At 35.9% G+C, this 140,367-nt stretch overlaps 14 protein-coding genes and 1 long non-coding RNA gene across 24 annotated transcripts; 7 read left to right on the top strand and 8 right to left on the bottom strand.

The window, feature by feature from the left end:
• Nucleotides 1–5,501: 5,501 nt before the first annotated feature.
• On the top strand, nt 5,502–10,127 carry LOC133866184 (uncharacterized). 3 transcript variants are annotated; one of them, XR_009899863.1, is made up of 9 exons: nt 5,502–6,001; nt 6,124–6,218; nt 6,341–6,444; nt 6,520–6,620; nt 6,744–6,847; nt 7,390–7,827; nt 8,222–8,353; nt 9,221–9,444; nt 9,751–10,127. XR_009899863.1 is itself a non-coding variant. In XM_062302729.1 (8 exons), exons 1-8 carry the CDS (start codon nt 5,747–5,749, stop codon nt 9,378–9,380), a joined length of 1,389 nt encoding a protein of 462 aa, XP_062158713.1. In that variant the 5' UTR covers nt 5,503–5,746; the 3' UTR covers nt 9,381–9,684. The 3 variants fall into 3 exon arrangements, 1 of the variants encoding a protein (XP_062158713.1); XR_009899864.1 differs by lacking the exon at nt 9,751–10,127 and adding an exon at nt 9,555–9,684; XM_062302729.1 differs by lacking the exon at nt 9,751–10,127 and having other exon boundaries at nt 5,503–6,001; nt 9,221–9,684.
• Nucleotides 10,128–14,088: 3,961 nt separating this feature from the next.
• On the top strand, nt 14,089–16,554 carry LOC133866196 (L-tryptophan--pyruvate aminotransferase 1). Its single transcript, XM_062302738.1, has 5 exons — nt 14,089–14,232; nt 14,463–14,769; nt 15,397–15,677; nt 15,818–16,125; nt 16,270–16,554. Exons 1-5 carry the CDS (start codon nt 14,126–14,128, stop codon nt 16,467–16,469), a joined length of 1,203 nt encoding a protein of 400 aa, XP_062158722.1. The 5' UTR covers nt 14,089–14,125; the 3' UTR covers nt 16,470–16,554.
• A 4,572-nt stretch (nt 16,555–21,126) lies between these two features.
• LOC133866180 (AP-1 complex subunit mu-2) lies at nt 21,127–25,546 on the bottom strand. The gene is made up of 11 exons (XM_062302725.1): nt 25,130–25,546; nt 24,578–24,724; nt 24,378–24,440; nt 24,053–24,229; nt 23,858–23,961; nt 23,443–23,550; nt 23,190–23,286; nt 22,994–23,091; nt 22,686–22,827; nt 22,412–22,534; nt 21,127–21,568 (listed from the first exon to the last, which is right to left on the bottom strand). Exons 1-11 carry the CDS (start codon nt 25,253–25,255, stop codon nt 21,470–21,472), a joined length of 1,284 nt encoding a protein of 427 aa, XP_062158709.1. The 5' UTR covers nt 25,256–25,546; the 3' UTR covers nt 21,127–21,469.
• Nucleotides 25,547–26,801: 1,255 nt separating this feature from the next.
• LOC133858435 (lysM domain receptor-like kinase 3) lies at nt 26,802–32,537 on the bottom strand. Its single transcript, XM_062293904.1, has 10 exons — nt 31,740–32,537; nt 30,867–31,067; nt 30,352–30,491; nt 30,148–30,237; nt 29,953–30,058; nt 29,026–29,177; nt 28,293–28,390; nt 28,025–28,163; nt 27,736–27,834; nt 26,802–27,081 (listed from the first exon to the last, which is right to left on the bottom strand). Exons 1-10 carry the CDS (start codon nt 32,494–32,496, stop codon nt 26,917–26,919), a joined length of 1,947 nt encoding a protein of 648 aa, XP_062149888.1. The 5' UTR covers nt 32,497–32,537; the 3' UTR covers nt 26,802–26,916.
• A 5,968-nt stretch (nt 32,538–38,505) lies between these two features.
• LOC133876983 (peroxidase 5-like) lies at nt 38,506–39,689 on the top strand. Its single transcript, XM_062315218.1, has 2 exons — nt 38,506–38,814; nt 38,904–39,689. Exons 1-2 carry the CDS (start codon nt 38,587–38,589, stop codon nt 39,687–39,689), a joined length of 1,014 nt encoding a protein of 337 aa, XP_062171202.1. The 5' UTR covers nt 38,506–38,586.
• Nucleotides 39,690–39,988: 299 nt separating this feature from the next.
• On the bottom strand, nt 39,989–43,475 carry LOC133858914 (protein POOR HOMOLOGOUS SYNAPSIS 1). Its single transcript, XM_062294364.1, has 8 exons — nt 43,141–43,475; nt 42,189–42,305; nt 41,268–41,333; nt 41,014–41,117; nt 40,695–40,900; nt 40,561–40,613; nt 40,347–40,374; nt 39,989–40,257 (listed from the first exon to the last, which is right to left on the bottom strand). The coding sequence occupies exons 1-8, from the start codon at nt 43,411–43,413 to the stop codon at nt 40,199–40,201; spliced, it is 906 nt and encodes a 301-aa protein (XP_062150348.1). The 5' UTR covers nt 43,414–43,475; the 3' UTR covers nt 39,989–40,198.
• A 2,932-nt stretch (nt 43,476–46,407) lies between these two features.
• Nucleotides 46,408–51,657, bottom strand: LOC133866172 (uncharacterized). 2 transcript variants are annotated; one of them, XM_062302721.1, is made up of 10 exons: nt 51,158–51,654; nt 50,488–50,970; nt 50,216–50,373; nt 49,824–49,907; nt 49,689–49,741; nt 48,642–48,723; nt 48,167–48,274; nt 47,819–47,942; nt 47,571–47,656; nt 46,408–47,196 (listed from the first exon to the last, which is right to left on the bottom strand). In XM_062302721.1, exons 1-10 carry the CDS (start codon nt 51,531–51,533, stop codon nt 46,975–46,977), a joined length of 1,776 nt encoding a protein of 591 aa, XP_062158705.1. In that variant the 5' UTR covers nt 51,534–51,654; the 3' UTR covers nt 46,408–46,974. The 2 variants fall into 2 exon arrangements, with proteins under 2 accessions (XP_062158705.1, XP_062158706.1); XM_062302722.1 differs by having other exon boundaries at nt 47,032–47,202; nt 47,575–47,656; nt 51,158–51,657.
• Nucleotides 51,658–53,644: 1,987 nt separating this feature from the next.
• On the bottom strand, nt 53,645–58,578 carry LOC133866155 (ribose-phosphate pyrophosphokinase 4). The gene is made up of 7 exons (XM_062302706.1): nt 58,069–58,578; nt 57,336–57,651; nt 56,776–56,871; nt 56,238–56,306; nt 55,061–55,189; nt 54,254–54,353; nt 53,645–54,044 (listed from the first exon to the last, which is right to left on the bottom strand). The coding sequence occupies exons 1-7, from the start codon at nt 58,440–58,442 to the stop codon at nt 53,911–53,913; spliced, it is 1,218 nt and encodes a 405-aa protein (XP_062158690.1). The 5' UTR covers nt 58,443–58,578; the 3' UTR covers nt 53,645–53,910.
• Nucleotides 58,579–71,215: 12,637 nt separating this feature from the next.
• On the top strand, nt 71,216–77,433 carry LOC133866149 (glutamate--glyoxylate aminotransferase 2). Its single transcript, XM_062302702.1, has 14 exons — nt 71,216–71,536; nt 72,351–72,481; nt 73,132–73,197; nt 73,333–73,450; nt 73,832–73,913; nt 74,033–74,120; nt 74,314–74,472; nt 74,872–75,045; nt 75,141–75,272; nt 75,744–75,809; nt 75,926–75,990; nt 76,375–76,466; nt 76,554–76,710; nt 77,120–77,433. The coding sequence occupies exons 2-14, from the start codon at nt 72,365–72,367 to the stop codon at nt 77,247–77,249; spliced, it is 1,446 nt and encodes a 481-aa protein (XP_062158686.1). The 5' UTR covers nt 71,216–71,536; nt 72,351–72,364; the 3' UTR covers nt 77,250–77,433.
• Nucleotides 77,434–79,638: 2,205 nt separating this feature from the next.
• Nucleotides 79,639–80,493, top strand: LOC133858399 (cyclin-dependent protein kinase inhibitor SMR6-like). The gene has a single exon (XM_062293864.1). The coding sequence runs from the start codon at nt 79,961–79,963 to the stop codon at nt 80,270–80,272; it is 312 nt and encodes a 103-aa protein (XP_062149848.1). The 5' UTR covers nt 79,639–79,960; the 3' UTR covers nt 80,273–80,493.
• A 7,177-nt stretch (nt 80,494–87,670) lies between these two features.
• On the top strand, nt 87,671–90,732 carry LOC133866131 (F-box protein At1g70590). 4 transcript variants are annotated; one of them, XM_062302689.1, is made up of 6 exons: nt 87,671–88,263; nt 88,352–88,485; nt 88,613–88,840; nt 89,700–89,882; nt 90,148–90,202; nt 90,310–90,732. In XM_062302689.1, exons 1-4 carry the CDS (start codon nt 87,741–87,743, stop codon nt 89,865–89,867), a joined length of 1,053 nt encoding a protein of 350 aa, XP_062158673.1. In that variant the 5' UTR covers nt 87,671–87,740; the 3' UTR covers nt 89,868–89,882; nt 90,148–90,202; nt 90,310–90,732. The 4 variants fall into 4 exon arrangements, with proteins under 4 accessions (XP_062158673.1, XP_062158672.1, XP_062158671.1 ...); XM_062302688.1 differs by having other exon boundaries at nt 90,027–90,202; XM_062302687.1 differs by having other exon boundaries at nt 87,672–88,263; nt 90,024–90,202.
• Nucleotides 90,733–93,205: 2,473 nt separating this feature from the next.
• Nucleotides 93,206–95,668, bottom strand: LOC133866126 (uncharacterized). The gene has a single exon (XM_062302681.1). It carries the CDS (start codon nt 95,368–95,370, stop codon nt 93,532–93,534), a length of 1,839 nt encoding a protein of 612 aa, XP_062158665.1. The 5' UTR covers nt 95,371–95,668; the 3' UTR covers nt 93,206–93,531.
• A 1,321-nt stretch (nt 95,669–96,989) lies between these two features.
• LOC133866108 (amine oxidase [copper-containing] zeta, peroxisomal-like) lies at nt 96,990–103,451 on the bottom strand. Of its 3 annotated transcripts, none has more exons than XM_062302665.1 (13): nt 102,992–103,451; nt 102,245–102,354; nt 101,811–102,116; nt 101,005–101,117; nt 100,568–100,898; nt 100,261–100,476; nt 99,921–100,157; nt 99,447–99,632; nt 98,606–98,746; nt 97,784–98,052; nt 97,522–97,588; nt 97,351–97,432; nt 96,990–97,244 (listed from the first exon to the last, which is right to left on the bottom strand). In XM_062302665.1, the coding sequence occupies exons 1-13, from the start codon at nt 103,218–103,220 to the stop codon at nt 97,177–97,179; spliced, it is 2,355 nt and encodes a 784-aa protein (XP_062158649.1). In that variant the 5' UTR covers nt 103,221–103,451; the 3' UTR covers nt 96,990–97,176. The 3 variants fall into 3 exon arrangements, with proteins under 3 accessions (XP_062158649.1, XP_062158658.1, XP_062158652.1); XM_062302674.1 differs by lacking the exon at nt 102,992–103,451 and adding an exon at nt 102,594–102,736; XM_062302668.1 differs by lacking the exon at nt 97,522–97,588 and having other exon boundaries at nt 102,992–103,450.
• Nucleotides 103,452–118,548: 15,097 nt separating this feature from the next.
• Nucleotides 118,549–120,915, bottom strand: LOC133858533 (uncharacterized). 2 transcript variants are annotated; one of them, XR_009898525.1, is made up of 2 exons: nt 120,643–120,915; nt 118,549–118,748 (listed from the first exon to the last, which is right to left on the bottom strand). It is a non-coding gene; the product is annotated as an uncharacterized LOC133858533 (long non-coding RNA). The 2 variants fall into 2 exon arrangements; XR_009898524.1 differs by lacking the exon at nt 118,549–118,748 and adding an exon at nt 118,807–119,110.
• Nucleotides 120,916–127,547: 6,632 nt separating this feature from the next.
• Nucleotides 127,548–134,870, top strand: LOC133866101 (protein DETOXIFICATION 29). The gene is made up of 8 exons (XM_062302659.1): nt 127,548–128,012; nt 128,124–128,665; nt 131,500–131,586; nt 133,292–133,348; nt 133,478–133,716; nt 133,830–133,948; nt 134,262–134,348; nt 134,468–134,870. The coding sequence occupies exons 1-8, from the start codon at nt 127,668–127,670 to the stop codon at nt 134,555–134,557; spliced, it is 1,566 nt and encodes a 521-aa protein (XP_062158643.1). The 5' UTR covers nt 127,548–127,667; the 3' UTR covers nt 134,558–134,870.
• Nucleotides 134,871–140,367: the final 5,497 nt, after the last annotated feature.

Below are 140,367 nucleotides of genomic sequence, written 5' to 3'. Positions count from 1 at the left end.
GATAACTCTATCACGATCCGGTCACATACTAGCTGTCATTAGTGTCCCCCATACTCCACTACCCCGGCCCATACTCTATGGTCCCAACTCTCTACTTTAATTTATAGAAAAAACTTCTTTCTTTTTTTTATTATTTTTTTATATCTAAAAATTGACACATGTTTAACATTTTACATTTTTATATATTGTTGGGAATAAAATCCATCATAGGTCCCACATAGATCTCCAAATCACCTAACAATATACATTTTTAAAAACATATATGAAAATCACACACTTTATTAAATATATATTTAAAAACTAAAAATACATGTAAAAATCACATGTATTTTAAACATATTTCAATTTAATGAATCAAATTAGAAAAAATTCAATTTAAAAGTCCTTTCAAAATACCCAATTCTATATCTTTTAACTTTAATTTTAATAACTCAAAAGATATGTCCATAACGTGATTTGGATGTAGTTGGGATTAAATCTAGCCGTTGAAGGCCGTCTTGCTCTAGCACTTGACCTCAATTCTCAATGCCTAAATCTTTAGAATGTGTTATACATGTAAGGGGCATTTTTTTCATTAATCAAATACTTGACGCTTTCAAAACTTTAATCAAATGGTACAACACTTGAATTTAGGGATTATAATTCCTGTTCAGGTCATATCCAAATATAATTACAAAAATTATATAAATTAACCATACTTTGATATATTTATTAAATGAGTTAAATTTTTTATTTTAATTTATTAATTTCGTGTTAATTTATGTCATATTAACAAATTATCTAAAAAATTGTCAATCATATTCGAACCCATCTCAAAGCTTTATAGAAAAAGTTAAGAAAAATTACAGTTTAGCCCTTTAAACTGCCAGTCGTGTTGCAAGTAGCCTCACGAACTACTAACGCTTGGACTTTGATCCCTCAAACTACCAAAACGTTTAAAAAATACACATTTTGTCAAAATATGCCTATAATACCCCTGTCACGTGTCATTTTTTAATTAAAAAAATAATAAAAATAAAAAATAAAAATAAAAATAAAAAGAAAAAGAAAACGGGTGTTTGGGGTGGCTGCTACCTTGGCGAGCCACCCCCCTCCCCACCCCATGCACCCATTTTTAAAAAAAAAAAAATAAAAAAAAAATAAAAAATAAATAAATAAATAAATTAGTTTTTTATTATTTTTAATTGAAAATTGATGGTTGACAGTGGTATTATAGGCATATTTCAACAAAATGTGTCTTTTTGAAATGTTTTGATAGTTTGGGAGGCTATAATTCAAACATTAATAATTTATGGGGCTACTTACAAAATGACTGACAGTTTAGAGCATCTCCACCAGGAGTGCTATTTTAACCAAAAAGTTAAATTTGACTATTTTTTTCTCTTTTTCTTCCTCCAGCAGAGTAGTTACTCTAATTTTTATTTTTTTTTTTATTTTTTTTTTTATTTTTTATTAACTTCATGAACAGTGAATAGGCACTACTGACTATTCACTGATCATCAGTTATTTAATTTTTTATTATATTTTCTCTCACCCTCTCCCCCACTTCTCTCTCTCTCTCTCTCTCTCTCTCTCTCTCTCTCTCTCACTCACTTCTCATCTCCATCCCTCTCTTTCAATCCCGCATTTCCCCCACTTCCCCACTTAGGGTTAGACGAAGAAGGAAGGAGAAGAATCAGATAGAAAGAGATCCGAGAAAGGTAGGCCAACCAATGAGAGGTGCCGATTTCCGTTGAGTAGAGGCGCCGATTTTCCTACGGGTCGCGCGCCCAACAGTTGAAGAATGATTTTCGGCAACTTCCAAAGGCGATTTCCAGCGGTTGAAAGATTTTTTTTGTGAATTTTTCCTTAGTTGGCCGATTAGGTATGTTCCCTGTGGTTGCGTTAATAATTTCAGTTGTTTGTGCGTTGGCTGTGTTGTGAACATCTGGCCATGTGTGTGTGCGTGAATCTCTTGTTGGATTTTAGACAAACCCAAGAGATTTGTTGGGGACGATTTTGTAATCCCTATTTACCCATGTCTCCTGATTCGTGGATGTGGGTTTAATCAATTCTGAAGATAATTGGCGTTTGTTGTTGTTTTGGCCGGAAGTTGATTGGGTGTTGAATTCTGGTGAACCCATCGGCGAGGAGGAGTGACCGGAGAGAGAGAGAGAGAAAGAGAGAAGGAGGAGAGAAAGAAAGTAAAACAATAAGAAAATATTAAAAAATATTATTTAAAAAAAAAAAAAGAGTGGAATAGAGATTATTGTTAGAGTACTTTTAAGAAAATTGATACGTAAAGTAGAAATTTATATTTTTTGAGTAACTATTTTAACTCCAACGGCCAGAAATGCTAGTAAGAAGTTAAACTATAAATTTTTGTCTGAAAGTTATTAACACGTGGAAAATCATTATTATCAATTAATTATTCACAAATCAGCCCGTTGTTAAGCAGTTGAACGGCTTGGTTTGCGTGGCAAGAGTAGTCAAATGCGAACTACAGCGCAAAATTTGCGCTGACCAAACTACTCATCAATTCTCTACGGTTGAAGTACAGTGCACTCCAATCAATCAAATGTTTTTTTTTTTTTTTTTTAAGTAATAAGTTTATGTCAGAGGACTAGTAGTAGTTGCCCTATATTAGTTTCCTTTCTTATATTTATAAAAAATTTCATGAAAAATATCAAAAAATCTCTCACAGCAGATACCTTATATTTAAATGAGGGAGTTGAGAATGAATAGTAATTCCCTATGTATACATGTCTACTATTCCTTTCCTATGCATTATTTTAATATAAAAAAAAAGTATATTTGATTGATATAGGAAAAAGAGAAAAAGTAAGAAAGAGAGAGAAAAAAAATAAGAGTAAAAAAATAATATTTAATTGATATAAAAAAATGTAAGAGAATCTATTGTGGAATGTTTTTTTATAAAGAAGTAAAAAGTAGTTTTTATCTCTTAATATAAGAAAAATGATTAGAAATCTACTTTTTTTTAATGGAAATCTGCTTCCAGTGCTTTTAAGGCGCACCAAGCATAGCTGAAGTTTCTAGTGAGAGAGAGAACCGTCAGTTTGTATTGTTTTGGGGGAGGGAGGTTTCCACGCCTCCCTCCTCCCTGGTTTTTTTTGGGTTAGATGGTTTTTTGTGTAAGTTTTGAGTCGTCCATGGCGTGTCGACGGCGGAGATCGTGGTTCGTGTTTGTTCACTGTCAGATTTTGGATGCTAGATCTACCCGTTTCCGTCATCTTCTGTTGGACACGCGTCCTTCAGCCTTGATCGCCGTCAGTTTCTGGTGCTCCAGCAGCTCCCCACAGTTGTGCGGTCTCTCGGTGGTCGGCGCGTGGCCTTCACGCACCTCTGTGGTTTTTGGATTGGGGCTGCGCGTGATGGCCACAACCCGGGCTTTTCGTCGTGGTTGGTGGTTCTGGTGGTGCTCGGAAGCTTTTAGCGTTTGAGTGTTGATGGGTTTGTCTTTGGCGGTGGCGCGTGCAGTGCACACGCCGTCACAGTCGGCGGCTGTTCCGGCAGACAGCTTCTCTGTTGAGCTTTTCCTATGTTGTTTGTTATTTATGTTTCCTTAGACAGTTTGCTTTGTGCAAATATAAACTTAGTCTTTGGCAGTCGCCCAGAATGTGTGACCGACTCCCTGTTCAAGTAAAGGTATATGTCAACGTAGAGGCATCATTCTGTTGGCTGAATTTTTTTAGTAGCAACTGTCAGTCTTGTTTAAAGATGTATGTACACCTTTAGAGTGTTTGATTATGTTAACCTTCGTGGTGCATGCTGCTGTAATGTTGATTGTTATTTAATGAAAGTTGACCTTTCTTAAAAAAAAAAAAAAAAAAAAAAAAAAAAAAAAAAAGAAAGAAAAAAGAAAGAGAAAAAAAAAAAGGCGCACCAAACTCGTGAATTTATTAGGTTAAGCCGACGCGGAACGTGCATGTGCGACACATTGACCGCACGCGGAAAGAGAAGCCCACAAATCTAAAGATGCGCGTAAGGCTACTCTCCAATTCTTTTTGGAGATGGACGATCAAATAATGAAGTTCTTTCCGACCTAAAAATAAAATTATAAAAATTCTAATTTTTAAATTTTAATCTCAAAAGTGGTTTGTAAATAACGTGTTATATTTTTCAAAATAATAAATTTTATTTATGATTAACAAATCATTTAAAAATTAATTTTTTAAAAAAGAAATTGATTAGCGTAGCACTTAATCCAATTCCGAGTGAATGAATCAAGGCAAAAATAATAATGGAAGGGACTGCTTCTTTTACTTTTGGCACTACATTATTTCACGACTCATCACTTGAAAATTTTAAGTTGATCCAAACAATAAAAATGGGATTAAAGATATTATTGTGATTAGATAATAATTTGTTGAGGCAAACAACAAATATTATTACAGTGTTTGTTGCTATTAAAATAAAAAATAAATAAATAAAATTTGATCATCAGATATAATCCTTAATTAAATAAATTTTATTCTATAATTATGCTTTTTATTGAGACATAAGTTATAAGAACTCAAAAAAACAAGGGTTATAAAGATGCCTTATGTAAATTAAATTTATTGTTGTTAATATAAAAGTATAAGAGACGTGTTACATTCAGACTCTTTCTCTATAAATATAGTATTATATACAATCATATTATTATGAAAAAAATATAGCAAAAAGACTTTAACATGTAGCTATAAGGCATAGACCGAACCACTTTAATTTTTTATATTCATTTTTCTTGTTCTAGTCTCTTTCGTAAATAATGAGCTTCTACATCCATCTGAGACAGGAAAATTAGAGGAGTTCAATCATAGAATGAGTTTCCAAATATATTTTTTTGGATGGATAAAAAACATTCAGAAAGATTTCTTAAAATAAATGAAGTAGTGAAAGATAGTAAGCGGTTACATTGTATACTAATTAGGGTGAACAATAAGGCATAATGTTTTATGACCGAGATCTTTTTTATTTTAAGTGAAATATAGAGTATCTATCATCTCATGAGTCAAATTAAATTTCACAAATATAATAGTATATATATTATAATATTGTTAATCACATTATTTAAAATTTTTAAAATGGCATGACAATATATTTTATCGTTAGCTTCAACAAAATAAAATAAATCGCCTTGAGGTCGTATTTTTTATTAGAGAAACGTCCACCTTCGCAATCAGGAGCGTGAGCCACAACACAAAATCTGAAGTTTAGAAAGACGTGCCAAGATGAACAAACGGATAAGGAGAGGACAGTTGGGGGTTGGTTCTAGTTGGGGAACCTTCCAGCTGTTCTCCAGCACACCGTTCCTGGAAAGAAACGCCTAGAGGCAAAAATTATTTTTCATTTTTATTTCCCGTTTTTCTCATTTCAGTTTTGGTGCTCCATTTTTTTAGTGGGTCCGTCGGACACGTGGCATCAATCCAAACCAAACTTTTGCTAATTCTGGTTCTTCACGTATCGCCCAACGGACAAGAAATGAATGTACAGTATTGAGTATTTGATTGGTTGCTGACTTTCTTCATTTCCTGCGTGAGAACAATATTTTGTGAGAGGCCAATTTCAAAAGCAGAGAAACACTTTTACATTATAAAAAAGCTCGTTCCAGAAGCCCCTTTGGGTTCTGGACGAGTTTGATGTAGAAGTTTTTTCTTCTTCGAAACGTTTCGGAGGGGAGCCCTGTAGAACGAACAAGGCTCGCTTTGAAATCTTTGCGGCTCAAGAACGCTGTTTACCTTTGGGGTGTTGGTGGAAAAGAGAGATGATGATCAGATGGTGGGTAGCTGCACTGCAATTGGCAGAGCTTTTTGTGAGCTCGCTGGTGCATTTGCTATATGGGTTTTACATATTCAGCACAGCCGTGGCGGGTGATCTCTCCCTCGCTCTGAATGAGTGCTTGTTTAAACCTAATATGAATGCGGAGGTCAAAGAGGACGTGCCCAGAGGGCTGACCGCCAATGCTGAAAATCTGCCTCCTATTGTATTGGTCCATGGAATATTTGGATTTGGCAAAGGGGTATTTCCTATTTTTTATTTTTATTTTTCTCATATTTCTCAAAAGTGTTGCCTTCAAATTAATCTCATTCATTCCTGCTTATTCAATTGGGATTTTTCATTTTGTTTCTTTTGGGGTCTTAGAGATTGGGAGGTTTGTCGTACTTCGCGGGGGCAGAGAAGAAAGATGAAAGGGTTCTGGTGCCTGATTTGGGCTCTCTAACCAGCGTTTACGATCGGTATGTATGTGCCTTAGAGCAAGTCCTAAATGTTTTGGGTTCAGCGTCATTCATAAGCTTCTTTTTTCCCTCGTTGGCTTTTTTTTTTTAACTAGTCTTGAAAATGGGGTTTTTGGTTTCAGGGCTCGCGAATTGTTTTACTATTTGAAAGGCGGGCAGGTGGATTACGGCGAAGAACACAGCAAGGCTTGTGGGCACTCGCAGTTCGGACGGGTTTACGAACAAGGTAATAGATCCCCTGCTTTGCAATTAGCTCTCTCTGTTCGTGTTTTCCTATTCTAATGGATGAAATCGTCCGCAGGGCACTACCCAGAATGGGATGAGGATCACCCTATTCACTTTGTGGGGCACTCGGCCGGAGCACAGGTTGTTCGGGTATTGCAGCAAATGCTCGCCGATAAGGTTGGTTGAAATTGTATGATGTGAACTAAGGAGAAGCCACCATATATCTGTAAATTGAAAAGATTAGTATTTTTCATCCAAAAAAAAAAAGAGATTAGTATTTCTGTTTTTTATTGTTCGCAGGCATTCAAGGAGTATGAGAACACTTCAGAGAACTGGGTATTGAGCATCACATCCCTGTCAGGAGCGTTCAATGGGACTACAAGATCCTACTTAGATGGGATGCAGTGAGTTCCGTTTATAACTTGTGTTTTTGCTTGGATCTTTTGTCCCTTTATTTCCTATTACAGCAATGAAAGTCTACAGCTTCGTGTTTATTATTGCTAATTTGAGTCCGATCACCCTAATGCTGAAATAATATTGGCCAAATGAAAAAAATATAGTAGATAGCAGTTTTATTATGACTTCACTACTTTATGTAACGAAAGGGACGTTTGAGCAAACTGAGAGCAAAACAGAAACAAAATAGCATGAATAAGAGTTTAAAGCTTGCCAACACCTCGTTGGGCTCAAGTGATCTGTTTTAAGGAATTAAGGATTCATTATCCAATAAAGAGGCAGCTAGCCTATTGGGCCATATAAGCTGATCACTCTGATGATATGTATAATGAGTGCCTCATTCTTATTATACATTTATTTTAGTTTCATTTGTTTCGGTGAAATTGGGTCATAGTTGAATTTTTTGGCAATTATGTCATTGTATATTTTGGCTACTAACCCAATTTTCTCTTCTCCATTAAACAATTTCTGGATGCTGAACTTGTTCCAGGCCAGAAGACGGGAGAACCTTGAAACCTATATGTCTATTGCAGTTGTGCCGCCTAGGGGTAACAATATATGATTGGTTTGACATTCCCTGGCTGAAAAAATATTACAATTTTGGGTTTGATCACTTCAACATGTCATGGAAGAAAATTGGTGTTTGGGGTCTTGTTGATTGCCTCTTGGGGAATTCAGGCCCATTTGCTTCAAGAGACTGGATCCTTCCTGATCTTACAATTCAAGGGTCCATGCGACTCAACTGCCGTCTGCAGACCTTTCCAAATACATATTACTTCAGCTATGCTACCAGGCGTACTAGGAAGATATTGGGTGTCACAGTTCCTTCTAGCATACTTGGCATCCACCCATTGCTTTTTATAAGAGTATTGCAGATGAGTCAATGGCGTCATCCTCCAGATGTCTCTCCCCCTTATAAGGGATACAGGTATATTTTCATTTAAATGAATATGTTGTATCAACTCATTATCTAGTTCCTGTTCTCAAATTACTTCAGGTTTTTATTTTGAGAAAGCTTATTGTTATTTCGAATGTGTTTTGAGTTTGAATCATTACTAGAATTTCTCTGTCAATATTTTGTCCAAGTGTGACACTTTCGGCTATTAATTAGTTTTTCCTTTTTTATAATGATAATGAATACACTACCGTATTTAAATTCTAGAATTTAGACAATATAGATGTTATCATTTATGAGATGTAATATCTTGCTCAAATCGATAGATTATGATTTTGATTTTGGAGCTAGTGCCGAAGTTGATATCCAAAAAAAGAAAAAAAATTGTGTTGTTGGTGTCATGACCCTCGTGTGAATTCATGTTCAGGGATGAGGATTGGCAAGACAATGATGGAGCACTCAACACCATATCCATGACTCACCCTCGTCTTCCAATTGAACATCCAAGTCGTTTTGTTGAAAATTATTCAGAGTGCCAAACGTTAGAACCGGGCATCTGGTAAGTCGTGCTTCTTAGTAGTGATTTGTTTACCTCACATGGCTACTAACAAGATCATATCTACTGTGTGGATCATAGGGCTTGCTTTTGGGAAATTTGATTTTAATTGTGATTGTTTCTAATTGACACTAATGACAATGCTAGCAACTACATGGTCATTTACTCATTTTCATTGATAGATCTGTCATGCTTGTTTGAAATTACAAAATACCTGGCATCCTGCTTAGGTTTTAAGCCAACTCATATTATACTGAATTTACTACTCACCAGGTAAGTTTTCTAAGAAGCTCTCAATTAGATGGAGGATGATTTTTATATTAAAAAATAAAATTATGGAGATTCACTCCACTGCTATTATGCTCACGTTTAGATAAGGATGGCTTAATTGGGCCACAGTCTAGTTAGCAACGTGGTGAGTGATCATGAGAATGCTAAAGATTAAATATTGCAAAAAAGGGGGAAAAAAAAATCAATGACTAAAACAAGGCTTAGAGTTTTTTCCATCAAGTCATCAACCATCCGAACGAGTGTCTGATCGAATATGGAACCAGCTGTTGTCATTGTAGGTTCAGGTATTGAAGATCTTGATACAGGAACTTTAGTAAGTACCATTCAGTTTTTTTGTGTCGCATCCAAAAGCATCCTTAATGGCTGAAGATAATTCAGCCATACAGTTTTGCAACTATACTCTCACATAATTGTAATGCTAAAAAAATTTCACAAAACATCAAGAGAACAAGTTAATTCCAATTACACAATGGCTTTGAGTAATATTGAAAATTTAAAATTATTATTGAAGTTACCAAGATTATGGTGTTAAGGATTCTTCTTTGAACTTGCTCAGAGTTTGCATTTGACTTAATGCAGGTACTACAAGATTGTGGAAGCTGATCATATATTGTTCATTGTGAACCGGGAGAGAGCAGGAGTTCAATTTGATCTGATTTATGATAGCATATTTGAACGCTGCAGAAAGCATGTATTTAGGAAGACCTCACCAACATTACCAAACGAAGTACACCAATAATTTTTTTGTATCTGTTTCTCTCACTTCAGACGCTGCAACCAGAAAGAAATAATTTATCTCCCTGGTACACCTTTTTCTTCATTTCCCAATGTAAATGTAAATTTTCTTTTTAGTTTAGACTCAACTTGTTTCACCTTTTCTTGATTATTCCATTTTTTTCTTTATCTTTAAAAGAGATATCAGCAGCGTATGCAAGAGATCTCTCTGGTTTTGTTGAAGTTGGATAATATGTATCTTGGAACAGAGTCTATCACATTAGCAACATTAACCTCTCTGTTTATGAACATGAAATGTTTTACCTCTACGTCTAGAACTTCATTTCTTAATATTTTTGGTCACTTTTGTTAGCAACTGTTTTATGTCAAAACAGGTGGAATTGAGGTTAATGAAATTCAATCAAAGCAAGCCATCTTCCTGGAATTGAGATGTAGGGATGAAGATTTCCCTAGAATCTCTAGCAGTGGGTGTGTACAGATATATTAATGACAACGTGTAATGCACCATGAGCGACTGATGTTGAGCTTGAATGTTGGTTAAACTCAAATATGTGTTGTTTGCTAGTGTTTTCTAACCACTAAATGGTCCCGGCCCTTGCCAAATAGAGGGTCTTAACTGCTAAGCCGGAATCATTAGCCTTAGCTCAAGGCAAGGCTTTAAATTGCATCATTGAGAATTGCCTAAGGGTAGCCAAATTGGTTGAGAACCGATAAAGCAAATGTCAATAGTTTGAATCTTTCTTTCCTTGTCTCCTTGGGGCAAATTATTTAATTTTACCATCTATATTTATTCTTCGTTTGTTTTAGTGTAAAATGGTTTCCAAAAAATGATTTCGGCATTTTTCGGTGTTTGGTTGGGGCGAAAATAATAGTCAACCAGAAAATGATTTTCGTTTGACAAAAAATGCTTAGTAAATTTCAAAAAATGATTTACGCATTTTAAAAGCATAATTCATTTTCTCCATACGGCAGACGCATTCGACCATCTTTTAAACGACGCAGTTGATCTTCACGTTCAAGCAATTGACCACCACCAAAAACTGGCTGTTACTGGAATCCGACAATGTCCGATCATTGCCGTCGGATTTTGGGCACCTTCGTTGAAATCTGATTAGCCCAGATTTTGACAACCAGAATAGTTGGATTCTGGCCATCTAGCTGGGATCTTGCCAGAACTATCGGATTCCAGCCAAAACGGTCGACTTCTGACCTACTGGCTGGATACCAACCAACTCAAATTTCGATGAAATTGTCCGGATTCCAGTAACAGTAGTTGAAATTTGGTGGAAGTGGCCAGAATCCTGTTAGTCAGTGACAGAATCTCGTCACTGATAATTTTTATATTATTTTACAATAATATTTCTATGATGTAAATAAAAATTGATTTTTACGCGTGAAACACTGGAAAATTTTTTCGATGAAAAATATTTTTCTGAAACTATTTTACTTCAAAATAAACATAACTTTAGGGTAAGAATATTATTGTACAAATCTTGGATACAATTCATTGTAGTCTTTGTAGATAAATATTTCATTTATTGGGAAAAAGAAAAAGGTGTAATATATATCCATTTGCATGAGTAAAAGTGAATCAAGGGCGTCTAGTTCCACTTGAATCTGCTAATATACCCATGAGCTAGTTGAAGCCCATTAAAAGGGCCCAAAACTTTCCGCAAACGCTTACAATTCATGAGAAGCCCAGTTACCAACTGCGTAGGAAGTCTGTAATTAGCCGGCACTGGCAAAGCTCAAAACCTAGAGCATCTATGCACGACCCATCAATTTTTTTATTTTTTTATTTTTTTTATTTTGTTTGTAAAGGACCCATCAATGTTAAATGCGGCACATGACTTTTTAATTAGAACGTGAAAAGTTTATATTTTTTAATAAGACTATTAAAAAATTATATATGTACTTTTTACGCACTCAAAAAAATATATGATAATTTTATAGACATGATTAGATTAGATTAGATTAGATTAAATTAGAAGAAATTTCTTTAACTTAATTTAGAGGACATTTTAGTCCTTTAGAGAATGGTATAGCCCGCCAAAAAAAGTAAAAGAGTTTCTACATTTTTAAGGATGGGTGGGAGTAAACTCCTTTAATTTGATCAGTACAATAAAATGCATTTGTTCTTAGAGTATATGATATTTACATGAATTTTTAACAAAGAATATTTCCGATGAGAGAGTCGACGAACCATCTAGCCACAATGGTCTAGACTCTAGAGACGCCTAGGAAAAAAAAAAAACTTGTACAAACTATGAAAAAATGAGTAATGTTAAAAGTTTTTCTTGTATTTTTCTAACAACGATGTCTTTTAAAATTACCATTGAAATTGTGATTGATTTTTAATTAAATAGTGATTTAAAAAGCCACATTAGTTTTTGAGGCCGGAGACACAAGAGAGACTTTTAAAATTATTCATTAAAAAACACCTTCTAATTTTGTTGATTAAATTTATTTTGTTAGGATATTATTTTATTTTCTATTATTTTGATTTACCCGTACGTATATATGCCAGAAGGTCACATGTGTTATCATGGATTGCACATGCATCATCATTGGCGGCACATGAGATTGGAGCAGAGACACTGCATGCGTCAAAACTCAAAAAGTTATATGTGTGTTTAATTTCTTGGCGCAAAACAAGACAGACATGTGTTGGCCGGCGACCAAATCTGCATCCAAAAATACAACAATTTCAAGCCAATTAAGATTTGCAAAACAAAATATTATCCATGCATTTGAGACTTATATATCTTCAAAACACACAAAGGTACAACAGATTTATTTATTTTTCGATGAATAATTGAACTATATTGATATCAAATCAACTGTACGTACAAACTCCAGAATCCACAAAACAGAAACACAAGAGCAAACAAGCCTCTAAAACTCCTCAAACAAACCCAGCAAAACAAGCGGGAAAACCAGACTACAAACAAAACAATCTGTCAACGTATATGACAGGAAAACAAGAGAAATTACAAGCCAAAAGCCATAAGAAACAAGCAGCTGGTAAGACAAAAAAGACATCAATATTCCAGCTATTACAGGGACTAATAAGGCTAGGGCACAACAGATTTAGTTACGCTTTAATATTAATTTCTCTTTGAGCCTAAACTGGATCTTCAATACTAAACCGAGTCGTAAAAACATGTAATAATTAACATTCATGTTCCTAGCCTGAAAAAGGAAAACCAGCCGACAAAATAGCTAGTTGCATATATTGTATTATTATCACCATGCTACTTCAACAAACAACGTCGTATGATCAGATGGTGTTTTAATTTTTTAATTTTTAATTTTTGGAAGTCAAAGATGATCCTATATACATTACTACGTACATATATAACATGCCAACGCCACCAAACCAGCGGAAAGAAAAAGGAAAAGCGAAGCCACACACATGCTGCAATGCGGCAATCACCGCCCCTTTTTTTTTCTCAACATTTTTGTAAGGGTATTTTTATTATTTTTGATATAGAGGGGTGCATTGCAATTTCATGATAATTTTAGAGGATATTACTTATTTTGAAATTTTTTAAAATATTGTAAATTGCATGAGAGTTTGAAAAGATATGTGTACTTTTTCTAATACGTATGTACATTTCTTATACATTTTCGTGCATATAATCAAGTTTTAAATTCACCATTAAATTCGTGACACCTAATAAAATCTATTTAATTATATCATTTCTCTTTCTAAAAACTATATATAATACTGCAACCATTTCCCGAAGTCATTGATTGGACAGCTCGAACCTGGAGTTTCCAATTCAATTTTGTATATGCATATTCATTGGCCACTATTGTTCGCGGGTTGGAGTTTTTTCTAGTGCTAGTTGTTTCTGACATTTCCCTGTGTTTGCTTTCTTCTTTAATTAGCTCGAAGGCTAAGAAAGTTTTTAGGAGTACTGCTAACTTTAGAGTACATTGTTTGGCTAAATAGGTTGCTTCCCGTACATCTAGTAATATTTGGATTCTATATATAAGTATTCCTATCGGATCTTCCTCTTTCTTTCTTTCTTTTTCTTCTTTTTTTTTTTTTTTTTTTTTTTTTTTTTTTTTTTTTTTTTTTTTTTGGCATCCGAATAAGAGTGTGAAAGATCCATATCCCCCTTTCAATGGACCAAAAAAAAAAGAAGACTTCCGTTGGGCCAATCAATTATCCAATAGTGGGCGGGAGGTGGAGATACACAAAAAGCCTCAAGTCTCATATTTTCTCAAGCTAGATATAGACTGCCTTTAATTATTTTCCTGATTGCATGCTTAATTACGAGGGATTAAGATCATCTACAATTATTTGTCAAAATTTGAGAGAATTTTGGTATGTGAATGTAAAAAATCACTTATAAGACTCATCTGACCAAATAAAAATTAGGCTGCATAACCACTTATTCGGTCAGGTGGATCCCATAAGTAGTCTCTCACAATCACCTCTCTGAATTCTCTCAAATTCGAACAAATAATTGTAAAAGATCCTTATTCAATTATGAGAGCACGTAGCCAAAAAAAAATCCACTAGAATCATATAGTTAATTAATGCAATTAAAGTTTATAAGATAAACTAAAATCTAATCATTAATATTCTAAAGTGATGTAGATTTTATTATATTTATTGATTCAATGAATTAGGAAAAGAGTTTAGGAAGCCAGGCATAGTGCACCTACCACATTCTCGTCTCGATCTCTATGTATATATACCGAAGTTAGAGAAACCCTGGCTAACAGAAAGACAAAATGGGCTGCACAATGAGCAGCGACCCCTCTGTTGACAAACGCTCCTTGTTCTCTGCTAACGGCGCAAGGGCTAGTGTCTCCCCAAACTCCGTTCTCGCTCTTACCACGTAAGTCTTATGGCCCTTTGCTTCAATCCCATTCCCCCACATTGTGATGATCAGTCAATGCATGCAGAGTACTTTTAGAGTGCGTGTTTTCTTTGTTATTTTATCAATGACGTCAATGACTCAAACTCATAGGCTGAAACGTCATTGTTTTCTCTTACATGCAGTGTTATAATTCAGTACTGATTAATTTCCATGATGGGATTTTTCTTTGTCCATTAATTAATTAACAGCGGTGATCCGAGAGTTTTCGAGCCATTCTGGCGAAAGATGGGTGATGCGTGTAAGGTGGTAATCGGCGGCGGTGACTTGATGAGCTATTTCAGTGATGTTGGAAATGTATGCTGGTTTTTGGAGCCGGAGCTTGGGGATGCGATCAGGAGGCTGCATCGTGTGGTCGGGAATGCGGTAACGGAAGATAGGCATATCGTGGTGGGGACGGGCTCAACGCAGCTCTTCCAAGCTGCGCTTTACGCTCTCACTACTCCCGCTGCGGCCGTTGAGCCCGTCAGTGTTGTGTCTTCCGCCCCCTATTACTCGGTCAGTCTCACCGCTAATCTTTGATCGATTCAATAATTAATTACATCCGTCGATTTGATAGAAACCAGTTCTGCTATGCATCTTTTTGTGTGGGACAAAGTAACAAGCATGTTTCTCGAAACAGACAATGTCGGGAACAAGCAACGAACATATACACGTAATTGTGTTTACAACTACGAGAAAACGTGTAAACACGTGCATGCTCGCTTTAGCTTAACTGGTTAACTAGTCAATTAACTATGATAATAGTATGAGTCAAATATAGTAAAAATATTGGATGACAATGCTGTTATTAATCAACGGCCAGAAATCAATTTCGAATTCTCTTATATATTAATAATGTACGTAGTCGCATTAATTAAATATGAGATCTTATCTTTTGAAATATCATAGTTAGTTATATTTGAACTCATTCTCGTATTTTATTGCTGAATTTAATTATTGCCTATTTTCCTAACAATTATCCATCCTTTTACTACGTACACTACAGTACTTCCAACTACTACATTATATATATATATATATGATGGAAAAGAATAATTAATTTCAAGAGAAAAGGCTTTCAATTATTTTTCTTTTTAGATCTAATTAATTAAATGACAAGATTAATTTATATATTGCTTGCAGTCATATCCTGAAGTGGTAGATTGCCTGCGCTCAAGCCTGTACAAATGGGAGGGTGATGCGTGTACCTTTAATAAGGATGGACCTTACATAGAGGTGGTCAACTCACCAAACAACCCAGATGGAACTCTTCGAGAAACCGTGGTGAAACGTGGTCAAGGAAAGGTTATCTATGACTTTGCTTACTATTGGCCACAATACACGGCCATTACCTCGGCAGCTGATCACGATATTATGTTATTTACATTTTCCAAATGCACGGGACATGCCGGTTCCCGCATTGGGTGAGCATCTTAATTATTAATTTCCATGGTTTCGATTTAATTTGTACTTATAATAATGTCTTATATATATTATGTATATATATTGTATTGTGGTATTAATTAATTACCGGCCTAATTATTTTATTTTGTATATATTCAAGATGGGCTCTTGTGAAGGATAAAGACATTGCCAAGAAGATGACACAATATATAACGATAACCTCAATTGGTGTATCAAAAGAATCACAATTCAGAGCTGCGAAAATCATGAAAGTGATTTGTGATGGCTGCCAAAATGTTGGGTCGACAGCTGCCAAATCTGGAAACTTCTTTGAATATGCTCGGGTGATTATGTCTAAAAGATGGCAGAAATTAAGAGAAGCTCTTCAGCATAGTGAATATCTCAGTTTGTTCAAGTATCCGCGAGAGCGCTGCCTCTTCACTGGAGAGCTCAATGAAAGGCTGCCAGGTTTATATATATATATATATATATATATATATATATATCTTTAATTAATTTCCTCGTTGTTCTAAGAAAACATGGGAAAAAGCATATATATATATATATGTTCTAACGTATACGTAATAATTAATTTTCTTGTTTCCCCAACAGCCTTTGCATGGTTGGAGTGCAAAGAAGGCATCAAGGACTGCGAGGAATTTTTACGAGGATTTGATGTCGTTGGAAGAGGCGGTAAGGCTTTTGGAGCCGATCCGAAATTTGTTAGGGTTAGCTTATTGTGCGGGGACGAGGATTTTAACGGAATCATTGAACGATTACTGGAGATCAAGGGGATTAGGAACGGAAATTAATTATGTCGATCTTGTAGTCGTACGTTGTGGTAATTAAAGCTTAAATATATGCTTATATAATTTTTAAATTCATTCAGTATTTAATTAGAGAGAAAATTGTTTTTGCTTAATTTTTTTTTTTTTTTTTTTTTTTTTTTTTTTTTTTTTTTTATAATTATCAATTGGCAATAACTAGTATATATATATGGAGGTTCCTATCACTTGGCCGAATCAATATAATACTTGTTTGCATCGATTGTCTTGCCAATTTCCTGATTGTAATGTTTATCTCATCCACATTAATCCACAATATTGCTTGATTTTTTTTCTTCTTTATTTTATTTTATTTTTTTCTGAGCGGCCATTTTGATTGAATTGTTATATAAGAATGCCATTTCAAATTTTCAATCCGCCAATGACATATGCACACTTAATTTATTAAGATTTTAGGTTCATCAAATATTGCATAAAATACAGGGTTAATTAGTTCTTATATCGATCCTAGCCTCCCCAAAGCAAGGGTACGTCTCAAATCCAATTAATTGATATATAATGCCGTTTATAGGCTATATAAATATAAATGGCACCAAGCACTTAATGTCGTTTAATTAATGCCGCTTCTCAAACAGCATTAATGTAGTGGTCTAATTAAATTAATTTCCTGCCTCTTAATTAGCCAATATATATATTAATGTTGCTTACTGTTCATGAGCGGTCTTAATGGCTCATGAGCGCCTATACGTTCGAGTGTTTATCAATTTCAATTTTCAAATGCTTAATCATATAAACTATTTTAAACTTAACGGATTTTATCTTATTTTAAAGTATTAGCTAGGTTGATGAAGAAACAACATTTTTCCGTGCTTGAAAAATAGAAAGATTTTTTTCCTTCTTATATTTCCATAATTGATAATTGGGAGGGATAAACATTGAAAAACTTATCATTCAAATTTAGCCAATTCAGATTTAATTTCCCACGTTGTTTTCGTCTTTCATCAAAAAATCTATCTCAGAACTTTTATGACATTAAACTTAGAAGGAAATTAATAATAGTAATTATAAATGAATTATAGTTCATGCACTTCCAATTATATATATATAGTCTGAGTTGTAAACTTGTCGGGTATTAATTACATCTAACGAGACCTATTCAAAAATGCTAATTAATTTATTATATTAAAAAGTAAGTCACATGTTGAATTGGCATAATTTTCGTCATCAAGATAAAAAGTTTCATTAAATTAGTGTACCAATAAATGGAACTCTTAAACAAACAATTCTCTAATTAAGTGCTAAAGGTGATTAATAGGATTTAGGATTCACAATCTCAGATGATCATGTGTAATAACTAATAAGGTTGCATGCCCATTGCATAATTCAATGGATCATACAATTACGAACAATTTTATGTGAGAGGACACTTAAACACCGCGTGTGTGGACAAGTGTTTGAAAAGCCCAAACATATAGGGTCCAAACAGCTCAAGCACCTACCCTACTAAAACAGCCTGATGGCACTCTATCCCAGTCCATATAATCATATTCTATTTAGGAAAAAATTATATTTAGTTCCTAAGTTTTTATTTGATTTGAATTTAATCATTGAGTTTCTAATTTTAAGAATAGAGTTATTAAGTTTTGTCCATATTTTAAATAGGTCTATTTATCACTTTTTTTCGTAAAAATGAACGGTTTGTCATATGCCACGTAACGTTCATATCAACACCTAATATCAATATTATATCATTAAACGTCAATCAATCATTCAATAAAAAAATTAAAAAAAAACACAAAAAATACCCTATCTCAATATACAAGAACCATCTTCTTTGTCGTCTTAATCTTTTAAATTGTAGCATTAGAGAAAAAATCATTAACTTTGACGCTAAGATAGACCATAGCGTGTCAAATGAGAAACATGTAACAAATAAAAAATCATTACCTTTGACGTTAAAGCGACGGAGGGACAAATTTAAAGCTTAAATAAAATTTAAAAACTTTATTTTTAAAATTGAAAATCCAAATACTAAATCGTGGATGGGCTCATCGTAGGTCTTCCAGGCTCTGCTGTATGCTAGTACTTCGCCTGGTGGGCCAGAGCCCATCAGAGACTTGGTCGGCGTCAATTTCATAACCTTTTGCTGCGAATCCGTTGATTCCAGTTGACCACCGGCGTCTGACCTTTAGTTTTACTTGATGAATAATGTAATGGTAGATCTCAGTGTGATTTCAGAGTCAAAGTCAACTAAACAAAAATATGATTTGGATTCTCTCTCTCTGAATCTGCTCAGACCTAGCTTTTACGTGATGCTACTGGCCGGTTGATTGTCGGAGTCGACTTCTGCTGAAAATTTGCGTTTGATACAGAGTGTGCAACTCGATGTGTAGGACAAACTGACAAACATGTTTTTCGAAACACATGCATGTTTCGGAACATGGAACATATTCACGCACAGAAATTAGCAGGGGAAACATGCTAACGTGAACATGTGTGCTTCGATGACGATGTTGGTCACAATCATTTCTTTTCTTTTCTTTTCTTTTTTGTGGGGGGCTTCGGTACTTGATTCAAACTGAACCAATGGTCGACCCTGCTGTTGTGCTGGAGATTTCTTTTCTTTTCTTTTTTCTTTTTTTTTTGGAGGGGGGGGGGGGGGGGGGGGGGGGGGGGGGGTGCTTCGGTACTTGATTCAAACTGAATCAATGGTCGACCCTGCTGTTGTGCTGGAGATTTCTTTTCTTTTCTTTTCTTTTTTTTGGAGGGGGGGGGGCTTCGGTACTTGATTCAAACTGAATCAATGGTCGACCCTGCTGTTGTGCTGGAGTTGTGTCTGTACTTGGCTAAGCCGCATTAGGATCAGCAGGAGCAAGTGTTTTGTTTTTATTTGGTAATGTATTTGTCTTCCAACAAAAAATAAAGGGTTAACTATTATTGAGCCTCTGAAATAATAATTGTTTGTGATGTAGCACTGTGAATGGACAATTCACATGATATGACCTTTTAAACTGTCAATTTGATATAATATAGACAATCCGTTAAGAGATTCCATATTCTTAAAAGGAAGATTGGTTACGTGCACTTAGACCATATAAAAAAAAAAAAGAAAAAAAGGGAAAAAGCTAGGGGATGGCTCGCATGCCAGCCCCACAACTGGGGTGACCCATGAACCAACCCAGATGGGGCCGAGGGTGGCACGCAGCCATCCCTATGGGCTTGGGGTGGAGGTAAGCCACTCAGAGGTGGTTGGCGCCACCTAGGGGGTGGCTTGCAGGCCAGCCCCCTCCCCCAAAGGAAGTGGCCCTACTTTTTTCATTTCTTTTTTTTTAAAAAAATAATTTTAAAGTTTTTAAAGTTTTAAATTTTTAGGTTTTTATATATTATATTTTTAATATGTTAATATATTTTTTTTTTTATTAAGAGTGACCCATGCCATTATTTTATTGGTGATGCCGTGGTATATTAACGGAATTCGTCAAAGTATTTCGATGGAATTTGACTATATAGACTAAATTGTTATTTTGGTTTACCCTGAGAACTTCTGAATTATTTTTTTATACTACAATAAGTGATTTGTAATTTAGGTCAATCATAAAAATTGATTTTGCATTTATCACAAAAATTTAAAAAATTAATTTGTTAAGTTTTTAATTTTTTAATTTTTAATTTATTCATTTTTTTTTTTTAAAAAAGAGTGACATGTGTCATCATTCTATTGGTGATGACACGTGGTACACTAATGAAATTCGTCAAGTATTTTGACGGAATTTTATTGCAAATACTAAATCGTTATTTTAGCATATCCCGAGGATTTTTAAATTTATTTATTTATTTTACTACGAGCGATTTGTAATTTTGGTTCACCACAAAGAAATTTTTTGCATTTATCCTTAGTGGGGTTCTTTTTTTTTTTTTTTTTTTTTTTTAAAAAAAGGTAAGTCTTTTTCTACTAATTAATAAATACAAAGGGTAAATTTGGTTTTTCAATGGTCAAAAGAAGGGTATTTTTGTAACATTTTGGCCAAATCTAATTTTTCATCCAAAATAACGGTCAAGACTGACGAATGTGGCTAAATCATAATCTATCGATAGTTTAAAGGACCACATCTTGTGAATTGTCGGTTTATAGTGTTACATCACAAACAACTGTTAATTCAGGGGCTATTTAATATTTAACCCTAAAATAAAAGATAAAAACAATAACAAACATAGCCTGAGGTAATAATTTTACTTTATTACTCTTATATGCAGATAAGTGAGACTTGATTTAAGAATAATGCTATATATATGCCATTTTTTTTTATCCCTTGACAGTTCCAATTACTCACTGATTTTTTATTTTTTATTTATTTTTAATAAGGGTTGATCTAAGGTTGAAACTATAACATCTTGTGTGACAAAAATATTAACATTATCTTGATTTTATGACAGACGGCTATAATGATCGTTACCCATCATTGCTTCACAAAGTAGTAGCCGTTGCTTGCCACTACATGTTCTATCCGTGTAATCCATCAGTGGAGTCCAGAGATGCCATCAATCGGTCACCTTTCAAATTTGTTTTTCAAAGGCAGGGTAATCAAATTTCCACCAATCTTTTCGGAAACCATTAACACAGGTAACATAAGAAATAACCGTCAAGCTAAGAATTGGAGAGAAAGTGGAATAAAGGGAACTGTGATTATAAGCGATAAAATTGATCGCAAATTTTCTCAACCAATACAGATTTGAATAAAAGATCCACAAGAAAACATTTAAGTTACAATATGTTCTACTTAATTCCAAACAAAATAAAAGGACAATAAAATGCACTTCCGGATGACCATCAACTAATAATCCTGTTAAAATGATTAATGATACACAAACCAAAAATAATGCCAGGGGGTAAAAAACAAGAGATTATACTCGATAGCCATCAATCCAGGGTACTGAACTTTGATAAGACTACATGGTTTATCCACCGAGTAATGTATCGTTGAACAAATTTATATGGTTGGGATAGGAACACCGACATGTGGAGCTTTTCAAATAAGCCGAAGTTCATATTCACCAGCCATTGTAATGTACCTCACCCATGGAAGAGCTTGATATCCACTTTTCTCAATAATCTTCAAGTAACGAACCTACAAAACCACAAGATTTACGTAAATGTAAATTATATTAATTTAATCATGCTTTGATTTTCCATGATTCCTGTTAATTTAACACTGTATTAATTACACCCCCCCCCCACCCCAAAAAAAAAAAAAGAAAAAAAAAAAAAAACCACCGCCTTAAGGTGCAGTGAACCTCAACAATATTCTTTGACACGTCTCTTTGATGGTCCCAATGGCATATTAAGCCTTCCTACAAAGCTTTCATATGGTACGTTTTTCTTTATATTATTGGTAAGATACACACACACCTGATGGGACTTGAACCCATGACCTCACCCTCCACCTTGCTACAAAGGGAGGAAGTACCATTTGAGCTAAAAGCTCATTGGCAAAGCTTCATATGGTATGGTACCTAAACATGCAATAGAGCAAGAAAACCACAATAAAGTTCGTTTTCCTGGAGAATGGAATCTCTTTTTTTTTTTTAAAAAAAAAAAAAAACATTTCATGTGTAGCCTTTTTCCACGAGCCTATTATTCCTTTTCCATTCATTTTCTTGATTATCACATCAGTGCTATGAATCTAGATTCTTTCACACTCGCTGAAAGTGAAGGACAAATTTAGTTGCAATTCAAACAATACTTGACAACCATCAAGTAGCACAAACTAAAAGAAAAGATACCAGTAATGTGATTGCTTTTAACCATTGCATTGATAAAACAAATTATGATGCTTATCAATCTGAGAAAAAGAGACAATTGGCCCTTGGGGGGGGCTATTACTGAGTGCGTAGATAACTGAAGATAAAGAAGAAACATTATCAAGTTTCATATCATATACCCTGCAATCGTGTCCTATATAAAAGCATACCTGTATTCCAGAAACAGTAAAATATGGTATCTCAAACTTCACACGTATAGGAGCTTTTCTCTCAGGAGCTGCTTCTTCTGCCGTTATACTTGGAAGACGAAACTCTGCCCTCAACATATACTCCTAAACAATTTAAATTCGAAAATAATATAAAAAATATGGTTAAATAGTAATTGAACATTGACACTAGAATAACTCCTTCAAGTCATGGCTATCAATGACAAAATGTTGACACTGGAAAGGCGTGAAAAGACATTCTAAAGTTAACTCATACCTTGCCACCTGGAAATGATCTAATTTTCCAGACCATCGCATCCTTTTCAGGTGCATATGATGCAGACCCCATTGATGTACGAACATTTGGGTTTGTAGCATCTGCTAGCACAGGCAACTCAATCTCAACATTTGTGGCAGTGCTGTACAGTTAAATTTTTATTAGTACCAAAGAAAACACATTACACTGTGCAAAACTAAGAGCAATCTACTGAAGTAGAGACATGATCAGGCAGCACTAAAAAATCCCAACCCTGGGGGGCGGGGGGGGGGGGGGGGGGGTGGAAGGCAAAAAGTCATCTCCAATACCTGCGCTCCTTGAACTGGCTCCTAGCTTTTACCATGATCTCAATACGACTTTTTGAATGCCGTTCAACTTGAGCTTCCACCCAAATCAAAGGCTTTACCTGATAGCAGAATTATTAGTTTAAGTCAATAAATGGCATGGAGTAAGCAACTAAAAAATGTACGAGGAAAAAGAGAATTTCTGAAGCACAAGGTGAACCTGAGTACTAAGTCTATATGTCATGAGATCGAAAGCTCCATCAGGTGGTATAAAGGATATTGTCCGATCATTTTCAAATCGGGCCAAACGCACACACCTAATGCAAAAGTTGACATTTACTTTAACAACTTTGCAGCAAAAATATCAATTTGAACATCAGCCCATAAAATGTTCAGCATTTGCACCGAATACTTACACAAACTCGTATAACCAACACCAAAATTTAAGCAGACCAAAGAGTTAAGCTACGTACTGATGAAATTTGATGTCTTCCAAATCAATGGCCTTTCCTTTGGTTGCTCGACCTTGTGCCTCCAATAATACTCGATCATTTAGGCCAAGCTTACACTCAGGCATGCCACTGCAACAGAAAAATCAATGAATATTTATAGTATCCAGCTAAAACTGACCAGAACATTAAGATGAATAGCAAGCTCAGATATAGAGAAAGCTTGATAAGAAATATATCTCTGCAAGCAATATTACAGTGAATTATAAAGTGCCAGTTCATGTATGTGTCTACTACCTATGTTATTAGATAGGGTGGACAAGAAAATGTAAAAAGACACATGACAACTAGCATTAAAACAAAGATGAAGTTATAAAAAACTACCAGCTATTTTATCTCTTGCTGAAACTAAAAACGCCATAGTATATTGGATGCACACCTCAAATAAGTTCTCATCTTCAATGCCCCAACAACATCAGACCTAATTATTTGTCCATTGCTGTTGACAAGTATATTAACACTCTCCACCACATCCAAGAAAACCTGACAAACAAGAAGAAAGGAATATCATCCAGAGGCTTACAACATCAATAAACAACACAAAAAATCCTTTTTCTTTATGCCCAAAACCTACTTCATTCTTCTTGTATTGTACCCCTTCACTGCGCCAAGACACTGCATTTGTTACAGCCATGGGAGGCCTCTGCGTAACTTCCATCCTGTAAGCGTCGGTCTTGATGAATTCACTAAGAATCTTTGCCTCCGTATACTGAGGGTAACCAAAGTCCATAATCTCATCAAGTAACTCGTACTGCCAAGAACACAAGGTATCAGCATAACACCACATCTAGTCTTTCACAAAACCAAATCTTCAAAACACCACACAAAACATTCGATTGAACAACACCGGATCTAGTTTAAGCATAAGGTGCAAACAAAGATTGAACATGTTCTCCTACCACTACGACAAAGTTGTCCCTGAGCGATTCCTCTTCTAACTCTTCAAAATAATGCTTAAACACCTGCCACAGAGAAATCAAGCAGAACGAACAATCTCAATCTTGCAAACTCATCAAAAAGCAGAAACACATGTCAATTTGTCTTATATATGCATCAGTTAGAGACAGCGAAGGCCCTACAATCAACAATAGGCGCTTACATCAACTACGCGGTGCAGAAAGAAAAGAAGGCTTGCAGCATTACAGTTCTGCCTCGATGCCGTCATCAGGTACACATTGTTGTGCTGTATAAACAAGTAGGTTACACCATTATCCAACACCACTGGATCTTGCGTCTCTGGATCACCCTGAAGCATACACAAGAAGTGATTAGAGAAAAACTAAAATTTCCGGGATCAGCTACACATATTTCTATACATAATAAACTTTATACAAAAGGTAGTTTCGGAAATTCAATTCAAGTTGATCGAAGTCATATTTCATAGAAAGAACTCAGGCACCGTTCACTTGCACAGAAACGAAAATCTCTCAGAACTCAGGATCTCCAATAAACTAATTAAGTCCAATTGTATCACTTTGCGCTAAGTTGAACCGAGCTTTGCACTACTCGGAAACAGAAACAACCAGAAAACGCAAAGAGCAAAAAATCTAGTTTTCTCAGCAACCAAACGAATCAATCCGAAGAGAAAGCTTGCAAATCGAAGAAAATCTCCACATATCAACACCAAGAAAGAATTTAGGAAGAAAACCACCTTCTCGATGAGCTTGGTGAAGAAGCGCTCGGCCTGTAAGGCGGAGACGTCGCCGCGGTAGTCGCGCCAAATCAGCACGCGGCCTTTGATGTCCAAGAGGAACAGTGCCGACACTGCCCCTGACATGCTTTCTCTTACTCTGTTTTCCTCTTCTGAATTCTTTTCTTAGGGTTTCGCAGATCGGATCAGATCAGACGAGCATTTGCGGAGAAAATGGATGAGAACTGGTGCTTGATTAATTTACTGGGAGAGGTGAGGGTGGATCTAAATGCTGAGGGAATTTTTGCGCTCGGCTTGCCATCTAGTTATTCCGCTTCACCGTTAAACGATCTGGTAGAATTAATTAAGATAATTGTTCCTTTCTCTTTCTCTCGTCTCTGTGTCTGAAACTCTTTGAAGCCTCGATGAAATGATATTGGAGCTCCATGTTGGAAGCGACCCGCGAGGTCCGTTTTGCGTACGACATCGTTTAGAGAATGTTTTTCCGTAACGGCTTCTGCCTATGGCATTAGTGAAGGTGCTCCTACGTCGAAAGCTTCCGCTCTAAGAATTCAATACCTCGCCTCAACAAGTTCCCTTAGAAAAATTTAAAAGGGCCTAATTGAACTGTTCTCAACAAATAATTTTCTGTTCTTAAAAGGAAAAAAAAAAAAGAATGATAAAGAGAGATATATATGGATAAAAATAATATTGGCATAGGTATTTTATGTTTTCAATTTTTTAAAAACACCTATTCAAAATCCCTATTTCTTTTTTAAACATAAACTATATTTTTAGTGTTTTAGAATCCTTTTTTTTTTAAAAAAAAAAAAAAAAAAAAAAAAACACAAAACTGAAATTCTAGTCATTGGAAATTTCGTAAACAAATTTTAGAAAATAATTTTTCGTCTCATGTTTTTTTCAGAACTATTTTTTGGAAAATAGATCAAATCAGGTCCTATATTTTTCTTATGCCTTTTGGAGGAAACATTTTTCTAAATTTTCCCTATGTCCACTAACAAAAATTTAGTTCAGCTCTGAGATTGAATCACGCATTCATACTCAATTTCTCGGTGAAAAAAAAAATTTTACTGTATTTATATTTTTGTTAGATTTGTATATTACACCATAATTGAGATAAGACCGTAGCTAAAGATATTACAGCTTTTATTACAAGTTCTTTACAACTTGACATGGTAGTTTATGTGACATTTGTCAAGTCGGTTATCAAAATGAGAATTATCACATGACAGTCCTCGTAACACTTATCATATTTATCTTGTTTTGTGAGGCATTAAAACAACTTCTTTTGTCAAATCGTCTCAAGTATTAATAATACCAAATACAACAATTTCAGTCTCCAAGTGGTAGATCAATTGGCTACGCCTCATGAAAATTAAAAAACAACAATTTCATAACTGGTTTATGGGGATCATTTGTCCCTCTTTGAGGGGCTTAGATGTGAAACGGAATAGTCAATTGCGTTAAGAAGATGTCCATAAATACAATTTGTAATGCTTTTACAAACGGAGGTGTTTATTTGATAATGAGACAAATCACATGTACTAAAAAGTATTTAGAGTAATGATTCATTGACCACCTTGCCACATAGATATGATGGTGAAAAATTGTGTAAAAAGGTGGTAATGAATTATTGCTCAATTATTTAAACCAGATTAATTACATATTCCCATCTATAGATCATTTTAAGATGAAATTGAGTGATCAACAAAACTATAATCAAATACGAAACACAGTAAATCGATTCTAAGTGACGTCAATCAAACCATACATGCATGTTAGTTTTCTCATCTTCCATTAAATAGCCCACTGAAAACTTGGCTGTTCCCTCCTAGTGATGCTTCCCACTCTACCGAGGACATCATTATTTGAGACAGTGTGACAACAGTGTCCCGTATTTCTGGTCTGTCAATTCCATTTTCACTCAAACACCACTCAGCAATTTCTGCCATCTGCAACAACACAAATTTAAGACGAGGAACAGCCACGCCGCCACACAACACATTTTTTGTGTGACATATCAAAATATGGGAGAAACTATATTAAATCCTTATCTAATTACTAATAAATTTGTAATATACTTTTTTAATGTTTCAATTTTTGTACTGTTTTCCTCATTTATAATTGAGATTCAATATCCCCGTTTCGTAATAAAAAAAATGATAAAAATATCCTTGATAAAGGATTTAGGAAGAAAAAAAAGAGACCAAAAATTCAAAAAAAAAAAAAATGATTTTTTTTTTTAAATTTTATTTTAATAAAGTAAAATCGTTTTAATATACTGACGCGGAAGAGAGTCTTAAATAATTAATAAAATATGGTTAAATGTATCTTCTTCTTTTCCTTTTTTTAATTTTCAATTTTTAATTTTATTAATGTAAACTTTGAGGATAATAAATAATTAATAGGATGTTATACTTTTATTTTTATCATGAGAAACTCCTTTCGATGCAAAGTTATTTCGTGTACCAATTTGGCGGTATAAATTTTGGATCCTTACAAAATGTTATCTACACACGAATCAAATAATACTCTGACATTATCAGCGGGCCTTTGGTGTGTTATCTTTAAATATATATAAGAAAAATGGAGGAGGTCTTGCAAACCTTGTACACGTCCTCCAAAGGGTAGCTGCGGTGAAGATTTCCATCAATGACAGCTTCCAAAGCAACAACTGGGGATTCATCTTCGAATACGTTTTTAATCTGCTCATGGGATGGAAAGGAAACTTAGCATGCTCATCATGATTATGATTGTATGTTTAAGTGCATGCATATATATAGAAATATCCACAAGAAGCTAATAGTTGAGAAATCTGTATTTTCTGTGGAAATGATTTTTTCCAACTTCGAATACAGCTTAGTTTCCCTTACTGTAAAGAATTTGTTGACTTACAACTGTAATTAGTGATTTCATCCTGCTGGGCTCTCGATTGTCGCAGATAAGTGCACGATGTCCCGTGATCAGTTCTGCTAGAACCACTCCAAATGCGAATACATCAGTTTTGGGGGTCACCTGGAGCTCCTTCACGGATCTTTCAATAAGTTTAGAAGGTCAGAAAATACAATTTATCTGCTCCTCAAAAAGATTTATATTGACGTTGAAGAGATGATTCTAAGTCACCAATGTTAATTTGTTTTAGAAAATAAAACATCCGACTCACTCTGGAGGAAGGTAGCCTGGCGTTCCAACCAGCCGTGTCGCCAGGAAATCTTCCTCATTGGTTCGCCCAACAAGTTTTGCCAGTCCAAAATCTGCTACCTATGGAGGCACATGCTTAATAAGATTAGGACTAATTATATTTCTTTTACAGCAATATTGCAGGTTCATTTTATATTTTAAAGAAATTTTGTTTCGAAAATTATTTTATTTTCAGTTCAAGAATGAGTTATGCTTTGGATTTTGTATTGAGAATATGCGGTATTAGAAGGGATTTTACTTGGGTCTAGTTTTCTGAAACTGGACCACCAATGCCAAACCAGTACTAGAAGGATTCGATCTTGGTCTAGTTTCAATTGGAATACGTGTCCACTGTGTCTTATTATGTAACACATGTTTCAATCTCAATGAGTCTAGTTCTACCGGAAAATGAACCCGAGCCAAACCTATAATGGAATGGATTTGGCTTGGGTCCAGTTCCAATTGAGACACATGTCCATTATGTCCTGTAACGGGACACGTGTTCCAATACCAACGAATCTAGTTCTAACTGAAAATGTTCCGATTAGAACTAGACCAAACCAATCAAGCTTGCAATCTTCCAAGGACTAAAAAGAAGTGATTATGGTAAAGAGTTGGCATATTATCTATGTAAAAGACTTTGGAAAAGAGATAAATTGATCAAATGATAATGACAAAGCACTACCCTGATGGTAAAAGGAGTCAGTTTTTGGTACCTTTGCTCTGAGCCCATCATCAAGTAGAATGTTACTTGTCTTTATGTCTCGGTGCACATATCGAGCTTTTGTGTGGTCATGAATGTATTCAATACCCTTTGCAGCATCCAGTGCAATCTGTGTTCTTGCAGTCCAAGAGAGAGGCCGATGACCTGATTCCAAAACCATTTTTTTTTTTAGGATCTTGCTCATCCTGTGTAACCCTAGGTTTCTAGCTTAAATGTAAAGCATTCAAGTTCAACATCTAATTCACTCAATAATTTTTTTATTTTTTAGAAAAGGAGTTAAATATCTAATTCATTGTTACCCAGTGATATTGTAGGAGTGAGAGGCCCTTGAAGTTTCTTAGATAACCTCACAAATCATTTACTTTAGATCCATTTGGTTATTTTCCTTATCTAAACTTCTTTAATCAATCCATGCGTTAATTGAAGTTCAACCTGAAAATCTTCCATACTGACCAGGTGCACTAGTTAAGCTTTCCATGTAAAAATGCTTCTATTTTTTTTTCTTGGTGCAGTTGAACTCTGACACCCAGAAAGTTTCAATTTGAGAAGATGTTTTGCCCACGTAGGTGGATCATAAAGGTACTCATGGGTGCTGACTCTTACATTAGTTCCTTATTAGGTGAGACTCTGATTTATAAACAATTTCAAGGAGTTTCATATGTAACTTAATTAGTTCTTTTAGAGTAATCGCGCATATATGACTAGTACTTTCCCAGTATGGACCATCCTGGACTTGCTTTTACTAGGTTTTGAACTCATATACATTCTTCAAGTAATTTGCTATTGTCACAAGTAATTGATCTTGTGAAGCCTACAAGGATGGATCATCTTTCACTGCCACTTAGTAATTCTTTCAAATCTAATATATTTCATCTAATTAAACCACTGCAAAGTCTTCTTAGCAGAGTAAGATCAGTACCTTTCAGCAGTGGATCGTGCAGATGAGAACTGAGTGATCCATTCCGAACATACTCATAGACCAAGTAGAGGTGGTCATCTCCGCTGGAGTATCCCAAGAGCTCTACCTAAACCAGAGAATTTTCTAGTGAATATATTCGAGTCTTTCTTTCACACCATGCTTGGAGTCAATTATTAGGGATATATAATTTCTTACCACATTTATGTGATGGATCTTGCATAAGATCTTTAGCTCTGCAAAGAACTCTTTGGATTTATTAGATCTCATCTGCTTTATTGCAACCTCCTGAAAGTTGAAGAGGCTGTTATCTAGCTTTTAGAAGTTTCATTAGCGTTGCAAATTCAGATGGATGAGCATGTTAAAGGAGAAAGGAAGATAACTGGCAAACCGCTGCCATACCTGCCCCCGCAGTATTCCAAAGTACACCCTCCCATATCCACCCTCTCCGATTTTCTGAGTTTCATCAAAGTAACCTGCCGCCTCTTCAATCTCCTCAAGACTAAATATTACTGGTCTCTCTGATTCAAAAGCTGTTGCATCTGCACAATGAAATTTTACCATGAGTGCCTCTCTTCTGGTTCAAAGAAAAAAAATTAGGGGAAATAATACTTTACCCCCTTTGTGATCTTGGTTGAGTTCAAATTATCAATAGATGGTGTAAAAAGCAGCTCCTTTATCCATCTGAGGTCTGATTCATTGACTTTTAATGTGTTCATTTTGTATTGAACTTGTTATAACTTTTTAGATCATAGGTTGGCAGTTGGACCCAAACCACGGTACGTAAGGTGTAATTAACTCAAAAAATAATTGTTTGTTAATGTTTTTGTTTTCTGTTTTCAAGAAAAATATATTAAGTTGATCAAAAAAAAAAAAAAACACTCCTCAAAACACGTTAACATTGAAGATTATCTGACCTTCTATATTATCCTTATTCGGGTATTGACTCTGGAATAGAGAGATTCTATTGGCACTCGAGCTTTTGGCTACAGCTCTTGGATCTTCCTCTTGCTGTCGGCTTTTTTGTCTCCTGAGAAGGACAATAATCAATGTGCTCATTGAAAGTAATGTCACAGCCGATAATGTGCCAATGATTACTGGCCATTTCCATATCCTTCCTGGCGACAGACGACAAAAACAAGGCAAATTAACTTACACAAAACTACATCAGCTTTTCCTTGATTGAATCTGAAATGCTTGCATATACAACGATACATGTATATTTTTCTTATCCATTTTTTTTTTCTAAGCAGATTTTTCTTATTCATTTATAAATCTATGAATATTTTTATATCAAACTTTAGCACTATAAGGGGTGGACATTTGTTGGACTAAATCAAAAAAGTGTTTGGCCCCATCTAAACTAGAATAACAAATTTAGGATTGACCATGAGAGAGATTACATACATGCTAAAGGTAACACAGTTTATCAGAACATGCAGATGTAACAAAACATAGAAAATATCGCCTAATTATGAAAGAGTGGGAAAAGAATGAAAAAAGAAAAGAAAAGAAAGAATGATGGTATCTGAAGGTTGGGAGCATAACATGTGTAATTAATTGAAATTCTTTTTGATAAATCATATATGAAAGAAGTATTTCAAATGCTCTTAAATTTTTAGAAAAATTGTTAAGATAAAAAGGCACTCGATGTCAACAAAATCGATCATTTATGTGGGTTCTTAGCATTAATTCATGATGCACCAGCCTCTGACATCCACATATCTAGCTGAAACACAAAGAACTTTATTCAAATAAATGGGAGTCATCACGTTGCAAAAGGAGCTCACCTTTCTTTGGGGCCGGAATACCATTCTTCTCCATGGGCACAAACAACACCCAGCCCGGGGCTATAAACGCCAGGTTTCCAGTAAGTTGTCTGTTCAATCTCTGAATGTCACTTTCTTGAGCAGATAGTAGTGCAGCAATTCCTGCTACTGTATCTTGATCCTGAACTGTGTATGTTACAACAGTTAGAGAGTCACTCTGATCTACACATCCACATGGAAGATGAATAGAAAAATTTGTTCCTGCGTCGAATCTTGAATCATTTCCTGATCCACCACTCCAAGCTTGGCCGCTATATATATCAGCAGAGACATTATCAAATGAATCATTTTGTTTTATAGGATAGGATGTATTGTAGAAATATCCCCTAGTGCCATTTATATCTGTGCAAGAACAAGGTACACGGATGAGGTAATCTTGTTTGTTGCCATGCATTATAGGTTCCATCTGGGATAAATTGACAGAGTAAAAAGAGGCAATTTGTTCTTCCGATAGCCAGTTGTTCATGTGGTACAGCGAGGCATTACATGTCTTGATTTGAGCATCGCAGTTAAAAGGGTAAATAAGGCTTGCTTTGACGGATGTGTTGGACGCAAGAATCCTAGCAAATAGAATTGCCAACAGAGGGAGGAGATGGGGAAGGAGAGAATGGGAAGCCATAGTTGTGGTCATGGGAGTTCTCCTTGTAAGGGAATGAAGGAGAAATATTGAAATGTAAGAGTTGCCTGCAGCATTGGTACCTTCTGTTCTCTTTGTCATTGCTTGTTTGTTCTTTAAGAAACACGAACGGCTTACTCATCGTCTACATTGACGGCTTTCATTTGGAAACTGCCAATCTTCTTATTGGTTTTAACAAAGGCACTTGATATTTAATATTAAACCAATAATTTTTATTGTTTTCTAATTAACAAAGTCTCTTTCATAACACAGTATTTCGGATTTTCAGATTTTGTCATGATTTTCTTTTAAGCTAACAATTTTTTACCCGACTCGCAAACTCAAAGTGAAATTAACATATTCATCTGTTTAATTAAATGTGTTAAGTTAGAATTAACTTATATAGTCTTATACACATGCTTAAACACAACCCGAACCTGTCAATTTTTTACACAACCCATAAACTTGAAATGAACCCAACACAAAATTAGCCGGTTATGATTGAAAGATTTGACCCGTTTAATTAAATAAATTGAGTAATATTAATTTATATAGTCTTATACCCGTCTTGTCACAACTAAATCTAAGACAAGAACACGAATTGACATCCCTAATTTTTCACCATGGAGAATTTTCTTCGATGCTTACAATTTACTGGTTTATCTGAGGTTCACAAAGAAGTGGGAACATCTTGTATATATATAGGATTAGACGAGATTTCTTACAATCCTTTATTCCGCGCGTTGTCAGGATTACAGAAGATCCCTTCAATTGTGAGAGGCCTCTTATTCCGGTAAGTAGATCTCATTTAAATTAATAGGTTGCCTAGAAATAAATTTATCGTTAGTGATTATGATTAGGAGTAATATCTTTTCTCTTTTTCTTTCTTTCTTTTCTTTTTTTTTTTTTTTTTTTTTTTTTTTTTGACTATGATCGATTAATGAGCAATACATAATGCAATGTAAGAATTAAGAAAGGTGACTCCTAATATAGAATGCATTATGATCACATCTGTGGAACTTATATAAGTTGTGTCTGATCAATTACCCCAAAAGGCTAGGTTTGAGTGACCCTTCAGTTTGGATCGGAGTGTCATTGAGTTCAAATCTTAGACCTAAAATATTTATCTGAAATCGCTTGGTATGCATGAAATGAGACAATTTCATCTACCCAAACGGATTAATCGAATATTTAAAGACAACACACAAAAAAAAAAAAAAAAAAAAAAAAAAAAAAACAAGAAAGAGAAGAATATCCAACAGCTCTTAAGGCTTAAGGTATATCTTAGTCAAATAAGAACTGTCCTTGTTTTATCTGTCTGATAGGCATGGTTGGCCTCTTGGTTGTTGTTGTTGTTGTGGACTGGTAGTCTGGTAGAGAGTTTTTTCCTTAATTTCTTCGGCAAAGGTGTCTCTTGGACTCCTGGTTGTTCAGTTCTGTATTTATTTAGGTTTTTTTTTTTTTTTTTCCTTGGGTCGGCAGTGAGAAGTCAGAACCCAAAACCCAACCCATTCCAAGGAGTAGGGTTTACTTTATTTATTCCAAGAGATTTTCTGGTTGAATTATAGAAATTCAGATAGTTTAAGAGAAAATGATTGCAAAATTCACCTATTAAATTTAGACAGTCAAAGAGAGGGGATTGTGAGACCCACCCACCTCAGACAACCTAGAATACAAGACTCACTAGTAGTCTATAATAGGTAACTCCTACAACTCCATTTTTTAGGCTGCCTGAATTTATAAATTCGAGCAATTTAATAACATGATTATTTTTTTTCAAGTGAAATGGAGATGATCTATTTTATTGTTTATATTTTGTTTTGTTACATCCAAGGTGTACATGATAGCACTTCATGTGGCAACATATTCACAATGGGACAATATATGTAATATTAAATCTATACATTTTACTTGATATGAAGAGGATCTTATTCTTTGTCCGAGAAGTAATGCACTCTTAGTGCGGTCTGTTTTAACTTGAAATTTTCTTTTATTTTTATTTATTTCTCTAGCTAAGCAATTCAATGGCTTATTGAAAAGTCTGAGCCTTGCCGCCTCTCTAGTTGTATATTTGACTCTGATCAGGATTATTATAAAGTTTTTTATACAATGTCACTCATATCACAAATTACAATTGATATAATCATGAGTAACTAGGAGTTTAAGTAAATAGTAGTAAAATTTATAATATCTCTAACATCATTCTTAATTCTAAATTATAATATATATTACGTTACACTTAATTTTTTAAAGAAAAATAAAGGTACAATATTATCCACTTTGCTCGCCAATAGAACCATATTTTGAGGCTTCGGACGAGCCTTTGAATGTCCGGAAAATTACTCTGTTCAAAGGGATCGAGACTTCATGACAAGGCCCATGAAGGTTCTCTCGTGTTAGCCGTTTTCTTTCCTCTTTAGGGCATTGTGAGAGCTCCACGTGGGATCGTCATATAATTTCTGATATATATAATATATACCGCCGGCAATGTATTGATTTAGCCATTAAAACCGGCAGTAGGCCTCTGGTTGCCGATATGATTTTGAAAGTTTAACAAACAGATAGGAGTAGCGGCCATCACAAAGCAATGGTTCCTTGAATTTGGTTCTGAACGTGCTCTATAAGTTATATTGTCGCATCGCATATGAGGGGGGTCAGCACATATGATTTTGGAAGCTAGATGGTTTGCTGGTGATAGGCTGATAGCTCTGATCCAGTTTACCAGCCTTAAAGCTCCAAACAAAAAGAAATTCTTCACTTGCATAATCAATGTCTGTTTCTAAAAATTCAAGCTGAAAATCAGGCCTACCAAGGTTGAGATTTGTTAGCCAAGCCTACTTCAGCGATGGTGGTGATGGTTAACCCCATGTGATTTATTTTTGAAAAATAAGCAAAATTAATTCATGTGATTTATCTGATTTACAATTTTTTATTTTTTTATTTTTATTTTAGTTTTTGAAGGGAAAATGTAGATATCTCGTTAAACACTCTCAAAGAGTAACGAAGTTACAATCAAACTGAGACAAGACCCAGACCATTACAGGGACTCAGACTACAAGTACCCCATTACAGTTATCCTAGAAACTCAGATCATACCAACAGTTGCTACAAATAAACCTAGCCAACAAAAATGTGCATCTGCGTTAACATAGAAACCACTACTTGTACTATGGAGTCGGTCACACAATCTGTGCTAAAAAGTAATGACCAGGATAATCTAACACAGAGCAAACTGTCAAATACAATCTGTGAAATACAAGAAAACACCCTAACATAAACTTCCGTCGGAAAAACTGTCATCGGCGACTGCACGTGTGGCACACGCGCCGCTGCAGAACATCATCCTCCAAACACCTGCAACACTACAAAGCACCAAAAGCCACCATACAAGGCAAAAGGGAAGGAGCATAGCTCTCACTCGTGGCCAAGGTGTGAAAACACCCTGGCACATGAGAACCATGCACCGAGCTCCGACGATCATTTCGGCTGTTAAGCGCAGCGGCTGGACTAGATGACGGCGGCAAGCAAGGCTGGGGGGCGCGTGTCTAACTGAAGACGGCGGAAGTTTGTAGATCTGGTCTCAAAGAATGGATACAAACTGAAGCTCACCAAATCCATGCTGCCGGCGACACGAGCAGCAGTTGCTTCCCCTATTGAGCTTCTCTGAAGTGTTTTCCTGTCAACAAACAAAGAAGAAACTAAAAAAACAAACACAAACCTCCATAGTCCACAAAAACTATAAGGACCAAAACCACCACCGGATCTAGTCTAGGGGGACGAAAATCACCACTGAAACTAGTTTGGGGGACAAAACTCTACAGTCCTAATGACTAGGAGACTCTAACCTCCATTGAAAAAACGGAAGGAGGACCAAAAAACCCCCACGAAAATCACCACTGAAACTAGTTTGGGGGACAAAACTCTACAGTCCTAATAACTTGGAGACTCTAACCTCCATTGGGAAAACGGAAGGAGGACCAAAAAACCCCTTAGTCCTCTTGGACTAAGGGTTCAAAACAATGCCGAGGGGAGAGAGGCTTGGGTTCTCTCTCCCGACAACACTAACTTCGTATGAGGAAGGCTTTCTGTGGGAAGGTTCGAGAGACAGAGAACCATATATTTTACTTGATTTACAATTAATTCTTTATGGTATGAAAACGAACTTAGAGATTCATGTTCCTTGCAGTTAAATTCCGTCAAAACACTTTATAGATTTTGTTAATGTGTCACGTCAGAGCTAATAAAATGACAATATGTGTCATTGTTAATAAAAAAAATGTATAAAATATATAAAACTGAAAAAAAAAAAAAAAAAAAAAAAAAAGAAATAAATAAAAAAAAAAAAAGAAAAAAAAAAAAAAAAACATAGCGGCCATCAAAATTGAAGGATGAAAACAAAGTCTGGCAAAGCAAATATAGAGGCCATGATATAGTCATTTACCAGGAAACGCAGGAACCACATTTATTGGACTCAACCGAAAATTTGCCTTGTACGAGAGACAAAAAAAATAATAAAATATTACAAGCCACATCAGCTTGTTGTGGGGCTGTTATGAAAAATGAATGTATGGATCATTTCTCTTTCTCTATTTTAACTCTTATCAAAATTTTATCCCAAATTTGACTCACAAATTTCATAAGCTATTTAATATTTTATTATTTTTGTCTTTATTTCCCGCCTCTCTCTCCTTCAATTTTCCTCTCTCCTTTCTTCACTCCACACCTTCGTTTCTCTCTCTTATTACTGTCTTCATTTGTTGCCCCCTTGAATTTTCAGTTTCTTTGTTGATTTGAACGCTTACAGTGCCGCCTTGCTCGGTGGTTGTTTCGTTTTTAACTTGTCCGCAAATGGCTGGAGAGAAAGTTGAGGGATTTTCGGGAACATCGTGCACCACTTCAGAGCAGCTTGCTGTCCTTCATCGCGAGGGAAGTACTGTAGGTGACAAGTGTGGTCATGATTCCTGCCACAGCGAAAACCATTTTCCATAACTCGCCTTCTTTCCAAGTACCGCCTGCTCCTGACGTTGGTTCCTCCATAGCCCATCCACACACCCTCAACACGATCCACCGCAAAGTATGATCATTAACGAGTCAGAGATTACTAGGCTATAATCTCACCCAAAACCTATATCAATACGACGTCGTCTAGAGGAGTCCCAGTAGAAAACGACCGGTTAATGCAAGGGCCCGAAGATTAGGGATAAAGAGAATGAAAATGCACAAAAATCACTCCCACAGTTCCACCGATTTAACCAAAAATAAAATAAAATTAGTGAGTAAGCACACTCGCTGATTTTGATGAGTACTATTCACTCCGCAAATCAGTAAAAAACTATAAAAACTATCATTTCTTTATTTTTCTTTTTTCTCCTTTCTTTCTCACATAAATCGACACATCACCACTTTTTTCTTTTCTTTCTCCCATTTTCTTCACCCAATTCCTACTTCTGAAATAGCAGTTCTTCCATCTGAAGTTGTGAAATTTTAACAAATTTTCAAAAATATGACCTAAGACAAATATTCATAAATATGACCATTAGAAAAAGGCAAATATTCAAAAATATGATTGCTAAAAAAAGACAAATATTAAAAAAAAAAAATAGGGAAAGAATAAAGAAATCTGAAAATGTATTATTTAAATGGCATAGTGACAGTGAATAATTAAAATGGTAAAGCTGCTGGGATGCTTTAAAAAAATGACTTATTAAAATAGAGAAAATTAATTTTTAACTATTTTAGTAAGTAAAATTTAGTGAGTCTATTAGGAATGTAAACCATACACTTACTTGGATTGGATTGAAGGCAAATTTTCAGGAGAATTAAAAGAGTCTTGGCCATGAAACGTTCAAACGCCTTAACAGTTGATTGTTGAATCAACATCCAAAACCTTTGCAACTCCATCAATCAAACTAGGACGGTCGATTGAGCCGAACTACCCCCAAAACTCGCAAGATTTCGCCAGTAACTCTCTCGTGACGAGGAACACCGCACAAAAACAAAAGCGCAATTTTGCCTCTCTTGCTGACCAACGAAATACGAGAAGGCAGTGATTGCTTATAACATATATATAAATGCCACAACCGATTAACCGTCCTCCTGTGAAAACTCCTAGTCTCAAAACTACAACACGGTTTTGGCTGTAAACATTCAAAAGAGCTAAAAACGAAAGCCATCAAACAATCTGTCATAAACATGGAAGTGGGCCGCGTAATTGTCGTGACAATATTGGCGTACTGCTCCATCTTCCTCCTCTCCGAGGCAATCAGGCATGTGGGGAACGACTTAAATGTTGGATTCTACGATAAAACTTGCCCCCAAGCCGAGCAAATTGTGGCTGATGTTGTTTCCAGGGGCATGGCGATGAATCGAGGCAACGCTGCTGGCCTCATCCGCCTCTTTTTCCACGATTGCTTTGTCAATGTAAGCTTTTTCCAAACATGTTTTATTGGTTTGGGTCGTCAACTGATTTTGGTTATGTAACTTATGTATATATATGTATGGATACCCAGGGCTGTGATGCCTCAATTCTGTTGGACTCAACGCCATCTGGTGAAAGTGTAGAGAAAGAATCAGGAGCCAACAGTGGCACCCTCCGGGGCCTTGAAATAATTGACAAGATCAAGGCACAGCTTGAGCAGGAATGCCCTGACATTGTGTCTTGTGCTGATATATTATCATTTGCAAGCCGGGAAGCTGTTGCACGATCTGGTCTATCATACTATCATGTACCTGCCGGCCGCCGTGATGGTCTCTCTTCCCGTGCAGATGATACACGTGGTAACATTCCCGGTCCATCATTACATGTCGATGCTATAGCTGAAATCTTCACGAGGAAAGGCTTGACCGTAGAAGAAATGGTTGTCCTAACCGGTGCACACTCAGTTGGCGCTTCCCACTGCAAGTTCTTTGATTACAGACTATATAATTTCAGCTCAACTAATAGGAGAGACCCTGACCTTAACATAGTCTATGCTAATTTTATATCATCCTTGTGCCCACCCCAACAGTCTTTGCTTGCACAAGTCAGAGGTAATCAACCCGTGGACTTCGATCACATATCGCCCAACAGGCTGGAGAATACATTCTATCTCAAGCTGTTGAAAGGGATTGCACTGCTTGAATCTGATCAGGGATTGGCTAATGATCCCAGGACAAGGGAGATTGTGCATAGAATGGCTTTCAATCGAGAAGCATGGTCAAACAAGTTCACTCAGGCCATGATTAGGCTGGGGAGGGTGGATGTGCTCACTGGAAGAGAAGGGGAAATAAGGAAAGACTGTCGGGCTGTTAACTGATCTTATATATATGTATGTATGTGTATATAATATATGTATGTATATGTATATATATTTTGTTGCTCGTCTTTTGCTGGTGGGTCTGGCCTGGATAGGCCGCTCTATAGTTGATTGTATAATTTTGTTCTCTTTTTCTTTCTGCTTGGACATTATTATTCGTTTTAATGGATGATTTGTTGATTGTTTTTTATTTGAATTTCTCAGTATTGAACACGTACAGAAATGACACGGAAGTGATATGCAATCAAAGAAACAGTAATCATACATTCAAAAAACGCAAAACTATACCCATATGCGGATTGGCTGTGAAACCCAACTTTCAAGCAACTTTGGTCATCTACAAATATCTTCAAAAATCATCAAAAGAAAAAAAAAAAAAAAAATTAAAAGAAAAAGGAACCTTTTCAGATGAAGAGTTTAGCGGCCTTAGCCTGTACGAGGCAAACGCCAGCTCTTGGCTGGGGAGCTGTGCATTCTGCACCAAACGTCATATGCAAAGCCATATTCAACTACAGTGACAAATCACCTCCCATTTCGCTGATAACTTTCTCCACTTTCATCAGCATATCTGATAAGAGCAGAAACATGCCTTACCGAATGGTGTATGAATAAATAATCTTTGCCATACCTGGCCTAAAAAGTTCAAAAAAAACTCACCTTGGAAGGAAGAATCTTCCATGTATCTCTGCAACAAAACAAATAATGTGTATGAATAACGCAGTAGTTCTGTAGAGCATCAATTTCACTTAGTAGGAGTGCAAAAAGTGTTTTCAATTTCTATACCGATCCATATAAAATTTGGCACCGTGTTACCCCTTATTCTTCGGGTTGAAAGGATAAACAATATCAAACCAAAATTTTGAAAGGATACCATGATTTGGGATTTGAGATCAACTTCCTCGCAAACAGATGATTTGGTTGCACCTAAATATTTCAATCAAGGAAATCGGGCATCAGTGGAATCATAAGAGTTTCTCCTGTTTATAAATGGAGCAACCTATGTACCTTGGGTGACCTCAGAGTAACAGTTGGTAAGCAACGATGTGAAGCTGGGGGGTAATGCTGCAACCATTTCTTCAAATTCATGACTAACTACAGTTTCCTTTTCCTGCTCAGACGAGTGTTGCTCAACTTCAGTGTTAAAGCTTGGTGACATTTGAGGTGTATAAGCTTGGACAGTATTCATAAAACTCAAGTTCTCCTCACAAGCTCTGCATACAAAGCAAACCTTGGTCAGTATTCCCTTTCACATTTATATCTGCTTACTCATATATATCCTGCAAAGGGAAGAATGAACTAATTAATCAATAGCAGATCTTCTCACCTATCAGGGTGTCCATTAGAAGACATGAACTCAGATTGTGATAAAATTTCAGATCCAACGTTGCTATTTATAGGTGCAAAATCCCCCGGATCCTTCAAGATATCCTGAAAAAGGAATAAAACAAAACCATCATGGAATGGGAAGAGGAGAAAGTATTGAAAACCTGAAGTGTGTGGCCTTTGGCTTCACGAAGTTTTGATGATATCTGTATTTTAAAGACCCATTCTAAACAATTCAAGCGGTATTTATTTCACCTTCAAAGCATTTATGAATATCTCTGTTTCATAATTTGTTGAAAATCGCAAAGCAAACTTCTGGATCTGCAAAGATAAGAAATAATTTAATGGGATTGAAGAAAAATTGTAAAACGTAATGTTCTGTATTATGCTAAATATATCCAAAAGACCTACTCAAATGTAAATGGTAATGCCAGACGAAAGAGAAGTAGAGACATATTAACAGTAACATGCCAGTTGATTTCTTAGTGAAAGATATTGTTGTCTTCATAAAGAAACCCTTCTACAGTCACACCCTTGCAATTTAGCACCCGCAAAAACAGATTAAAGTACAGGCAACTCTAATGAAGAAGGAAGTAAGATTGAAATCTTTCATCTTAAGCTCTAAAATTAGAAGAGAGCGGCACTGAAGGCAAATCATAACACAGAGCACACAGTTTCTAATAAACGTTCTAGGATCAAAGCCCCTACTTAAGTTGATGACCTCGGTCCATTTGGATTTGCAATTTCAAAATAACGATTTTAAATCGTGCAATTTGGAAACGCAGTTAAACGTTAGGTAAAATTGCAGTTTGACCTTTAAAATCGCAGTACATCATTGCCTAGGATTTGAAAACGCAGATTTTTATACGTTTTTAAATCGCAATTTTTAAAAAAACGCACTCTCAAACAATATATTTCTACAATTTTAATTTGTTTAAAATCGCATTTTTTTTTCTGCAAAATCATATTGCCAAACATATTCTTGACTAAAGGAAACCATAATAGAGACATTTTTGCATGTTTTCACTTCTCTTAAAGGTCTTTTTTCTTTTTCAGGAATGCGATGCCAAAGACAACACTCTCTCACACCCAGTAGCCTAAAATAACTTTTTAATTAAAAAATTTGACAGCCTATTGTACACAAAGCTGAAATATAGAGACTAATAAGCAACTTGCCTCGCCTACATGATCTTTGTAGCTCACAAAGACTGCTCTGATGCCCCTGGCAGGATATCCGGATAGGCATGACACATGAGGCCAGGAGAAGTGCAGCTTGGACACGTAGTGCTGTTCCTGCAACATGTTTAATTGTGTAACTCAGAGTTCTGTCCAGATATATCCCTCTCCGTAAAAATAGATAAATTGGAATCCAAAAGAAGTTGTGTAGTGCTGTTTGGCAGTTTGGAAATAGTTCTCGCCAAAACATAGCGGTTTTTAAGTTACAGACGAATCAGTGTATGCGCTAAAACACTGGACGGTGTCAGAAGATTATCTTTCGAAGTTACAATCTAAAGAAAGAGCGCATGAATGAAATCCAGAATGCTCTTCTTAGAGATCTGAAGAGAAAAATATTATATGAGAATTGCAGACAAAGCACCTCGAATTCTCACCAATAAAATTGGAAAGGAATTTTCATCAATAGTACCACACTCGACCATTTCATCTTCAATAATTGAATTTTCGATGAATGTAAGAACAATTAGAAAGATAGATAAGGAAACATATATTACTAATTCATAGAAGTTTCAGAAGCTTGAATCAGTACACCTATAGCCACCTTTAAGTCTTAGATCCAATCCAGCTAAAAGAACAAACATAAGAGCATAAATCATAAGAAGTGCCTCCAAAAACTCAAGGGGAGTGAGAGAGAGCGAGACTAGACAAATTGATCCGAAATTTTAAGAACACAAGAAGCGTAATCGTATAAACCTAAAGAAATAGGAACACCAAAAGCTCACGAAATGATATCCGGATTTTAATTAAATTCGGATGAGCTTAAGTAAATCGGTTTGCTTAAAATTTGAATTTCCTCGACTTTCTGAGCAACCAAACAGAATAAAAAATATGAGCCATAAGAAGCAGAAGAACGAGATGAAGCTTCTAGAACACCAGAGAATGGAGGACTCACGAGATTCATCCCTCTGAAACAGACGGTGAGGATGGCTTTGGAGCTGGAGAGGTCGTTCGCGAGCTGCAGAACGGCGGAGGAGGAGGAAGAGACCCAGGTACCTTGTCGACGTCGGTTTCGGACTTTCCGAGTAAGAGGCACGAGATCGGGACACGTGGAGGAGAGAGTAGGGTAGCTGAAGAAGCGAGCGAACTGGATCTCCCACTGCTCTCTAATGGCGGTCACCGCCTCATTCACGCGTTCGTTCGGTACTATTGCCAGAGTTCCCGCCATTTTTGGGAATAGACGCCAGGGGATGATATATATATATATAAAATACAAATTTCTACAAGCTGGTTTTTCTTTTTCTTTTTTGAAACAATTTCTACAAGCTGCAACTACTTTTGGCTACTCTCATTCTTTTTATTTATTTTTTAAACGAAAAAGAAATGCGACGTAGAAAAAAGACGGAAGAGAGACGGAAAAAAGGCTTATGTTTAGCATTTCTCCTCTATGAGTGATATGTGTATTTTGAGCTATGATAGGCAGGGGACACTCATCCGTCCCCTGTCATACTTTTAATAATATAATAATATATTATATTACTTTTTCATTTATTTTCTTTGATTTTATCACTTTTTGCTTATATAATATATTATTATATTATTAAAAGTAGGACAGGGGACGGATGAGTGTCCCCTGCCTACCATTTCCCGTGTATTTTAGCACGTGTGTCTTATATGCTTCTTTTTAATAACTTGACAAATGTCACTTTTAAGGTTGATTTGTAGAAATTTTGATCAAACCAATTTGTAAGAATTTTATGTCTATGATATAGCATGATCGACTAATTTTATAAGTTCAGTTTGTGTCTTTCGTGTATCTCTTTAAAAATTTTGTGATTTTTAAAATTATCATTTAATCAAAATTTAATAGTGATCAATCACATGCCCAATGATAATTTTAAAATTTACATCATTATTAGAGGAGCGCAAGAACACAAAATGGATTATAGCATTACTCAGTACAATCCCAAGCTGAGTATAAAAGGTTGAACCACTCATTTGCAAAGCATGTTCGAACGACGAAGCTTGTAAACGAGCAAATAAATAGAAGGCAAAACCACTCGTTTGCAAACTCCGTTCGAACAATGTTGCAAATGAACAATTTTTGTCTAGACTGATTTTGCAAGCAAGGCCACTCGTTTGCAAAGCCCGTTCGAACGAACTTTGCAAATCAGCAAACAAAACCACTCTTTTGCAAACCCCGTTCAACAAGGTTGCAAACGAGATTCCCTAAAGTCTCAAATGCAATCTTCACCGATAAGGAAAGTGTAATATGTGGCATTATGATATGTCACCGCCAAAATATATATCTAAAAACAAATATTTTTTATTGATATTCTCCATATTTTGATTATTCTTATCTATGGAAGTAATTTTCTCATTTCAATTGATTCTAGTTTTCTTTGCGGGTGTCGTTAATGTATTATTTATTCAACAAACTCTATAATAGTTGGTACGTTTTGAATCAATTAGGGAATATGTACTTGAGAGTACAGGTAGCATTTCTCTAATAATTAAGATTTTGTCTTTATCAATATTTATCAACTTTATTAACTCAGTATTTATCCTACAAAAATTATTTTATGATATTTTAAGATATTTATATGCATCCTAATCATCGAATTTGAAAACAGAGATTAAAGTTTGAAAAAAAAAAATCTTAATAAAATTGCTTAAGAATTCTAAAAATGTTGATATAGATACCTGATTCGTATGCATTGCTAATTTAGAAGAATAATGTTAGAGATCATCTTTTTATCCTCCAAAATTGATGCGATTTTTAAAATTACCATTGGATTTGGAATTAATCACTATTAAATTTTGATCAAATGGTAATTTTAAAAAGTCACATTAACTTTGAAATGATATAAAAATAATCCCTATCATTAATCTAATTTAGAGTTTGGCTTGCCTCAAGTAAAATTTACTACCAGAGATCTCATTTACAAAAATAAACAGTAAAAAGTGAAAAATTAAGGGACAACTCCAATTATTTTTTTTGACTATAGCCAAACTCGCTCATTTATCCTTCCTCCCTAGTATGAGCTATTAGTGGATACTAAAAGTATTTTTTTTTTTAATTTTTTTTTGTAATTAACGGATACTAACAGTAATTGAATCCAATTCAAGTTTATATATGAATTTAAACGGGTGTGTAAGATCTAAACAAACTAGTTTTTTTTTTTTTTTTTTGGGTTCTACTTGTGCTTTATTTGTACGTACTATTCTTATTAATGGCGAAGCTTCAGCAGATTTTTAAAGCCAACGAACTTTGTTAATCGGCAGAAATGAACATCTTTTATATTTACTAATGGAAGCTAAAGGTGCTCATAGTCAGACATTATAACTTACACGAGAAATTTTATTTATGTTCTAAAGTTTTTTCATTTTCTAGTTTTCTCTTTTAAAAGGTAACGCCATGATAGTTTGGATATACAATTGGATTCACCTTAATTATTCATATGTATATTTACTTTGAACTTACACTTGCACTAAAGCAAATTATCTTCTTTTTTTTAAAAAAAAAAAAAGAAGAACTACCTTTTCAAAAGTTAATTGCATTTAAAAATTAAGAATTAAAAATTGCATTTTACATTTTTAGGTTGAATTCAAGTTGACATGCGGCTTTTCCTCAAGTAGGGAGATCCTAAATTATATTTTTGGCTTCTTTTTTTCTTTTTCTTTTTCTTTTTCTTTTTTTTTTTTTTAAAGTTAGAAAAATACACATACCCGCCCCTCTCAAACTACCAGAAAATATCTAAAAGGGAAACTTAAAAAAATGAAGAAACGAAAAAGAAAAAGAAAAACCAGAGCAGTCTTTTTTTTTCTTTTTCTTTTTTTTAAATTCTAATCTTTTTTTTAAAAAAAAAAAAAAAAATTAAACTATTCATTTCTGTTCTTTTCTTAAAAAATTTATAAAAATATTTTCGTCTTATTAAAAATTATAAGAGGAATATTGACATTGTTTTAATAGTTTATGAAAAACATTAATACAATTGATTCTTTGAGAAGATCATTAACAATAAAGCGAGAGTTTAAAGAAAAGCACGTGCAATTTTTTATTTTTAGACAATTTATGGTTTAACAAGTTGTTACGCTTTTCGGACTTCACCAACTCCAATACGCTAACAACTGTTCGTAAGCAACAATCAACAAGGTAGATACGATGTTATCTTTAATGAGATTAAACCACAGTAGAAATCTCGATAAGAAAGAGAGAAACTTAATAAAAAAAATTACCCTTATTGACAGTGAAGATTTTTCAATGTTGGGGTAAAATAAATGCCACAATAACCAAGAACATGTGGCAACTGATGGGAAAAAGATGAAACAATGAGGTATCTCTGCTAAGCGAATTTTACAAATATGCAGGAAAAAAGAACCCGTTTGGCAGCCTCTTGTGGTCCGGCCTGTTTCTCTCTTGAAGGGGATGACTTGTACTTACTTTAGCTATCACTAACCCTCTTCTTTTCTCTTCTTGGAATTTTGCTAGTATCTTTCCTCTTTTCAAAGTCAGAATGCTTTGAAAATTTCTCAATATGCCAATTATCATACACATACTTTAGTTAAATGGGCCGCTTCTTACCTTGTATTTTGAAAGCATTTCCATCAGATCATCCAATTTCTCTTCCATTCGGATCAAGAGTGGAAAACTACCCATTTATTCATTTTTCCCCTTCATATTTTTTTTTTTTTAACACATGTATTGTCCCCTGACGTGTAAAAGACAATTACAATGCTAACCTACCAAAACAGATCCCAAAGAAAGCAAGCGCCACTTGTGCGTAATTTACCTCACTTGGTGAGAAATCTTTATGTAATTTAAGAGCTTTTTTAAAGCCTTGCCACTGTCAATGGCCTCTCTGGCTCTATCCAGCGCCATGGATATGTCCTCTGCACCATCACATCCCAGCAAGTGATCCACTATTCCAGCATTTAAGACTATCCGATCATATGCAGGTCCCTTTTCACCATGAAGAGCTGCTAAACCCAACTCAATATTCTTTGACACCTGAACTTGCAGAAATTAAATTACTTGTTAAAAAGAAAAATGGCAAAGAACGAAAAGAAAGGCTTTAACCATAAAAAAGAACAAAAAGAGGGTCATGAAACCAGTTCCACTAGAACTACAGAGAATGATCCAATCCTACAAAAATACTAACTAGATTACATGACTAGCCTCATCTAGTTGAAGAATTTTACGCCTACATTCATAAAAACAGTCCCTTCATTGACAGCCCCAAATGACTAGTTGACATAATAACAGGTTGGGAGGTAGAAGACAACAGAATTTATTATTGGGAATGCAGCTGCGAACGTATATTCATCAAAAGTAAGGTCAGATGATAAGCCATGTAGGAAGGGAAAAGAGAATTTATTATTTACTGATCTATCAGTTCTTGGAGTATTAGTAGGCTCAAAACCATAGTCCTTGGCGTTAACTTCTAGATTGAAATTCTGACGTGACACACCTGCAACACCAAACTTTCAGGTTTCAGTATAAATAATAGAAGAATGAATGCTGAAATCTCAATCAACTCAAGTGAACAAAATACTCTCAACAACACGTACATATATACAGAAATGAATACAACAGGAACATAACAAAGATAAGATAACAAAAAGATACAAACCATCAACTTCACAAGCGGACACCATGCTCAGCAAACGAAAACCCGAACAGTAGTTCACAGGAAATCCCTTTGAAATGTGTGCTGACCGCAATCTCGTTGTCATTGAGAGTGCCCCTTCCTCACCCTACACCAACAGCATAATCAGAGATTATATCACGTGGTTAATATGTATTCCTGGTTGATACCTAAACTACTGATTACATTATAACAGACCATCCTGACATTAAGTGAGATCAAATGTGCCCACTTTTCTTCATTATAAGATTCTCTTTAAATGCAAAGTTGTTAAAAGTTTAATATTTTATAAAACCTGATGGTGCAATAGCATTTAAAAGGCGAAGTTCTGACCTTCACCACCAAGCCAGCATCAACACCTCTTCTCTTCATAAGCATCAACAGTGGCTCCTCATAACCATCATGATAAAATCCAGCAACCATTGCTTCCCTCCCATGAGCCTGTCAAGAAAACAACAATTTTTAAATTCTGGACAAGCAACCTCTTTAGAGTTTAGACTTATATTGGGTGACTGACAATTTCATCCTAAAACAAAGTTTGATTTACACATGCATAGACATGCACGTGACATTAATACCTACTAATTTTCTTCAGATATTAAGTAGCCAAATAAATTGCAGATTGATTAATTGAATAACAAAATACTTCAAAAACATTTTAATTTGCTGTACATTCTGATGTATAGCAGAATCTAGATTTACCTGTAAAATGTCATTTAAGTTTGTTCACTCAGCAAAGTATGCATCAAGCAGAAATGACCAAAAATAAAAGCTAATAACACCGGAATTAAATAAGACCGTGGCTCACCTTGACAAATTGCTGAACCTTTTCACTTGTTGCCACAGGGGGGCGCTTTTTAATATGTTCCCTCAAACTAGTCAATGAATATCTGCGATAACAGTCATTTTAGTAAGTATTAACATCTACAGAAATCATAAAATGCTGTTATTTACCTTCATTCTGTTTAGAGAGAGTAAATATGACTCGTCAAAACTAGATTAAGCTCAAAGTACACCAAAAGATAAAAGGACGAATAATTTTCTAGGGGCTTCCCCCCTGCCCCTAATTTTTCTTTTGAGCATAATAAACGGAAATCCTTCCCGACACCAATCTAAATTAGAAGACAAAAAAAAAAAAAAAAAACCCATAAATTAACTAACAAACCACCAAGTGAGTGAGTGCAGGAATAATAACACTTGAAAATTAAAGTAGAGAAAGAAAAATGCAGGAATTATAGCCTATGAAAACCAGACCTGAAAAAAGGGATTAACATCATAGGTGGTTGCACATTCTCGTCTTCGACCTAGTGTAATTGCAAGGACATAATTTTCTGGCCAAAAGAAAGACACCAATTCATTGAAAGAAGGTGCTCCATTAAGACCAGGAGAAAACATCTTTTGTTGATTCGTCATAAGAGAGAATAGAAGCAAGTACTGTCTATGACAAGATTGACTTGATCTTTGATGCAATTTGGTTCAGTCAAAGTCTAAAAAGAGGTCAAGCACCTCTAACTCTCTATCCATGTCAGTAAAGGTTGAAGTAAAGATTGAAAAATGAACCATTGACAGAGACGGAAAACTAAATCTAGAAGAACTAGTCTCAGCTCCTTAAAGTAGCCAGTGTTACTTAAAAGTCAAGGGAAACACATTCAAACTGAGATGGCATTACAATGTTATCTTTAAAGTTTAGACATAAGGGGACCTGATCCACCTTGCCTTTTCAATTGATATTTCAGGGTAAATTTAGTTTTCTTTTTCTTTTTCTCATTTCAGTGCAATGAAAAAAAAAATCCTTCAAAGAAAGAACAGAAAAGAGAAAGATATGAACTAGGAACATTTGGTTAGATTTTCATACAGAGATGGGCGAGCTTCACGTTGACTTACGTAAGCAAAACCGACTTCCTCATCCTGAAATAGCAATTAAAGTTTCAAAACAAAAAGAAAAAGATGCACCAATGCTTGCAAAAATTGTATTAGAAACCACAGAGACCTCAAGAAGATCTTTTGCCTGCAACGGGGATAAGCTAGTATTTGCTCCCATAAATTTCAGCATTTGTTCTTCAGTTATGCCCCCCTGAACAAGGAAGACATTCAAATGCTCCACAGCCGAAGTATGACAAGTTAAAAGGAAAATCTGAAACTATATCATTATATATCATCCTGAATATATTTCAATCTCCAAAGAAAAGTTACTTAGAAGGCAACATTTTGATTGCCGGGGAAGAAAATATCAAAAGCAGTAAAATCAAGGGATGCTTCTACTTATATATTTTACTTTCAAACGGAATTTTTTCTTTCAAAAATGAAATGCATCACTGGCAACATCCACGCTATCTATTGAGTAAAAACTTAAAAACTAATTCATATAAGCTGAGGGTTAACCTTCGGTGGCATCCATTCGACTCCATGAAGCAAGCAAGATTCACCATAACAGGATCTAACTGCAGCAACAAACAATGTGCTCCTGAAGTAACGTGTGTTTCCGTCATAAGGTTCACCATAATGAGTCAATGATCTAACATCGGCAACAGGAGCAGGACCTGATGAGAATTGGATGAATAAATTAACCAGAGGAAAATACATATTTTCGCATTAGAATGCCCAATTACTCATAACCCCCACATAAACTGAGCAATGAAAGGTAAAACATATACCGAATTCATCATCAAACGCAAGGCAGTATGCCTTCAACTCGCGATCGGTTTCCCTGTTCATACGTTGACCTATTAAAAAGGCCGAAAGCAATGACTCACTTACTCCTGATTTATCTTCATTGTCTACTTTCAGCGGAAGAACATCTCTTAAAACACCTTGGACCTCCTCATATCCAAGATGGCCTCCGGCCAGAACTTCCCTTAGGGCACCAACCAATCTCATTTCGCTGGAGCTATTGCCGACGTATTGGGGCCCAATAGAACTCCCTACTCCCATTATAGAGCCTTCGGGGTCGGCAATGAAGATTACGTCCGGCGGAAGCACTCGAGCCAGGAGCGGCCAGAAAGAGTTCATTGCACGCCGTTCTCCTTCACTCCATTGGGTCGCTTCGGGAAAGGCATTCGCACGGATCGTCATCCCCGCGAAAAAGGCCCCAAGCTGGGCTTTGGAAACTTCTTCTTCATCTTTAAGTTCTCCCTTAGCTAACATTACACCATAAAACATAAAAATTAAAAAAAAAAAAAAAAAAAAAAAAAAAAAAAAAAAACCTACTTTTAGGTCTGATAGAAAGCTCGGTGACAACAGAATTTTAGAATTACGGCTTAGATATCGAATGTGTAATATCAGATTGTTCGTATCAAAACGTAAATACCAATGAAAAAGCTTTACCTGATCTTAAGATGGTATCCAAGACCTTAAAAGCCTGGTCCTCACCGAGCGGCTTGGTCTGGGTGGGCCCCGTGCAAACCCTAGCTTGGGCATCGAGCATCGTCTGATTCGGCTTCCGCGACTTGGAACTACGATACGAAGATGAAACCGCTGGGTTCCGAATATCGGACTCCCGAAGCCCTAATTGGTCGATCGTGGCTGAGTCCAAAGTGGCTTCAACGGCCAAACAATGCTTTCTTCCAATCCGACTGTCACTGCGATTTGAGGAAAATCGAAGAGAGCTTTGAATCGGCGAATACGTGGGATTCCAAGGCCTGTTGATTTGGATTGGAGAGATGGATGAGAGCGAAGATTGTGGACTGAGCAGAGCCTTCATGGTGGTCTACCGGTCTCTCTCTCTCCCTAGTTCACGCTTATTGCTTGGCCTACGTCGGAAAGCACGCCGAAGAAATTTGATAGAAATGGTTGAGTATGGCGGGTATATGGCGGCTTGTCTGAATTCTTAACAAGGTCAGTGTGAAAAAAAAAAATTTTAAAAAAAAAAAAAAAAAGTGCCATAAAAATTGTTATAGTTTTTTTAACATCCAAATTTAACTTCATTTTTTCTCTTTCTCATGAAATAAATAAAATAAAAAATAAAAAAAGGAATTAAATCGTTGAAAAATTTCAATAGATATGTGTAGTATTTTTTTACGGCACCTAATTTAAATTTAAAAAAAATGATGACGACCTTTTTTTAGCATTTTTTTTTTCTTGTGTTTTTTTTTTTGTTTTTATTTATTTATATATATGAAATTAGAGCACAAGTAATATTACAAAGTAGTGCATTTAGAGCATTTCTCGTGGTCTCATCAAAATAGCATTTTAGTGAGGCAGTTTGGTAAAAACATGCTAAAATCACTCCAACAAGTTAACAACCTTACTATTATAATTAAAAAAATTTGATGAGTAAACAGTATTTACCAACAATAATAAATACTGTTCATTCATCAAATTATTATAAAATTATAAAATTTTGAACATCTCTGTTTTTTTTTCTTTTTTTTTTTTTCCTTTTTCTCACGCACCAATCACGCACAGCTCTGTTTCGATGTAAATGCACTAATTGTAATTTTGTAAATGCCCAGACCATGACAGTAATACTTGCTTGTGGTTGAAGGATTCGGGGCCAGAGGCCCAGAACACCTCCATGGTGAGATTTGATTATTTTATTCAAATGACATTTACTTTGTGTTAAATATCGGTATCTGCTGTAATCATTTGAGGCGATTTTTATATCCTATCCGATTTAGGTTAAATAGAGAAAGAATAAAGAAATTAAAAAAAAAAAATTATATATATGAATGGAACGATAATAGTGAATAATTAAAATTATGAGGTTACTTAAGGTGCTTAAAAAAGTAGCTCACTAGAATAAGGAAAAATAAATTTTAATTATTTTAGCTACTAAAATTTAATGAAACTACTAAGAATGCTCAATGACAGATACTTGCTAGTTTCTATTATCCAAGAAAATATCTAATAAAGAAATATGCTAACGAGTAGATCATTGTGATAAATTATGAGCACGAACTTTGAAACTAACCATATATCGAAGGTAGTGTGTACTTTGAGGATATTTGAGATCAGCAGAGCAATCATTCAAATCTATGGTTATGTCATTTTGCTGAATGGCAAGGATATTTGCGAGAGAGTCTCCTTTCAAGATATCTCAAATTAAGCTGGTGATCACATACTAAAGATACTACTAGTAGTAGTAGGGTTGTTGACACTTCTCCCAACGGCAGGTCACAAGGGAAGTAGACCGTGATGCTAACAAAAATAATAGAACCCTCAGAATTTGAACCCACAATGCACCAACATAAAAGTTATTTTTTTTTAGGAGAAATTTCATTTAACCTTTATAAACTTCTATTAGTTTTGCAATTACCTATAGAAGTTTAAAAAACTCTCAATTTAATATATCAAACTTTTAATTTCTTATAATCTCACATCTTCTGTAGGGTTGGAGTTTAATCAGACGGTCAAATGATAAAATGACCCTTATACCCTGTCAACTTTAGAAAATTACAAAATTATCCTTCAATTACAATCATTTTTTTTGTTAAATAAGAGTATTTTAGAAATTTAAATAGCCTCCATTTTGATTTAATAAAAAATCATAATGGTGAGCTGAAATTGAAATTTGTTTAAAGTTCAAAACATTAAATTGAAAATTTTCAAACTTTAGAAGAATAATTACAAAAGTAAAAAAAATTACGAGTTAAATAAAGTTTCCTCGATGAGGAGTGGATGGATGGATGCTTGTGAAATTCCATACCCTAAGATGCTCAGTACTATAGTTTTAACTTTTTGGGCTATTTGAAAAGTATATATACTTAAAAAAATAATAATAAATAAATAACTCACAGAAAATTGGTTCCCAAATGGCCCGCATATCTTCAAAACTTATTCCGAGCATAACCGTACAGATCTCTCTCCACACGATAAGCAAACATCACATAATTTATTCCATCAAAGGCTCAAAGCAAAATCTGTTCAACCACTAAACCAGAGACCTTATAAACTGCCGCCCCGTAGTTATTATCATAATTGCTCTATAGATGGTGACGCCAAAATCACTTGAACATAGTTCAATGTGGGAGAAACGTAAGAGGAAGAAAAGAAAATAATAAAGAACGCTGTCTATAACGCACTAACTTCTCCCCAAAAGGCCGTTATTAGGCCGGTGACTTGATGCTCCCAAGTATCTCTTATATTTGGAGTGCAGCAGCTATGGAACCAGCAAGGCTAAGCACTTCAAATGGCGGCTTGGTCTTCACTGCAGTTACTGTCAATGGACATGAGTCCGTTATCCAGAAGTAGGTCAGCCCATTCTCAGGATTCCCTGTATAAAACATGGAAATAACAGAGAAAAAGAATTAAACTATCCTACCCCGGGGACATTACAATCGCTATCATATCTTATCTCAAAGGGAAGAGAAAAGCAAACGGTAGTAAAGATTAGGATGGAAACAAAAGAAACCCCATCGATTTCCTTTTGTAATAAACTCTATTTGAGAGACTGGAAATGTAACAGATGAGGGCATGCAATACCTCCATTGTCACGTTCAAAGCGTTCCCACGACCTATTAGGAAATATCCCATGTGTCACATACGCACTGATTTTTGTCGCTCCATGGGCAGCCAACACTCTCTAAAAGAAGAAAAAAGAATGCATTTAAGAAAGAATAGCCTATAAATATGAAAAGAAGGGAGTTATATTTTCAGTGTGAAGGATCTAAAAGGAGAAGCATAAAAGATGACCCAAACGAACTCAATTTTCACTTTCCAACCCTGTGAACAAGGTTTGCAAGTGTTGATCATGTTGACTGATTGCCCATTTATTCTATCTTCATAAACTGTACAGTCTGGTATAACCAAGATTATACGAACAACTTCAAAGTTGAAAGCAAGGTAGCCAAATCATGCACCCACTAGTTTATATGTCCATGTCAAAGAGTAAGGTATTAACGGTACAGAAGATGCTTCATGCAGCTATACCACGTTGGTCCAGGAGATGGCTATAACCTATAAGACTTTAGTTGATTTATGCATACAATAAATGAAGCAGCGGGTAAGAACTTCACTTAAGGCAATATTTACCATGGTTTTTATCGGTTATTATTTAAAAAATAAATAAAAATAAAGCAAGTTATCAGCAACAACCCAAAACCTTCTTCCAACAAGTTTTAGAGACATTTGAGTAAATCAGCAAATCACCTCTCTCTCTCTCTCTCTCTCTCTCTCTCTCTCTCTCTCAGCTTTACTGTTAGGAATTCAGCCAAACAAAATAACAGTAATATCAAAATTCCCGAGTTGTTGATGGTAAAAAACATGAATCATGTGCATGGACTTGCATACCTGGCATTCAATAAGAGTGCCACCTGATTGAACCAAATCATCAACAATCACAACATGCCGTCCAGCAGGATCTCCCTCCTTGATTCGAACTATTCGTTTGTCTCCTTCCCGAACTTTAGCACAAACAATCTGCAAACCAATTGTGTGATGCAGGCAACCCGGGAGACTATTAAAGTGGTGCAGTCAGAATGTAAAACAGATGCAAGCATCTCCATAAAAGAGATGAAATAGTTTAGTTGAACAACAAGTGTCTACATTTATTCCTGAAGCAGAATTTCAAAGTCACTGCAAGCATAGGACATAGGATACAAGCAGATAACAGATATTATCCTCTTCGATCAGCTGGGATGAAGGAAGAGGATAGAGAAATGCCATTGCCTCCTTCATACACATTATATTTCATCCAGTATCATACAAAAAAAAAACATGCAATTCCTACTTGGAAATTTCCCTTTCTTCCCTATACAAATGAGCAAACTGCATGATCATATCAATCCTTTTATATTTTACTGCACATTAGAACTTCAGAAAAACATTAGCTTTTGTGGACACTGGACATTGCCAACTTACCTTTGCAGGGTTGGACTCTTAAACTCTTAACCAGAGGTCACTAGGGGACCCTGCCAGATAAAAACTGAGCTATAGCCCATTGGTATATCCATTCTACCATATACGCATAGTTACAGGTGTCCTAGAAGCATATGTTTGCTGGCAACGCAAACCCCACACAGCCATGGCAGCCAGAAAAGAGCAATATCTTCCAATTAACAAAACAAGTGATCAAATGTATTTCCCTGGTCCTCTCTAGAAGAAGATCAAATATGGGGCGCCTAAACTCTTGTTTATGTTTCGGAAGCAAGAGAAGTTCCGGAAATAATGCATTCACATTGTCTCATCCTAGATAGATTTTCCTAAATCCTTGTATTCAGAACTCAAGGAAGTGGGGTGTGCAACAGCATGATCAGATCCCCAGAGTTGACATCAACAAACCTAAATGAAATTTGAAATTAACTTAATCTATTTTGTAGTTAAAAAATTATCTAATCTAATGCAATAAATCAAATTAACTGGAGTGAAATTACAATCAAATTTACACAAGAAAATGGCAAGCAGCTTACGCATGATCATAAGTGAAATACAGAATCCATGTTAAACAGATTATATATATATATAATACCGTTGGAAAATGTTGCAGCAACTTATGAAATCGTTTCCATGCACCATCATCCGGAAAAGCAATGGAAATCTGCAATGAGAGAAGTGTACTGCATCCAAATTAGTGCTTTTCAGCAAAAGAATGTCAAAGGGAAAATATATATATATATATATATATATATATATATATATATATATATATATATCTGTGTGTGTGTGTGTGTGTGTCACACATATGTCTATATTTATTGTAATAGGGTTGAAACCATCAGACCAAAGAACCATATTTTGGGATCTTTCAAGTACAGGAACAATCACAGTTGCTATGCGCCCAAAATCCTAATTAAGGAATCCAATATATTCGTTTGTGAGGCTTACTCAGAAACCCTAGTCTCTGAGGGTAAAGCTTTTAGTAGTCTTCGCACCATATTAATGACTTCATAAACAACCACAGAAACAGGGGAAAAGAATCATTGTACAAATATGAAGCTCAACACATTAATAAATATCTTACATGCCCAAAAAATGAAAGACAGGAAAAAAAAAAATAAAAATCTTACATTGTCAGAATCAGGAAGCTCTTGAAGCCTGCTTTTAAGCAAAGGTATTCCGCTCTCAAAGCATGGTAGAATATTATCACCAAAGTAGAACCTCTCCTAAAGACGCAGAAAAATAAATAGAGCAGATGGTCAGACGTTTCTAAAAAAGAATAAAGCAGGTAACAAAGCCAAAAAAAAAAAAAAAAAAAACCCAAGAATCATCACTCATTCACCAACAAAAATTACAAAATAATTTATACATACTAATATCTGTAACTATTATTTATTGCCAAGGATCTCTATTTCAGATGACACCTAAAAAACCAAAACTAACATAGAACCCATTGACTAACAAAATAATTTGTATGTATTAATATCTATAACTATTATTGACAATGACCTTGAGTTCAGGTGGCACCTCCTTCCTTTGTAAGAAGAAGTTAGAAGGTAAGTTTATTTTATGTGTTCAAGACCCACTAAATTTGTGTATAAGAACAAGATAGTGAGTAAGTTCCTGCATTCCACACCCACTGGATTCATGCATAAAAAAAAAAAAAATTGTAAAAAAATTAAGCAGAAACCTGCAAAGCATGGATATCGAAGGTAACTAGGCTAGTAGGGCCTCCCCTCGAAATGGGTATGTGCGACAAAATCCTAGCAAGAGTAAAAGCTGTGGCAACATCTCCTTCATCCTCCATGCGCTCCGAAGTTCCGGTGGGGAAAAAGGGCAGCACGAGGGTGAACGACGATACGAATAACTTCGGCAATGCGTAAACAACAGAGAGCTGCTCAAATATCACTCCAGGGGAACTAAACGACGCCAGAAACGCCACGTGCTGTCCTCGAATGCCTTGTGCATTGGGTATGAACAAGTTCGGGAATCCATCATCAAATGTTCTAAACCATAAATTACCAAAAAAAAAAAAAACATACACAAAATTTAGTAAAAGTTCAAACTCAATCCAATATTTAATATCATGTTAAAGCATTTTAATTGAATCATAAATAATATTTTTATGAATTTAACTCGATTCTAATTATTTAATTAATAATTGCAAAACACGAAAATAGAAAGAGTTGGAATTTATAGTCATACGACTGCTCTGATATCTTAACTCATTCTATTGATCCCAAAGAAACTAAATCTAATTATGCAATTAATATTTTTTAGATTTAAATTCAAATTGATCATCAAATCAATACCTTTTTACGAAATCATTTCCGATTTGTTGTAGGTCCCGCATCGGGACCCACGGAAGCTAAAATCGAGGAAGCCTTTTCAATTCTGATGGGAATTTGAAATCAGAACCTTACCTCCAGGTGATGCCGCGGAGCTCAATGGCATCGGACTCGGCAGCGACTCTCTCGGCGAGGGCCTTGGTCTCCGCGCAGTAGAACAGGCAAACCTTCTTCACATTCTTCGGAGGCGAATTGCGCGCGGCCATTGGCACTGAAGAGGGCGAGTGAGAAGAAGGAGAAGAGTTGTGCATCACGCGAATCGGATCGGCCCAGTTCTGGGGCTTGTCGAAGTCGAAGCTCGTGATATCGCACCTGATGCCGTGGCTCCTGCTCTTCTTCTTCTTCGAGAATTTGATTGCCGAGGGTCGAGGAAGAGATCCGAGGGCGTGAGAGTGAGTGAGGTCAAGGTTTTTGGTGGACGGTGAGCTAAGCTGTCGGGTGGCCGCCATATGGCGGTCACTGCTGCGATGTAATGTAAATGTTGTGGGTAGCAGGTAGCAACACTAGCACTCTAGATGATGACGGCTTTTCTGTCCTGAGTCCCAAAATTATGCCTGCCGTTGAAATCCCACGTTTTCCGCGTTTGGAGTGCGTCTTCAACGCAATAGTAAAAGAGATTTGATTCTTCCGATTACACCTCACAATAACTACACAACACCCCCTTCACATGAAAATAAACCCTATACACTGTACCACACTCCACGTAAAGGGTGCTGTTCTTGTTAGTTTGGTGTTCTAAATCTTACATTTTTTATAGTAAAATAACTTATAATGGTTAAAATTTAGCATTTTTGGTCTCCGCAGAGACATAAAGAGCATATTTACTATTCTTGTTATAAACAATATTTTATTGGTTTTTTTTTTTTTTTTTTGACACTCTTTTAGTCTTTCCCCCTTTCTCTCATAGTTTCTTTCTTTTATGGTTTCTTCCGTACAAAATAATATTTAAATAAAATAAATAGTAAAATAAAAAATTTGTTAGAAAGAGTATAAAAAAAAAAATAGCTAAAATATAGAAGAGATATATTATTTGCACAATTCTTATATAATAATTGCACAACAATATTAATGTGTCTAATATTTTTTTTAAATAAAAAAATAAAAATGCTTAACAAATCAGCATTGTTCTGCAAAATTATTGTGCAACTAAATTGTACTTTTTTAATAGTTATTTTGATTATTATTATCATAAATGCTTTTTTTTCAAGATTTACATTAGTCATTGGATCAGTCTGTTAAATAAATAAAAATATTAATAATTAAATCGTATCTCAATAGATATTGAAGGCTATGCGAAAATACACCAGTCTTTTATACCAAGAAACTTTCCTTGTATTCCTATTTCCTAATGATGACCGACACAAGTTACGTTTAATATTAAGGTCGGCTCAATATATTTTGAGGCCTAAGGCGATAATTTCGAACGAGACATTTTTTTCGTGAGCCTCACTCTCAGTAATGGTTGTTTTTGTAGAGTTATGACTTGGAAAAATGATCATTGCACAACAACATTGCACTACTCACTCATGGCCATGTGTCTTGTTTTGTGCACAAGTAGTGCAATGTTGTTGTGCATAAATATTTTTCCTATGACTTATATTTCAACAAGTATTTTTTCATGGGCTCCACTCTCTTCATTAGCTTCCTTGTAGTCCATATCATTTTAGTTGAATTTCCTAATAAGAGAGAAAATGTATTGTTTTTTGTTGGTGTTAATTGTTTTATTTTTAGGCCTCTAACTATTTATTTCTCTTTTGAAGTTAAAGAGTCTCCAATAAAGATATAATGCTTCTTTTAATTTTTTAACCCATTGCAGTTTATGATCAAGCTTGCTATTTTTTTTTTTTTAAAAAAAAAACCTATCTTTGAGGGTCTTATTTCATTGGGGAAAAAAAAAATCATTTCAGCTATTGATTAGACCTCTTTTTTAACAAATCTGAATTTGGGGGCCTTGGGCGACCGCCTAACTCGCCTTATGGTTGAGCCGGCCCTTGTCGTCCATATGACAAATTATTTGAATAAAATAAAAAATAAAACTTACCTTAATGTATGGTTTAAGGTTCGGCTAATCCTTATTTCCAGTTGCATGGTGATAGAGTTGTTTGGTTGTTTAAATAAATATTTATATAGCCTCGGTATTCCTTTAAGGACAATCTTAAAATATCTAAAATATAATATTATGTTTTTTTTAAAAAAAATATTTGTACTTTTTATAAGAGTTTTAAAGTTTATTTTTAAAAATGTATTTATAGTGTGAGCCATTTATTTGGTTAGCTCGTATTTAAAAGTGTAATGATTCTTGTACAACTTTTACACAACTCTAATTAATTTTTTTTTTATGATCAACCATTGAATTTGTTTTTCTACATATAAATAAAGAAAAAAAGGAAATAAATAAAGAAAAAAAAGTTAGGATGATTTGAAAACCACCCAGGCGTCTGGGGGTGGCCGAGCCGCCCCTAACTACTATTTGGGGGTGGCTCATCCAACCCAGACACTTAAGGGTGGTCCGGCCATCACTCCTAGGTATATATTTTTAACTTTTTATAATTTTTATTAAGAATATTTTTTAGTTGGGTTGAAGAATGGAAGTTGCAGCCAGATATAAATTCAAAAAAATAAAATAAAAGAATTGAGTTCAATAAGATCTCGCGTGAACCTTTTGTTAGTCACTCACATATGTAATTGGATTCATTGTTGATAGACAAATACCTTTTAAAATTCTATGGAGATAAATTAAATTTTATAATTTCGGGGGACAAAAATAGATCTACTAATTTTAATGACTAAAAATGGATCTACTGATTTCAATAAGTAATAATACATTTCAAACTAGGATTTTAAACATTATAGTCACAAATTTTCTTTTATGTATCAATATTTTGATCTAGGTTTTAACCATCTCAAATTGGAGAGGCATGGATGATTATTGGAAATCAGGATTGGCCCATTGCTGGGAAAAAGTTTTTATATAAAATTCCTTTTTTATTTTTTTATTAGTTTGGATCCTCGTATTTTAGATTTTCCCTATCTTGCCTTTTGAGGTATCCAAATTAATACAAAAGAAGGAATAATAATAATAATAATAATAATAATTTTTTAACTGTTGTTTATAATAAGAGTGGCTACAATTTAATAGAATTACAATATTACGTCTTGCAAAATATTAAAATACTTTTTAAAATTCATCATTCTATTATTGGTAGTTTTTGTTTTCGAATCTAATTAGTATAAAACAATTAAGTGATGATAATTCTTCTTAAATAGTCACTTGACTCACTTCCCCATACTCTGTTGATATTAATCGAATATTAGTTTCAAAATTTTAACAGATCAATTTATGAAAAATGCTAGAGGAATTGTTTTTTAAGTGCTCAATAATATTTTTATTGTTTAAATTCGGTGTAACCAAAAATAATTTTATAGGTATGGCCTCAAGCCCGAAATAGGCATAATAAAGCCTATCTCGCAAGTAATGCTACAAGCAAGTTACGTCTAATCACGATATCCCGTTATAGAGAGTTCAATGACTTGATACATAACGAATCTAAGAATGAATGTCATCCAGCTACGTAGCTGTCTCACTTCAAATGCTCATCATATTCTCGGCAAAATAACAAACAACGCCACACCTTGGTACACGTGCCACCAGGGGCGGACCCAGGTGTTCGTCCCCCCAAATTTTTTAAAAATAACCTTAAATATACCAAAAAAATAATTTTTTTCCTCCCAAAATTATACTTTTGTCCCCCCAAAATAATATTTGTGTCCCCTTTTAACTTATTTTTTTTAGTTTTGCCCCATCTTTTAACACAAAATCTAAAATACCACATTCATTTAATTTTCTTCCATATTCTAATTGGCTTCTAACTAGAAACTCAATTTGGCTTAAGACTTTGAAGATGCCAAAAAAAAAAAAAAAAAAAAAGTTAAATGGTTTGGTTTTTTGAGTGGTTATTCTAAGTGACTTCTAACCAATAATTAATTTTTTGAGTGGTTATTTTGCAGTCATTTGGGTTCACAATATTTGTTTTGGCAACCCAAGTTAAATGGTTTAATCATTTATGATTTCACCATTGTTTGGCTCGACTCATAGCATTGTTATTTGGGGCTTTAAAGGATTGTTAGGAGAAAAAATCAACAATTATAAGTATCGTTTTTATTAGACCTTATAGATTATGTTTAGTTTTTTTTGCTAGTTTTTTTTTTTTTTTTTTAAAAAAAAAAAAAAAAAAAAAATTCTAAGCTATTTTGCTAGATTTTTTATTTTTTATTTTTAGATAAGCTATTTTGCTAGTTGTTTATACCACCGTATGTTTGTGATGCCATGAGATTAAATATAAGACTACAATGCTTTTATTTAATAACAATATGCATAAACACAAATCTATGAAGATTTTAAATATCTATATACTTTTGTATTTATGCAAGTCCGTCTCCCCAATAAAAAAAAAAATTTGTCCCCCCTCACCAAAAATCTTGGTTCCGCCCCTGCGTGCCACGTCTTACCTTGTTGCAATAGTACCAAATGACATTTAGTTCGACACCATTATATATCCTAACATAACTGTATCGCATTAGAATGTGAGGCTTGGCATGAGATGTACGTAATTTGTCAAGGTTAGTAACCAAACGCAACGCCCAGTTAAAGCACCGTCTAATAGCAAAGGGACACCTGGTGAGGCTCATGTAGAGGGGAGAGAACCCAACGTGAAAAACACAAGTTATTGAAAGATATGAATACATCATTCTTTACAAAAAAAAAAAAAAAAAAATTGAAATTCCTTCTATTTTTTATTAAGCAAAGATGACTTAAATATCGAAGTATTGCTCGGTTTTTTTTTTTTTTTTTTTCTGAAAAAATCCCTTCTCATATAAAAAAGAAATTAACTGGTCAAATGTTCAGGGTTCTAAAGAATTTCTAATACACAAAGTCACAGCACAACGGTGAGAGTTTCTTCCACCCAGACAAAGTAGACTAAGACCATTACATAATACAGCTGCTCAAAAACCTACACAACAGAAAGATGCATCTACATCACCATAAAATCCTACTTGAACCGGAAGAGGACACACAAACTAAGCTATCAAATAGCTTTGAAGTATCAGATTTTGATCTTACAAAGACAACCCATCAGCTGCATTCACCGACAACCAAACAAAAACAACTGCAAATGCACTGGCGGAAGTTTTATTCTTTACTGGAAGTTTTGTTAGCATGAAGTTTTATTAATTCTTCAAAATTAATTAATATACTGTGCCAGCAATTTATGATAATAATTTCATAAAGCATCTAGTCTCATGGCGCCAAGAAGAGTGTAGGCATGACCCGCTATGGACAATCCATATTCTTGAAACCTCGATAGCTAGTGGGTAGTGACGGAGCCCACGATGCATGGGCCCATCGAACACAGATCCCTTGCCGGATCAGGTAACGGAACGAGGCCCCTCACACTTGCACATTCGATTGTGATGGAGTTGTTAACAGGATTAAGCCCACGACAAAACAAATGCGTTTTAACCCCTTTTTTTTTTTTTTTTTTTTTTTTTTTAAAAAAAAAAAAAAGGAACAAATGCTTTTTAACTTTTAAGTGCTTATTAAAAGGAGTATGGTTGGGTTTGTGATTTAAAAAAATACAATTTAAAAATAACGATTTCAAAATATAAAGTTTGAAAATGCGATTTTTAAAAACGCGGTAAGCGTTGGCAAAATCGTAGTTTAGTATTTAAAATTATGTATTTTAAAAAAAACACATGCTTGCAATTTGAAAATACAGATTTTATACGTTTTCAAATAGTAATTTTTAAAAAATGCAATTTCAAAAAATTTATTTTATATAATTTGGTTTAAAATCGTATTTTTACTCTACGATTTGCAATGCTAAACGCATCCTAATAATCCATTTTATGTAACTCTTGGATATAACGAGTGCCAAATAAACTAGAGGTGGAGGAGGAATTCATCACAATTTTGGTGTAACTTATTTTTTTTTTAGAAAAAAAAAAAATAATACTTAAATCAACAGAGTATTATCAATGCGGTTATGGAGTTTTAGCCCTCTCTATGTATTTCTTTTGGTTCTTAGAGCATTACCAACAGAGTAGCTAAAATGATTATAATTTATGAGCTATTTTTCTTCTCCAACATATTAGTTCCAAAGTAGGTAAAATATATTTTTTGCTAAGTGCATAGCAATAAGTTGGTTTTTTAATATTTTTTTCACTCTCTCTCTCTCTCTGGAAATAATACTTAAATCATATCTAAATAAAATAGAGAATGATCAACTAAATAATTTTTTGGAATTTGTATGAAAAAATAAATAGGTGAAATAGAAAGATGTATTTTTTTTTTAACTAATTAAAATAGATCTAACTGCTGACCCTGAGATTCTCTTACTGGACATTATTTAACAAATGTTTTGCTGGAGCTGGCGGGAAAGCATGGAGATTAGAGGATAAGAGTGAGAGAGCTGCTACACAATTGTGGGGTGTTGGGTGTGAGTGTAGCATTTTTCTAAGAGAGTAAAACTTGAAAGAAGGAGAGAGCAAATATATTCTTATTGCTTAATTCATCTTATGGTTGATTACATTCTTATATATAAGTCTGTACAGAACTAAAGAGGGAAGGTAATAACTGAGAATTATTCTAATTACATAAACAGTATCGTTCGTTGTCTTCCTTTCCTTGTTGAGTGCAACGGCTACTTTCTATAGGCATGCAGTGTGTCATTTGTTTCCATGTTAGGTTGTCTTGAGTTCCACGAGTCTTTCCTTTGGTGGCTTGGATTATATCATGATTGGTGGCTTTATTCTCGGTAGCAGCTGATTTGGGTATCTCCCGAATATTTGATATTGCAGCGTTGATGGCTGCAATATCTCCAGGATGTGGCTCGTCACTGGACTGATATGCATCTTTAGTTGCCTTATGGAGAATGGCTACGTGTGCAGCTGCATCAGTAGAGGATGCTGTGATGGTGCGAGCAGTGATATGGTTTACATCCCCCCGCAAGCTGACAGGGGAGGGAGTCACCGTCAGCTTGGATTTGAGAGAGCAGAAGCGGGCAGATGGCAGACCCTTGGTGAAAACATCGGCAACTTGGTCATCAGTAGAGATGAAGGCAAGGGAGACATCCTTGTTTAAGACTTTTTCCCGCACAAAGTGATAGTCGACCTCTATGTGCTTGGTGCGAGCATGGTAGACCGGGTTGGTGGCAAGAGCAAGAGCTCCAACATTGTCACACCAAATGATGGGAGCGACACGAAGAGGGATGAGCAATTCTGAAAACAGCATCCGAATCCAATAGAGTTCGGCAGTGACAATGGCCAAGGACCGGTATTCGGCTTCAGTGCTAGAGCGAGACACGACCGGTTGTTTCTTGGCACTCCAAGAGATGAGACAATCACCCAAGAACACAGCAAAGCCAGAGGTGGAGCGCCGATCATCTGGGCTGCCAGCCCAATCAGAATCACAGTAGGCGTTAAGTTGCAACGACGTCTTGGTGAAGGTGATGCCATGATCGCTGGTATGTTTGAGGAAGCGGAGGACTCGCTTGGCTGCAGTCCAATGAGCTGTTGTAGGACTGTGGAGGTGTTGGCAGAGCTGATTGACAGAGTAGGCGATGTCCGGGCGAGTTAAGGTGCAGTATTGAAGAGCCCCAACAAGGCTACGGTACTCAGAGACATGCTGCAAGGGGGCACCATCAAAGCGGGAGAGCTTGGAGCCAGAGGCACACGGGGACAAGGCTGGTTTGGCATCAGCCATGTGAGTGCGATGGAGGATGTCAGCAACATATTTGGCTTGGCACAGATGAAGGCCATCAGGGGTGCGGCTGACCTGAATGCCAAGGAAGTAGCTCAAGGGGCCCAGGTCTTTAACCGGGAACTCATGTTGCATGCGGGTGATGAGAGTTTGGATGACTTGCGGATCAGTACCTGTGACAATAATGTCATCAACATAAATGAGTAGAAATAATTTAAGGCTGCCAGAGATATGGATGAACAAAGAAGTGTCTACCAGAGAAGCAGTAAAGCCAAGGTCCAACAAAAAATTAGAAAGCCGAGTGTACCAAGCTCGGGGAGCTTGCTTAAGGCCATAGATGGCCTTGTGAAGTTTACAGACATGAGTGGGCTGAGTTTGGTCCACAAAACCAGCAGGCTGCTCCATGTATACCTCCTCTGTCAAATGACCATGAAGAAACGCATTAGAAATGTCAAGCTGCCGGATGTCCCAATCATAGGAGACAGCCAATGTGAGAAGCAGTCGAATCGTAGCTGGTTTGATGACAGGACTAAAGGTCTCTGTGTAATCAATACCAGCCTGTTGCTCGAAGCCTTTGGCCACAAGTCTAGCCTTGAACCTCTCCACGGATCCATCAGCTGTCCTCTTAATTTTGTACACCCATTTGTTATGAATAACATGTTGATTCTCAGGTCGGGGACAAAGGGTCCAAGTACCATTGGTGATGAGAGCTGCATATTCAGCAGCCATGGCGGCGTGCCAGCGAGGGTCAGAGGCAGCCTTGCGATAGCAGGAGGGTTCAGCTTCTAGGAGAGAGGAGTGATAGCCAAGAAGGGGATATTTGGATCGATAAAGTTTGAAGCCAGGAAATTGAGAGGGTTTGAGGGATCCAGTGCGAGACCGGGTAGTCATGGGATGAAGAGACTGAGAAGGGCTAGGGGGAGGAGAGGAAGGTAACAATGGAGCAGGGGAAGGATCAGATGCGGGGAGCAGTGGATATGTGGAGGGCAGAGAGGCAAAGGAGGTAACAGAGTCTGGGTTAAAGTCAAGAGAAAGAGGAGTAGGTGTAGGGGAACCAGGGACGGGCGGGAACCCAAGTGCAGAAGCTGGTAGGGACACAGGTGCAGAATTTGGGAATGAGGGAGGAAGGGCTGAAGGAGACGCAGGTGCAGGAACTGGTGATGAAGATGCAGGAACAGGTAGGGACGCAGATGTAGAAACTGGTAATGAGGGTGGGTGAGGGATGTCTGAAGGGGACTGAGAGGTTGGCACAGGTACAGAATCTAGAATGAGAGAAGTAGTGTCAACAGGAGGTGAGCAGGGATGATAAAAATAGCGAGGTGCAGAAATACCTGTGGATGGGAGCTGAGAAGGAAGCAGTGAGGTAGCCGAATCCTTGGCAGGGAATGAGGATTCATCAAAGACAACATGCCGAGAATGATACACTTTGTTAGTCACCGGGTCCAAACACTTGTAGCCTGCAAATTGATAGCCTAAGAAAATGCAGGGTTTGGATCTAAAGTCAAGCTTGTGAGTGCTGTAGGGACGAAGTAGGGGATAGCAGAGGCAACCAAAGACCCTGAGGTTCTGATATTCAGGAGGTTTTTGATGTAGTTTTTCAAATGGGGAGAGGAAGTTAAGTGTTGTAGTGGGAAGCCGATTGATGGTATAGACAGCAGTTAAAAAGGAGTCAACCCAGTATTTTTTGGAGAGATGAGCATGGGCTAGGAGAGTGAGGCCGGTCTCTAGAATATGTCTGAGTTTTCTTTCGGCAATACCATTTTGAGGAGATGTGTAAGGGCAGGTTTTCCTAAAGGCTATGCCATGCTCAGTAAGGAAATTTTGAAATTGCAAGGAAGTGTATTCACCTCCTCCATCAGACTGAAGTTGTTTGATGGAGGTGGAAAACTGATTTTCAACCAAGGCCTTGAATTGAGTAAAGATGGGAAATGCTTCAGATTTTTGATGCAGTGGGTATAGCCATGTGAATCTAGAGAAATCATCAATGAAGACAATATAATACTTAAAGCCAGTGTGAGATAGGATAGGAGAAGTCCAGATATCTGTATGGATAAGTTGCAAAGGAAATGTAGAGATACGGGTAGAGGCCTGGAAAGGTAGTTTTTTTCCTTTTCCCAATTGACAAGCAGAACAAACAACTTTATTGATTTCAGAGGAAGAAGAAGACAGAGGCAGATTATTGTCCTTAACTACTCGGGATACAATTTCAGGTGATGGGTGACCTAGTCTAAAATGCCAAATTAAAGAGGTTGTTTTTATTCCTAACAAAGCCGTGAATGACTTGCTGTCTTTGTGAAGCTTCTTCCCAAACCTGAGAGGATACATGCCATTCTCACTCTTTCCTTCCAGTAGGAGTGTTTGTGTCTGCAGATCAATAATATAGTAATTAGTTGCTGTGAGAATAAAATAACATGCATTGTCTAAGCAAAAGCGCTGAATAGAGATAAGATTAGCAGCTGCTTGGGGGCAGTGCAGCACATTGTGAAGTTGAAATTTATTAGGAGGAGAGATAAGGGTAGTTGAACCAGTGTTTGCTATGGCAAGTGCAGCCCCATTTCCCACACCAACAGTTTCATTGTTCTGGAACGGCTGCTGAATGTGTAGATTCTCAAGATCATGGGTTATGTGGGCATTGGCAGCACTGTCTGCATACCACTCTTGGTCTTCATATGCAGGAAGGGATTGAGATACCATGGCCTGGAGGGAAGAAGGTGGCTGCCTGCCTTGGAAGGCATAGTCCATTCGATGAAAGCAATCAAGAGCAATGTGATTCAATTTGCCACAGATCTGGCATGGAACTCGGGGTGCTGAGGAGAAGATCGGCCTGGAGTCAGGTGCAGGACGAGGGGTTGGGAATCTTGGGGAACCAGAGTAGCTAGCAGGTGGAGGTACACCATTAAATCTGGGAGTTGGTGCTGCAGCATAGGATCGGTTGTTGAAGTGCCTTGGAGGATATTTTGGAAAGGAGGACTGTCCGCGAGGTCTTGAAGGATAGAATCTGGAGCCTTGTTTTTGGTTGAACAAGGCAAATGAAGAAGTGTCCACAGCTTGGGTCTTTTGATGATTGAGCAGCATTTCATGATTCAGCAGTGCATCCTGAAAATCTTCAAATGAGAATTGTTTGTCTCGGGTCAGAATAGACATAGTTGTGATGAAGCTGTTAAAGGAAGAGTTGAGTCCATTGGTGAGGTAAGTGATGAGGTCCTCATCAGACATAGGTTGGCCAACTGCAGCAAGTTGGTCGGCACATTCTTTGGCTGTATGAATATAATCGGAGCAGCTCTTAGATCCTTGATTGAGACTTTGTAGTTGTTTATTCAGATTAGCAATGCGGGACTTTGACTGATTGGCAAACTGGTTGGCCAATGCTGTCCACACCTGCCGAGAGGTTTCTAAGCCATAGATAGTGGAGAGAACTTTTCTGGAGAGGGTGATGTTGATCCAACTGAGAATGGTTTGGTCCTTTCTTTGCCAAACAGAAAAAGCAGGATTAGGAATTTGTTTGTTGGTTTCATCTGTCAGAAACTTGGGAGGGCATGGCTCGGTGCCATCAACAAAGCCCATGGAATCTTGACTTCTCAAGATAGGAAGGAATTGAGTTTGCCAGCTCAAGTAGTTGGGGCCTTCCAACTTTTCATGAAATGTGAGGTTTGGAGGAGAGGTAGTAAGAGCAGCAGGAAGATTTGCAGAAGATGATGAAGCCATTGCACAGAAGAGAAGAGATAGGAAAACAGAAACAAAACTTCTAAGAAAAGGAAAGGGAACTTGTCGAGAGAGAGAAGAGACAAAGGGAATTTTGGGCGTTTGCCTAGAGAGGCTCTGATACCATGAAAGAAGGAGAGAGCAAATATATTCTTATTGCTTAATTCATCTTATGGTTGATTACATTCTTATATATAAGTCTGTACAGAACTAAAGAGGGAAGGTAATAACTGAGAATTATTCTAATTACATAAACAGTATCGTTCGTTGTCTTCCTTTCCTTGTTGAGTGCAACGGCTACTTTCTATAGGCATGCAGTGTGTCATTTGTTTCCATGTTAGGTTGTCTTGAGTTCCACGAGTCTTTCCTTTGGTGGCTTGGATTATATCATGATTGGTGGCTTTATTCTCGGTAGCAGCTGATTTGGGTATCTCCCGAATATTTGATATTGCAGCGTTGATGGCTGCAATATCTCCAGGATGTGGCTCGTCACTGGACTGATATGCATCTTTAGTTGCCTTATGGAGAATGGCTACGTGTGCAGCTGCATCAGTAGAGGATACTGTGATGGTGCGAGCAGTGATATGGTTTACAAAACTAAGGATGATAGCGGAAGCATCTCATCTTTGACTTTAACCACTTGGTTTAGATCGACACAAAAACTGAAAGTTTTGTGGTCATGACGATGATTGAAATCCAGTCAGACTTTTCTTTGAGAATGAAGGAAAATTATATACAGACTACAGTGAGTTCACCAAGACTCCATTTGGCCTAGCCGCCTAGCTGTGGTTAATGGAAAAGCACTACGAGTTGACTAAAAGCACCTAATACAGGTTTGCCGTCAAGCTGTTTGCTAAGAGAAATGATAATTATATATATATATATATATATATATGTTTTGCAAAAGGTGAGGTGGGTGCAATTAATTGAGTAATTAACTTAAAACGGGAATGATTTTTTTATATCGTATTATCTTATGTTAATTCTATATCAAGATATATAAAGTGTGTGATCCATGCATACGGTTCCATGTATGTGGGTCATATATACATGGGTCTCACACTCAATGTGTCTTAGTGTAGGATTGATGTATGGTAATGTGATGTAGAAATAATACATCCCTACAAATTTAATGTTAAATTTAAAACTTAATTATATAAAAATTGTATAAAAAGTATAGGATATCATTTCGCATTCAAACAAGAGAAACAAAAATAGAAAGGAAAAAAACCATAGAGTTTATATGACGCCTTATGACATTTTATGCAAAGAAGGAAAATTTAAGTGCACAAATGTTACAATTAGCCACACCATCGATCAAATAAGGGGGCGGCATATAATAAAGAAGATGTGAATGAAATTTAAAAATGAGTAGAGATGGTCGCGTTAATATTATAAAATAGTTTTAATATAAAAAGTAATTTATAGTCCTATTTGATAAAATAAATAAATAAAAATTACGTAATCCACATGTCAGATTAGCTTGCCTACTTTACTTTTCCGTATTGAATAAATAATATTATCATTAGCATCATTATCAAATAAGCTAAAATTTGGTTCGCGATTGCGACCAGTCCAGTTCTGGTTAGTCTAACCTTACCATAGTTCGACCGGATGCTTTGGAAAATTTGGAGAAACATGCCAAATGGGATCAGAGCCTGGCCCCAGAGAGAGAAAAACAAACAAAAGAACCATGAAACTTGAAACGGAGAGTTCTAATAATATGAACCACTACACTCTGATAGATTGACAAATATGCTTCATTATCTACCAAGAACTCGTAGTTTGAAGCTAGGCCACACTTCTTGCATGAGATTTATCCCTTTTTAATATATTGCGAAAGTCCAATAATCTACATACCATTTTCAGTGGCTCTGGTGATGCCATTGCGTTCACCTAGTACTGCCACATGATATCTCCTCTCGCTTGACAAAAAAAAAAAAGGCTCAAGATTTGTGTCAGGCGGAGAATAGCGTTCACAAGTTGTGCGTTCGTGACCATATCTCTCTGTGCTCCTGAAGCACAGCACTTGAAGCAATTCCACGAGCTACCCATCCTCTCGTGCGGGAGCCAAGTTCACAGGTAGCTATTTCAAATTATAATGGTCATTGGTCACCATTTGAAACCCACCAGAAAATTATTTTTAATTTGTCATTTATGCTAACGATTGACGTACCCAAAAAAAAAAAAAAAAAGCATTTATGCTAACAATTCGGGTTTTGTTTGGGAGATTTGCGACTGTAGATTGGGTGTGTTTTCTCTCTTTTGTTTTCAATCTTTTCATGTCATGTATATGCACATTTGAGTTAAGCTTTTAAATGGGGTTTCTGGATCCGTGAATATTCAGTTTTAACTATGATTTTATTTGACGAGGATCATTGGTAATTGACATTGTTGCTTCTTCATCATGAATTGTTTCTATTGGTTCAGTTTGTGTCGTTCTGTAACATGGGTTGGCTTGTTTGGGCGATCCCATTCTGCGCTAATTGTCGATTCTTCCTCGTCCCTCAGACTTAGGATTGGATGTTTATGGTGGCACATACATTGGTTTCTATTATTTACTTGTTTGTTATAGTTTTTTAAAATTTCGAGAGTGAATTTGATGTTAATTGTTTGGTTCAGAATGAGGGTGACGTGTATTTGCGGAAGCCTCATCATGGACCTCTGCCATCTTCGCTTTAGCAGTTTATAGTTATTCAAATTTGTCAGTTGCAGTGAAATCTTGGTTTGTCTGGATATGTGTTGATTGACAAGATTGATTGAGAGTGTGTAGACATCTTCATATCTCTTAATCTAGAAATGTTTGAGTGCACATAGTACTCTACTTCTTATGTAGTTAGAAACTGATTTACGGGTTACTGTTTCTCCTTTGTATCGGGGTGACATTTGTGAGAAGGTTGCTAGTTCATCATGTCTCCCAAACCATTAGACTATGAGTTACTGAATGAGAACGTGAAGAAGGTCCAATATGCTGTTAGAGGCGAACTGTATCTTCGAGCTTCTGAGCTTCAGAAAGAAGGCAAGAAGGTATATGTGCTAGCTCTCTTTGGCTATTATTTGGTTGTAAGGTTTTGTGTTGCTTTGCACCTTGTTTTAGAGATTTGGTAAGGGCTTCTGTTTATAAAGTCTCTGTTTTGGCGTTTCAGCTGGTTATGGGTTTATGGGGGTATTAAGTATCTTTGTCTTGGAAGTTTCTGATGAGTAACCATTTCTCCTGTCAAATTTTGAAAACTAATTTGTATTCTAACATGATATTGTATCTGAATATCTGTATTAGGTTTATGCAGCATGTCTGTCAAATTGTCAATACTGTCTATGTGGCTTTAATTCGAATTTAGGGTCTGTTATGTTATGGCTGTATATGCACTTGCATATTCGTATAACAGAACTGCAGAAAAGAAAAGCAACAAATAACTCAAAATTACTTTGTCTCTCGCAGTAACTTTAGGATCCTGTATTCTAGCTGTACCATAGTTGTTTACTTATTAAAAAATTGTATTCTGCACAAGAGTATGATATACTAGTATTGATGCTATCTTAAATGCTATTTAGTCTTCATAAAGCATGATATGGTGCCATCTTTGAGGATTAGTTAAAAACCAATGTTATTCTTTTTAAATGCCCACCATTCTGAGTGTGTGCTTTTATTGTCTCATTATTTATTTTTATTTTCACAGATTATTTTCACAAATGTTGGTAATCCGCATGCGCTAGGGCAGAAGCCGCTGACCTTCCCTCGCCAGGTTCATCACTATTGCCTCATCTTAATTCAGTGTTTACTTCTTTCTCTTTTGATTTCCACTTCTGGTCAAAATTGAACTGCTTTGAAATTCTTGCCATTATAGTTTGTGTTCAACCAAAGAATTGCTCTGTTGCAGGTGGTTGCTCTGTGCCAAGCTCCATTTCTACTTGATGATCCAAATGTTGGACTGCTTTTTCCTGCTGATGCAATTGCAAGAGCAAAGCATTATCTTTCATTGACTCCGGGTGGTCTTGGTATTCTCTTTCACCTGCCTTTCGTGTTTTGTTCTTATAAGGAAATGAGTTAACTATCTAAGACAACACTGTACTAAAATTTCAAGTTATTTAAACTTACAGCTTTGCCACCCCCACACTGTGTCTGTGGAGAGTAAACCAATTAATTAAGCAAAGCCTTGCTCAAAATGTTTTGGCCTGTACCATCATCTCCTTGTCAAAAGCCACATTTTCAGTTGAGCTATCAAAATCTTTTTTCTTTCCTAGTATTATTCTCCTGTTATCATTTCTTGTTCCCCTCATTTCCCCTTCCTATCACTGATGTGCATCTTGTTGCTGGTTTAGATGTGCTTCAGTAATAAACTGCAACAAGATCATATAATCCCTTCATTATATATGTAGGTGCTTACAGTGACTCCCGAGGACTTCCAGGAATAAGGAAAGAAGTGGCAGAGTTCATTGAAAGGCGTGATGGTTATCCAAGGTACTATTGTTCCACATGAATCTTTGTACCTGCCCGATTTTTGTTTTGACATGAGTTTTTTTATTTTCGTTTACAAAGTTGTTGACTGGAGGAGTTCATTGTTTGTACACCATTGACAGTGACCCGGAACTCATATTTCTCACGGATGGTGCAAGCAAAGGTGTGATGCAGATGTTGAATACTATCATCCGCGGTGAAGGAGATGGGGTAATAAATCAATTGATATAATAACTCTATATATAGTGTCCTCTTTTATGAAACACAGTTTCTTCTTCCACTTCCTCTTTTCTTTTCTCTTAACTGTTTTTTTTTTTTTTTTTTCTTTTTGTCTTGTTGGGTATTCTCCATTGGCAATTCTTTCACCAGATAAATTCTTCCATTAATATTTGTGTGTTGCCAGATTTTGGTTCCGGTCCCCCAATACCCACTTTACTCGGCTGCAATCTCTCTGTTTGGTGGTTCTCTTGTTCCATATCACCTAGAGGAGACAGCAAATTGGGGCCTCGATATTCATGACCTTCGCCAGTCAGTTGCTGAGGCTCGCTCTAAAGGGATAACTGTTAGTATCCATTTTCTTAGCTTTTTTGTGAAAGAATTTCATGAATCCAATTGAAACTAAGGTGAAACTTGAGCAGTTAATAAAAATGGATAGACCAGGAGGCTCGAATATAAGTTGACAGTTGAAAGAGGCTGTAATAAATTGGCTGGTTAACTTCCAATTGCCCTTATTTTACTTATACAAATCTCACTTGTCTTGGCTGTTTCTTGGGAGAATTTTCATTATACTATACATCCATTTACCTTGAGAAGATTTATTTATTATCTTCTTCCATTTGTATTTAATACTACAATATCTTGTTGTCTTCTGGTATGTGCTTTTCAATCATTAAACTGCTTTTCTTTTCTTTCCTGTAATATTTCGGACAACTGAATCTCTTATACACTTGAATACAATCAGGTAAGAGCAATGGTGATAATAAACCCTGGCAATCCCACCGGTCAGTGTCTTAGTGAAGCTAATTTGAGAGAAATATTGAAGTTCTGTTACCAAGAAAATTTAGCATTGCTTGGAGATGAGGTTTATCAGCAGAACATATACCAGGATGAGCGCCCTTTTATTAGTGCTAAAAAGGTAGATTATTTGTCATGCTGTTAGATTTATCTCTCTCTGAGTTCTTGCACGGACTTTCAAATTATATTTATACTCGTTTCCTATCAATGTGGAAGGTTTTGATGGAAATGGGGCCACCCATAAGCAAGGGACTCCAGCTTGTCTCTTTCCACACTGTGTCCAAAGGATATTGGGGTGAATGTGGACAGCGGGGTGGATACTTTGAGATGACTAACATTCCTCCAAAGGTTTGTCTCTCTATTACTTGTTGAGACAAAAGATTAGTTTTACATTTATTTCTATTTGAAAGTGTTCAAAATCAAAATCATTAGAACTGATAAAAAAAATACAAAAGAGGGTATATTCTGTCCTCTTTTTCCTCCTGGTCAGTCGCTAAGGTACACCTAAACGCAAATTCTTGCACCCTGGTCTCACTCATTGGACCGCTGCCATTCCCTTCGATGACAGCAGTCCTATTAACTCTTTCCTATTATTGGATCTATCGCTCCACAGTGGCAAAGATCCCCTCTTGTAATCCCTCTTGGTCTCTCCTAATCCTATCTATCTTTCTAACTATATAGATGTATAAAGTACATCTTTAACAGGAAGCTTGAAAAATGATGTTAGAATTCAAGCACATTTATGATTCTTCAGTTTTTAAATGGTATTTAAGCTACTGATCCTCATTTCCTTTTTTATTCCATGACTTAATGTTGCAGACAGTTGATGAGATCTATAAAGTTGCATCCATATCACTCAGTCCAAATGTCCCTGCACAGATATTTGTGAGTTAGAGCTGAATTTTTTCTGTAGTAGTATTCTGCATCGAACTGGGCTCACCCAGTTCTCTATACAAAAACTACTATCTTAATGAGAAAATTACTTTTTCTTCTGTTTACAGATGGGGATAATGATGAACCCGCCCAAACCTGGAGATATTTCATATGAGCAGTTTATTAGGGAAAGGTATGGCCACTAAGATTGAAGTCTATGCTTTTTCTATTGTAAGCCACATGGAAGTGAAACTTGACATCTTTCTACCTTTTGTGGTCAGCCATGGTCATGATGATATTGAGTTGTCTAACTATTGACATTATTTTGATGGAGCATTATTTAATCATTAATAAATCATTTACCTCAAACAAATGATCATCAGATAGAGAAAAAAAATTTGAAGATTTTAGTTGTGGATCTTTTCTTTTTTCTTTTTCTCTTTCTCGTAAGTGGAATAAAAAGAATTGTAAGATATTTCAGATTTTGGGATGTTGATGTTCTTTGTGGTATCAAGAGATGGCCTCTTGCCTCTTTGAGTGGTGAATAATAGTATTTTATGAACCATGAAACCTGCAGCAAAGGAATTATCGAATCACTAAGGAGAAGAGCAAGGATAATGACTGATGGATTTAATAGCTGCAGAAATGTGGTTTGTAATTTCACAGAAGGTAAACTGTTTTTTTATATATATATATATATATATTCTGCATTTTACTGGTTGGTTATTATCTGAGTATTGAGAAAATTGGCTTTAGGTGCAATGTATTCATTCCCTCAAATTCGCTTGCCACCAAGGGCAATAGAGGCTGCCAAAAGGGCTGGAAAAGTTCCTGATGTTCTTTACTGTCTCAAGCTTTTGGAAGCAACTGGCATTTCAACGGTCCCTGGCTCAGGCTTTGGACAGAAAGAAGGGTAACTACCTATAATTTTTCTCTGTGGGGCTTAGTTCTTCTTTAGCTGGATTCCAAAGGCATCTTCCTTTCTTTTCTTTTTTACGGCCAGAATAAAGTCAATCTTCCTTTTGCTTTCTTTACTGTGCTTCTTGTGCCATTTCTGTCTAACTTATTTTTTCCTTAAAAAAGTGTAGTTTCTCCGAGTTATTATATTATTTACGCAAATTGGCTCTCTACCCTGAAAGCTTTTCCCAGGATAATTCTTTTAGATTTTGCATGCATTTCTTGTACTTGAATAAGCTAGGCAGCTTTATTGCTCTGTTTCCTACAGCTTCTTCTTCTTCTTCTTCTTCTTTTTTTTTTTTTTTTTTGGTTTCTTACAGTTTCGTAAATACAATTATATCTAACTGAATGCTTTTCCATTATAGGGTCTTCCACCTGAGGACAACCATTTTACCTGCTGAGGAGGACATGCCTGAAATCATGGCCAGTTTCAAGAAATTCAATGACGAGTTTATGGAGCAATATGAAGACTACAGAGGTTACTCGAGGATGTAAGGGATGCTTCAAATTTCTAAAGTTGTATCATATCTTGTGGTTTGCTTTGGCTATCGCAAGCCCTTTAATGTATACTCCTCAAACTTAATCCTTTTTCTCCATTCCTGGTATATAAACTTCACTCTGTTGAAGATAAATTCTTGCACTTCCCAGCATCCTATATATATTCCTCTATCATCTCTCATATCTCAATCTTTCTATGAATCTCATGACCATCGGGCTGCTGTGATTCGCCATAGAAGTTACTGCAACTCTCAACTTAAAACTAAATTTGTCATATATGCTAGATCAGAAATTATATAAGGTCAGGGCATTTTTTGAAACCTAGAGGGGCATGGCACCCGTGGTCCCCTAGTTTCGTTAATGCTGTATAGTGGGCTAAGATAATTTAATCTATTAATTATTTATTTTTATTTTTTTTAATTAAATTATGATTATATCTCACTATATAAATTGATTCCAAAATGATTCAACAAGGATTCAAGCCTTTTAAAATTTTGTAATTTTATATATGTTATACTTTTCTCTTAAATGGTCTTTTCTAGAGATTGTATGGTTTAGGGGTTTTGATGATCTTTAATTCTAGGTGAAAAAATATTCAGTAGGATTATACAGACCTTAAAAACATATGTACCATTGATTTGTATACAATAAATGTGACAATATAATGTTATTTACCGTGAGATGTAACTTTAGGCACTAGTTTTATGAGTTATTTTTGTGTGAGTGACATAATATCTAATGGTAAATCAAGTCCTCCCAATCGTTTAGAATGCTTTTCATTCTTTTTGAGTTTTCAATATAATATATTATATGTTAGGGAAGTTCCCGTCAACACTGTTGAAGATAGGGGAACGGAATAGGGTTCCACAGCTACAAGCAAGTTAAGTCCCAGTGGGAGGAGGAAAGAACTTAAACATTTAATGTCTTTGTTTTGCTAATCGATGGCCAGCCGCCGCCACTTAAGAAAAGCAAGAGTTACAGTAAGAGATGACCACTTGGGTCCACAGGAAAGAATTAATTAAGGAAAAGAAAGGCATCTGCAGGTAATAAATGACGGTACGGAGAAGAAAACAAGAAAGATAAACAGATAAAAGGGAGGTATTTTTACACACACACAAAAAAAGAACTAATACTCTCTTCCCCTTAAGCTACAAAAAAGTTCTTCTTCTTTCCGGTCAATTTATCCTAACTTGATCGTCGGAGGGGGCGTTGTCGGGATAACCCTTTTGTTTTGCAGAATATCTGAAGAACTTCACCTAGTCTTTTCTAATCTCGGACGATCAGAAGCCCAGGACCAATTTGGGACCGACACGTCATCAGCAAAAATCTGACATCAACATTATATTATATTGAAAACATAATATAAGGAATATAGAATATGAGAAAGTGGCTTTTAAACGTGGAACTAGTTTGTAAGCATAAGGTGAGAGAGAAACGTTTGGTGGTGGTGGTGGTACACTGATGCTGGCGGCGTGCCGGTGAGGGTAAGATAGAAAAAGTTAGGTGTTGGACAATAAAATCTCATTAAAACTAACTATAAATATTAAGGCTATCTAAAAATAAGCACTTTTTTGACATCCTTGGAGTTGGGGATAAATTATAACCCCAAAATTCTAAACATTTCTTTAAATTTCAATTCTTTATTTTTTATAAAATTAATCCTCCAAAATTAAATACCCTTTATAATTAATTTTTTACCTCACCTAACCCCTGATTCCAGCTGGCATAAACTACCTCAGTTTCAGAAGTCAATATAAGACAACATATTGTAGAACATATTTTTCCTTAAATTTCATTGTCCAAGGGAATAAAAAGGAAGAAAGAAACTCCGCGGAACCAATAGAAGAATATTAATGTTAAGAGGAAGAGTCTTGTATTGGTTTTTAAAATTACTATTAAATTAAAATTTAATAATAATTTTAAAAATTATATCAATTTAAAATTCAAAAAGAAATCAAACTTTCTTTTATTATAATTTTCAATAAAATTAATTATGATTGTTTTTAATTATTTGTTCGAATTTGAGAGAATTCAAAAATTTATCGCACCAAATAAAAATTTTGATGGCTAACTTCTTATCATATTTCATATATAATTGCTCGCAATCACTTATAAACAATTATAGACGAATCCTGATGGTAAAAAATTAGAAGTCAATTCCAAACGTCCAAAAGAAAGAGAACAAGCATATATAGGGGCCGTTGGTGATCCCCAAACGCAAGAATTTGGCGCCACAGTCCAAGTCAAGATCCCCCAAGGCCAAAATTTACTCCTGCCCGTGGTCAGCTATTTTCACGGGCAACCCTCTCTCTCTCTCTCTCTCTCTCTCTCTCTCTCCATCGCTCTCTATTAGTGCTGTTTATTAATGGCCTCTGCTTATGTCACGGGGTTCCTCGGGTTCTCTTCTCTCTCTTGATCTGATTGGTATAAACAGAACATTGAACCTTTCCTTGCTTCCTACCCATATCTAAAACCTACTTTGGTACCCTTCCCTTTCTCTCTGTCCCCTCACCTCCAACTCCAAAGCTTCTCGTCTTAACCCTGGCCTTTTCATCTCCCAAACCCACTTTCCTTCGGGTTTCATTTTATTCCCTTGCTTTTAACATAACGTACCATAACATATAAGCCTTCTTTATTCCCTCCTTTATTCTGTTTCTTTATATATTGCCTCGAAGATTTTTGCTTCTCTTTGATCGATCAACCACAACATGGGGTTCTCCGAGAAGGTTGATGGAGGCTTAGAAACGGAAGGGAAAAAATGGGTTATTGCCGGAATCCCGTTACGGGCTCCGTTGAAGCCGATATACACGAACCCGGCGGAGAAGGAATGGGTGGGCACCGACGGCCAAGAAGAGTGTTCGACGACGCCGACTAGGGAGGAGGCGAGGATTCCAGCGAGGTTGACGTGCCCGCCGGCTCCGAGGAAGCGGAAATCTTCTTTCAAGTGTAACTATGGCGGTGTCAGGGAGTTCTTTACTCCTCCTGACTTGGAAACTGTGTTTATGCAGAGGGGTAGCTAACTCGTTGATTTGTTGAGTTTCGAGGGCTAGCTAGCTTTGATAATTTGTTAGAACTAATATGCGCTTCTTGTTTGTACCTTTAATTTCTTTCTCTCCCTCTTTGTTTTCTCTGATCATGACCTTGTTAGGCTTATTGTAGCAGTTTATGTACAGTGTCTTCTATATAAAAGAGAAAATAAAATAAAAAAATTGGTAATTTAGCTTGCCTTATGACTTATGAATTCCTTGTAGAATTTCCTTTCTTGTTTATTAACTTGTTGATTTCTTCTATGCCTGTGTCTGTGTGTGTTAAACAATGATATAGAACGAGTAAGGTTGAAGTTGATCTGGGTCAAACAAATTTCATTTTGTTCGTTTTCTTCTTCTCTGTACTTGGAACTGTTCATCTTGAGGCATGCTCATGGGTACGAATGCCGATGCAAGTCAAAATCAAGGAAAGCAGCCAAAAGTTGTCAAACGCAAGCAAAGGTAAATCCTTTTCGAATAGGGTAAGAAGGGGCTGCACGCATGTCGTATGCCATGTAGCTGACGATTGACCAAGACAATTCCTGACTTTAACCCCTTAGTCATTGCGCCAGTACCTTTATGCTCTGCCATCATCTCCTCTTTAGACTCCAGAGAGATTGGTCTTTGAGTGTCCCACAGCCATGACCCCCCACCCACCTCGGACTCTTATGATAGTGGGAAGGTTCTCTGTAATGCTTTTCTGTGATTGCCATTGGTAAAGGACAAACCCCATGTGGAAGGGAGGATTAGAATCCTATGTCATGTGAATGGTCCTCATCTGCACACACAAAAAGAAAAATAAAAAGAAAAGAACGGTCCTTAATTGTAGAGGTGACAATTTGTACTCTCACAACGGATTTGAGAAATGTCTAGATAGGAGTATAATTTTATATAAGTGTGATTTATTTAATTAAATAATTTTTTTAGTTTTTATATTATATATTGGGTTTAAATCGTATTAAAAAATGAGTATCAAATTATATAGGTTAATTATAATTTAACTAATTTAAGTTAATATCAGACTCACCGACCTTACTTATTTGCAACTTTGAAGCTCAAGGTGTGTAGACAAATAATTGACGTTCACTATATGTTTTATTTAAAGTGTGAATTTTATAATAGAATATGGAATGTCTATTAGATAGGTGGAAACCCCATTTGTTTATAAGTGGATAACCAAAGGCTAAGGGAAGTTCACCTAATCTCGCGGGTTTAAGGGTAGATTAAAAAAAGCTTATCGGGATCGGAGCCATGACATTAGGCAATAGTGTTTCAACACGTCCTGCAAAGACTGCATATCTTACTTGGCACGTAGTGGGTCGTCATTTTGGATTAAATTAAAAAAATATTTAGTTTTGAATCCCATTATTGGAGACCACGTGGAGGAGATCAAAAGTTGTATGCTATATCGTACAGTACTGTATCAGTATGCATTGCTTCAGGCTTCAGCTTTTGTATTACTTTTATCAATTTTAATAGATGATTATGCAAGAAAATGCAAATGGGCCCAAAATTGGATTGGATGGTTGTTCTAGAACCACGTTACATTATGCTTAGCCCTTGAAAACCTAAACTAGAGAAGGTAATTTTGATGAGGCCAAAAAAAAAAAAAAAAAAAAAAAAAGGTTGGTTAAGCAAGAAGAGTTGCTGGCATTTGTCTACTTAAGCTTAGGGTTTGGCAAAAAAGTTTTACAACTGAAAGTTTGTTTTTAGTTGTTTGGTAACTACATGTATGAAGTGACGTTGTTTGGTAACAAAACTAAAAGAAAAAAAAAGTGCTTTTAAAAGTAAAAATGAAAAGTTTTTTTTTTTTTTTTTCCTTTTTATAACAACCTTTTTATATTAAAATAGTTAATATGAATTTTTTTAATGGTTTAATGGCATACTTCTAACTTGAATTATGTAGTTGATGTCCAACATTTTGTCTTTTTGTAATACATGGTTGGATGAAGATGAATAGATGATCTATTACTTAAGCCGGCCCTAGACTTCTACTTTCAGAAAAACAGATCTAAGAGGATCTGCTCACTCTTCTCTCTTTCACTTTTTACTTCCCACTTCTACCCTATCTCTCACATTATGGTTTTTATTTTGTTTTTAGCTGTTCTTTGATCAGATAAACAATTTTGATCTCTCTGCTATGCATTCATTCATCTACTTTCGTGTTATGCCGTTCATCTCCTCTCTAGCCGCTACTGCTGTTTGCTGGTTGCGTTTTTGCTTTGAATAAGAGCTTTTCTTCTCTTTAGATCTGCCGTCATGCACGATTTATAGGAGTTGTTATCTCTCACGGTCTGGATATTTCAATGTGAAGAATTTTTTAATCTCTCACGACCAGTTTTAAATAAATTTTTCTATGATATTTGACTACCTTTGTCATTGATCTAATCTGCTCGGAGCAGATCTGCTTTGTAACTATGTTTGTACATGTGTTAGTAGAAAATGAAAGTCGTAGATAAAACTTTATTGTAAGAATTTTATTTGTATCTATGACTTTGTAACTTCATAGTATGTGGTTATGATTTTACAGAACTTTATGCTTTGTGAAGGAAGAGCTTTATACTTGTGATCTTTGATCAATGAAATATTCAAATCTTTCGTTAAAATAAAAATAAAAATAAAAATAAAAAGATAAATAGATGATTGATAATTTTAAATATTGTCCAAAATAAAAAGTTCCTTCAAAATTCAAATAACGTTCCATAACATTAGTGAGGCGTTCATGTGTCGTCCATAATCACTATTGTCAATATCAATATATACAAAGGGGAAAAAAAAAAACACAAAATGAAAATGAAAATGCAATAATAAAAAATAAACATAATTAAAATAAGAATATACAATTTGTCAAAACCAGCATCACAACACATCAAATTTAGGAGAAAAGGTTGAAGAATTAATAATGAGTTTAATTAGCTGAATTCGATCTTAAACTCAAGCCAAACCCCGGATCCCTAATACTTTCAAGATTGGTGCCTGCAGGCATACATATTTTAATTTGAAATCCACAAAAATTTGCCAATAAAAAAGAAAAAGAAAAAGAAAAAGCAAGAGAAGTTTAAAAGCATGATCATGTGAGATCCAACAAGACATATCTAGAATTGATTTGGGTATAGTTGAATTTGTCTAATTTTAATTTTTACAAGCATCCCCAATCTATTCCGCTGTCCATAAAATATTGAAAAAGAAATCTAAAGAGATATCTTGAGTGGGGCAATAGCGAGCAAGCATTAATATTTTACCTGAAATATGACAACATATCGCTGTAGCTGCGAATAGGTGAATGTACATTTGCAATTCGCAAATGCATCGGATTGGATCGCATGTGGGGGGCCATCCACGTACACCAGCAGATTTTGGAGCGAGAAAATAAGATTCATACCCTCCTCCTCCACCTCCTCCTCCTCCAGCCTATAGGCTATGTAAAAGATATGCCACACGTCATTTTACTATTTATACTGGCCTCGTCACTTTTGCAAATTAATCATTAGATTTCTGAAAATATAGCATCTCTCTATATATATATATATATTGAAAGAAAATATAATTGTAAAGGAAATTAAAGACAAAGCGGAGTAAAGAAAATAAGAACATTAATTTTACGTGTAGATTTGGTTTATGATCTACATTAATAAGATAAAGTCTTAAGGGCTATACTGTTACTCTTATTTACTTGACATAATCTATACAATAAAATAGCTTATTTATAATTAAATGGGGCCATGAATACAATAATTACATAATCAATATGTAAATTATGACAATTAAGAGAGTTACATAATCAATATGTAATATATGAGAATTATGAGATTAATACATGAAACTTACATAATCAATATTTAACGTATGGAAATTATGAGAGTAAATAATACGTTAACATATATAAAGAGAGAAATGTGTATGTGGTAGTATTAGAATATAAATTAAATTATTAAATTTATTTATTTTATTTTTGTTTAAGCTTTTTGGATAAATAATAATTTAACATAGAAATAAAGAAGGATTAGCCATTAAGAATTATTCTTGAAAATAATTAATATTTTATAAATTAAAAATTATTTAATTTCCCTTACTTATGTACACCTTTATATATGTAAGTGTTTGCTTTGTTTTACACTTTTAAAATGTGTTATTTGAAAAAATTAAAAAAAAATTTTAAAATTTTTTTCAAAACGTAGCTATTAAAACGTAATTTTTAAAAACATAAGTTAAGTATCTCATAAAACCGCAGTTCAGCATTTAAAATGGTGCATTTTTAAAAAATGCACCACATTAATTCAAAATGCCTTTTATTTTAGGAATAATTGCATAATTGGTCCTTGTAGTTGGCATAAATTACAAATCACTCCTTATGATATTAACATGAATTTATTGATCCATATGGTTGGCTTAATTTACAAATCAATCCTTAGAGTAAAATTCCGCTAAATTTTTTGACAAATTCTGTTAAACTCCATGTAAGCGCTACGTAAGCTGATAAGATGGTGACACGTGTCCATTTTAATAAATAATGAAACCTTTTTTAAAAAAAAAATAAAAAAAAAATATAGCAACCTTCGGGCCACCCCTTTGCTCTTTTTTTTTCTTTTTCTTTTTTTTTTTCAATTTAATTATTTTTTAAAAAAATAAGTTTTATTTATTTAATTTTTAATATATATATATATATATATATATATATATATATATATATATTGACACTTGTCGCCATCTTATTTGCGCTTAAGTGGTGTTTAACAAAATTTGTCAAAATTTTTAACGGAATTTGACTCTATGGATCGATTAGTAAATTAAGCTAACCACATGGATCTTTGAATTCATGTTTGATACCACATGAAGTAATTTGTAATTTAAGCCAACTGCATAGACTAATAGTGCAATTATTCTATTATTTTAAACACGCTTCTAAATAAGACACTTTCAAAGATTTTTGTTTAAAAAAAACATTTTTAACCTGCAAAATTGCCGGGCAAAACGCACCTTAACAAGTAAATGCAGTAAGAAAGGAACCAATATTTAAAAATAGGAAAGTTATATGAAATAGTTCTTGTGTTTTATTTTTTTAATTTAATGATTTTAAATCCCGAACATTATCTGTTATCATTTTCATCAAAATTTGAACATAATTTTTTGATAACCTCTTAACTGAATTCATTCCTAAAAAATCATGAAATATTGAGAATTATTAACGTTTAGAATATAAAACGTTGGGCCTACTGTTTATGATTTAAAGACAAGAAACCAATGATCCAGTTTTTAGTGGGCCTGCATGGCAAACCAGGTGCAGCGAGTTTGACCGGCCCAAGTGTCATTCTGAAGATAGATAAAACTCAACAAGTTACACTAAAGGGCATTCAGACTCGGCTATCAAGAGATTATTATTATTATTATTATTATTATTATTATTATTATTATTATTATTATTATTATTATTTTATATAGGTATCAAAAGATTATTTTGGTTAGTTGGAATGAAAATTTTGAAAAAAATAATAATAATAAAATCGTATTTAGTTAGTTATTTTAACCTAAAATTTGGTGAATGTACACATTTTTTTTTTTTTTAAAAATAATTTTATAAAGATATGCACATGATTTTGGAATGTATGTGTTTTGAAAAGGAAAAAACATTAAAATAAAACAATGAGAGTGGATGGTTAAAATAGAGAGTGAGATGTAGGTGCTTGAAAAAAATTGACTCTTAAAATAGAAAAAAAAAAAAGAAGGTGATTTTTTTAATTAAAATAAAGAGAATTTATTGAAATGTATTTAGAGCATTTTCTATTTAACAGCGTACCACGTTAGCTGAGAATGTTGGGAGATTATTAAATAGCATTTCTCAAAAAATAAAGTTCAAAGAAATGGCAAAATGCTATCTAATAGTCTAAACTTTATTTTTTTTGAGAAATGCTATTTAATAGTCTTCCAACATTCTCTTAGCAATCTTAGTTGATATAGTATGCTCAATTAAGGAGGGATGGATTCAGGGGAGGTCGGTATAGGCCACCCCCCCTCTTCAATTCCAAAAAATAAAATAAAATAAAATAAAATAGGTAAAATAAAATAAAAAATTAGCTTATTGATCCCTATTAACAAATATTTTTAACCCGACCCCTACTCATAAGAGCTTCTAGGCTCCGTCCCTGCAATCTACCATTGAATATCTCTTCTTTTCTTACAAGTAATATAAGAAGAAAGAAAAATGAGACGTGATTCATGTCTATTCCTTGTAGATGTGAGTCTCGTAAATCTAATATTAGTTTTAAAAGAAAAACTTAAATAAAAAATAAATTAATTTGTCAAGAAAAATAGTACGTATATACATAACCATTCTATTGGGATTCATCATATATATTGTATTTTGAGTCAAATTTATACATTATTTAAATATGGTGTCATCTCATTTAATATTTTAAATAATATGATAATATTTATATTATTAAAAATTTTTTAATCTGAACTATAAAATAAATGCTCTCAACTCCACCCGATCTGTCCAAAATAGAAGCTCCACGACAATTTTTTTTTTTTTTTTTTAAGAGCCACGACAAATTGTTTTAAGCTTTACTGAAGTGTGATTTTGTTAAAATTATTGAAAATTAAACGCATATAGTTAATTGTTCCACCCACCCGTAAATAATAGTTTACATTTTGTGATGGATGACAAATTATTCATTGAGTAATATTTTTTTGCACAATTTTTACATAATTCTAATTATTTTTTTTTTATTATCAATCATTTGATTTGTTTTCCTAAATGTGAGCTCTAAATATTTAATAATCGATATTAAAAAGAAATTATTAAAGTTATGTAAAAGTTGTACAAGAGTTGTGCAATAAATATTATTCTTGTTCATTACTAAAGAAAAAATATAAACTATTACTGTGAGATGATTATTTTACAAAAGAACGGCTTGACCGTGCCGTGGCTAATCCGAATTGGTGTGAGAAACTTGGAGGAGACAGATTTATTTATTTCAGCTAAAAACTTGGATTATTGTTCTTTTGGGCATATTTGAGTAACAATTGTTTTTTATTTATTATATTTTATTATTTTTCAAAAACATGTTTGGATGGATTTTTAAAATTTGAATTCTATTCAGATTTTACTTAATTTTGTTTCTGGCTTTTTAAACCACCTAAACATAATTTTAATAAACAAATTCTCTTGACTTTTGCAATTTTATAATACAAAATAGTAAAATATAATAAAAAAATCGCGAAAAAAAACTCTTTAAAATCCACGGTGTTAAAAAAAAGGAAATATTGTATAACGTCTGAACGACATCGTTATGTCTTCGAGTGACAGGCTGATGTGGCGGAATCTGAAAGCTCCACCAAAACCAACGGCTGATGTTGCGGGAACACCAGAGGATTCATTTCCAGGTGAGCTATATCCACCGAAGCTATCTGTCTCTCCCTCTCCGTGTTTTTTCAGTTCCTCCATAGTCTGAGACCGTGGAAGATGAAGCAGAGAACTTGGCCAGGCCGATCGGACGGCTCTCGTTTCTCATCCCTTCCGTTATCGAAAGCCAACGGTTCAAAACAGCACCTTAAAGCCCCCACCGGAAAAGCATCGCCTCCGATCCGCCAGATCCGGTACTGCTCGGACGGCCACGATTTATCGGCCCTCCCGTACGACGTGGTGGCGAAGATCGCAGGGTCGTTCAGTCTCCGTAACCTCCGTGCGGCGTCGCTGGTGTGCAAGTCGTGGTGCGAGGCGCTCCGGCCGCTTAGGGAGGCCATGCTGTTCCTGCGGTGGGGCAAGCGGTTCAAGCACGGCCACGGCGGGGTGCGCCCTAACTTGGACAAGGCTCTCGACTCGTTCCTCAAAGGCGCGGCTCGTGGCTCCACCCTGGCCATGGTAGATGCCGGTCTCATCTACTGGGAATTGGGTCACAAGGACAAGGCCATCGCTTTGTATCACAGAGCCGCCTCGCTTGGCGATCCAGCTGGACAGTGCAATTTAGCTATTTCTTATTTGCAAGGTATTTCTTAAATCAACAAGCCTAAAAAAAAAAATTGTTCATCAATATCTGCAATCTCGTGCTTATGGCAAGTTTATCAATCGTGTAGGTGAACCCTCGAATCCGAAGGAAGCTGTGAAATGGTTGTATAAGGCTTCCATGGCTGGCCATTTCCGTGCTCAGTACCAACTCGCGCTTTGTCTGCATCAAGGTCGCGTCGTAGATTGCAATATACAAGAAGCCGTATGCAATTCTTTCCCTTGTTCCTTTCATTCTTGATTTGGGCGTGAATTTTTTACCTGTGGGGCATACTCTGAAAATGGTTTGACACCCTGTATGCGCTGATACGAACTGTGATTGACTGTTGCAGTATATTCGAGAGCTTCTTTGTGATCAGTTTGCTTTTCTGGAACAGGCTAGATGGTATCTAAAAGCTGCGGAAAGTGGGTATTTGCGAGCCATGTACAATGTCTCACTATGCTACTCATTTGGGGAAGGTTTAGTGCACAGTCATCGACAGGCGAGAAAATGGATGAAGCGTGCGGCTGATCGCGGTCACAGTAAAGCTCAATTTGAGCATGGACTTGCTCTCTTTTCTGTATGTAACGTTTCTATACCATTCTTATATGTACCTTTAAGCAGAATACAGTGCATGAAGTATATAATATAACCATATGTTTGTTTAATTGCAGTAAATATATTTTTATATGTAGGATACTTTAAACTAAGACTTTGACATTGAACCTTATGAGAATGAAATGCCAAAGAAGAACAAAGGAAGACAAGAATGGACATAATAGGAGACCTCATATGGTTAGGCATGAAGCTAGCTGTATAATCCAGAAGTTGTAAATTTGGCTCAACACACACTCTCGTCCACATTCACTGGTCTCCTACATTGCCGAATTTTGCCGTGTTTCTAATTCGTAGAATCTCACCGCTTATATGTGAAAGATTAGGAGAGTTTAATGTCAACAGGCTCAAATGTAGGATATACAACATGAACATTCAGGTCATCCCACTAGCACGTATGCATGCCTTTCAAGAGAGACACTTTCCCCCGGAGTTAATTCCATTAGTATAATATCTTTAAAGGCTTAAAGATTAGTAGGGTTTAATATAAACAGGATTATTGCTTAGCTATAAAACCTACAAGACGTGTTTCTCCGCATACACTGTCTTCTCATGCTGGTTCCAACTTGACGATTATAAAAAGTTTTGAGGCTATAATAGGGAAGGACAGCAATTTGCCGCCTTCATGTGACTTTGTGTGTCAAATATGGCCTTTAAAGAATTACAGTTCTAGTGAGGTTCCAATTTTTCCAAATGGCCTTTGCCTACTGCGGTAGTCTGGGGCAGGGGTTCAATTTTTCTTGTTGATTTAAACAAATGGCAAATTTATGTCATACAAATAATTTGTTAAGGTCTAGGAGATTCTGATGGTAACACTTGCGCAGGAAGGGGAGATGATGAAAGCTGTTGTGTACCTGGAACTTGCTACCCGTGCCGGTGAAAGAGCAGCAGCGCATGTGAAGAATGTAATTCTCCAACAACTGTCATCAACTTCACGCGATCGAGTGATGCATCTTGCTGACAATTGGCGTGCTTTGCCTTCATCTTGCTAAGCTAGATCATAAATGGTTTGTAAACTTTTACATTTTCCTGTCCTCCCCTTTTGGCAGCCTGTTTTTTAGTCTTCTTCTTTCTGATGTTTGATGGCAGTTGTTAGTTTAGGGTAGATATGAAGAAAAACTAACCACTTGTTTTGTTTGAGTTCTCAGTAGCTTCCCTGAGGAATCTGTTAGCTGTTATGTATCTTCTAAACACTGTCAAACTGTGCTGCTCAATATGAAGTGGTTTTTAGACAGCAATCTGACAGATTGAGGACCTGTTGATTGTAATTAGGAATCGTTTGCAGCAAAATAGGGCTTGAGCAAATGACCAGTGGATCACCCTGAAGGTACGTTTATCCACTAAAAGTAAAGTCGAACTAATCTACCTGGGTGTCAATGTCCTGTAGACAATTCAACATGGCGATTGATTGCTTGATTTCTCTCCTATGATCAGGGTACGATGATGGAGATTCAGCAGGTCATAAATGATTCCCTTAATGTGTTTTCTATAGATTCTCGAGTCTACAGCCGACTGCAGTGCTGTCAAGATTCAAGTGTCGTATATAATTCAGAAACTAATTGAGCAATTACTTGCCATATTGTCTCTATTTCTTGATTTTTTTATTCTCTTTCGTTTATGACCAGTGGGTTATAAATTAGCATTTTTTTTTTTCACATTGCCATATTGTCTCTATAGTTGTGCCTGGTGGACAACTCTTTCATCAGTGGGAAAATATACTCCCTGTATGGCAACATATATATGTATTTTTGAGAACATCGTTGTCCTTAATGCCATGAATTGCCTAGCTTAGGTGATTGAATAATATAACGAGATTTGGGCGGGGATGATACTCAAGAAGTACTTCAAATTTCTTCAGACCATGACAAGAACCCTGGTTGATTATTCACCCACTGCTTGTAACATGCGTGGTTGACACTTCCATGCAAGAGAAATGTTACACTTACTCATATGTTTCTACTCTCACGCGCAGTAAAAGTTACCATTGAATGAAACATGTATTTTTATTTGTTATTTCATCAAATGGTTATTTTTATTATCAAATTTGGGAGTGATCCCTTGTAAGTAAACACTAGAGAATGTGTAGCACTCCTATTTATGTAAATGTCACCTATTGCTTGTACGAAACATTGAAGATCGGGGAGAAAGTGGCCCAGATGAATGGCATCTTAGAGCACGTACCAACTGCAACTTTTCATTGCTTTTTCTTAAATTTCCGAACCAAACTATTTATTTGCTCTCCTATTCAATAAACTTTACAATAGTTTTCCTTAGTCTTTCTCTATACCATTTGAATATTCTTTTAAATAAATGCTAGAAAAGAGAGTAGATAAATTCTTTTTCTATTAAAATAATATTAAAGTAAAAGTGCTGCCCTAGATTTAGGATAGCACTCTTGATTCCCTTGGTTTAAGGAAAAATCAAGAGAATATGTTAAGAGGTTTTTTTAATTTTTATTTTTATTTTTATTTTTTATTTTAAGAGTCTTCTCTACATTTAGAAAATGGATTATTTTAGAAAAACTGTTGCTAATGTTCTTACGAAAGAAGTGTATATTAATTCCAAAAGGAAATTCATGAGGAGATAACATTTGATATGGTGTGATGATTGTCACCTTGAGTTCTGTCCAAAGCATGGATAGATAAGTGACTGAACTTTCATGATGCTCGAAGTACCCCTGCCTTCTAGAGTAAGGAAGAGTTTATAGCATTTTTCTATTGGAAAATTGCGTTACCAATCGATAACAAGACAGTTATGCATTATTTCTTAACATTATCCATGTCAAACTTTAGATCATATAACCTTATCACATCTAGCATTTATTGGGAAAGAGGTCCATTTACGGGCCATAGTGGTAGTAATAAAAATATGATAAATAGAATCAATGGTAAGTTGCAGCGACTAATTCTCCTTAGCAATCTCATTTGATGAAATTTCTCTGAGAACGGCTGTGGGCTGTGGCTTACGTAAATCCCTTGGACAGGAGCCGGTTGTATGCCATCGCCAAGTTTACAGACTTCGCAGTTGATGGCATCAACTCACAAAATAAGCCCAGAAAGATAACAACAAACAATCATTATGGTTAGTAGGAAGACTCCCAATCAATTTACTATTTAAGATGTGAACACGAAGCGCAATCCAAGAGATGAAATATGTTTTCCCAATATTTCTGTGGGGTGCTTTAGAACAGAATCGCTATAAATTGAATTAACTAATTTTCAAAAAACAAAGGCGTAGTGAGGAGATATGGAGAATAATTTCTTTCCTTAAGACTAGGGGCCTCTACTAGGAGTGGCTAGAATCCTCCCCCCCATAGCCTGCTAAAATCTGAATTGAAAGTTGGGAAGCTTATGATGACAACTACAGGATCCAAGTGATTGCTTTTTCTCTAGAGTAGATGGAGTAGAAGCATTCAAAGAGTTAACTTTGCTATGGAAAATTAAACAGAGAGGTGGTTGGTCTTAGGCAAATGAAGCTGTAGCTAAGAATCTATGATGAAGTTTGGTGAAATTGATCGTCTCAATGGATAGGACTTTTAATACTACTACCACTGTATCATTTCATATATCTCCTGTTGCAATTTGTACCAAGGATCCCGCACCAATTCACAGGGGTAAAAGTCATAGTTGGAAGAAGTACCTGTATTTACTAGAACAGTTGTAGCACTGTAACTTTTTCCTGTCTCAAGATCCTCACATAATAATCCCTATTGGAGGAATACAATCTAAATGAACTTGACAGAAGGATAAATCAAGATTCTGTCTCAGTTACATGCCTGAACATTTTCACAACCAAATTAACCATAGTAAAATAAATGTAACTACCAACTGTAGCCAATATATCTCTAACATTTTAAATTGGACCTTCAGCACTTTTAGGAATTTCAAATTAATTAGAATAACTGTATGCAACCATACCTCTGACAATCCAAGATGCTGGACACATTTCTAATTCTTTGAGTCCTTGCCGATCAAAATCACCAATTCTTAAATGCTGATTTTATGCTAATAGAGAGAACCCGTCCCTGACGGTCAAAACTGGAAAAAAAAAAAAAAACCCCGCAAACATGGATGATATAGACAACAAATGAGATAAATCTCTGCTTCAACAGGATCAACACAGCTCCAAAATGTGAAGATGCACCCTTTGGGGGATGGTTGCTTGAAAATTCTGAAAACCTATCAGTTTACTTGCGACAATAATAATTCTAATGCATCAGGATAACATATCATGTTTTAGGGAGACACAATTCAAGAAAGCAGTCAGTGAAAAACAATTCACAGCCCTCATCAGTGCCCTATACAGATTAATGAAATGCACGAATCATCTATGGAGTAAATATAACTGTTACTGCGGATTTTTTCAAGAAAATACATTTATATGGGGGGGTTAGAGAAGAAGAAAAAAACAGAGGCAACACCAACGGATATCTGTTCATACTAAACCATCCAATCTACTTTAAACTGTGCATAACTGCTTTTCCACAAGACAATCTAATTTGATGACCTAATGTATTTCCTTATTGAGCTACTGTGTTTGTTTCTATGACATTTGTTTTTCTTCATCTGATCAAAAAGTATCAACCTGTTCCAAGTACTGAACAGTGCAGTAATGCCCCCACAAAAACATTGGGTCCACTGCTCACCAATTTGGCACTCAAGGAACAAATGTATGCCTTTGAGAAAGTGCTCCGGCATGATACAGATTGAGGTGGCGTATGGCATTGGGCACCAATTCTCTCAATTCAGGATTCACCACAGAATGGTCTGCCCCCTCGAGCGCAGTCAACACCCTAGCTTGTTCCAAAGCTTCACTGTTGCTCGTATGTAATGCAAGGTAGCAAAGGAGAATCAAACCATGCAGCAGTGTCAGTTCATTGCCCCTTAGCATTCTCATCAAAGTCGGCACACCATTGAACTCAATTATCGTCTTCGAATGCTCCGTACGAAGAAAATTGTCAGGAGAAGCAAACTTGCTCAGCGCAATGGCAGCTTCTGCAGCCACATCCAGGTTCCTATGACCAAGCTGACTCACCAGCTGACCAATGACCCGGGTCTCTCTGGCAGGAAATGTCCTAGCCAATGAACCCATCGATTTAATGGCCGGGATTTGCAACACCTGGCTGTCCAACTCTCTAATCACCTTCAAGAGCTGATCCACAACGGCCTTGGCAGCCGGTGAATTAGTCCTGAATGCTGCACGTCTCAGGTCAGCATTGGATTCGGCTGCAGCCGTTATCTCCATTATGGTCATCAAGCAATTGTACCGCAACTCTCCTTCTTCTTTCTCCACCAACTTCGCCAAACATAGCAGCCCTTTCGTGTCTGTTATCGTCCTACTATTCGACACACTCCCTCTCGCAAGCTTCCACAAAGCCTCAGCACAACTAATTTTCAGACAAAGCTTGACTTCCGGCCTCTCGTTCTCCCTCTCTCTCCTATGCTTACTCCCCTCGGAATTGTAATAATAACTATAATAGTAATTCGAGTTCGAACTCCCATTTGAATTCGAATATTGTCTACTACTGGGTCTAGCTAGTGATTTCTTCTCCATCTCCTTGTTAATTTGAACAATGGAATGAATGCTTTGCTTACCCAGTTGTTGATCTCTGTGATCGTCCGCAAAGGTCTCGAACGACAAGATCGTCACGAGCGGCCTTATCACGTTTTCTCTGGCGAAACACTCTTGCGCGAGAGGGTCGTGCTCGGCCATCCTAGCCACCAGGCTCGCCAACTGAGATTGAACCCTCACCGGCGAGTCCCCGAGGGCCTGCACTACAATCTGAACCCCGAGCTCGTTCACGATGCTCCTCACTCGGTCCAGCTCGTCCGCCAGGGTGTGAAGCGCGCTCGCCGCCGCGACCTGCGCGTCTGGAGACGCGCCCTCCTTCAGGAGCTTCAGCAACGGAGGGACTCCACCTTCGTCCACGACTATCTTCTTGTTCCTGTCGTTATCTTTGACGAGCGAGGCGAGTTCGTTCGCGGCTTCGACTCGTTCAGTGAGTTGCGCCATTTGGAGCGTAGCGATGTAGGACCAAACCCAGGCGATTATCGGATCGTTGCTCGCGATTGGCGGGAGAGACAGGACGATTCCGGTGGTGTTTTCAGAGTCGAAGACGCTGAGGAGCCACCTCATGTCGCCCATGGACGACTCCAGAAGGCCGAGGACTTTGCGGAAATCAGCGGCGCTCACGATCGTTACGACGCGGCGGAGGACGCTCTGGCGCTTGCACTTGCGGACTAGGGTTAGGGCACGCTCCAGGTTCTTCGAGACCTCGGCAATCACTCGCCGAATCGGGCGCTCGTAGAGGGACGGCGTCGTGGTGGCCAAACGGACCAGGGTCCGAAGCATCTGCTTGAGCCGCTCCACATACTTGCCCACCTCGATGCACTCCAGCTTGAACGACTTGGCGTCATCCGCCGCCGAGCGAAACTGCTCAGCGAATAGAATCGGGTACGAGAGTTCGTCCGCAATTCGCTTCTCCTCCGAGGCCATTCAGCGACTCAGACGCTGACTCACCAAATCAATCGGCGAAGAATTAGAGCACAAGTTAGACTTTTCTTGTGTACGGGTACAGTGAGTCTACGCCGAGTCAGAAGGCTTTCGTCTGAGTTACAGAGGTCTGGGTCTGGGTCTGGGTTTGGGTTTGGGTTGGTGGGACCGTTTCGTTTCCGTTTCGCTCCGTTTCCTTCTTTCTCCGCATGTCTGTGTCTGCGTTTAATAGGCCTGCATTTTCTTGGAAAATCGTGCAGTGAGAGCGCGTGGGGTTGGGAAGTCCTGGCGGATTAGTGTATCGAGGAGACTGCTCAATTACGCGGGGAATTGCCGTTATTTACGACGTTTAGTAGGAAGGACGTTTAAGAAGCGAGTGAAAGTGTTTCGCATTTAAAATTGATTTTAAATTAAATAGTAGAAAATAAATTATTTGAATATTATGTTTTAAAAAATATGTGATTTAAAAATGTAAAAAATTATTTTTTCAAATCGCAGACAATATGATATGTTTTTGGAAACATTAAATTTTAAAGTCTCACGTGCGATTTTAAATGTCAAATTGTAATTTTGTCAAATACTTAATTGAATTTTTTGAAATTACTTTTTCAAATCGTACATTTTAAGATCATTATTTTTAAATCGCATTTTTTGAAATTGAAAATCCAAACATACCCTAAAAGCATGGATGGAGGACTTAATATAATTTGAATTCCTTTTTCTTTTTGGTAAGTGTAATATAATATGTGGATTTATCATAAACAGAATGATAATAGAAGGGAAGAAAATTTGCTAAGGAGAAAAATACGATAAAATTAAAAAACTGTCCCGCACTTTTAATTAAGATTAAAACCCGTTACCCAACTATGGAATAATGGAAATATGAAGAGCCGTTGAAGTGTTAGGAGAGCGAGCAAATTTGAAGATTACTTTCATCTTATTTATTTTTTGTTTTTCTTTAAAAAAAAAAAAATTAATGTTTGAATTCCACGCTCTAACCACAACACAGGAATGAGAATGAGAATGAATGAATCCTGCTTGCGTGACCCACATGGGCATGCGTGTAGAACACCCATGTCATGACTTTTTGACCTGACATGGGAGCCGGTTGTAAACGTCCGCCGATGACAACCATCTTACCAAGGTGGGAGTATTATTTATTTATTTTTATGTTTTATAGATAGGTGGGAGTATTGTTTAATTAGAAGATGACTCAAAATCGAGATTATTTTGTAAGTTAGCTTGAAAACAAGTCAAAAAGAATTAAACAGGAAAATATAAAATTATTCTCATCACACAACCCGACCAAGATATAGTAATAATAATAATAATAAAAAAACAAAAAAGAATATTGGTCGGACATGAACTATTTTAAAAGGTCATATTATTGAAAGGATAACCATTTTTTAGTAGTTTAAACAAGTAGATTAGATTGCCTAATTGGATGGGATCGAGTGGAATGAAGCTGTTCATTCACTCACATGAGCGAACACTCGAATCCCACCTGTTTGGATAGGTGCTTAGGCAGTCCGAACATCCAGTCGGCCCGAACACGTTGCTAATATGAATCCAACCTAATCAGCATTAGCAAAGCACATGCATAAGCATAACCAAGTGTTACGTATCAGCAGCAAGTTGGCCCTGCGGCTCATTTATTTGACACACATCCAATTCCACACAGTTAAACAGCAGTTGTCTTTCTTTCCAAATTTCAAATATAAAGGTTTAGCACCGAATCGTGCTAACTATTCCTTTCAAAGCTTAGCTAGAAGTCCATTCTGGATAGGCTTTACTGCTATCCCATTTTCCTTAATTTCCACATCGCTTACACTCGGAGGGACATCCACTGCTGGCGAGCAATTGAAGAACCCATGTGGCTGCATAAACAAACAGCAAAAAGGAACCACATTATGTCTTCTTATCAATTCTGATGTATGCACAGACAAAGAAGAAAGAAATCTTAGACACATATGAGTGGAATACCATGAGCGTAAAACCAATGCGATCCACCGGCATAACAGGCCAGTCTTCCAGCCGAGGAATGTGTGTGACTCCAAATACATACCTGTAATTATTTGACAACACAATCAAATTCAGCATGTGAAGAATTACATGCATAAGAACAAGATCATTTACCAAGCGATGTCTAGATACCTTCACCACTAGATTTGGCTCAACTATACAAAAATCATCGAAACGTGCACTCGTACCAAGTCCAAGACTATATGTTCAATGTATTATAATTAGCTAAGTAAAAGTCATGATCAAATTTACATGATACTCACATAAATAGATACCTAGATTGCATTCACATAGAACAGAGCTTTTTGCAAATAAATTCACGCATGCACGCAGACAAACACACACATTCACGTGTTATAAATATATCTCGTTGATAAAATAGAAGAGAACTAACCAGAGAACTATGTCAGCTTCTTCCAGTGATCGATTTTGCTTAACCCAAGTAGCCAATCCTTCCCCAACACGTGGATTTTGATTAGGAAACTCTCCCCCAGGATGCATTTCACCACGTGCATACGGTGTGACCCAAAGATTATGCTTTAAGAAAGCGGCTCTCCTTAGAAATTTTGCCTCAGAACCAGCTAATGGTAAACAATTTGAACCAGGTACAAGTTTGTATCCTGTTAGCTGTCCAGTCCGGTTGACGTTTCTTGTGTTTCTAACCTAAATTAGAGAATGAAATCATTAAAGTAATTAACTAAGGACTAGAACTCAATAAATGATAAAGTGTAGGCATCTCTACAAACGTAAGCAACTCCTCAACAAAGAAAACCGAATTGAACAGCAAAACACCAAACAAGTTATCAAACCTACCACTAACATTTGCAGAACTACCCTCACACATGACTACATTCCCAAATCTCTCTTAACAAGTCCAAAGCAAGAATGACAGAAGAAAAAGAATTAATCGACATATGCGAACAATAGTGCTTTTTAGAATAAATCAATAATCATAAGATATGAGCAAGGAATCGTAAAAAGAAAATACAATCCTAAAACATAAGACTGGAACAGTAAATTACAGGTAAAAAGTTTCAAAAAAAGCAGATGAAGATTATATATAGGCTACACTGAGTTCCCTACCTATAATGAATCGAAGTGACAACTAAAAACACAATCTTGAGAACCAACATCAGTTGTCATCCAAAATACTAAAGCAAAAACGAAATGAGAGAGGTTTTGGACAAGTTATGACATTAAACTTAAGGAATCTTACAATCCAATGGCGAGCAGATAAAGGATTACAATCACGTATTGCTTCCAATTCAGATCTCAGAAGTTCCTCTTCAGCATAGAAAGCATTGTTATGGACATTATTCTTTCCCGGTTCTTCAACTTTAACATTCACCTCAACAACCTAAAAGAGAAAGACAGTCCAGATCTATTAATCATAATGGGGACAAATTTGACAATGATTTTGTTAGCCACAAATTTGACAATCATCAGAAAAGTGTTGGCCACATCTGTGCAATAACCCAAAAGAACTAATCATAATTATGCTCTCCATATTCATTTAAATAGCTAAATCGACTTAGTTCACATCCAGTGTTGGACTCAAAATATGTCTGCAGAATGTTCTCACTACATGATCCAAGCAATCACAAGCTCCCACACTCAGGGGAACTCATATTGCACAGCAGCGCCCCGAGTCACATACCATTACAAGGTTTGACTTTAAATATCATTTGTAACGATTTAGAGATGCATTAGCCACACCTATGTAATACTTCAAAAAGTAAGCACAACAGGCTCTCTAGAATCGCTTATATAGCACAGATCAACCTAGTACATGTCCAATGTGGGATTCAACACACACTAGTGCAATGCTCTTATGCCACATAACCCAGGGTAGTACCATAGGTAGCATGACATTATATACTATCCATCAGAATGTCATCCAAGTTCGAAGATGACTAGGCCTGCGAAGTGTGTCAAAAAATTTAATAGCTCTTAAATAATGAAATATAAAAAGACAAGATGGTTAGCTATAAACTGCCTGCCTGTGATATAACAATATAATCAGGTATACAGAAGAAAGAACCTAAACACAAACTTACCTGATTAAATGTTTCACCAGGCTTGCAATCAACTGCCATGTCCATACGAGCTACAAAAAAGTGTTGATGGACAGGAGCATATAAGCCAGGAGCAATAGTTGTACCATATTTTCGGGTTTCCCCTGGTTGCAGTGCTCCTAAGCTAAGTATTCCAGTGAGTTTAACCTCAGCTTCAATCTTTCCATCCTATAACAAAAGAAATGAAGCGAGAATTTATCTTGAGTGGCTTGCTTCAGCCAACTAAAAAGCAAATTAAAGAATAAAAAATAAAATGGGGCAGCACACTATAGCAAGCAACTCAAAACAAATAAGAACATAAGTAGACAACCAAATGTTGCCATGTGAAGGTACGGAGCCCCAATACGGCCCTCAGATGACTGTTTTACAATTTGAAAGAGCAACTGCTGCATTTTAACATGACAATGCAATACAATCAAATGGGATTCACAACCAGATCAAGGTTGACTAACTTGCCTGATAAAAATGCCAGAAGAATCCATACTCATAGTTAGCCACAGTGCATATAAAAGACACTGTCAGCCTTCTAGACCGTCGAACTTCTGCTAAACCTGATCTCCAATCTTGATGTTTCCACAGAATCCCATGATCCTCTTCGTGCAAGCAAACACAATTCTCAGTTGTTTCAACGCCCCCATTGAAATTTGTAAAGTGTGCATCAAAGTACTTGATATACCCTAAACAATCACAACCCTGCAATGGTAAAATTATGTCATACAGAATCACTTTTAAACCAAAAGAAAGTGAAAGTTGTAAACAACCCTGAAAAGAAAAGGGCAAAAAAAAGCATCCTGACCTTCTTAAGTGAATGTGCATTTTTTCCAAGCCCATCTTCCCCTGCATCAAATGCATTCTTCCTGTAATGTGGTTCATTCGGATCTCCATAAGGGACCACCATCTCAACAAAACTTAATCTGTGTGCTACAGGTCTCCGACCTCTACTACCGTCAATATATGCAACAGAATAAATTACCAAACCCTCCCTTGGAGTGAAACCAATACGAAAATTCCACTGCCAACCAGAAATGAAAATAAAATAACAACAAATACAACTTGTTGAACTTAGACTAATCAATAATGTAGTTCTGCAAACAAGCTAGCACCTTCTGCCATTGAACAAAGTGGCCATTAACACGAAAACTTGGACCCTCAGGCTGAATGATTTGTAAAGGTTTCACATCACTTCGATCAACACCTCCACGTGTTTCTCCAGGAGTGTAATTTCTCAATGGGTCAGCAGGTGGTAAGGGAATAAGTTTACGGTCTTCAAACTCAATAACCACCATATTTTGCATATCAACAAGTACATGGATTCCTTCAACTGGACGAGCATAACCGTTTTCCAAAGGGCAGTCACTCTCAGTTCTACAGAAGATAAGTGGTTTAGCAAGTCTGCGGCTAGGAGCATCAACATCACTGTGATATCCAGCACACCTGTAAAAAGAGTTAGCACACTGGAGAGTTAAAATGAGTTAAAATGAGACTTAAAACATATTTTCCCATAAAATCCATGAAAAATAATCTCAATGCAGTAACTAACCAGGGATCGACCATCACAAGATCCATATCCTCGATACCCCTTCTCTTCATGGCCTCCCTAAATGGAGGAAAGTCCTTGACAACAGCTTCACATTCAGCATATTCCACAGCATCCTGTAATGGTAGAATCAAATAAGAAGAATGTTGACATTGGACTAACACGTATAGAATTGATTAAAATGGAATTAGGATGATACTTAGTGGAGCCGGGTATGAGAAGTTAAAGCATGCGATCAAAGAAATGTTGTAAGAGACAAGCCAATCATCAGTCATAAAACCATTTATTTACAAAATCATAAAATCAGAAGCAAGCAAAAGGTTATGATAGGAAGGTTGCTGAAGAGTTTGGGTAACTTCCTTAAGAATGGATAAAAATAAGGCAGTCTACATTATAGCATGCTTTTCCAAAAACCTATTCCAAACCCTCTCTCTTGAAATCACAATCATGTCAAAACGCATAATAGCTTATATTTCAAGATAGAACATTTCTTCTTGTAGATTCACACGAGAGCCCTGCTAAAATTCCAACCAAATCAATTAAATATATATAGCACACAGTTTTAATACTACGATGAAGGCATTCTCTGATGGTAGATATTAATTTTCAAATGAGATTTACGCTTGGATGAAAGCTTCAAATTTCTTCACTCGCCTAGTCAAGATGATTGATCTAACTTCAAATACCAATCAAATTCTAGTGGAGCTATTTAAATTATAGGTACTAATAAAATGCATTGCAACTGGTATTATCATCAAGTAGCAAATTTTCAGCTTAAGTTCAAAGAAAACAATAATAGAACAATATACCATGGGAGGCTGAACATCCGGAACAACTTTGGATGAGATAGCTTTGCCCCTATGGTGACCACCTCGAGTTGCTGCATGAACTTCTGATAGTTCAACGATCCATATGCTTGTCTCATTCGACTTTTTGTTATACACGACTAGTCTTGCTTGCCTTGGAGGAAGCTTACTAGGAATTACAGGTCCGCCTTTTGTTTTGGGAAGTAATGATGGCTGGAAAGGAGGGAAGAAATATGCATCTGCCAAAGCAACAACGCTCTTATCTGGTTCCACCAAAGTTACTTCAATAAAGCGCATGCTATCCCTCACCTAAAAGTTCAAGAAACAGTATCACTTATTCAAGCAGATATTAGAACTGAAAAACATGTAAAATGAACTCTGATTATTTCATGATCTCAAGCATAATTCAGGTTAAACAAAATAATAATGCAATTAACCTCAGGGGTTGCTCCAGCTGCCCTGACAGTTGCCACTGCCACAGAGATTTCGGCAGCAGATAAAGGGTCCAAAGGGTGGCTGGTTTGAGCCCTCACCATGATTGGGACACCTATGCAATCAAACAAGCAAGATTCATGAGCAACATAAGTGAAAGTAATGCTACCCAACCTTTCATATACCTAACAAGACAAGCGTTTTTGTGGGTAGCAATCAAATTTGGAACTTTCAGCAATTGGAAGCAGAAAAAGGCACCCAAGTCAATTCCGCATCCATAATATATTTGACAACCTTAAAATTTTAAAATATACAAGCAAATAAAGAAAGGACATTGAGGATGAGATTAACAACCTCAAAACCATTAGATTGAACACCTCAGACACTAAATCATATTATTTTAGTGTTTGGTTGCCGAGAAAACGAAGAGAAGGAAAGGGAATTATAAATGTTTTGAGTGTCGGAGTTGTAATTACTTGGGACCCGAGAAGGCCAAAAAGTCCACCCATTTGACCCCACTTTGCTTACTTTAGTTTGATCCTGGAACCCAAAACAACTACTTTAAAAAAAAAAAAAAAAAAAAAAAAAAAAAAAAAAAAAAAAAAAAAACCTCCAGAGTCCATGTTTTCTCAGCAACCAAACACATGTTTAAGAAAACCACTGTTCAAAACCGAGATAAGTTAAACAGTCCTAAAAATAAAATTCAAAACAAAAAGGCAAAAATATGCTTTTATTTTGTATATCTTTTTAACCTTTGGTGGAAGCAGTGTTTGTAGGAGGGTCAGTGATGGTATCAAAGGAGCGGATCATGGTCGCCACGGACGACCTCTTGAGGGCCGGATCCTCCGACGGGTCGGACCCGGCAACGGCCCAATCGCCGGAGGGCTTTCCAAGCAGAGCAGTAGGAGGAGTTTGAGGTGGCAATGATTTGGTGACAGTGGGAGCGCAACAAGGCGTCGTTTTTTCCTGAGTTGTGGCCATTGTAAAGGGTTGGCGAGCTCACCGTATCCACCGTAGTAATTGTCACTGTAATACTCCACTGACATACAGCAATGCCGAGAGACCCCAACGTTTTCTTTCCCCTCTCGCTTCTCACTTTCTCGCTCTTTCCCTCTCGCTTTCCCGGAAAGAAAAGAAGAAAACGAACAATAATGGAAGTGAAAATGGAAATGTCTCTGTTTTTTCTTTGCGTAGGTGCTTAGGTGAGTTGCGCTGATTGCTGTTGAGGTTCTATTTATAACAAAGACGTCAATAACGAAGAAGTGGGGCTTCACGCTTTCGCTTCTACTTTTGGGGGAGGGGGGGAGTTTTCCCTGGTTTCTTTATTTAATTTTAATTTTAAAAAATAAAAAAAAAATATATATAAGTACTTTTATGTATACATTCTTTGAATTTTGGTCCCTTATCACATTAATTGTGGCTTGAAATTTCATCCAATTCCGTACATATTTTTATCAATTTGTTTAATAGTCTATTTAAATTACAAATATTCCATTTCTACCAAAGAAAACAACGAACAAACAAAAATTAAGAGTGAGTTATGACCACGACTAAGGATATCTTTTAATTTTTTTATTTTTTTTTTGTCTGAATTCTACTAAATTTGGTGCTTTGAGCAGTCGGGGTGCAGTGGCTTCTTTAAAATTGTGTATTTAATTTCTTTTACGGACTCCTTCAAAATTTAGGACAATTTGTACGAATTTAGAAGGACAAATTTGGTACTCAGTGAGGGATTCCATAAAGACCTAAAGTCAAAGAGTGATTAAAAATTATTTTTTTTTCTCACTTTTGTTTTTTATTTTTATAAATAAAAATATTAATAAACAACTTAAAATTCAAAATACTCAAAATTATTTTCACATTTATATTACATTAACATTTTTTTAAAAAAAAAAATTAAACAAAAATACACTGCAAAAACTTTTACCAAATAAAAGAATATTTTCATATAATTTTAGTTAACTTTGTTTTTAAAAATAAACCAAAAATAAATAAAAATAAAAATAGATTTTTATGTGAGGGCCTGCCAAAAGTTTAACGCGGGACTAAATAAGGACAAAGCAGGCGCCAGGCATGAACTACTGGACTAGTGATAAGAGCAATGTTTGTCCGAGACGTCATGCAAGCGATCCAAACGATTGTGATTGCGGACCCATGTCTTTATAGGCAAACTTATCTTTGAGAAATGGTATATATATATATATATTTCTTACACATTTTTATATAATTAAATTTTATAATGAATTTGAAAATATAATATGTATGAAATATATTTTATTACTTCTCCAATTAATATATATCTACTCTCGAGTGAAGAAGAGGAGATTAAGACTTAATTACTTTTTTTTTCCTTAATTATGATGATTCCGAGGTTCATATGCAAAGCATGCAAGGCATGGTTTTTTTTTTTGTTTTTTTTTTTGGCACACTAAAGCATGACTCTTTCACGTAAATTTAAAATTGATTGGTTATATTATTTATTGAAAATGATATACAGATCAAATTTGAATACAAATATTTAATTGGTAATTTTGTATTCTAATTAAATAATTGTATTTCAAACAAAATTAAGAAAATACAAAATTAATCCGTATAGGTCCAGCGAGTTACAAATAAAAATACTATTCATTTCGCTCTATTGCAAGCATTTGGAGTATGAGGTTGGTAAGACAAACTGCAAACATGTTGAATAGTAAATCGTGGTAAAGAGATAGGTTATACGAATTAACTTTATACGAAATTCGTGGATTAGTGTTTGAAATAATCAAGTTTATGTCACTATCGGGTCAACTGCTTGACCAGTTTATTAATCCTGAGCCAACCCGTCTGATCCCTTAAAAATTAGTTTTTCTCCCCCTTCTATAATAAATACAAGTTGAAACGAGACGAATGGATTGTGTTTCGGTCAAATATGGTCAAACAGAACATATTTGAGTATAAACGGATCATGTTAGGTTGATATGATACGACATGTTTAATAAATGAGTTATGTGAATCGGATTGAATCAACCCATCATGTCCCATTTATTATTAAACGGATCATGTTGGGTGATGTGTCCAGCTGTGTCAGGGTTGATGAGTCGAACCCGACACAACAACCTAGACTACCTATCCTAAACTATATATAATGAATAATGCTACACTTCAAATTTATTTATCACACTAATTAATATGACTTTTTAAGTATTTTTTTTTTAAAAAAAGTTGTTGACATTGTAAGCTTAAACAGCCTTATTAACCTATGCGACATGGTTTGAAAAATAACATTATTCGTATATGATTAATAAAATCATGGTGATCTTCGTTCTAATCACAAATTGTAACTTTAGATGACAATGACACCAAAGCCACAAATTGTATTAAAAAATAAATAAATAAAAGTTAGGAAGAGACAGCTAGAAGCAACTATACGTGGTACAAAAGAGCCCCACCATGCATGTACTTTTCTAGTGGCCAAAATGACGTCGTCGGTGGGCACGTAGATTATAACTCCGACGAGCAAAAGTTTCTTTCCAAGTACTACCCCACCTCCCACCTCCCACCTCCACCGACCCCCCATAAAGGCCAGAAAGAAGCTCCCTTTGGAGCCCGGCTTTGTCTTGACTTTTCTTATCAATTATTCATGGGAATAAGTTGCACGAGTTAATTGTTGTATTAGGTAAGAGAAGGGCTTGGATAACCCGATAATTAAGTAGCAAATTATCAAACTAAATATATAATCTAAATATTTTAGCTTTTGTTGATGCATGAAATTCTGGAAAACCGTGACATTGAAGACAAATTTCAATTCTTCTAACTTTGTTGGCAGTTCAATTTTATTTTTTTATTTTTTTTAAGAAAATGACGTACCATTTTCTTCATAATGGCTTCATATCGAGTGATGTGTCCGGCCCGGGCCGTGCTAGGATTAAAGAGCCGAACCCAATACAACAACGTGTTACATAATTGGACGAGAATTATTTCTACGATCGTAGAACAATGACTAAAAGAAATGATCTCTTTCTCAAAACTTGTTTTTGACTATGCTAGCTGTTGTTTACAGTACTCACTCTCAATCTCTTGAATCTTCCTCTTCCTCACAACCAGACACCTTTTCTCCCAGATCGTTCCGACTCCGATAAATCTAAAAAGGCATGACTCATTTGTCGATGTGGAAACGTACCCTCGATCACCGCCTCACTCACGCCAGCCAAGGATAAGGACCCATCACCCATGTGTATTTTACACCGAAACAGGCTTTTAATCTCATTGGCAATTAAATTATAACTTTTTTAACATGCATCAATAATACTTTTTTTTTTTTTTTTTTTCCCTAGCCTGGGGGCATTAGAGGACAACCAAGAAGAACGTGGAAAGTAAATTAAAGTAACCCACGCTTACCAACTATTTGTTAGTTTCCTGGATTTCTTTTCTTCTAGGCGACCAAACAAGACAACAGATAAATGCAACCTACACATAAGCTAATTAAAGCAAGACATTGATGCAATATCGTTGCTGAAGCAACTTGCATGGATATTAGTGGAGTTGAAGCAACAGACTCAGGAATATATATATATATATATATATATATATATATATATATATATATATATATATATATATATATATATATATTTATAAATAAAAAAACATAAAATTTAAAAGAATTTTTAAAATTGGAGATAAGGGACCGCCCCCGGCCGAACTCTAACGTGGTTCCACCCTGGCAGTTATTAAAAAAAAAATGAGAATTGTCACATGACAATCTTGTAATATATTATTCCTTTTTGGTTGTGGCCTTTATATCACATTTACGGTATTTACTATGTTTATTATTTTTTCAATAAACATATACGGCATTATGGATATTTCCATTAATTTAGATTACCGTAAATATGGAATCGGTATTATGGTTATTTCTATTAATTTAGATTACCGTAAATATGGAATCGGTTAATTGATTTTAAAATCAATTAACGATATTGTTTCCTTGATGGAAGGAAACAAATACGGTGTTTACCGTTTTGAGGGTCCCTAACCTAGCCTATAAATAGAGTGCCTGTGTACACCATCAGTACAGCCATCAAGCAATAGGCATAGGTTAGAAGATCCCTCAAATAATCTTTCTTGTTCTTCAGATGGATCGTGGAGACGCTTGAGCAAACATGGCTAGAGGTAAGCCTGAATCCTGTTTATTCGTTTTCCGCTGCGCATGTTAGATTAAATAATATGTTGATTATTTCTAACAAATCTTACATAACACTTACCATGTTTATAAAATAATACGACAATTTATGTAACACTTACTACATTAACTATTATATAACAACTCACATTATACTTATTTTTATAAAATATATAATGCAAAGTAATTTTGTAACAAAAATTATAATAAAAAAATTGTTGTATCAAAAGTATTTCTCTTGTAATACATCGTGTATTGGTACATTAAAAAAAAAAAATAATAATTATGACATCTTTTTGTATCTATAACTATAAGCGCGCTATAAGTCATTTTTATAATATTGAAATTCGAAAATCGACTTTAAAAAAAAAAAAAAAAAAAAAATTGAAAATCTTTGTTTTCTTTTTCTGTTTTTTCGCTTTTTTTTTTTTAAAAAAAAAAAAAAATCGAAAATCATTGGGTTGTGTCGTTGTGTACGCAGATGTACATAATCAAACAAGTACAACTAACTATTGAAAGAGATTCGCTTTCACCACACGCTATTATCGTAAGCACCGATTCTCTTACGTACAGGAACCCCCACTGATCTATATTGAAAAATGAAAACACGTTCAGTAGAATGTTTCCTCCCTCTTGGTTTTCTCTCTACGGAAAGTCTAGAGGTTGAGAATTTGTAGTCTCCCACTGTATTTTCCTACGGTTGGGTGTTTGTGTTTTTCTGTTTTTTCACTACGTCTGATTATTTTATGTATTGTAACTGTTATGGAGGAGTTGACAACGATTCTTGGGGGCTCGATGCATCTTACTGACGGAGAAAAGCAAGGAATTCTTATCACTGACGATGATACTGCAGACTTACGTCTGATCAGTGGAAGGTTTGGAAAGTTGATGTCTGAATGGCGAGTTCAAAAAGAGGCATTCCAGGCCATTATGTCCTGTCTATGGAAGCCTTTGGGGCCGGTCATATTCAAAGAACTCAATGACAATATGTGGCTGCTGGAGTTCGCAAACGAAGTAGACAAGCAGCGTGTCAAGGTCCACTACAAAAAAATGTGCAACTGGCCGCGTGTCTACTGTAGCGGTTATTGTAGACATGCGGCCACTTGGCCATATGTAATGGAGACACGTGGCTGGTGGTATAAGAAAAACAAGTGGCCGCGTGTATTTTTTACACGCGGCCAATTGGCCGCGTGTATTTAATACACGTGGCCAATTATTTTAAATACACGTGACCAATTATTTTTATCAAATATATATTAATAAAAACAAATTTTATTAAGGTTTTATACACTATTGATAAAAAATATATATATATATATATATGTATATGTATAAGAGAATTGGCCACGTGGCTTTAGGCCACGTGGCCAGAATTTGTGTAGGTAGGCGCGCGGGAATTGTCCCGCGTGCCACCCGACCATTACTTTCAAACATAATATATATATATATATATATATATATATATATATATATATATATTATATTTAAATATTTGAAAAGGGAAAAAAAATTTCGTTAAATACTGCACGTGTTCTCTCTCTCTCTCTCTCTCTCTCTCTCCGTCAGTACTACACCACCGGCCAGCTCCCCGACTACCGCGTGGCCGGCCTTCCCGACTCTCGCTTGCTCTCTTGCTCTCTCTCTCTCTCTACTAAACTTGCTCGTTCAGGAAAACCACACGTGTGGTTTTCCTTTTTCAGTTATTAAAAATACAATCAATAATTTAAAAAAGAATTAAATAAAAATTTAAATTAAATAAAAAAATAAATTGCCACGTGTACTGAAATACACGCAGCCAAGTGGCCACGTGTATTGAGTACACGTGGCAGACTGTTAGCCGCGTGTACTAAATACACGCGGCTAACTGTCAGCAGCGTGTATTTCAGTACACACGGCAAAATGTGCATTTAGCTACAACCGGATCTAACACGCGCCACACACATGTCCAATGACACGTGGCAAACTGTTCGCCACGTATACTCTGTCTGTACACATGGCGAAGTGCATGTGGCAAATTGCAATTTTTTTTGTAGTGGTCAGTCGTCCTTGGTTGTTTGACCACTGTGTTCTGGTTCTCAAAGAAATGGACGATAGTATCTCCCCTCTTCATATGGATTTTGGTCGTGCACTATTCTAGGTGCAGGTGCATGACATACCACTTACATGCATGACTAGCGAGGTGGGTTCATCAATTGGTAGGGTTGAGGAGGTGGATGTCACAGGTGATGGAGTGGGCTAGGGTCGGTGTTTGCATATCATAATTCATCTGGCTCTTAACTAGCCTCTCAACAGAGGACGGGATCTCATTCTTAATGGTAAATCTGTCTTGGTTTCTTTCAGATATGAAAAACTTCCTCAATTCTGTTATCATTGTGGAAGAATTGTGCATGGTCAATTTACCTGCACGGGAGGTAACAATTTTCGCCTAAATGGAGATAATCCGGTCAAGAGATGGGGAAATTGGTTGTGTGCTAACGATTTTCGGTATCGGAGGAGTTTTCCACTTGTGGGAGGCGATAAAACACACTTGTCTGGCTAGGCGACTGCTAGTACATAGGGGGGTGGTGTCACAGCCGATCATACGGAGGAGCCATCATCTGTCAGCAACCACGGGGGCCTGGAAACGGTTCCACAGTTTCAGTCATGTTCTATGACTAATGCTCCTATTGTCTCGACTTGTTCTCTGAGTGGGGTTGATGTGGAGCGCCAGGAAGGGAGATTGATGATTGGCACAACTACTGTCGATTCCCCAAATCAACCGCTTCCTGTTTTATCCCCAGGTGTCGTGGACATTCACGTAAAAGAATCCCTACTTTCTGTAGAGGGGTACGGGGCAGACACTGTGGGTGTGCATGCTTTGGGTGGGTCTTCTGGAGTTGGTATTGTAAGCACTCTATTAGTTCTTCCCATGTCACCTATCCCACGATGCATGCTGCCACGTTAGGGTCGATTAAGGATAGTCCCCCAAAACCAGGTGTCACGCTGGTGGGGGGGTCCGTGGGGGATGCTGCAACTACTGCAGGTTCACAGCTTCCTTTGGTTGGCTCTTCATCAAATGCTACTACTCTTCTTGCATCTGTTTTGTCGTCCTGTACAAAGCTGACTAAAACCCGTTCATGGAAAAGGAATGCTCGAGGGGTAACCGGGGACTTTATCCCAGCAAGTGAGAGTCATACATCCCCTGTTGACACGCTTTTACCACTCACGTCTATTCAAGGGTCGGGACTCAAGAAGTGTAAGCTTGAAGACGGGACAGATGATATGTTGGCAAAGGCGGCGGCTTAAGATCAGCCCCGCCTGCCACAATGAGTTGTCTCAGTTGGAACTACCAAGGGCTTGAGAACCCTCGGGCAGTTCGCGATCTTCATCAAATGGTGAAGGAAAAGAAACCCAGCTTCCTGTTTCTTATGGAAACACTTAGTACGCATAAGAAAATGGAATTCATTCGATGTAGACTCGGTTTCCCGGGGTTGTTTGTAGTGAATCCTGTTGGAAGGAATGGAGGTCTCGCCTTGTTATGGAAGGAAGGTCCGGACTTAGAAATCTATAATTATTCTTGGTCTCATATCCATGCAGTGATAAAGGATGCTGAGGGAAATTCTTTTTGGCAATTTACAGGTTTTTAGGTGACCCCGATTGTGCTCGTAGGGGAGAGTCTTGGGCTCTTCTAAAACTTTTAAAGTCTTTTCTCCCTTTACCATGGCTTTATGCGGGGGATTTCAAAGAGATTGTGGAACAATTAGAGAAGGAAGGGGCGGCTATCCGACGAGAATCACAAATGGTAGGGTTTCGTGAAGCTTTGGAAGCCTGTGATTTAGATGATTTAGGGTTTATCGGACCTAAGTTCACATGGTGTAATCATCGTATGGATGGATCTTTTACGAAAGAAATGTTGGATAGAGCAGTGGCTGACAGTGCATGGTGCTCCCATTTTCAATCAGTAGCAGTCCATGTATTGGCCTCTTGCACTTCTGATCATCACCCTCTTCACGTTTCCTTTCAGACTGAACAATATTCTTTCAAACGTGGTTTTAAATTTGAGGCTGGTTGGGTGAAGGATGAAGAGTACCAAGCCCTTGTCTGTGCAGCTTGGGAGGTCAACAGTGCAGATTTGAGTCCGATTGGGGATGTGCAAAGCAGGTTGGCATCTTGTCAAAAAACTCTTTCGTTGTAGAGTCAAAGTAAGTTCGGAAGGGCAGCCGATATTTTAAAGAAGAAAAAGGAAGAGTTACTGTCCCTCCAAAGCCGTGCAAATCTAGCCTTTGTAGGGGCTATCAAAACTAGGGCTGGCAAAATGGGTACCCGACACGACTCGTTAAGACCAGTGACCCGTTTAAACTAGACCCAAACATGATCCGTTTATGTTAACGGGTCGGGGCTCAAGACACGACACGAACACGATTATTTCACAGGTCACCCGACACGACCCGTGAAATCACGATGTGCGGATCTGGTGCACAATGTGGCACTCCTTGATGGGCAGCGAGTGGAGGTAGATCTGCTCCAATGACTTTTATCTTCGTCACCGGCACTCACTTTCTGTAATGAATCCATGGTGGCCTTCGGCAATAGAGATCTTAATAGCTACGCAAGGATCAAGGAGTTATGAGTAAGGAGAAATTCATGGGGTGTTTGTCTGAATGGAATATTAGAAATTTAGATATAAAAGCACAAGGGGAGAGGGAAATTGTTTTTCTGGAGTGGATTGGAGAGTTGGAGAAGATATTGAATTATTGATAGGTTGTGAGTCTCTGAATGTTTGGGGTGCATGGCTGATGAGTGGTTTCGTGTTTGTGTAAATGAGGGGAAGTGACTGCTAAGAGTTGTGGTTGATGGCTGAGAATAATTCTCTACGCCAATATACAGCTGAAATCAGGGCTACTTATGATCCTAACCGTTAATTATATAATCAACTTCATGATATATAGAAATTAAAGTTGGATCAAATCTAGTGAGAGTGAGCACACGATTAATTTAAGCACCAGTTACACCATATGTTTTCTCGGGGTAGGACAAACCGGATAGTTGGTTACAGCTGTATGCAATTAATCTCGAAATCAACGGTTCAAATTCACCAACAAAAGATCGCACGGCCTAGAAAATTAAGGAATGAAACGTTATTTTTGGAGCAGCATACGTCGTGCGACGTGCGTGCATTAGGACTGTGCCTCTGCCGAGTTCTCAAAAGAAGCAAAACCGAGGGCGAATTCAATAAACCACGCGTGATAGGCGTTTTCAAAACTAGGAAAAAAATAACTAATTGGGATATAACTAAACCAAGGCATTTCTACTTGAATAGATTCTGCCGCTATAAATTATAATTAACTAAAATGGGTCAATTTCTCTTCACGCTTTAGCACGATTAATTAACCAACCCAACAAGACTACTAAACTAAATAAGCACGGTTAGAATAATGTTAGAAGAATATATTTTAGATATTTGACTTATTAGTCTGATATCAGAATTTTCTATTGAAATTTCTTGCCATTTGTTATACACAATATTTTAGATACTGATTTATTTTCTTATATAGTTTGAAATAATTATAGCCATTAATTTGTTAATCATACATTCTTAATTACTTTACTAATTACAAATTGTCACATTCATTTGTAAATGACTTTGTATTAAATTTTGTAATAACTCAAACATTTTTTATATAATTTTTTAGTGGTTGAAGTAGTAAATGCTATGTTGACTACTGCATCAATTTATTAAAAACTTATAGTTAAAGTTATAATACCCTTACTAGCACACAATATAATAAATTTGGATCAAATGAATGACTTGTGTGTGAGAAACACCATAAAAATTCTTGTCTGAACTGTGCGTTACAACTATAACCCATCATAAAAATTAAACGACTGCGATTGAATAGAAAATAATCACACAGTTGAGAACTTTCCGAATAATGCGTAAAAAAAATAAAAAATAAAAAAATCTATAACATTGAATTAATAGATATATAATTTAATTAAAAAAAAAAAAACACTCATGACTCCTAAAACGAACCGTTTCAAAGCTAAAGCTAACAAAATAAAAAATAAAAAAAAAACCGGTTGAAACTCTTTTTTTTTTAAAAAAAAAAAGAAAGAAAAAAAGAAAAAAGAGAGAGAGAGAAAAACTTTGTTTACATAATTATATGCTTAATAATAATTACAGGAAACTTATAGAAATTTAGGTGAAATTTAATGCAAAGTTTGAATTTTGAAAATTAATCTTAAATTGTTTCATTAAAGGAAATTTTCTTTCCCTTATAGTTTTGTCTTGAAATTTTAAAAATTCAAGACTTAAAGTCATAAAGAGATAATGCAACTAATAGTCTAGGACTTTGAGCACATACTTAATTGTTTAATGTTCATAGTTTAATTTGTGATTATGTGACACATACTTATAATAATGTGATTGTGTGAACTCAAACTTATAGCTTATTTTCTAATTATATATTTATGAATTATGATACAACAATTCATAATTTAGATACTTACATACTTAATATAGATCTAATAATTGTTTCATATTATCTAAGTATTATTATATGATCTCAAACAAAAATGTATTATCATTTGATCTTAAATCTTAAAATGTGATCTAACGATTCTTAAGTATATAATGATGAAAAATATAACAATAGTCAATATAAATATTAACTAACATATATTAAGTTCAATAACATTAACAATTATAATTATTATATAATCATATGGTCTTATATTAATTATGATTTTTTTTTTTTTGATTATATGAACCACATTATCATTGTATATGAATAATATGATTATGTGTCGGAATTGTGATTACATCATATGATTAATATGAATTCATACTTACGTATGTAATCTATATACCTAATTATTGTAGAGGAATGCTACGTATCATCCCCTTATCCTTCTTTTGTCCTCCCAAAATTGATGTGGCTCTTAAAATCACCATTGGATCAAAATCCAACAATGATCTATCATAAATTCAATGGTGATTTTAAGAGCCACATCAATTTTGGGAGGATAAAAAGAGGACAAGGAGATGATATGTAGCATTCCTCATTATTGTATATAAGTAAGACTAATAATTGTTAGATACTTAGAATCGTAAATCATACATTACCATTGTATCTAAGTATCTAGATGCTTAATCATTGTATTAATATGAAGCTTTATTCTTCTTTAGCATATAATTCATACACTTTTTATTTAGAGGAATAAGATAAAATATTGAGTAGATTTAGAGATGCTAAATTTTTACTATAAATATATATCAAGTCAAGCTCGGAGAATTATTAGTCGTTTACTAAAATATTAATAATACAAGATTTTAAGTATTGGCTTGGAATTTTGACTCTCTTAAATAAAAAATAAATATAAAAAATATAAAATAATAATAATAATAAACTAATCGTGTCTGGCGGGTCACCCGCAACACGACCCGCCAAGCCAAGATAAACGGGTCGACCCGTTTAAGACCCAAACCCGTTTATGATAAACCCAAACCCGCTAATTTCGTGTCGTGTTCGTGTCGGATTATCGGGTCGTGTCAAAATTGCCAGCCCTAATCAAAACCCTTCAAGCTGATATTGAGAAAATCTTGGAGAGGCAAGATATGAGGTGGAAGCAACGCTCAAAGCAAAACTGGTACCTACATGGGGACCGGAACACTCAGTACTTCCACTCGTGGGTGAACCAACGTAGGAAGACGAATACTATACGGAGCATTACTGATGATGCTGGCCGGGTTTGGAAAAAGAAAAATGAGGTAAGTAAACAATTTCTAGACTATTATGAGCATTTATTCTCTTCTCAAGGTCCGACAAGAATTGACCAATGTTTGGAGAATCTGGAACCTCGAGCTACCGAAGCTATGAACTCAAGGCTTCTTAGGCCTTTTCTTGAAGACGAGGTCCGATTCACTCTAAACCAAATGCACCCATTGAAATCGCCGGGACTGGATGACTATTCTGCGGGCTTTTACCAAAATTCGTGGGACATGGTGTGATCGGATGTAGCACAAGCAGCCTTACATTTCCTCAATGGTGGACCTTTTGAAGCTGCTCTCAATTCAACAAATTTATGCCTTATTCCTAAGGTAACCTCGCCATCTTATGTTAAGGATTACTGGCCGATCAGTTTATGCAATCTTCTATACAAGATTATTTCCAAAGTGCTCACCAACAGGCTTAAACAGGTTTTACCCGCTATTATCTCCCCGGAACAAAGTGCTTTCATCCCGGGGAGACTCATAACGGATAATATTTTGGTGGCTTTTGAAACTCTTCACACTATGGACACACGATTAAAGGGGAAGGAGGGGTTCATGGCTATGAAATTAGATATGAGCAAAGCCTGTTATAAGCTTGAATGCGATTTTTTGGAGACTATGTTGAGGAAGGTCGGCTTTGCGAGATGGTGGATTAATCCCCTTATGCCTTGTGTTCATACTGTTACTTATTCCATCCTTATTAATGGGAAACCTCACAGTCACATTGTGCCTAAAAGAGGCATTCGCCAAGGGGATCCTCTCTCCCCTTATTTTTTCATCATATGTACGAAGGCGATGAGTTCGATGCTAAATAATTATGCAAGAAGAGGTGCTATCACCAGGATCCCAATTTCTTGAAGGGGTACTAGCATCAATCATTTACCATTTGCGGACGATAGTCTTCTTTTTTGTCATGCTAATCTACAGGAATGGAGGCATATACAAGGGCTACTAGCAAGGTATGAGGCTGCATCAGGCCAGCAACCCAATCGGGAGAAAACATCTATATTTTTCAGCCGAAACACCCGCGAGGAGGTACATGACACCCTACTACAATCTATGGGTGTGAGCTCTACTAATCAGTATGAGACGTATCTTGGTTTGCCAACTCTTATTGGACGATTGCGAATTTCTACTTTTAATAGTCTTAAAGGTAGAATTTGGAAGCGGATAAATGGTTGAAAGGAGAAGTTCTTGTCCCATGCAGGTAAGGAAACTCTCATTAAGTCTGTTCTCCAAGCTATCCCTACATACCCTATGAGTGTTTTCTGACTTCCCAAAACTTTATGCCGTGAAATTAACTCTTTGTTTTGAAAATTTGGTGGGGGCATAAGGACAACGATCGGAAAATCTCATGGATGGCTTGGAGTGGTCTTGGTAGGAATAAAAAATCAGGTGGATTGGGGTATCGTGAATTGGACAGTTTCAACCTCTCCATGCTTGCTAAGCAGGGCTGGAAACTGTCAAAGTTCCCTGGGACTCTAGCTGGCTAGCTGCAAGGGTGATGAGAGAAAAATACTACCCGAACAGTGACTATATGGGGTATTCTCTCGATTATCGCCCCTCATATGCCTGGCGCAATATTTGGAATGCTAAATCAGTGCTGCAGGAAGGAATGCTATGGCGTATTGGAGATGGTACGCAAGTTAAAATTTGAGGGGACCGATGGATTCCATTAACTAGTTCACACATTGTCCAATCACCATGTCATGTTCTAAGGCAGGATGCAAAGGTATGCGAACTCATTGATGTAGAAACCAAATGGTGGAACATACTTTCAACTGAGCAAATCTTCCCAGCGGAGATTGTGGAGCAAATATGCAGCATAGCCATTAGCCCCTAGGTGATGCAGGATCGGCTAGTTTTGGTAGGGACAATGACCAGGCAATTCACAGTGCGCAGCGCTTATCATTTGGAATGTGAGAGGCGAAATCGCCTTCAAGGTAACTGCTCGGTTTCATCCTTAAGGAGTTCCATTTGGACTTTCATATGGACTTTGCAGATTTCACGATCAGCCCAGTTATTCATTTGGCGGGCATGCAATGATATTCTCCCATTTAAAGAGAAGCTTCACAAACGGAGGGTGGTGGATGATCCTATTTGTCCAATGTGCAAACAAGAGGTGGAGTCTAGTTACCATGCATTATGGGGTTGCTCTGCAGCTCGGGAACTATGGTCGGAGTGCCCAAATAAGCTTAGTAAGTGTAACTTCTCTGCAGTGGATTTACTGTCACTATTTGGTCAATTGAGGTGTAGATTGGAAAGGACGAAGGTGGAATTATTTGTGATGGTTGCTCAATGAGTATGGTTCGGCAGGAATAGCTATGTTTTTTAGGAAATTTTGGCAGCCCCCATCCATTCGATGAAAAGTGCAGCTGAAACTTTGGAGGAATACAGGAAATTCCATGAGAATGCACCAGCTATGACTCCCCGAGGACAATAGCCGATGTTTATTCGGTGGTCCAAACCTCCTCTAGGGGTTATCAAGTTGAATTAGGATGCTGCTGTGAACCGAATAAAGAAGTTGGTGGGAGTGGGGATCATTGCACGTGATCATAGAGGCAAGGTTTTGGCGTCAACGTGCTCTATCCAACGATACATAGCTGACCCAGCTACTGCAAAGGCGTGGGGGGCTCGAAAAGGAGTTGATTTTGGGCATTTCCTGGGCTATTCACATGTGATCTTAGAAGGGGATGCGCTTGAAGTTATATTGGCGCTGCACAATGACGAGGAGGGGGCTGGTTCATACGGAAATTTGGTTATTGAAACTAAGGGTATCCTTAGTCTTTTTGTGTCGGGGGAAGTCCAACATGTTGGTCGTGAGGGAAATAACGCAGCTCATTGTCTTGCCAAATATATCGTCGCTAATCATTTGAACCATGTGTGGCTTGATTCTTACCCATCCTGCCTTTCTGGAATTGTAGCCGTTGATTATAATTTGCCTGATGATATATGAGATTACAAGTTCATTTCAAAAAAAAAAAAAACAACCAGTACAACTAGTGTCCCCCTAAAATACGTGTCTTACTACGATGACGTGGTTACATCAAGCTGCTAGCATGACGTGGAATGTGTGTTTTTTAATATTTTAACTGCACACTCCCTTCACAACAAAATCGTTAGTTTTAAGAAAATAGTCATACTTTATAACATATTTTTATTTTATAATGTTAGTGCATCTTCGGCAGAGCTTTTAAATTAGTAATAATAATTATATTTAGCTGTTATTATGTAATTTACAGTACTTCCAGCAAAGCTTTTAAAATAAAAGCTTCTCATCTAATTTGTTAGAGTAGACTTTTATATTATAGCTGTCACACCCCCGTTTAGGGATATAAGGAGAACACGAACTTGAGCTATAAAACATCCATATAATTTAAAGCATGCACACATTTTCCAAAAATAGCACATGGCTATATTTCATTATATAAATATATATATATAGTACTTCTTTAGTTATTACATCATAATTCCAGGAATTTCAAAAAAAATATGCACAATACAAAAGTCAGGCCGGTCTTTATAGATCTATTGCTCTTAGGGGTAGGATCTATGCCATCCATAGAGAAAAGACTCTGGTCTACAGTGTCATCTGAAATATTGGGGGAAAAAATGGTGAGTTTGACAACTCAGTAAATAAAACACAATAATAAAAGTGTAATTTTCTTTTCAGGAATTCTAAATAGAGTTCAAATACTTCTACAAATAAATAAACAGTAAAATAAAATATAATTAGATCAAATGCATGTATTATTTATATAGCGTGTAAGTTTTAACCTCCCTTGGACCAATTCCACTTTTAACCATGAGCGGCGCACGTTTGGCTCCTCCCAATGGACGACTATGGGCTCATCTTGTCGTCACAGGAGAGAGCTGTACCAGGTTGGGAACTTTCCTAGGTGAAGGTCACCTGGCCGATAGCCCACACTTTCGTCCTTCCATGTGGTTGACATGCTACCCACATAACACATATATGATCCGGGTTGTCTATGACATGGTACCGCATGGGTAAAACTGTGTGCACATGTAACATATACTATGATATCATCAACCTTTGCTCATATGGTGCACGTGTAACACATATGCTATGATATCATCAACTTTATTCGTATGTGGTGCACATACTTTGGGGACTATGATTTCACAAACTTTATTCATATGGTGCACATGTATCAAATATAAACCAAGTATAACCACATGAGATTTCAATCACATCATATGACGAGCATTATTATAATGGTAATATAAAAAAAGACAAGTAATATTAAAAGAGTTGAAAGAGTTTAGAAAATTCCCGACTTTTTCTTTTTAAAAAAGTGCTATTAAAACTTCGCTGGGGTTTTGAGAGAGTGTTTCCTTTAACTGGTATTTTCTTAGCAGTATTTTAGCTAACTTCTCCCTAGATTAGATCACAAGAATATTTTAGAAGGTATTTAAAAGATAATCAATTTTAAGAAATTTCTATTCCAATATAGTCACAATTTTGTTCTGTGAGTTGAGAACAGATCTTTAACATCTGAAAATTAGTACAACCCAAGCCAATTAATGTGTAAAAGAGCCATATATCGAGTGGGTATCACAAAATAAAAATCCAGAACAATACACTAACTAAATTCCCTAAAGACATTCTCAGACAACTTAAGCAACAGAAATATCAAAAAGGGTCATATAATTAGCAACAGTAGCAAATGTATTTCAATTTCTTTTAGGCCGTCAAGAAACTAATGTATACTATTTATTTTTTTTACAAGATAAGAGGTTTAATGTAAGAATAATGCTACACATCATCCCTTTGGAGATCTAATGGGTATGTTTAAAAATTGATATTTATAATTTTATATCCTATGGGTAATAAAGTTCTCTAATGGATATCAAAAATATTACCAAGTTCTCTAAAATACCCACAAACCATGACTCTCTGTACCAACAAAGAAATAACACTTTCCCATAGCATCTCCCCTTCATTAAGAGAAGTCATCAAAATCATCAGATTACTTCGTTTATAACAACTAAAAACCCTCAAGAACTAAGCTCCAAGAAATGAAATCCAAAGAGCTAAAACAACCCCAAAAATCAGAAGGGAGAACTGAATTTATACCCATAGATTCATCAGAAAATCAACAACACCATTCGGCTAATCACTAGAGAAATTACCAAACTAACTCCAAAAATTACAAACACAACTGTTCTTCCTATATCGGTGATTTACCCAGAATTTTCAACATCTACAAACCCAACAATTTCCCAAAACTAATGCCCATTAGGTCTACCGAAAACAAAACTCAAAGATTTTACAATGCCCATTTACAGAGAATCACCCATCCATACGGTTTCTCAAATAGAAATCTTCCAGAAATTCCACTACCCATTCGGTTTACTCCAGGAAATTTTCCACAAATCCAAGATCACAAAACCCAGAATCACCCGAATACAATCACTTAAGCAAAGCAATTAAACTCTTAAAGGAAACAGAGAAGACGAGATACCTGGTGGGTTCTTTGATTTCTTACGTCTGCTTGCTTCTGAAGAAGATGTGTGGAGAAGGAGGTTTCGTTTGGGTTTAAATAGGAAGGAGAAGGCAGAGTTGGGCAAGGCTGTATTTCTCTGAAGCTTTGGGCATGGCTTCCACGCGTTGCAGGGCAAACTTGAGAAGTGGCGATGGAAGAGAAGACTAGCTGCAACGTGGAGGAGTAGCGGAGGGGAAAATGTGGAGGGGGACACGTTCTCATTCTACCGCGTGGAGAAGAAGATTTCCCTTATTCTAGTGGCTTTTTTTTTTTTTTTTTTTTTTTTTTTTTTTTTTTTTTTTTTTATATAACTATATATATTTAAACATCACTGGTAGGTTGGATTGCATGCCACGTGTGAAGGAACAAGGCCATCATTTTCAGCAAACGTGCATAACAAGTTGAGGCCTACTGAAATTCTAAAATCCCCTTTTTTTTTTTAACTCTCTTTTATAATTTTATTCATATTTATCCCAAAAATCTTTATAAAAGAATTCAATTTAAACTTAATCTCTTTTAATCTATTATACAAAAAAAAAATTCTTTGGGTTCTATTTATTAAAAAAAAAAAATGCTCTAAATTTTTATGGAGTGTTATAATAGCAATTTGGACTAATATAATAATATATAAAGAAATTGAGAGAGAAACATGAAAGGTGAAAAAAATAATATTTAAATAAAATAAATAGTAAAATAGATAGTCGTACTAGAGTTTGTATTGAAAACTGAGTAATTAAAATATAATATAAAGTTTTTTGAGCAGCTAAAATAACTCTTATCGAGAAGAGAGGGTCTTACTTTGTGAATCCTAATAAATTTTTTAAATTTTTATTTTTAATCAAGATTGATTCAAAGGTTGGTTGAGACTGACACATCAACATTGTGTGACAGTTGTAAAATAAAAATGTAATTTATAGCATTACTATTAAAAAAAATATTTTTTTAATGGTTTTAAGTAACCCAAAAAATTACACTTATCCTCTTAAAAAAGTTATAATTTACTTCTCAAACTACCCAATTCCGTCACTTAGCCTCCATCAGGCTTTTATGGTAAATTCAACGTAAAATGGGTCACATGTGACATACGTGGCTCAAAATGACAATAATATCTCATGATTTCCTCTTGGTTAATATGTTACTCTTCACGTTAGTATTACTTTTTTTAGATTTGGGTTGTTGTTGGGGAACCCACCCATCTACTTTAATGTTTGTCTCCTTTTCAGTTGAATGAGAATACGTACGGACATAAAAAATAAAAAATAAAAAATAAAAAAATAAAGCAAAAAAACAAAAAAATCATCATGGGTGTGGACCCATGGCCTAACGTGGATCTCCACGGCTACATGGCCAGAAACCCATGATCTAGCCGTAGGTCTCAATTACCAATTTTTTTTTTTTTTTGGTTAATCTAAAGATCTAATTTTATTTCCACACAAATGATAGGGATATGATGGACATTTTACATCATGTGTATCGCAAGTGACCTATTTTCCGTCATATCTAACAAAAAACTCCAACGGAGATGGTTAAGTGAAAGGGCTTCATAAGTAAATGATTTTCAGAGTCAATCGTAACATTTTAAAATTTGGAGAAAATAGCGTAATTTGAGTAATAATTGGGGGGAATAGGTGTAATTTCTCCAAAATATTATTTCAAACTAAGTCTTAAAATGGAAATGTGATATTTCTGAGCAAAAACAAAAAGTGAAAGTAATGAAGTTATAGAACGAGTAATGATAAGTGCTGAATGTTACATATTTAAGCCCCTTAATTTATATATGTTAAGCTCTTAGTTTTGTTATAGTTCGAAGTTTTGTGTTGTTTTTGTGTTTTTTTGTATTTTATAGGTTTTGTAAGAAAATTCATCAAATTTCAAGATTAAACTCCAAAACAAATTTGAATTTAAAGAAAGAGAAGTCGGTAAAAAATTGTTATTTTTTTAAATAATCCAGAATGAACACGTCTCAGTAATTTAATCATAACTTTCGGTTTAAGTATCGGATTTCAACAAAATTTATGGTGTTGGAAAACTAATAAAAAATTAAACAAATATGTCAGAAATATGTTTTTTTCTAATTCGGATGTTTACCATGCCAAAATCGCCTCGCAATAAAAGACAACAAATCTGAACGAATTTTAGAATCATTTTCCTACTTTGATGGAAATTTCAGAAAATGAAAAGACTTGTACTTATTCTATTTTGGCTATAAGACCTATTTATAACTGTTCTAGGATTTGTAGAGCTTCTCTAATGCCTATAAATAGGCCTTTAACCTTTAAAGAAAAATACACACAGGCTGCAAGGAATAATCAAATACTACATCAAAAAGGAGATTCTTTTTAGTTTTTATTTTCTATATGCATAAAATTTTAGTTTATATTAGTTGTAACTAATACTTTAGTTATGACTCGATTGAAGCCTTAATTATGTCTCGTTAAGGTTTTCAATTGGCGCCTTTGTTACAATTCATATATTGATGCTTAACTTGATTATTTCTTATTTTCTTGAATTTCTCTCATGTTTATGCTTGATCATCATATGCATGTGGTATGAATTTGTTATTTGTGTCAATATAGATGACCGAGTCTTAGGCATAACAAAATAACAAAAGAACCCCATCACAGGTCCTTGGATTAATCAATATAAAGACAATTGAAATAGATACCATGTTCAAATCTGAGCGTGTTTGCCGGTTTCCATAGATTTATGCTTTCTTGAAAAACAACTTAGTAGATGCCATGTTAAATCCTTCAAAGCAGAAAAGAGCTAGAGTATATACCATGCATAGCTCGTTGTTCAGGAAAATCAACAGCTTTAGGAGAATATATCATTCCATTGTGGTTGGTAAGCATTAAGTATTCAGTTATGATGGTAGCATTGGCATTGTGAATCTTAATTGGGTATGATTAGCGGTGGATATCGAAGCCCTACTTTATCTCCTATTATATTTCTTCAATATTTTTATCTCTTCTTTTATTAGATTTTATTAATAATTTTATTTCTTTGCACTCATCTTAATTATTTAGGAAATCTTTTAAGCATAATTTACTAATCCTTGTGGGAATAATCTCGTATTTGCCTACTATACTATCTTTCTGATCTTATGCACTTGCGAGTAAAACGTACAAATATTTATCTATTTATTTAGGTAGATATTTGGACAACAAGTAATGTTAGAAATTATACATTTTTATCTCAAAACTATCTTATGTTACCGTTGTGAGATAATTATGAGACAAAAATGTGATATATAGGCAATAGCAAACCAATAATTTTAGTGTAGTTTTTTTCTAAAAAAAAATAATAATTGGGGAGAAGGAGAAAATTAATTTTTGAGGATATACCTCATAAAATATATATTTTTTGGGGAATTTTTTAAGCATAAGCTAGTTCTGCCCCTTTATATGGTATTACTATGACAGAAGAGAGCTCGTGAACAATGAAAAAAAAAAAAAGGATGAAATATCGGTTACAAGTTATAACGGACAAATATCATTTATAAAGAATAAATAAAACAATTAAATAAAAATCCAATATCTCATTATCTCCTTCTTTTTCTTTGTCCACCAATTTCTAAAGAGAAATGCCACGTGTACTAAAATTTTTATAAATGAAATTTTACTAACTGATGTGAAGCTTATTTATTGAAGATTAATCAAAATAATTAATAAAAATAAATGCTACGAGTATCAATAAATAAACTTCACATCAGTTAGTAAGACTTTATTTATAAAAGTTTAAGTAAATGTAGTATTTTTCATTTCTAAATCAATTTTATTTACCGAATAAAAAACTTGGAAGAAATCCATTTTACATACACTGGTCAACATGGCGAACCCAAGCTCTGGGCGGGCTTGGTCTAAACTTTTTAACACATTGGTCGGTGTTGCTATTTTGGGTTTGAGCCCATCAAAGCTATCGGCTGGGTTTAATGTTTGACCAACTTAACCAAGATTCAAGGCTGGGTCCAAGTGCTTAATCTCCAAATAATACCGAAGGAACTAAACGCAAAATATAAGAATAAATAACCAGGCGCCCCCTTTTTTTTTTTTTCATTGTGGTGCGAGTAAGGATGACACTTTGTATTTGTGTGTTAAGTTTGGATTGTGTCGAAATATGAGTATAAGATTATAAAGCTAAATTATAACTTGACCCATTTAATTAAACAGATCAGACCCCTCAATCATAATTCGATAATTTAATGTTGGGGGTAATTATATTTTTCCCCCATCAACTACCAGTCATTGTCAACATGCCCCCATGAACTGACACATCGACCAAAAGAGAGCATCAAACTACCAATTTTACATACTTTGCCCCCCTCCGTAAGGGAATCCTGTTAACTTGGACGGAATATGTCATTTTTTGGCGTTAATTTTGGTTTAAAGACCAAAATGCCCTCCAACAATAATTAATAAAAAAAATTAAAATTAATATATTTTAAAAAGTTGAGGGCATTTATGTTATTTTTGAATTTGAGTTAGGGTATTTAAGTCTTTTCACGAATTAAACTGACGAAAGGGGCAAAGTATGTAAAGTTGGTAGTTGGATACTCTCTTTTGATCGATGTGTCAGTTCATGGAAGCATGTTGACAATGACTAGTAGTTGATGGTGAGAAAAGTAATTACCCTTAACGTTGGATTCTCATAGATCATGTTAAAAATTGTTTGGAGTTTAAGCAATGAAATTAAAAAAAAAAAAAAAAAAAAAAAAAAAGATTTTTCCCTCAATTTCAAGACATTGCCTTCTTTAGAGAATTTAGAGTTTGAATTGTCTTCTTTAGAGGTTAGGTAACTTAGGTTCCATATTAGTTAGTTGATTGTTTTCCTCTTAAAAGTTGAAAAAATTGAATTGTCTTTTTAGGCTTTAGTTAACCATTTAGGAGGTTTCCCATCTTTAGAATGGCAACCATGGTTAGTTTACCGAAAAGAGAAGTTGCGGTAGTTGATTTTTTTATCTAGCTACTCTTCTCGCGGTGCGGGAGCGAATACACATGATTCAGTCAACCTATTTAATTTAATTATATAAAATGCCCCCAGAAAAATCCAAGAACGACATCTGCGTCCAACTGAATCAGCTTGTCGGCACCAGAACCGAGAGAGCCTTGGACACGACTGTTTTCTCTAGTTGTGGCTGTCCGGCTCTCTCTCTCTCTCTCTCACGTTTGTTGGTGACTCAAATTTACAAATAATTGATAACTACCATTCTCAGATCTTGCAAAGTACAACTGAATATACAGATGGGTTGACTAGTAGATTTGCGTCACCACGTTGGATGGTGGATATGTTTCTAATTAGTAGGTCATCACGCTGGAAACCTCAGTACACTACAGATTCGTTCAACAGCTTAGCTACTACTTTGATGTGACGGCAAAATGTTGGAGTCATCCCGCTTTTTGCAACTTTTGTCCTCCCACTTTCTGCAAATAGGCAAACGATTTGAGTTGAAATAGTGATGCTGCTCTTATGCTCGATAGTTGATGCTAATTGTGTTAGCACTGAAAGGAATATGTTCCACTCTTTCTTAAATAAAATTGACAAAAAATTGAGAATATTCATTTTGTAATTTAAATTTTGTTATATTTAAGGTTGTATATGATGTAATGATGTTACTTTATTTAATCTTTTTTTTTTTAAAAAAAAATAATATGACAATATTTGAAGATGTTAGTTGATCGTGCTCCGAGTTCTAGATTGACGATGCCCACAAGAAGGACAAAAAAGAATAATTTAAGTGCCCTGCTACTAGTCCATTGAGGGGCCACCTCAATTTTTAAGTTAGAAAATGGCTCAAAAAGAGGAAGTAAGCTAGAAAAACGATAGTGTTTGGTTATAACAGAACAAAAGTACGTCTCATCGATTTCTCCCTCTTTTCTTACATAGAGTGTTTAATTTCCTGCGCATAGTTTGCCTAGATTTGGGGCTCAACATAATATGATTTTGTGAGCCCCGCTCTCTCGGGTCACGTTTTCATCAAATCTACGATTGTGACAAAATTTCAGTAATTCATTGGTGTTTTCTTGCGCCAACTCCCCCCCTCATATAGTTGGCCTAACATTAACCCTAACTAATTTAGGTTTGGCCGGGCTTGGTATCATTGAGCTTGGCCGGCTCAATATGGTTTTTTGCCTGACCGGCTAACGACTCTCGTTGGCAATGGACCTGACTTAAGGCTATATCAAAGGTAGGTTGGTCCAATTTAATTAAAAGAAGTCCACTTTATAGGAGGTTGACATATGGTATATAATTAAAAGAAGAGGGAATTGAAGGGACGACCCGCGCGGACGAGTATGAAGACAAGATCCACTCACCCAGGAGGAGAGAAGTCTACCATGATTTTTTTTTTTTTTTTTTTTTCCCTTCCTGAGGTTCTCTCTCTTCAAAACAATTAATGGAATCATTTGAGATATGCAAAAAGGATTAATTAAGCCCAAAAGGTATACAACAAGAAGTCTGCAATATGATAACGGTGGCCATGATAGCTAGGGATCGATCGACCTAATTAACTTTAGAGATGATATACACCACAATAATCCAACGTATTTTTTAAAAACTAAAAATATTTTTTTTTCAAAATTATTAACAAGTAATTCCAAGCACAAAATTAATATTTTTAAAACGAAAGTTCAAAAAAAATAATAACAAATTTCTCGATCACTTTATTATCATATCAAAATACCTTTTCAAAACAAAATTAAAAAAAAAATGTTTTTTTTTTAAAAAAAAAAAAAAACAAACAAACAAACATTATCACACATATTAACTTCACTATTATGTGAGATGTTCTTCTCATTATTCATGATATGGTCAGCATTTAATATTAGATTTGTCTTCATTGGTGTTTATGATTGAGTACAAGAAAGTAGTCTCCTATCGTAATTCGTAGGTCGATTGCAAGTTTAATAAGTACAGGAGAAAGTTGGCTCTTATCACAAGGCCGCCTGCTGAAACATAAGGCCAATCTTTCTCTCTCGTCTCTCTCTCTCTGACTCTCTCTCGCTCTCATGGAGAACGGTAAGCAGCCACTTCTCTCCTCCAGTGGGGACCAAAGCCAAGACCAAGACCAGCTACAGTCGGCCCCTGTAGCAACAAACAGTTCCTCTGCTGCCACCTTCTTCACCGGTGCCGTTGACATCCCTCCTATCAATGGGCCTCGTGATTTCTTCAGAGAGTTCCTCATTGAATCAAAGAAGCTCTGGTACCTCGCCGGCCCGGCCATCTTCACCTCCATATGCCAATACTCCCTCGGCGCCATCACCCAAGTCTTCGCGGGCCACGTTGGTACGCTCGACCTCTCCGCCGTCTCCATCGAAAACTCTGTCATCGCCGGCTTTTCCTTCGGGTTATTGGTACATATTTGTGCTATAATTGATAGAATTATTTATTAATATTTTCCATCCGTTAAGAATTTTGGGTACCACTAATTACACTTACAAGAATATACATATTGAATCGATCAGCTTGGAATGGGGAGCGCGTTGGAGACGCTGTGCGGGCAAGCGTACGGAGCCGGACAGCAGGACATGCTTGGAATCTACATGCAAAGGTCATGGGTGATCCTGCTGGCCACGGCTGTGATTCTAAGCCCGTTATACATCTTCGCCGGGCCACTCTTGAAACTCATCGGGCAGACCGATGCCATATCGGAAGCTGCGGGAGTCTTCGCCATTTGGATGATTCCGCAGCTTTTCGCTTACGCCCTGAACTTCCCCATCGCCAAGTTCCTCCAGGCCCAGAGCAAGATCATGGTGATGGCTGTGATTGCGGCGGTGGTTCTGGTTCTGCATACTCTCTTCAGCTGGCTGTTAATGTTGAAGCTTGGGTGGGGTCTGGTGGGTGCGGCGGTGGTGCTCAACTCATCGTGGTGGATCATAGTGTTGGCACAGCTGGTGTATATCTTCAGTGGGACTTGCGGTCGCGCTTGGTCTGGCTTCTCGTGGAAGGCGTTTCAGAATCTCTGGGGATTCGTTAGATTGTCTCTCGCCTCCGCAGTGATGCTCTGGTGAGACCCTTACATCCTCTATGGTTTCTTTCTTTCCGCTTGGCTCTGATTCCGGATCAGGGTGTCCGTCAGCACCTTGGACTTAAAAATTTGATGGGACTTTAAAATTTAATTTGAATCAAAATTTATCAATGATTTATTAATTTTAAAAATTATATCAATTTAAAAATAAATATTATGGTTTTTTTTTAAAAAAATAAGGGATAATTGTACCGTTGGTCCCTGTGGTATACCATAATTATTTTTCACTCCCTATGGTTTAAAAAGTTCATGGGAGGTCCTCGTGATATGCAATAATTACAAATTGATCTCTGGCGACAAATTCTGTTAAATTTTTTAACAGATTCCGTCAAATGCCACGTCAGCCAGAGGCGGTCCTACATTGGGGCTAGGGGGGGCCTGGCCCCCCCCCAAGCCCCAAAATTTTCCCCTACTTTTTTTTTCACAAAAAAAAAAATTTAAAATTTTACCCCCTGATTTTTTAATTTTTTTAGTTTTGCCCTCTCAATTTTTTTCTTTTTCCAATTTGGCCCCTCCATTTTTACAATCCTGGGTCCGCCACTGACGTCAGCGACACGTGTCGCCAATAAGATGGCGACATGTGTCCACCGTAATAAAAAAATATAAATTTTTTTAAAAAAATAAAAATACTTATTTTTTAAAAAATAAAAAAAAAAAAAAAAAATCAAGAAAAAAAATACAAAAAAAAAAAAAACTGAAGGGGCCGGCCACCCCCAGTGGCCGCAGGGGGTGGCGCGTGGCCACCCCCAGTGGCCGGGGGTGGCGCGGAGCCACCCCAGTGGCCTGGGGGTGGCCTGAAAGACCACCCCTAGAAGATCCAGGGGTGGCCATCGGGCCACCCCAGGCCACTCGGGGTGGCCGCGCGCCACCCTAGAGTTGTCTGGGGGTGGCCGCGCGCCTCCCCTGCAGCCACTGGGGGAGGCGCGCGGCCACCCCCAGTGGCTGGGGGCGGCCAGGCCACCCCCAAAGGGGTGGCCGGCCCCTTCAGTTTTTTTTTTATGAATTTTTTTTAAAAAAAATAAGTATTTTTATTTTTTAAAAAAAAAAATTTATTTTTTTATTACGTTGGACACGTGTCGCCATCTTATTGGCGACACGTGTCGCTGACGTGGCATTTGACGGAATCTGTTAAAAAATTTAACAGAATTTGACGCCAGGGATCGATTTGTAATTATTGCATATCACGATGACCTCCCATGAATTTTTTAAACCATAGGGAGTGAAAAATAATTATGGTATACCACAGGGACCAACGGTACAATTATCCCAAAAATAAAATAAAATTTGACAGTATACGTGTCCGACAGCTATCCTCTATTTTAAGTAAAAGGAACTGCAGCCATGTGGTCAATTTTTTTAAAATCTAACTGTAGATGATGTTTTAAATGAGGTGATAATATATTAATTACGTAGTATTATGTACACAGTTAAATATAATAAAAAAAAATATTAATATTGAAATGATTATTTTATATTTCACTTTAATCGGAAACAGTTCTAATACATATTAGTCATGTAAGGCTATTAAATATTGAGTAATGCAATATTGATCGGAACTCCCACACCAATATTGTAAAATAGTTATGATATAAAAATTTAATTTTTAATATTACTCTTAAATATTATAATTAAAGCTCCTTAAAATTATTTATATAGTTCACCATCTAATAAGGTATCAAGATAAGACTTGATCGTCAGACAACATGCACCATCGCTCCATTCACCCAATATAAAGTTTACCTTTCTAAAGTGCCACAAAATAAGCAAAAAGTTGAATTAAACGGAAAAAAAAAAAAAAAAAAGAAGAAAAAAAAAGCAAAAAATTGTTCAAAAACTTTTAACTAGTAATTTACTTTTGTTTGAAAATTATTAACTTTGGTGGTCTTATTGTGATTTAAAGGAGCTAGATGAGTGTTTTGTTGACTGTAAGTTTTATAAATTTCTATTTGTTTGAAAAGTTCAAATTTATAGAGATGAGAAGCTTAATTATTTAATCACTACTCTAATAATACTCAAGGCCACCTTATCACTCATTTGAAAAATATGAGATAATAATAATAAAATAAATAAAAAAAGTCATTACGAACGTAATTATTTAACTATTATTTTAACATAATCCATTAATTCCACGTGATGCATTTAGCCTTGTTAAAGACCAAGTTAATGTGACCCACAAATTCAAACCCAAACAAAATGAAACAATACCTTTGTTTAATTTTATCATAATCCAACTCAAAAAAAAAATTATATCATAATCAAATGAAAAGTCGAATCTTGAGCATAACATATAGGATTAAATACTTTATTTTTCTCTGGTCTACCAAACAATTTCTTTCTTTTTATTGGTTTTCCGCTTAAAAAACTATATATATATATATCTTACATTTTTCTCTGAGAAAAAAAAAAAGAAAAAAGAAAATAAAAAGAAAAACGCTTAGAAAGGATTGTGATTGACTTGTCTACCCGAATACCTACTAATTAGTGAGGTTCACGGCATTCAGAGCACGAGCGGCTCAAAGCTAGGGGCGGCCGCGCGTGTAAGGCCCCTAAACACAATAAAACCTTAAAACCTCTTTAAAAAAATAAAAACCTTCTGAAAATAGTAATTTTTAAATTAATAATCTCAAAGTCAAAATCTAATATAACTCATATGTCTTCTGCTATTTTGCCTTTCAAGTTTCAAGACATACAAAATAAGGAATTAAAAATGAACAACGTACGATTCACAGTTCAATTAATATCGAATCATTCTACTACCGCTTAACATTTTTATTTTATTTTTTTTGTAAGTTACTAAAGCTTAATTTCTGCAGCTTGGAAGTTTGGTATTTCATGGCGTTGATCCTTTTTGCTGGATATCTAAAGAATGCCGAAGTTTCAATAGATGCCTTGTCCATATGGTGAGTTTTTTTTTTTTTTTTTTTTTAAAAAAAAAATATATATATATATATAGCTTTCTTTTCTACCTATCTGTCTAGGTAGATAGTTTTATTATATTTATTAGGGTCAATTTTTATAATTAGATTAGGACGACAGCTCGTAGCTGCATTTGGTATTTTTTTCCAAGCGAATTTAAAAGTGACAAACATGGTCTAAACACGTCAAGTACGAGATGGCCGGGTGTCTAATTCGAATAGTCTCTCTCCATTTATGCGTAGAAACCGCGAGCATCACATGTTGTGCTGCTTGTGCTACGCTTAGGGTGAGTGAGGTGGTAGCTCTCGTGGCCATATATATTAGAGTAATGGTATTTGTCCATCAACCGGTGTATATTCAATGCATCTTGATATGGTCCATGCATTGGATGTGTCAAAATATGTTGGGTGTACACTCAATTGATGTACCTACAAATAGCATTATTCTATTACTCTATATATTAACACAAACTTGAATGAAATGCTTGCTTTTTTCTTTTTTCTTTTTTCTTTTTTTTTTCGGTACACTCAATTGACGTGGCATGTTCAACATTTTTTATAATTTAATATGACATGAGTTTGAATTATATTGTCTTTATTTGTTAACTCTTATTTGAATTAAATATTCTAAAAATAATATTAAAATATAAATAAAATGATTAAAGTGACTTTTTTTTTTCCTTTTTTTTTTTTAAAAAAAATATATGAACTTAAACTTCTAGCAGTCTTAAGGATGGTTTTGCACCATTTGACTGGCAGCTTATACTTGGGACTTCTATTCAAAGGCTGTCACTATCCTATTATTTTGTCTTCATTATTAACTCTTATTTGAATTACTTATATAAAAAAAAAAACTCTTATTTGAATTAAATATTCTAAAAAAATATTAAAATATAAATAAAATGATTAAAGTGACTTTTTTTTTTTCTTTTTTTTTTTTTTAAAAAAAATATATGAACTTAAACTTCTAACAGTCTTAAGGATGGTTTTGCACCATTTGACTGGCAGCTTATACTTGGGACTTCTATTCAAAGGATGTCACTATCCTATTATATTGTCTTTATTATTAACTCTTATTTGAATTAAATATTCTAAAAAAAATTAAAATATAAATAAAATGATTAAAGTGACTCTTTTTCTTCTTTTTTTTTTTAAAAATATATATATATATATATATATATATATATATGAACTTAAACTTCTAGCAGTCTTAAGGATGGTTTTAGCAGTCTTAAGGATGGTTTTGCACTATTTGACTGGCAGCTTATACTTGGGACTTCTATTCAAAGGCTGTCACTATCCTAGTAGCCCGTGGTCCACAGATTAAACTGACCATAAGAAGGAATTGGTCTTCAAAGTCTCTTTCTTGAATTGAAGACAATTGTACGTACCAAAGCAAAAAAAATACCATCATTTTGTTCGTACAAACTGTCCATGAAGCAATAAATTAAATACATAATAATTTGTATAGTGTCAAATTCAGCGATATTTTTTTAAAAAAAAAATAAGAAATAAGAAATAAGAAATCTGAGCTCAAGGGATTTTTTGGTCATTAGATAGGGCTGCCTCAACCTAATGTCCTTTTCTCAAGGGGTTGCTCTGTTTTCTGAAATTACAATTAGCTGACAGCTTGATTAAACAGATATAAAGATAATTATTTGGTATTCATATATACATATTGATGTTGCAGCATGAACATATTGGGCTGGACGATCATGGTAGCTCTTGGGATGAATGCCGCCATAAGGTTTGTGGCAGAAACACACCTCCTGGCTCCTATCAAGCTATCTTCTTTTACTTGCAAAAAAAAAAAAAAACAGAGTTTTCTGCTAATGCCAATCTAAACAACAACAAAAAAAACTGTGGATGGATGCAGTGTGAGAGTGTCAAATGAGTTGGGCGCAGCTCATCCAAGGACAGCAAGATTCGCGCTAGTGGTGGCAGTGGGAACTTCATTTTTGATCGGACTTGTCCTCGCACTTATTCTGATTGTCTCACGAAACGTGTACCCGTCTCTGTTTTCGAATGATACAAGCGTGGAAGACTTAGTCAAGGAGCTCACGCCAATACTGGTTCTGTGCATTATCATTGACAATGTTCAACCAGTTCTCTCTGGTACCCATATACCTTTTGTCCTCTTTAAGAATGTCGTCTCTGCTGAATTCTTGTATATATATATGCCAAAGGAAACAAATCTTAACCATTAATGGATGAGTCGATTTTTGCAGGGGTGGCCATTGGGGCAGGATGGCAAGCTGTTGTTGCTTATGTCAACATTGCGTGTTACTACCTTTTTGGTGTCCCTTTGGGTCTCATAATGGGTTACAAGCTTGATATGGGTGTCAAGGTAAGCCTTTTCTCTCCCTCTTTCCGGTTCTCCTTTTTATGAAGGAAAAATGGGCTTATTCCAGTGTGTTAAATCACTATTTTTTCTAAAAACTTAACCATATAGGAAGATATGAATTTAATTATTTATATTCTCTAACGCCATGTGGTTTCGTGAGGAAGAGAATGGGTTCGAGTTTCCATGGGCGTTATACTAAGAAAATCACCATAACCATGAGTAACAATCAAGTGGAAACCTCATTGATAAAGATGAGTAAGGTGTTTCCAAATACATGAAATTCTAATTTAGTTATATTATCATTGTTAATTTTCAGGGCATTTGGTATGGAATGATGATAGGAACAATCGTACAGACGTGTGTTCTTTTCATCATCGTTTATAGGACCAACTGGAACAAAGAGGTAAAGTACTTCAACAACACTACCATACACATGCATGCAGGCAAACTAATCCAAAATTGCACAAATTATGCTCGACACTGAACATGTTAAGCATTTACTAAATTGGTGTGAAAATACAGGCTTCTATTGCTGAAGACAGAATAAAGAAATGGGGAGGACCTTCTTCAGAACCCAGGGAGAACGATGTAGAAAAAACAGCCGACACCTGAAAGTGCTAAGAAACGTACGTGCCAGGCTTTTTTGCAAAAGTTCCAAATAAAAAAAAAAAAAAAAAAAAAAAGGCGTGCAGGTTCTAACAATAACATCGATCAGTGGCGAATGCAGGCCTTACTTCTAAGCATATTTTCTTCAGCATTTTGGGCCCTATGGGCCGCAAGAGCTCTTTCCACAATTTAGTGTAGCATCACGTTTTTCTTTCAAGAGCAATTTATTTTGACGTACTGCCGGCATTGGAGCACCATGAGCAAATATTCTTCGAGTTTGTTTTCTTTGTTAAGAGCATCTACGGCGGCAATTTCGCTATTATGAGTCATTTGATTATTCCGTTAGAAATGCTCCAGAGGCTAGTCTGATTTAACTATTATAGGGAAAAGATTTTGAGTTTTTTTTTTTTTTTTTTTTTAACTAAACAAAAGGGAAGAGCAAACTTAAGGAACTAAAAAAGAAGAGGAGGAAGCTTTTCCAAAACAGGTAGGAGAAGGTCCTGAATGAGCAGAAGAAATGGGAATGCAACCAGAGTGAAGTCTGGTTGCGGCCCAGGATGCCACGTGATAAGCACAAAAATTTGCACTTCGGTTAGCATGACTAGCTGACCAACTAATAGTGGGAGGGATGATGAAGTGAATTTGTGATATTGTAGAAGCAATACGCCAATCTTGTGTAATAGCTGGATTATGTAGCGCCAGAGTAACTGTGAGAGAATCACCATCTAAGATAAAAGATGGTAGATTCAAAGAGATAGCTAACTGAAAAGCTAATAAAGCTGCTCTGGCTTCACCAAAGAGGGCCAAGCATGGAGAGCTAATAAGAGAACTGCATTTGATAACTGCTCCAGAGGAATTTATGATAACCGCTGCCTGAGCTAAAAAAGATAGACGAATAGCTGTATCATAATTGACCTTGTATAAGGGGGAACTAGGTTTTCGCCAAACCTTAGGGTTCCGAATCAAAGTAGTAGACCAAGCGGAGTGATGTTCCAAGACAAGTTTGTTGATAGTAGCCGACATAACAAGGGCATTAGGCACAAGTTTATCATGATGAGCTTTATTCCTTGAGAACCATAGTTGATCACAAGCCACCGCAACAAAGATTTGAAACATATGAGTAGTTGTCTGAGGAATACCAATAGTAGCTGGATTGAGAATAATAAGTAGCCAATCTGTGATATTTTGAACAGGCAAAGCAATATCAATAGGCCAAAAAGATTGACGCCAAACCACACGAGCAATATGGCAAGAGAAAAAGAGATGGAGAATGGAATCTATTGGAGAAGAACAAGAGAACAAGAGGTGTCCTGGAGTGTGCAATTGATATTTTGAGAAATACAAAATTTAGTAGGAATGATATTCCAAACCATTTTCCATAATAATAATTTTAAGCAATGATTGAGATTTAATCTCCATAAAGCTTTTCAAAGAGATTTGGGAAGGGGAGAGGGGGTGAGAGGGATGGAAGAAGTGAAGAGATGGTGGGCAGATTTTGTGGTGAAGCTCCGGTCGTTGAAGGAGTCCAAAGAACCGAATCTTGATGGGGAGAAGGGACAATTTTCAAAATTTCTGATATAGTGAACGGGTGAAAAAGAAAAAACAAGAGAGTGGAGTTTTAAGGGGAGGTGGAGGGTAGGATAAAATCAAAAATAGCTAAAGGATATGAAGAAATTAAATAAGATAAACAGGGAACAAGAATGGAATCTTGAAGTGTGGGAATCTAGGGAGAAGTCCAAATGGGAGGATTTGAAAATTTACGGGGCAAAAAATAAGCACCTTTAGAAATGAGAGGAACAGTCGCTTTTATACCATTCCAAATCCAAGAGCCAAAAGTAAGAGGGGAAGATAAGAGATTACCATATTTGATGTATTTGCTCTGGAAGAGGGAGACCCAGGTGCTACTGTGATTAGTGAGAAGTTTCCATCCAAGCTTGGAGATGAGAGAGAAGTTAACATCTTTTATGAGCTGAAATCCCAAGCCATCTTGATTCTTTGGCATGCATAAAGAACACCAAGATTTAAGAGAGAGCTTACGAGACTTATCCTTTGGAAAACCCCACCAAAAGTTTTTGAAAACTTTATCCAATTTGTGACAGAAACCATTAGGGAGAAGAAAAAAACTCATAACATAAGAAGGAATAGCAGAGGCAACAACTTTAACCAAAATTGTTTTACTAGCCTGTAATAAAGTTTTGGAGCGCCATCCTTCAATTTTTCCTTGTACCTTTTCCAGAATGTCCGAGAAAGTTGCGAATTTGGACTTACCAATGAGAAGAGGGAGTCTTAGGTGTTTTGCTGAAGCTAGAGTGTGGTCATACGGGAGAATAGACTGAATGGAGGAAATAGTGGCAGGAGTTGTACTTTTGCTGAACAAAATATTAGATTTTTGGATATTAACCGTCTGTCCCGACCAGCTACTATATTTATCCGAGCAAGTCTTAATCAAAGCTGCTTCACCAAAAGTAGCCAAAGAGAAAATGACCAGATCATTAGCAAAAAGAAAATGGTTCAAAGGGGTACAGGTCCTAGCAATTTTGAAGCTTCACAAACTGTTGTAAATGAGTCTAGAAATAGCCTCTGATCCAATAATTAAGAGAAAAGGTGAGAGATGGTCACCTTGTCTGAGATCTCGAGAAGGAGAAAATAGTCCAAAAGGGCTACCATTCAGTAAAACAAAAAAAGAGTTGGTAGAGATACATAAGCGAATCCAGTTGATCCAAGTGGGGTGAAACCCAAGCTTCTAAAGAATAGCCAGCAAAAAAGTCCATTCCATTTTATCAAAGGCATTTTCTATATCAATATTAACAGCCATAAGACCACCTCATCCTCTCTTAGATTTGAGGTTATGCAGCATCTTATGAGCCAATATAGAGTTGTCCTGAATAAGGCGATTAGAAACAAAAACAGTCTGAAAATGAGAAATAATGTTAGAAAGAAGAGGCTTGAGCCTGTTGGCAAGCAACTTGAAGATAATCTTGTAGATGATATTGCATAGATTGATAAGGCGAAAATGTTGAACAGAAGAAGCACCCATCTTTTTTGAAATTAAAGCTAAGAACGTGTGGTTCTGTTCCCTCAGAAGTTGATTGTGTTTGAAAAAATTTCCGACAACATTCAGAATTTTATGCTTGATAATATCCCAATACTTCATATAAATTAAGGCAGTGAAACCATCTAGGCCAGGGGCCTTTAAAAGTCTCAGACTAGCTAGAGCTGTATAAATTTCAAATTCTGTGGGAATAGCACATAGCAAAAAGTTATCATCATCTAAAATAGAACAGTAAAATAGATCAAGCAACTCAGTAGGAGGAAACATATTAGTAGAAGTGAAGAGATCTTTGAAATGAGCGACAAAACATCTACCAATAGCAATTTTATCAGAAATCCAACCAACATTTAGAGAAAAAAGCCGATCAATAGCATTCCGCTTACGACGGATGAGAGTATTAGTATGAAAAAACCTGGTGTTCAGGTCCTTGCAAGTTAACCACAATTCTCTAGATTTATTGTGACGACCCATGGAAAAGCGCTAGTCACATATGTGCTATCACCTCAAAAGGACTAGTCGATTTGAAGCTTTCCCTAAAATCACTTATAAAGCCCAGTTTCACCTAGTAACTAGGCAATGTGGGACTTAGAACTCATCTATCTCTTATAAATCACTCACTCTATGTGAGTTATTTATCTCTTCCCAATATGAAATCAAGGCGTTACAAACTCGTCCCCTTAAACTCCTGACGTCCCCTTCAGGGCCACGTTATGCAGTGCTCCAGTACCACATGACCTGGCGTTATTAGGTGGCTCTGATACCAATTGTGACGACTCAAGGAAAAGCGCTAGCCACATTTGCGCTATCACCTCAAAAGGACTAGTCGATTTGAATTTTTCCCTATAATCACTTATAAAGCCCAGTTTCACTTAGTAACTAGGCAATGTAGGACTTATCCCTCATCTATCTCTTATAAATCACTCATTCTATGTGAATTATTTATCTCTTCTCAATATAAGATCGGGGTGTTACATTTATTCTTCTACATTGATTCCTTCTTATGTTAGTACTCATTAATCACATATTTGAGATGCAATTCAAGAGCTAAATTGGAATCAGAAGGAGGAGCCTCTTGAGTAATATCAAGCAGATGTAGGGTGGAGTTAAGCTTGGTACGGATATCTCCAAAGAAATGTTTATTCCAACGTCTGAGGGCTTTCTTGGTATGCTTGAGCTTTTTAGCTAAACAAAAAGAAGGAGAACTAAAAACTGCAGTAGACCAAGCTTCATCAATAACCACACCACAAGAGAGATCCCTAGACCAAAATTCTTCAAAAAAATAGAAGGGGCACGGGAGGAAGGGAAGGGAAAGTGTAGTGTCCAAAATGGGAGGGTTATGACAAGAGGTGTGAGCAGGTAAATGAGTGACATAAAAATTGGAAAAAGTGTGAATCCATTCAAGAGATGCAATGCCCCTATCCAGACGTTCTTTAATTAAGCCAAAGACCTTATTTATGATTAGACTAAGTGTAGGAATTTCAAGAGAAGCCCAAGTCAATCATGCCCATGGTTGTAGCATGATTGTTTTTGTTCTGAGGCAGGCGACCCCTAACCTTACCAGCATCACATTTTCTTGTTCTCGTTTAGCTATTATTACCACAAAAGAGAAAAGGGAGTTCTGACATCAGAGGAAAATACCCTTTGATCTCTGTTTCAATTATTTTAAAATGATGAAATAAAATTTCCAAAGGACAGTATACCTATGAAGTGCCAAATTATCAATGCACTATTGCCGATTCTAACACATCAAACAGAAGAATAGCTTTTCATTGGGCTTCATCCCCATTATATGATTTCTAAGAATCTAGATTACAACAGCTAAGTAATAAGCAAATGCCAATAAGAACAAAAGAATTACTGTGAAAGAAGTCCAACTTGGAATTAATTTAATACTTAGTGTCGACACTATCTACCCTAAGCTAAAGTCACCAAAAAAAAATAAAATCACTTAGAGAAGCACAGAGCTGTAGATTTCAATATGTGCAAAAGAAAGGCATAAAAAAAAGCTAGTTGAAAAAGAAGAGAAGAATAAGCTGATGCTTGACCATTAAAGCCCATGATTACCCAAAGCATGGTCAATCCAATCATTTTCAAGAAAATTCTTTTTTTGATGAGTAATTCAAGAAAATTCTTACTAGGGTAAAAGGCAAAAATAGCACGAAGCAGAGGATACAAGGTCATCCATGGGCAAAAACATACAGAGCTGAAAACAAAAATATGAGGTATGACTCTGCGTACATAATTTTGGTATCAAAGAACTACATATTTTTCAATTTTTCTCCCATAACTAATGTGAAATGTACATGATAACCGACTTAAGAAGAAATGGAAAATTTTCCTCATTCAACGGTATGATTATTTAATGGAACCCCTACCCAGGGAAATAAGCCCGACAAATTGATGTCAGGATATTGAACCATCACAGTATCAAACCCTAAACCCAATAGAACCCTCAATCAATTTCTGAAGATAAAATGCCCCATTAAGTCAATAGGCTAGGAAGGCCTTTACATAAAAAGGAATCAGGACAAACAAATTGCAAATGCAACAGCTCAGGAACAAGAACAAAAGGTCCAGTCTCCAGATGACAAATAAGACAAACACTGAACTAGAAGAAAAGACCATTGTAATAAAATAAAGTAAGTTCTGCAATGGGTAGTCATTTCCCAAAAGAATGCACAAATTCATATTCACCATATATCTCCGGAGAAAGTACTGAACCAAGCTATTGCTTACCACTAAAACATTACAAATATAGAAGACC

Source organism: Alnus glutinosa, chromosome 1, assembly GCF_958979055.1.
Source record: "Alnus glutinosa chromosome 1, dhAlnGlut1.1, whole genome shotgun sequence".
Classification (NCBI taxonomy): domain Eukaryota; kingdom Viridiplantae; phylum Streptophyta; class Magnoliopsida; order Fagales; family Betulaceae; genus Alnus; species Alnus glutinosa.
Note: the sequence above shows the minus strand (reverse complement) of the source record. Positions and strands in the feature narration are given on the sequence as shown.

What these genes read in the sequence shown, in the direction of transcription:
- LOC133866131 (XM_062302689.1), top strand. Translation starts at nt 87,741, where the DNA reads ATGAAGCAGAGAACTTGGCCAGGCCGATCGGACGGCTCTCGTTTCTCA. An exon ending in AGCTATTTCTTATTTGCAAG is followed by an intron (nt 88,264 to 88,351) that starts GTATTTCTTAAA and finishes TCAATCGTGTAG; the next exon opens with GTGAACCCTCGAATCCGAAG. An exon ending in ATTGCAATATACAAGAAGCC is followed by an intron (nt 88,486 to 88,612) that starts GTATGCAATTCT and finishes TGACTGTTGCAG; the next exon opens with TATATTCGAGAGCTTCTTTG.
- LOC133866155 (XM_062302706.1), bottom strand. Translation starts at nt 58,442, where the DNA reads ATGGCGGCCACCCGACAGCTTAGCTCACCGTCCACCAAAAACCTTGAC. An exon ending in TGCTGCAACATTTTCCAACG is followed by an intron (nt 55,190 to 56,237) that starts GTATTATATATA and finishes ATTGGTTTGCAG; the next exon opens with ATTGTTTGTGCTAAAGTTCG. An exon ending in GCACTCTTATTGAATGCCAG is followed by an intron (nt 54,354 to 55,060) that starts GTATGCAAGTCC and finishes TTCTTCTTTTAG; the next exon opens with AGAGTGTTGGCTGCCCATGG.
- LOC133866126 (XM_062302681.1), bottom strand. Translation starts at nt 95,370, where the DNA reads ATGGCCTCGGAGGAGAAGCGAATTGCGGACGAACTCTCGTACCCGATT.
- LOC133866101 (XM_062302659.1), top strand. Translation starts at nt 127,668, where the DNA reads ATGGAGAACGGTAAGCAGCCACTTCTCTCCTCCAGTGGGGACCAAAGC. An exon ending in TGTTCAACCAGTTCTCTCTG is followed by an intron (nt 133,717 to 133,829) that starts GTACCCATATAC and finishes CGATTTTTGCAG; the next exon opens with GGGTGGCCATTGGGGCAGGA. An exon ending in GGACCAACTGGAACAAAGAG is followed by an intron (nt 134,349 to 134,467) that starts GTAAAGTACTTC and finishes GTGAAAATACAG; the next exon opens with GCTTCTATTGCTGAAGACAG.
- LOC133866184 (XM_062302729.1), top strand. Translation starts at nt 5,747, where the DNA reads ATGATGATCAGATGGTGGGTAGCTGCACTGCAATTGGCAGAGCTTTTT. An exon ending in TCCTACTTAGATGGGATGCA is followed by an intron (nt 6,848 to 7,389) that starts GTGAGTTCCGTT and finishes AACTTGTTCCAG; the next exon opens with GCCAGAAGACGGGAGAACCT. An exon ending in ACGTTAGAACCGGGCATCTG is followed by an intron (nt 8,354 to 9,220) that starts GTAAGTCGTGCT and finishes GACTTAATGCAG; the next exon opens with GTACTACAAGATTGTGGAAG.
- LOC133866196 (XM_062302738.1), top strand. Translation starts at nt 14,126, where the DNA reads ATGGGCTGCACAATGAGCAGCGACCCCTCTGTTGACAAACGCTCCTTG. An exon ending in TCCGTTCTCGCTCTTACCAC is followed by an intron (nt 14,233 to 14,462) that starts GTAAGTCTTATG and finishes ATTAATTAACAG; the next exon opens with CGGTGATCCGAGAGTTTTCG. An exon ending in CTTCCGCCCCCTATTACTCG is followed by an intron (nt 14,770 to 15,396) that starts GTCAGTCTCACC and finishes TATTGCTTGCAG; the next exon opens with TCATATCCTGAAGTGGTAGA.
- LOC133866172 (XM_062302721.1), bottom strand. Translation starts at nt 51,533, where the DNA reads ATGAAGGCTCTGCTCAGTCCACAATCTTCGCTCTCATCCATCTCTCCA. An exon ending in CGTGAAGCTCGCCCATCTCT is followed by an intron (nt 48,724 to 49,688) that starts GTATGAAAATCT and finishes CTGTTATCGCAG; the next exon opens with ATATTCATTGACTAGTTTGA. An exon ending in ATGCTGGCTTGGTGGTGAAG is followed by an intron (nt 47,943 to 48,166) that starts GTCAGAACTTCG and finishes CTGTTGGTGTAG; the next exon opens with GGTGAGGAAGGGGCACTCTC.
- LOC133876983 (XM_062315218.1), top strand. Translation starts at nt 38,587, where the DNA reads ATGGAAGTGGGCCGCGTAATTGTCGTGACAATATTGGCGTACTGCTCC. An exon ending in TCCACGATTGCTTTGTCAAT is followed by an intron (nt 38,815 to 38,903) that starts GTAAGCTTTTTC and finishes ATGGATACCCAG; the next exon opens with GGCTGTGATGCCTCAATTCT.
- LOC133866180 (XM_062302725.1), bottom strand. Translation starts at nt 25,255, where the DNA reads ATGTCAGGGGCAGTGTCGGCACTGTTCCTCTTGGACATCAAAGGCCGC. An exon ending in TCACCAAGCTCATCGAGAAG is followed by an intron (nt 24,725 to 25,129) that starts GTGGTTTTCTTC and finishes TGTATGCTTCAG; the next exon opens with GGTGATCCAGAGACGCAAGA. An exon ending in TTCTGCACCGCGTAGTTGAT is followed by an intron (nt 24,441 to 24,577) that starts GTAAGCGCCTAT and finishes TCTCTGTGGCAG; the next exon opens with GTGTTTAAGCATTATTTTGA.
- LOC133866108 (XM_062302665.1), bottom strand. Translation starts at nt 103,220, where the DNA reads ATGGCCACAACTCAGGAAAAAACGACGCCTTGTTGCGCTCCCACTGTC. An exon ending in TATCTGCTCGCCATTGGATT is followed by an intron (nt 98,053 to 98,605) that starts GTAAGATTCCTT and finishes TCTCTAATTTAG; the next exon opens with GTTAGAAACACAAGAAACGT. An exon ending in GAAGCTGACATAGTTCTCTG is followed by an intron (nt 97,589 to 97,783) that starts GTTAGTTCTCTT and finishes TTGAACATATAG; the next exon opens with TCTTGGACTTGGTACGAGTG.
- LOC133858914 (XM_062294364.1), bottom strand. Translation starts at nt 43,413, where the DNA reads ATGGCGGGAACTCTGGCAATAGTACCGAACGAACGCGTGAATGAGGCG. An exon ending in ACAAAGATCATGTAGGCGAG is followed by an intron (nt 41,334 to 42,188) that starts GCAAGTTGCTTA and finishes TTATCTTTGCAG; the next exon opens with ATCCAGAAGTTTGCTTTGCG. An exon ending in ATCTCAAATCCCAAATCATG is followed by an intron (nt 40,375 to 40,560) that starts GTATCCTTTCAA and finishes GTTTTGTTGCAG; the next exon opens with AGATACATGGAAGATTCTTC.
- LOC133858435 (XM_062293904.1), bottom strand. Translation starts at nt 32,496, where the DNA reads ATGACAAAGAGAACAGAAGGTACCAATGCTGCAGGCAACTCTTACATT. An exon ending in TATTCCGGCCCCAAAGAAAG is followed by an intron (nt 31,068 to 31,739) that starts GTGAGCTCCTTT and finishes GTCTGTCGCCAG; the next exon opens with GAAGGATATGGAAATGGCCA. An exon ending in CTTTGGAGGACGTGTACAAG is followed by an intron (nt 27,082 to 27,735) that starts GTTTGCAAGACC and finishes GTGTTGTTGCAG; the next exon opens with ATGGCAGAAATTGCTGAGTG.
- LOC133866149 (XM_062302702.1), top strand. Translation starts at nt 72,365, where the DNA reads ATGTCTCCCAAACCATTAGACTATGAGTTACTGAATGAGAACGTGAAG. An exon ending in ATTGACTCCGGGTGGTCTTG is followed by an intron (nt 73,451 to 73,831) that starts GTATTCTCTTTC and finishes TTATATATGTAG; the next exon opens with GTGCTTACAGTGACTCCCGA. An exon ending in ATGTCCCTGCACAGATATTT is followed by an intron (nt 75,810 to 75,925) that starts GTGAGTTAGAGC and finishes TTCTGTTTACAG; the next exon opens with ATGGGGATAATGATGAACCC.
- LOC133858399 (XM_062293864.1), top strand. Translation starts at nt 79,961, where the DNA reads ATGGGGTTCTCCGAGAAGGTTGATGGAGGCTTAGAAACGGAAGGGAAA.